Below are 141,413 nucleotides of genomic sequence, written 5' to 3'. Positions count from 1 at the left end.
CTGAGGGATGCTTGGAGAAAGAGTCCTGCCTGTTCACTTCAGCATCCATTAACAGACCTGTTGTCCATCCCCTTTCGAACCTGTTGGTGCAACAAATTTCAGTGTTGGCTACTTGCTGTGTAAAAACACTATTGTCTCTTACCTGTTTTAAGCTGGTCTCCTGCTAGTTTTCCTCTCTCCCCTGCCCAGTTCTCATATTGGGATGTTCATTGGGCAATAGTCCTCCTTTGATTTATGCATTACGTTCCCATTATCTCCTCCAAACTCATCCCTCTTGCAGACTGACTCCACTTTTAACCACCTGTACAGCTAGCACTGATGTTAATAAAGACATGGTCCCAAGATGGTAAACCCCTTATGAACCTCCTGCCTGCACATCTGCAGAGTCCAGCTGGATCTAAGTGCTTAAACACAGACTTTTCAATGAAAAAGCAGAGATTTCTGGCATTAGTCAAGAAGAGATGCTGCTCACTTTCATTCTCATTCATCAGGACTTCTGAGACAGTGGCTGTGACAGGAGATGTACTTCAGAGGAGTAGCCCGTTCACAGTGTATTTGGGTACTGCTGAGCGTGTGATGGGAGCAGGTGCAGGAACATGCCTCGTGCCTTTCCCTGGGAAGCAGTCTCCCTCCTTCAGCAACATCCTGCATCTTGCAGACCAGCTGCCCCCACATCTCTTAGCTCGGCCAGCGCTAGCTGCAGAGGCACAACAGGCTCCCGAGTCAGGTGAGAATAGAGGAGAGAAGAAAGGCAAACGACATTTCAGGCATGCTTACACCCAAGACAGCAACTCCAGACTCGAGCCCAGCTACATCTCACTGACATGCCTAGAAACCAGAGTGTGAAAAAAGAAAGCAACAAAGTGTTTCTCCCTCATAGCATGATGACAGAGCTGCAGAGTGATTCTGAGACTTGTAGAGGATGGATGTGTCCAAGCCACAATCAGCTGCAGGAAGGCAAAGAGGCATCAGCCCTAGGCAGATGCTGTCAGTATGGCTACACCAAGTAGGCAGGGTGCAGAGCAGAGACCTGACACAGCCTGGAAACGCAGGCAGGGTGGCTTGGACTCTTCTGCTCCAGCCTGGTTGCTAACCAGCTGTGTTAGCCTGGCTCTGCACTCACTACCGGCTAATGCACGTGGGCCCTCAGCAGGGCTTGCCGGCTTATGATAAAACAGCCAGGCTGTTCCTCCACCTGGTAGGCTCCATCTACACCGTGTCCCTCCAAGCTCTTGACGCAACTCATAATAGTCATTAGATTTCAGAAAGTACAAGGCCATGGTTGCACAAAATCATTAAGTTGGTTCTTAAGTTCAAGCTCACTGCAACCAGAGGACAAGTTTGATCCTCTGCATGCTCACCTTGCTTCATCCAACCTTGTGAAGAATTGGGAAAGAGTAACTTTGGCAGGTTTTGCACCAGATCAGGCTGTCTCCTCCTGGAGTGCATAGATACCTCTTCCTCTTGCTGCACACTTTGACTGCTGCAGCAGAAACATGATCCTCTGTGCATAACCAGTCTGCATTGGCTTGGCATTACCAGATGACTGGGCATCGTCTAGTTACTAAAATCTGACAGGAATGAGTGAGAAAACACCATCCAAGCCTTGGGAACTCTGCTTTTCAAATGCTGGAGTGTCACTGATTTAGTCGCAGTATTTTATCACTTTCCTGGGACTTGCAGGCTTTTCAGAAGCAGGCAGCAGGGAACAGTTGGTATGTTTGTTAATTCCTCTCAGATGTCCCAGGCAAGGACTGTGCTTTTGGAAAAGAGACAAATTCAAATAGGATGTGAAGAGCTGTGATTTCAGTTGTGCTGGACCACATCCACATCTGGCAGGTGTCAGCATGTCAGAATTGGTGGGACAATCCCAATTTCTAACAATCTCTCCATGTGGTTTATCACGCTTCAAATACCGCATAGAAATAGAGCAAAATCAAAATTCTTATGCTCAACAGCTCAACAGCTGCATGCTCTGATGATTTCAGAAAAAGGAGGGAGAGGTGAAGCAGTCTGTCTTCGTGTAGTCACTCTGCCTGTTTGCATGGCTGTCTACATCTCCACCACCTCCCTCTGACTTTTGAACCCATTGGCCTAAGGCCTCAAGGCACAACAGTTGGAATGTCAAGTTGAGCATCACTCAATTTCCCCATGCTGCTGGTGCATCAATCAAGACTATTGCAAGCACAGCATATACACCTTCAGACAGTGACAGAGAAAATCTTTACAGCCCAGTCCCTGTATATCATTACAGTCAAAGAGACCCTGACCCTCAGCATCTGACACCCTCATGAATACAAGATATTTTTGTCTCGGGTCAGTTCAGGGGAAAAGTGAAACCCCACCTGCGGCCTGGATCAAGCCTGTCAGGGGCAGAACAAGACTGGGTGCTAGCTGGGAATATAAGGTGTAAAGTCACAGGTAAATGTGCAAGGAGGGTGGGGAAGGAAGAGGAAGATCTCAGCTCTGAAAAATAAAATAATCTCCACCCTGCTCTTTGTCCTCAAAATGTGGGCTGTCTCACAGAAAATAGTGTCTGATTAGCAAACAAAAGGTGCAGCCTGGAAAATTTAATCTCCTGAGAGGCCCCAAACCTGGCACTTGCTAAATGCACCCTGACTTTGTGCAGGGTGAACTGCAACTTATTGGCCAGAGTCTGGCTATCAGAAGTCCTACTAATGGCTAGAACGTGGTAGGTGAGCATGGCAGGCAGAAAGCACTGAGACACTTACAGACAATAAAGCAGCTACTGTAGTGCTTTGGATCTCCATTAATCTGAGTAATCAGAGCAAGATTGACCACTGGCCATTGCTATTTTGTGTGCATAATTCAAATTCCCAAAATGCTTCAATTCACTCGGAATCACTCAGGTATTAGGACTACTGTTAAAACATCTGAAGGGTCACATCTATATATGCACCTTCCTTGGCCACTTTTATGAGATTTTTAGCTGTTATTGAAGAAAAAAATAGTCAATGCAAACCAGTTGATGAAACTTCAATCTCTGAAAAGCAAAACAGCATTCCTAGGGCTCACAGTATGCTTCCTTGTTCATTATGTATTTATTAGTGGGTTTCAGATCTTGAGTAACACAGAGATGAAAGAGGCAGGTGATGCTGATTATTTGCTTTAATTCCCTCTTTGCAGTCTCTGCTTTGCCAAGACCTGTGCAAAGAGCACGACAGTCGCTCTTAACAACCCTGCCTCTCATGCACTTGCAGAGCAGCACAGCAGCTCCAGTCTGCTCCAGCTGCCAGCAGCCCTGGGAGTGGCGAAAGGCAGTAACCACCTCAGAGCTTCCTCCAGAGCACCTGAAGAGGAAGGCGGCAGGAGTTTCCTACTGCATGTGCAGCAGCTCCCATGGCAATTCCCATGTGCAGCAATTCCCAAGGCACAGCCATTTGCCATGTGCACATGACACTTCCTTCTCCCAAACTCTAAGAGAGAAATATATGGAGGTGAATGGGCAGTGGTCATCTTTCAGGGTCTGCAGGGAACCCAAAGAAGTGGCTGTGCATCCGTAAGCACACACAAAGCTGAAGTGTGCATGAAACTAAAAAGCATCCCATTTCACAGAGAGAACTTGTTCTCCTTGGTGCAGTTTTGTTCTCGCTGGTGCAATTAACCTTTCAAACTCCCTGCAAGACATTACTGAGTCCAGAAGGGAGAACAGAACTCCAATAAGAGAGCAGTTGTTGCTACAAAAACAGGGTTACGAGCACCAAAGGGGGTTGTCTACATGCCTGGTTTGCTTTGGACATGTGCTTTTTGTTGAAAAACAGTCCTCATTCAGGAGTGGACACTTATGCCCTCTCAGTGAGTTCTCTTGTCTAAAGAGGACTGAGTACTCACTTGCAGATATGATTCCCAACAGTGGAATGGATGGTCCCTCTCTTAAATATATGTAAAAACCCCTGATCTCTGCACAGCTCATCTTACTGAGACAGCAAAGAGAGAACCCCTTAAAGCTCCACCATCATTTCAGGGGCCAGCTGGCAGCAGGATTACGGGTCCCAAGGAGCCCACAAATGTAAAAACATTGTAGAAACACAGCCTAATACCTACGTCAGTATCAGTTCAGTCCAGCCCATGATTCTCTCCATCAAAATATTTGAGCTCAGAAATATACCCAAGTGATATTTAGCATCAGGCCCACTGATGATAATCAAACCGTCCCTGTGGGGCACCAGCTCAGCCTGAAGGAGTTCCGAAGGGCTGAGGCCGAAGGGCAGATGAAGCTCGAGGTGGGACAGCTGTTGAGGTTTTGTTCCCTTGCTCAAACATCACACTGCAGACCTCCTTGGTGCTACAGCCAGCATGCTGGCGTGGGTGTCCGTGCAGCAGAAGCACACTGTATAGTTGGGCCGTGGCTCTGTCCCCATCCAGGGCCGAAGCTTTTCGAGTCAAAGCGAGACTCTGCCAAACCCCAGTCTCTGCTGTGTCTCTCTAATTCACTGGCTCAGACTTTTCTCCACTCCTGTCCTCTCCTGACAGATATTGCTATGCTTTGATCTTCAGCCATAGACAGGTGAGAGGAGGAATGTGTTTCAGGGACCAGTGTTCGGAAAAATCTTCTTTACCTCATTCCATGCTGGACAGGACATTATAATGGGGTATGTTCAGAACTTTACCATGGTTCCTGTGGAAGGTTTTCACTGTTAGAGAGCACTTGCTCCCTAGCAAGACAGTACTCATAGACCACAGTAAGCATAAATCATATCTGCCTACGTCTGATATCCTTACTGACCATCGATTCAATCTGCAGCAGTGACCTCTGTTCTGCTCATGCCAACCAATCTGTGAAAAATCTGTGCTGCGGGGAGAGCTGGTTATACTGCATTTTCAGCCTCAAAACCTAGAGGGCAAATAAGAGAAACCTCTGATTTATCATCTTTTACAAGAGAATGAGCTTTGTGCCCATCTTACAAATTTGGGGCATTGTTTCCTGCTCCTTGAACTCACAAGTTTGGCAGTGCTATGGTAAAAGCAAGCACATTTTAAAAATTCAGTGGTACAGGCTCTTTCCAGCATCTGTCGCTCATCCTTTCCCCAGAGACCCAGGAAACTGAGATGAATGTCTCTGCTGGAGTCATCCCGCCTGGGTTAGTGAAGCGGGACTTTTCCCCTGCATGCTGATTGACTTCGATTAGCCCTGGCTCTGTTTCAATGAGCCTTGTCCAAAGGCAGCCACCAGCCATGCTCTGGGAAGCAGGAGGGGTAATTAGCTGATGCTTTGGGAACAGTCCTGCTATGAAGGTACAAAGAATGAGCCAAGGCCAAGGAGACATGGTGCTTTCATATATGCATATTTGCGCGTGTGTGTTTTGGCAAGCAGAGTTCGAACAGTGACTACGATCAGTGCTTTGCAGAAGAAGAAAGCAAACAGCAGTAACAACCTCTAGGAAGCAGTTGTCTGACAATCTGTCTTCACACAAAGTTTCTTCCAGACCTGAGTCCAGCCCTGGACTTCCCAAAATCCAGGCACCGCATCTGCCTAGCCTCAACTTTTAAATACGTCAAAAACATAGTAGAGCTAGAAAAATATGTGGTTTCATTCAGATCCTGTAGCAATATATCAGCTGTGCTTTTTAAGGAGGAAAAAAAAGGATTACTTGATTTGGTATCTTCCATCTCCTGCTTTTGCTCTCTGCCCGTTGTTGCCATGCTCTGTGGGACAGGATAGGAGCCAGAGTTGATCCCCTAACTCCCCTCTGCTGGAAACTTTCAAACCCCAGATCATGTCTGCCTCTGAAATAAGAGCTTGCCATGTTTAGGTTTTTCTTTTTCGTTATGGATGTCTCAGTTACACCAAAGGCAGATGTTTACCTCTGCACAACAGGTACCAGGATGTATGCCTTCAAGCCATGTGTGCAGCCAGATTTGAGAAGGGACAAAGAATTTGACCTTCTGAGCATTAGACTGGGCAAATTCACGCTGAAGGTAATAACTGACAATCCATGTTCCTCTACTGAAGATTAAAAATGAACATGGTACACCACGTGGGTCAGAGGATGTGATGAAACCTTTGAGACCTGAGGGGCTGCTGAACCCCTGGCAGGAACTCTTGTGGACAGCACTTCTTCATCCAGGTGCCACCATCAGAGGGACAGGGGAAGCAGTGGCAATTGCGGTAGGCTCAGGAACTGGGGCAAAGCTCCACTCTGGAAAGGACGTCAAGGGAAGACCAACCCACCCTCCTCCTTCCAGCAGCTCCTTCAGCAGCACGGATCCTCACTTCACATCTCAAGGTCCCTGCAGGCTCAGCAGAGCCAGTGCTAGGGCAGCGCAGGGTATCACACATGGGTGCTTTTCAGAGCCACAGCATGTCAGGAGAAGTGCCAGAAGGCTGAACTCAAATTTAACGAGCCACTGGGCAGAGCCCTGCAAAGTGTCCCAGGCTAGAGTACATGCATTCATCTTTTGCTGGCAGAGAAATGATGGCTGATGGCAAAAACAACGGGTAAGAACAGTGCTGTTAAGCAGAGCCATGGTGGGGCTGGTAAAGAAGACACAAAATCAAGTATCTCAGCATTCCTGGTGCAAAGAGATGCACTCCTGCTGATCTTGTGGTCCAGCTCCATGCCAGTTCAGCACCACTGTGCTCAGAGCAGTACAGCAATGCCTCCAGCAACTGACTTGAAGAGCAGGAGTGAACGTACCCAACCAAATCCACAGCACATCCAACTAGTATTCTACCTTAGCCACCACAACTGCATCAGATTTCATTTCTAAGCCTCTAAACCCACTGCAAGTTGTCATTTAATTATCTTGTTGAAAAACAGCCTCCCAAACCTCCAGTTTATTAGGAACACTAATGCAGAAAGATCCTCGTCTGACTGCAACATTGGTCCATCTTTTATTCCTTGAAGTCCTGACATTAATTTTCTTGTTCTTCTGCTCTAGGACCCCTCCAGCAATCTATGGGACATTTTTCACCAACATTCTGTAACAAATCCCTGGAGACAGATAAATATTACCTTACATAATTTTGCTTGGCACCAGTTCTGATACTCCAGGTCTCTCTTCAGCATTTACCACCTGGTTTTTGATTTTACCCTTGTTCTTGTGTACTGCTTTGCTGCATTTCAACTGCAAGAACAAGAAGCACTTTCTTGCCAGAAGGCCTTGGCAATGGGGAATTGAAAGAAATTAAATAAGGCTGGCTTGACAACTTTTATAACACAGATGCATTTCCAGAGAGGATTTTGACATGGGAGCTGTCTGTACAACTTGGCATATCTCCTTAACGACAGGACCATGTATCAGAACAAGTTTTATGGCTTTTCTTAAAGACAGGGAGGACCTTGGGAGATTTATACAACTGATTCCTGTAACAGATGCTGGACCTGGCTATCAGACCCTGTGGTGCTGTGCTACTCCAGCACCCCAAGCCAGGCAAACTTTCCAAGGACTGTGGGAGACTCTCACAAGCTCTGCCAAAATACAATAGTGTGGATCCAGATTTCTGCAGCTGGTAACAGCATCAGCCACAAGCAGGCCAGCAATGCCTCGGTGTGCTCCGGCTGAACCCACACACAATATCTTACTGCCAGTCACTGCAGACTGATCTGTCCTTAGGAGGACCCTGAATCTTGCCTAGTTCAAAGTCTTGTCCCCAGCAGAATCAACCAGCATTTCAAAGCCAGAACATTTGTGACAGAAAATGGAATTGCAAAAAAAAAGGGCTTTTTTGAGTTTAAACATTTCAGTGGTTTCCCTTGAAATTTTTCAAAGCTCCTTCAATTCTCTTCTAGTTTTTATTTCAATGGGTGGTGCTTGTGGCATTAAATATTCTCTTCTGGTCTGCGTAAAATGTTTTACTTGGCCCAAAGTGATTTCACTTGTGTGTGGGTACTTCTCAGTTTGCCAGATGTGTTGGAGAAATCAGGTTCATCTGAAACCCTCTCACCCCATGCCCATACTCAGTTTTTACAGCAAAATTAATATCAACAAATAACGACCACACCAGAATTTGCATTTGAAAGTTGAAGAGACTCTCTGCCAAATTTTTTTTAAGCATTTAATTTATACTTGGAAACATGAAGTCTGGGAATAATACAGTATAAAAAAATTGAGTAGAACCCAGAAGTTTGAGCAAACTGTGCAAATGAGGATATTTCCACTGGGATCCAGGATCCACCACAGCTGAGACCCCATGGTGTCTCTAGCAGTTGTCTGGGATGCCCCTGGTCCCTCCAGTAGCTGACTCCACCAGACGTCTCACTGCCAGGGATGTACACACACCGGACTCGCAGGCCACTTACCCTGCTCACCACCTGGCCCGCTGCCTCAAAGTCCAGCAACACCTCACACATTTTGTACTGGAGGTAGCAAAAGCTATGCGCCATGAATATTTCGTGTCCTTTTTGGGTTGTGTTGCCTAAGTCGTTCTGCCCAGATCATCTAGGTGTACCAAACGAGCACCATTTTGAATATGCGCCACAATTAGTTGCAAGCAAGGGAGAAAGACATGTAAATCACTACAGTCTCTGTGGTACAAGATTTAACAGAAGTTCAGCGCCTTGGCAAAGCATCCTGCAGATGCCTCCACCTGCCAAGACAGCAAGAAGGAGAAAAACACAAAGAGAATTGGCAAAGTTTTTTCAACACATTTACTCTTAAGGGCCCAACCCTTCCCCAGAAACCTGATTTGCAGCCATAGGTTCTCTACACAGTTTTTTTCCATTTTAGCCGGAGGCTGGATTCTGTCTCTTCTCCCCATGCTGGTTACTTTTCGTGACAAAAATCAGTGCTAAAAATAAAATGAGGGATTATTAGATAACTATTAAACACCTAAAAATGACTGCATCTCAGAGGAAATCATGGTAGCATTTTGCTCCTTTAGTTGGTTCTGATCTTGGCTGGACACTTAATTAATGAGTTTACATGGCATGGGGTGATCAGAAGCCAATGTCATTTTTATGCATTGCATTTGTGCTTTATCTAAAGCACTTTCAGGCAAGAGGAAAATGCTTATTCAAATGCAGCCTCTACAACATTGTTCACAAAACCATCTGGACACCAATTAAATTGCATTGTGCTTCCAAGATATATCATCTTCTTTTAGCTGGGGCAATCAGAACAATGCTAGGATAAGGCATTCTGAAAGCACGCAACTTCTGGTTACAACTTGAGGCTTTCATTAGGAAAAAAATTCACTTGGCCTTTCATTAGCGATATTTTCAGCTTTTGCTGGAAATCCTCAAATCATTCTTTCTCCTGCCTAATACTTACGGCTTTTTTTAAAATATGATTGATGGTCCATTGTCAATAGCCATCATGCTCCTGCCGGAGAAATGAGAGACATGAAATTACTTGGTTTTCAATAATTCAAGTGATGTTGCTAAATTCGAAAAACAGGCACTGGGTGGAATGAGGACAAGACAGAACCTTTTGAGAGGGAAAAATTAAGACCTTGTCACTAAGTTTTAGTTTGATCAGGAGTGCAGTGGCATCAACAGACCTGTACTCTACGGTAACATTGCTCCACTACCAGTTTGAGTGTGGCAACTAATCACACAGAGAACACATAACCAATAAATCTGATATCTTTTCCATAAGAGTTTTAGGTGTGTTTAGTTCTCTAGTTCACTTCTGCTGTTCTTGAGTCCACCTGGGACTGCCGGAAGTAGAGCAGACACAGACTTCTTACCCAGAACATCAGCCCACAAACATGTGAGATGAAGCAAGTGACCTGCCTTTGCCCACCTGGGTCTGTCACTAGGTGGTAGGTAGGTGTCAAACTCCCTAATCCAGCCCTAGGACCACTTAGATCAAAGGAACTCCCATGTACCAAACCATAGCCATGGGAGGGGAAAGACAGGAGTAGGAGTTGGCTAGCCTCCAGTCTTAGCTCTTACAGCTTGCTGCGGTCAGTGAGATAGGGATGCAAAGCTGGCTGCGATCCTTTTACAAGGTTCGCTTCAGGACAGATTCACTCCCTGCACAGAGCCATTTTTCTCTAACTGAGGGGCAATGGAAACACACTTCATGCTGCAATTCTCTTCCCTGTCCATCAGCAATATTTACTTTCCAGCTGGTACCTGCTGAGTCCTGTGCTGCATGGCCAAGTCCAGCATTTGAACAGACTACTGATAGGTGTTTTAAAATCAGTGAAGATATGAAATTAACTTAACAGATGGAGAAAGACCAAAAAAAAATTTATTATGTCTTTCTCAGCTGGATTTAATAGTCTCTTAGCAGCTGACATTGTCTCTCCTGGAGGTAATTACACACTGTAATCAAGCCACCAATTGATCTCCCCATGCCACATTCCCACCAGTCCTCAAGTAATGCTGCTCCACGGCTCTCCTCTGCTCATCCCCTCCAACACTGCAGACTCTGCCCTCAACAGAGGGCATGACACCACACCTGGAGCAAGATACAACCGAGCCCAAAGGACCAGAAAGACAATATCCCTCACTCAAAATCTCCCCAGATTTTGGGCATCTAGAGAACCTCTTTCTGCATCTGAGACAGTCACATTTTTTCACTGGTGGAGCAAACCAGCATAGTCCCTAAGTTTCAGTGTGTAATCTTTCTGTGAAAATCAGCTGCATTGAAGACCCCATGCTGATTCACATTGATAGAGTTATTCAGCTCATGCTTTTGCATTTGGTCACTCACTGTTGCCACCGGCCCAAGACTTTGCTTGCTCTTGTTCCTCTCTTCAGGGCCAATGCTATCTGTTCTCCTTGATTCCAAGAGACTTCTCACAGACCAATTGATACCACCACTGGTAACTACACCTGGAATGAGACTGCTCTGTGCAGGCATTGTTGTCTAGGCACTTCTACAGCACCGTTAGTTTTATCCATGAGGAGCTAAAATTGGGGAGATGAACCATGCTGCCACATAGCCTGTTTCCCTCCTTGGATCAAGGAGGCATTCTGGGCTAGATAGCTCCAGTGGACAAACCTATATGACAAATGTTATCCTCAAGGGACACCCTCACCAGGCAATGAAGCATGAGTAAGGCTTCAGACACCTAACATTACCATTTCTGCCTGTAGAGCATAAACAGTCCAGTGATGGTGCTTGTCACATCAGTATTGATGGGCCAGTACTCAAGTGCTGTACACTGAAAGGGCAGGAATTACTTGACTGATGACAGCCTTCGTGCCACATCAGGTGTGCTGGAGCATTAGGGCATAACAAATATTCCTGTAGTCCAAATGCCCTCATATGAACAGGGAGCATGCTATCTCCCATCCTTTCTATCTTCACTCCCCTTCTTCCAGGGAAAGACTGATTCAAATTCTCTGACAAAGACTGACCACTCTTGCTAGCTACTGACAGACAAAGGACAGCCTGGGCACCAGCTGCCAGCCCGTCACGGAGGAGTAACAGCTTTGGTTTGGAAGATCCTTCCCACAGATGCTTCTATAACAACTCTCACTTGTGTGATATTTCTATTTCTCAGTCACATGTTGCAACTTTTCTTTCAGATAACCTTAGCAGGGTCGCTCTTCTTTACCCTAACACCTTGAAACTCCTTATTGTTTTGTCAAATACTGCAGAAATGAGGTTCAGAGTTACAGGGCTGAGACCCACAGCTCTGCTTGTGCACGTATACACACACGTCATCATGAGCTAGCCCTCATTTCATAGGAAACTAAGCTAAAAATCTACTCACTAAAATACTAGAGTTGAGTTCTGTGCTTGGAAGACAGAAGCATACAAGTCTGATCACAGTTTCCTTAAGATCATATACACCTAGCTGATGTACAGGTCTTTAAATGGGTACCTTAGCAAAGGAACAAGCAATCTCCTGCTGGCCTAACTGATGAAAGGGCACCATAGCGAGGAGTAATCCAAACAGTGACCATGTAATTGGAAGAAAGCTATCCTCATCTACCACTGGGATCCAAAGCAGGAGCAGGATACCTTCTCCATAATAGGTTGTGCTCACATATAGGACAAAAAAGGGGGGGGGGGGGGGGGGGGGGGAAGAAAAAAAATCAATATAATAAATTTACTCTTCATGGTTCTCTGATCCCATTCCACTTCGATGATGGACAGAAACATCAGCAGGAAAGTGACTGGAATTTTAAGTGACAATGAGAAAATGTAGTTAGATGTCTCCTCTTCAGATACCTCGTCTCCTACCAATTCTATTCTACCTCAGTTTCAGAAGTACCCTTCCTAAGAGAGTACTGCTCAGGGGCTTGAGAGACCCTCAGCCTAGGGTGCAGCCTGCTGAGGTACCCATGATGGAAGGTCCTTCAGGCACTCCCCTGGTGCAGTAACACCCTTGCAAGCCAGACTGGCAGAATGAAGAGCTGGTAGGACCTTCCACGTGGGAAGCACGACAGAGCTTAATCTCAAGACATTCAGAAAAGCACGTCTATACAGCACCCCAAAGCATGGTGTAGACACTGCTAATTTCTGTCCCCAGAATGTTTGCTAGATCAGCCCTGGCAACATACATAAATAAGACATAACATGCTCCCGAACCTCTAACATCCAGAGCAAAAGAAGCAACCAAAAACTGGGCTAGCCCAATAACCTCCAGATGCATAAAAACGATTACAAGATCAGGACTAATGTACTCAGACTCCTTGCCCCCAAGCCACTCCTCTGACTGCCCATGATTTTGGCTCCGGGAAAAGAGCACCTCTGTGTTTAATAGCCCACAGTTCATGTTCCTTCTCTCCAATTGTCCGAGCACTTTTTGAACCCAAGCACACATCTGTTGGGTACCACACCGAGCAGCAAGAGAGGAAGAGATCCCAGAGCGTAACCATGCATGGTGCAGAGAAGCATCAGCATTTCACACTTGGAGCCCCGCTCCTTCAGTACTTCTGTCCATCTGTGCAGCCACATTGTACCTGGGAACATGCAGGCATTTCCCTCACAGCAGAGAAGAGGTGCTGCTCTAAAGTAAGAAGTTTTCTGAAATAAACCCTGACAACCCCCCAAAAAACATACCTGATGTATTACCCCTCCTGCTGCAAAGGAGAAAGCATTAATTTATTTGAACAGATTGCCCTGCTTTTCAGTCTTCCTGCTGCTCGCTAATCTCCCCTCTCCTTTCTCAGCTTCCTTTCGCTGCACAAATGCCCACCTGAGCTCACAGATGAGCTCTCCCTCGCTTTGTGTCACCCATCTCCCACACTGCTTTAAGCTCACCCATTCCACCCCGGGCAGAGCTGCTCTCACCTTGCAGGGGAGGCAGAATTAGAGAGCTTTACTTTTATTTGCTGTTGCTCCTGAAGAACCAGATTCCAGGAAAAAAAAGGTGATTTTGAGAGAACAGTGACCACCAGGAGGTGCCTGGGAGTGACTGGCAGGATCAACTTCTGCGCTTCCAGGCTCCTATAGCTGTCCATCAATAATGTAATTTTTGCTCTCGTGGGCTTGGGCTGAGTTTAATCTGTGCTCACCACTCTGAGGACATACATACTTCCTTTAATAATGTGGCAGGGTGGTGGACAACACCGCAGCAATCATCACTGCTGCCAAAGGCAAATCAGACTTACTGAAGGTGAGCAGCCTTAAAGGGTGATTTGAGATGTAAGAAAGAACAGACCACGATGCTTGCAGAGCACAACCGTCCTCAACCTGCCCCAAGGGATGCTGCCAACTGGAAATGGGGAACACCCTGCTGGAAAGGAAGCCCAAATCTTTGGAAATTTGTTTTCATTCCATTTTAGAGTGAAATTCTGAATGCAACTTCCAAGATATGGAAAGTTCTGAATAAATTTCTTGTTTAAGCTAACTGTTAAATGTCATTTGCTTTGTCTGAGGAGGAAAAGCTTCACTTTTGTAGCAGTGCATTTTAATCCTGCTCAATCTTCCGCATATTATGGAGTTGTTTCATTTTAACATCTGTGGAGAAGTCAAGGCCAGAATGCACAGAATGAGCATACTGCATTGTTTAAAGAAAAATGGCAAATTCGCTGCAACTTTTTTTCCCATCACAAATATAATCAAAGACAACATGTTCTCACAAAACACTTGCTTTCAAAATGAAAATGGCAATTTCTGATGGCAAGACCTGCTCACTGAAAGCTTCCTATTTTGCTACGGATGGAATCCACAGTGAGATGCTGTGCTCTGAAAATATTGAAAGAACATAATCCGGCTGCTCCATTCCTCCCATACACATGGTGTGCTGATCTGTGTTTGACCCCGTTCAAGAACTGTGATATCATTTAGGAGAGAATCACACAGATTCCTGTGATGATATTTTTTATTGATTTTGCAAAGTAAGGGAGGGCGCCTAGGTTATTCTTTCAAGAATAGTAGAGGAGCTACATGATAATACAGTCAACACCACTGAGCAGTTCTAGCAGGCATAATAACACCTACGTTGCAGAGTCAATATTTTGCAGAAGAGCTTGGTGGAGTATATAATACTTTTCTGTGGGAAGTGCTCTGCTCAGATGCAAGGGGCAGAAATATTACCAAAAAAATGTGCATGCTCCACTGTTCAGGGCATATGTAACTTCCCGCTGTGCTGGAGCCAAAAATTTGCATTTCCTACTCTCCAGGTAATTTTGCCCCCAGGTGTGAACACTGCAGGTTTACTATGAATAATACAGGTGTTAGTTGGACTTTTAGGGACAATGCATTAAGGGATGTGTATGGCGATGCCAGACCTGCAGCCCCAGGGTATATACTGACAGATGTTGCCCCCAAATCATGTTGGTACAAAGTATTACCAAACTGGTGGGGTTTCCTGTAAGAATTGCCTGTGTGTGTGTCCAGGCACACAATTTTTGTCCTTTGCTGCTGGGTATTCACCAAACAGGCCTTTTATCTTTTGACAGAAGGAAAAATGGGAACATTCAGGACAGTTATGTCTGGGTAGGTGAGTTATACAGATTTAATCAGCTCCCATCAGCTGAGCAGCACAGCTTCTACCAGGGACTGCAGCACTATGCTTATTAAAGAGCCTTGCTTGGCCTTCATTAGTATTAGTGGTGAGATTGTCAAAGACACCTAAATAATTTAGGAGCACAAGTCATTAAGGATAAGAAATGTCCTTCTAGCAAACCTGGGGCACTTCTGAAAATCCCACTGAAGATTATTAAGTCTAATGTCCAAGTCAAAGGCAGGGTATCTCTACTGTGTCCCGTGAAGAACATCTTTTTTAAAATGATGTATTCCTAAAGGCTATTCAGTAGTGCTGTCAAGTCTCTTCTCCTTGACTGCCTGGATGAAGCATTACTATTTTTTTAACAAACCGTCTGCTTTCATAACAGTGCATTGCTCAATAAACATGGTAATGTGCACATAAACGCTGGGTATGTCCACAAATGCTGTAATTGTTCAGGAGATCTTTTCTAACATAACGTGCAGCATCGTTGAAATGAATGCTCCCTAAACCATCAACCACTGGGAGCCGCAGGGTGCTGGACGTATTTTTCTTATGTTGCCCAGAGAACAGACAGAAGAACAAGAGCAGTGAAGAAGAGATGCTAGACCCAGAATCTCCTTCCTCTACTCTTTCAGGGTTCCTAATTTAGAGGCAACAAGGCACCATCCTCTTGCTGTCAGAGCGATGGGGTTTCAGGCAGAGTAGCTGGGAAAAGAAATTTTCTGGCTGTAGGCAACTGAATGTCTTGTATAGCTAATTGACTTTCGCTGTGTTATTGGGTGCTGCTCAGTCCCCTGCTGGTGCTGATACAGGAAAAGCTCCAGGAAGAATCAATCAGCTGCTTAGCTGAGCATAAAAAGAAACATTAGTGTGGCCTCAGGGATGTGGAGGAAAATAACCTGAGAAAATAATTGCTGCAAAGGAAGCAATTCTGCCTGCTGCTAAAACAGCCCTAGTAGTAGACAGGAGTCTTGCTCCGTTCTGGGACACCTGAATTTCTTCTGAGGGAACCATTATTTCCAGGTGTCTCACAGCAGTGGTAATAGATGGAAGAAACTATCTGTGCCTAGCAGAATTATTTTCCTTCCTGATTGCTTTGCCAAGGCATAAATCTCTTCCCTGTTCCTTGGGGTATGGATCTCCTCATCAAAGCAGGGAGCCCTTCAGTTCAACAGCAACATTCATTTACTCTTCATTTCCATCTGTCTAATGCTGCAGGAAGCAGAGTCAGCTGGCAGCTGCAGCCTGCAGGTCCCTGCTCCAGCCATAGTCCCAGGCCACCACAAACCCTTCACATCTGCAGCCCCCTCTTCACATCAGCTATTTGGGGTGCTGCCTGCTCTAAAGGTGATGATGCCTTTCCCCTGTACCACCTCCCTTCATTAAGCAGAAGGGCTGTTATCCAGCAGGGAACAGCAGCAAATAGTGACCTGTCTGGTATCTCCACAAAGAACTGCAAGAAGAGGGAAAGCTGTAAGTCACCTCCCCCTAGACCATCACCTCTCCCTACTTCTTTCTGTCCTGCTCTCCAGTCCCTCTGCCTCCTTCAGCAAATCCTACCTACACCTACACAGCATCTCCGGTGGTAAATCATTCTCCCATGAGAAGATGGGATACGATCCCTGCCAACGTCCAAGGAAGAAGCAGTGTCCCTAACAGCAACAGCTTCTTTCCTCACCCTGTCATCTAGAGCCTGGAAAGATCATTTGGCTTATGGCTTCTTCGTGGTCAGGAGTAACCTCTCCCTCCACATAGCCACGAGCCTCAGGGGTGATTCATTCTCTGGCAGTTTAGTTCAGCCCAGACAAGCCAAAGAGATAAAAAAAATTCCTGTGCTGGAGTACTGCTGGGGGAGAAACCAGTGGTGATGGGGTGCTACCTGTGCAAATTTTGCAGAGTTTGCAAACCAGACTCTCCCATACTGACAGGACCAGAGGGGTCAACAGACTCTTGTTTTTCACTGGATCAGCCAGTTGATAAATCCAATGGCAGCAAAAAATTATGAAAAAGCAGAGTCCTTTATAAATAAGTAATACCAAAGAGACAAGGCTGGATTTTCAACTGATAAAGCTGTATTGATCTTTTTCAGCTTTCAGGGAACTGGTCTGCACTGCCAGTGATTGCCTGCCACTGCTTGGGGTGGTGAAGCATCCCCACCCCACAGACGTAGTTCTGTATCTTCACTTTGAGATTGCTCTTCAGCCAGCTCCGTGTGTCCTTTTCTGCACAAATGCCTGTAAAATCCTTGAAGATCTTTTCATACCTGTTTTTAAAAAGGTGAATAAATGTAAGATTTATACAGCTTACATCACTGAGCACTTTCTAACAGTAAAGAAGAAATAAGTGCCTTGGGACAGTGCTTAGTACCCATCACCACTGGCATTTAAGAGAGAGTGAGATGGAATGGATGAGAGCTGAAAGTGCCTGGAAGCAGGTGGACAGTGAGTGACCTCCTGGATCCCTGCCAGCCCTGCTTTCTATGATTTATCTGCTACTGGTAATCAGTACCAATATTAATGGTCATCTGCGTGATAGTGACTTACCTGGGCATGAAAGAGACAGGCGGGAGAAAAGGCAAGGAAAGAAAAGTCATGGTTAAATTGCCAGGAAAAGTCCTGCGAGGTACACCCTTGGCAGATGGGAGTGTGAACATGGGAAGGGTTAATCCACAGCCCAAAGGGAGGACTCAGATCTTAGGTAGACTTGGTCTCCTTCTCTATCCCCGTTGACTGCTAAGGTAGCCCACAGCCACCCGTCTCTAAACCCTTCTCTAAACGTAGCCAACGTAGCTCAGTGTCCTGCTTGCAGGGCTTAGGGAGGCGCAGCTCTGAAGGTGTTAAAACCACCACAAGCTGCTGGTTTCTGTCCTGAGGCTGGTTTGCTCCTGGCTATCCAGCAACACCATCAGTGAGCTGGAGTGATAGAAGCTGAGCACCCTCACTGCCCAGGACCCATTCTTCCACGTGGAGCAAACGTGGCAGCTCAACTATTTTAGAATTTCCTACAGTAAGTCCCCTGGGACCTGCTCCTGCCTTCCAGCCTCCTGACTTCTCACATTTAAAATGGGTTTTCAGGCTAGTGATGAAAGGAAACTAGATCACCTTGACCACCCCACCACAGCACAAGCCATCAGGAGCATGTTCATCACCTTTGCACAGACCCTCTCTTTTTTCAGATGTGGGGAAGAATGAGAAGGTAAGTCTGCTGCAGCAATAGTCCCAACCTGTGCAAAGGACAGGGAGCTCTGGTCCTGAGGCAGGGTCCTCTCCTCTGCATTTCCCATTTCTGAGTACAGGGCAATCGTGGTTTACAAAAGATACAAGAACAACCAGTTGCCTAAATTACAGGCTTTGCAATAAAGCCAGGGCACTTCTTCTTTTCTTTCAGCGCCTGGACTTACTGGTTTTCCAGTGAAGGTTAAATTTTATTGCTGCCTGGGGATGGGTTTTCAAATTATCCCAAAGATGCCAGTAGAATACAGGGAAGCAAATCCTCCTTTCCCTCCTACCATTTTTTTTTTAGCATTTCCAAGTTTCAGTGCATGCCTTCCTCATACAATTGTATTAGGTGCTTCAGTTGCCCCCAGGGTGAAATCAGCTCCTCTTTTTATAAAAACCTCTAGATTGTCTGTGCAATTTGTTCCAAAAGCGTAATGCAGTGAGAGAGGTTTTGTTGCTTGTCCTCTTCTCCAGTGATTCACTGATTGATCATCCTATTCATAAACTTATTTCTTTCTTCAAATTAAGTGAAATAACATGGGAAATAAGCTGGGACCTATAGAGTGTTCATAACTGATTTCATACAAATATTTGATCGTTGTGAAATTCAGTCATTTGAGCAGATTGCAGAGTATTTCTCAATACTCACCCAGAAAAGGCTTTTTTTTTTTTTCCCTACACAATTACCCCTCTCGAGAACCTTTACTCCTAAAGTTTCAGCAAATGGACACAAAACTTTCAGGAAGTAAATTAACTGGATGTTTTTTTCATCTAGACTGTGTTTCAAGACTTGAATTTCTTGTTAAATGGTTTGGTGCTTTTGCCAAAATCTACTGTCCAAAGAAATGTTGTTCCTTTGCTCTGTTCTGTTGAAGGAGTTTGTTGTTGTTGTTTTGGTAGGAAGGGAGAACTGTAATAAATTAGGAGTACAAAATAAATTCTTGCCAATGGTTTCCCATTAGAAATGGTGTGACAAGGGAGTCTGAGTTACGTGGGAAATGAGATGTATTCTCCAATCTCAGCTCCCATGTGCCACACTGCCAGTTTCACCAAAGAATTATATTTCCATATCCTACCACAAAAATAAAATAAAAATTTAAATTTTACTAACATTCTTCATTTCTGGACAATTTTCATTATGTCAGTTTCCCTTAAAAAAAAATCATCACTTTCTGTGAGCAAGGTAAACAAGAAATATTTGAGCAGTCCCTGAGCAACATAGCTGACATGCAAGAAAGTAATGTGAAAAGCTCCTGTGACAGGCAGGAGTTATTGCTGGCTCCATGGACCTCCAGGTAAGAAGCCACCACCTTCTCACTGTTTAAGTCAAAGAGAAAAATGATACCTTTCTGGGTGAGCAGAGTCCCCAGTGACCACATATATTTGTAAGGTTACAACAATCTATTAAAAAGAATAATATATACGTATTGTAGAAGAACAATACGTGTATATATATAACAATCTTGAAATGAAATCTGTTGCTGGGGTTTTACTTCAAATGAAGCACAGCTGACAATTTATAGACTCAGTCAGCAACTGTGTGTATTACTTCAGAGCCTGGAGTGGCTAGTAGTTGTTGTGAAGCTATGAGAGATGTTTCCTGCTCTGAAGACCTTACAGGCAACCAGGGCATTAAACTAGGAATATTGTATGAAGTGTCATCATTATTTAGAGATGAGAAACCTCCGCAGAGGGAGACAAAGTGATGTGACGAGGAGCACATCAAAAGTAAGCAGCAGAATAGTGAACCTGGCCCAGAGGCAAACTCCTACTTGCCATAATCACAGCTTGGGCATCGTCAGGAGTCATGATGTGGCAGGTCAGATTCAATTATCAGAAACAGCTCCTTGGGTCTTTAATGATGCTGGAAAACTCAGCAAAGCCCAGCAACGCCTCTGGACATTTTGAGGAGGAAAATATGAACCTTGCTTCATTGGGATGAGCTTAATTATTGTCGGCCAGAGCAGGAGGGTGAAATTGGTAGCCCGGGGATAATTCTTACAATTCACGTTTTCCCTTCTAAGAATATATTTACTCTTTTCCCTTTTCAGTGTGGAGACAGGCAGCTTTTCCCAAGGTATGTCGAAGCCTGCCTTTCCACAGACCAGCTCCTCGGCCTATCTGGAAACATACTGTAGCAAAAGGCATGGAGGAACATATCCCCAAGCACTGTAGATGACCAGCTCTTCTGCCCCATGGCACCAGAGCAGAGAGCCTCCCCATCCAGGGTGATGGATAACCCTTCCAGTGTGTAAATCAGAGTTGCAGCACCTCAGGCTAGCTCTTGAGCAGCCCTCCTCCCTCCCATCCAGAGGATGATGGATGGGTAGGCATGCTCTCACTTACAGAAGGTTCTCATGGGAAGCCATGAGAAAACGCTGATCCTTGTGGCATGGTGAGATTCTGAGGCACTATTTTTTTCAGCAACATGGAGGAGAAAAGGGAACCACAGCTGTGGTGAGGACAGACTAGAGGTATGCATGCTCACAGCAGGGTTGGGCAGTGTATTCAGAAATGGCCTGGAAAGGACATGGGCAGTGGGGCAACAAAGTTTGCTGGTAATTCTGCTTTTCAGGGTAGTCAGGCATACTGAGCAGAGCAGCAGAAGGGCCCTTGAGACTGAAAGAGTGCTAGAAACACCCTAACTGCACTTATACCATTTAGGGCCAGAGCAGAGAGTTAGACAGTCATCATGGTCCAATCCCCTGCACAACACAGGCTGAGACACCTCACCCTCTCACCTCTGCCCCAAGACCACAAGCTGTCTTGGGAAAGACTGTGTTGCCCAACATGCCCCAGCCCTCAGGCCGAACATGGAGAAACTGAGATGAAGACTACCATTTCATTGATGGTTTACTTCAGCTGGACACCTGTGTCCCACACCAGCACCACCTGTGAGGAGAAGCCATGGTGAGCTCTCTCATGCAGCAGCTGAGATGGGCTTCCTAAGGTCACCCTCAGCCACATTTACATGTCTCTTTCAAAATATTGTGGAAGTCTGTCATTCATTTCTACAATTAGCCATCATTGCTGTTTAGAAACAAACACCGAGAAAGAGTCTGGGCTCCTCCTTGGTTTCTGCTGGCAGAAGGTGTGAAAGGAGCATGTCCAGAGGCTTGTGCCAAGCTTTCGTCAGCTTGTTTATACTCATGCAAAGGACTGTCTTTCATTGCCACTTGCATGGCAGGGGACTGGAGCAGATGCCCCATCCTGTGCTCCACCCTGTGCCTTGGAAAATAGTGGCATTTTCACAGAACAGTGCTGAGGACTGGAAGTGTTTCGCCCTGTTCCTGAGCCACTACATGGTTGTGACCTCTTAAAACATTATACCTTTTTGTTTCTTATGGTCTCCTTCTGGTATAAGGTAAGTTAGGGCTGTAAATGAGGAAATTAAGACTCCGGAGAAACACCTTTGAATTACACACTGGGTAGCAAAGCACAAAGAAAGAGGCAGCTGTCCTAGAAGACAAAGCTGAAGGCTTTCAAGAGCAGATCCTTGACCCACCAAGACACTGACTTCCTGAATTCTAGCCCAGTCTGTGCCAGCTGAGAGAGCTGTCAAGCATTCGGGTGAAAACCCGATGTGGACATTGCTTTTGTTGCTAAAAAGACTCCAGCCAACTTTGACCTCAGTGCAAACAGTTGCCATGGGTCTTGTTCCTCTGTCTGCCTTCAGGCAGGAGGAATGTTCTCTGTCCGGCTTTCCTCCAAGCTCAGTTTTCCAGTTTCCTTCTACCACCTGTAGACAATTTACAGTCAAATTTTGCCCCACTTCTTTAAGAAATGACATGTGTTAGTCATCCTATTGCTGAATCTCAGAGGTCTTTTAGGTCTTTCTTGCCTGTTGACTTGTTTGAGCTCACTTCAGCAAGAGGAGTAGCAGTCCTTGTGGTTCTGAATTCCTAAATAGTTCATAGAGAGAGCTGGCTGAGGAGAGGAGACAGAAATCTGAATTACACAGACAGAAGAGCTTCTGCCTATCATTAAACATTAGGGAGACTGCCAGGGAAAGAGACAGTATGTGTAAAATCCATGGGAAATTTGTCTTCATAAGCCTAGCAGCTCACCATTTTGCTTGGGTTTTGTTACTTTTTGTAATTTACAAATGCATTTGCACACATATTTGAGTTTTAAGAAGGAAATTCTTGAAACACATTTGGAGCAAAAAAGGCATGGTGAAAACAAAGGCCAACAAAACCCCCAAGATCTATGATAACTGAATAGATATTTCACAGACAGCTCTTCACATGGAGAGCTGTGCTTGATGATTGCTGAAGGTGCAGAGAGTCCAGAAAGTAGTGTGTAAGTTACCCACATGGGTTATAATGAAAACATATAAGAAAGAAAAATTCAGTAATAGCTGAGAGAAGGGTACAGGGGCTTTCAGTTGCACCAGAAGCAAGCACTAGGAAATCCACCATCTTGCCTCCATCAGTCCCCTGATTCTGGTGCAGGAGAAAGGCAGGAGAGACTCAGCAGATGATAACTCCTATGTAATAACCTGCATGTGGGGAGCATGGGTACCCAGAGTTGGTGTTAGGGGCTAGCCGATACCCAGGGTCGTTTGTATCCTTTCATTATCTATTGGCTTTGAAACTAAGCAATTTTTCTGCAGAGTGTAATCAGCATTCTGGGTGTCAGTGCACACAGAATTTATCAGCCTCAAAAGGAAGACTTTGTCTGCAGTACCATGGGGGGAAAAAAACAAAAATTGCCATTCTCCATAGGAGAAAGTTTGAAAAGAAATTTAAGCCAGCCAGCTTCCTTTCCTATTTTCTAGTACTTCTGAGAAACAGGAAAACAGGTTAATTTGTATGTTTAATATCCTCAGCGTATGCTAACACCAGTTCTGTCTGGCTCTGTTTCTCTGTATGTATTTAATGTCAGCTATCAGCAGCAAGAGAAGCAGTACCAGTCCACTGGTATGGATATTGGTAGTACCCATACACAGCATGGCCGCAATGCACATGCATGCAATGGCATGTCATAACAGCCCTTTTCAAAACACATTTATTGATAATTGTTATGAATCAATTATGTTGCATAATGACTTTCATAGAGTCATAGAATCATAGAACGCTTTGGGTTGGAAGGGACCTTTAGGGCTCATCTAGCCCAACCACCCTGCAGTGAGCAGGAAAATCTTCAACTGGATCAGGTTGTTCAGAGTCCCGTCCAACCCGACCTTGAATGGTTCCAGGGATGGGGCTTCCACTACTTCTCTAGGCAACCTCATCCAGTGTTTCACCACCTGTATCATAAAAAACTTCTTCCTTATATCTAGTCTAAATCTGCTCTCCCTTAGTTTAAAGCCATTGCTCCTTGTCCTATAGCAACAAGCTCTGCTGAGAATATTTTCCCCATCTTTCCTATAGACCCCCTTCAGGTACAGGAAGGCTGCTATAAGGTCTCCCTGGAGCCTTCTCTTCTCCAGGCTGAACAGCCCCAACTCAGCCTTTCTTCACAGGAGAGGTGTTCCAGCCCTCGGATCATTTTTGTGGCCCTCCTCTGGACCCGCTCCAACAGCTCCGTGTCTTTCTTGTGCTGGGGACTCCAGAGCTGGACACAGGATTCCAGGTGGGGTCTCACAAGAGCGGAGCAGAGGGGCAGAATCACCTCCCTCAACCTGCTGGCCACGCTGCTTTTGATGCAGCCCAGGATATGGTTGGCCTTCTGGGCTGTGAGTGCACATTGGTGGTTCATGTCAAGTTTTCATCCACCAGTACCCTCAAGTCCTTCTTGGCCAGGCTGCTCTCAATCCTCTCATACCCCAGCCTGTACTGATAGCGGGGGTTGCCCCGACTCAGATGCAGGACCTTGCACTTGGCCTTGTTGAACCTTATGAGGTTCACATGGGCCCACTTCTCAAGCTTGTCCAGGTCCCTCTGGATGACATCCCGTCCTTCTGGCATGTCAGCTGCACCACTCTTCTTGGTGTTGTCTGCAAACTTGATGAGGGTGCACTTGATCTCGCTGTCTAAGTCATTGATAAAAATTTTAAACAGTACTGGTCCCAGTATGGACCCCTGAGGGTCACCACTCGTCACCGGCATCCACTTGGACATTGAGCTGTTGACCACTACCCTCTGGCTGCGATCTTTCAACCAATACCTTAGCCACCGAACAGTCCATCCATCAAATCCATATTTCTCCAATTTAGAGAGAAGGATATTGTGAGGGACTGTGTCGAAGGCTTTACAGAAGTCCTGATAGATCACATCCATAGCTCTTCACTTGTCCTCTGATCTAGTCACACCATCATAGAAAGCCACGAGGTTGTTCAGGCAGGACTTGCCCTTAGTAAAGCCATGCTGGCTGTCTCGAATCACCTCCTTGTCCTCCATGTGCCTTAGCATAGCTTCTAGGAGGATTTGCTTTCAGCCATTACGGCCACAGATGCACAAATTATCTTAGGGTTTTTTTCCCCAAAATCAACTCTTAAATCTTTCTTGAACAGCTGGAACACCATTATTATTGGCCTACAGAAGTGAGAGAAGTCTGGCTGGATTTACCAGGGCATGGGCTCAGAAGGAAACTGCAGGAAGTTTAAATGTTTGCAGGAGGATTAAATTAAATGGAGTTTAAGACATGTCTCCACTTCTCATAGAGTTTAAGAATTAGTAAAAAATAAAAAATCTCTTCTTGCCTAAACCTTAGGGAAAGCAGGAATAAATGAATTATTGATTAAGATCGCATTTTCCCATATTTCTTCTTAGGAAATCTCATCTTTTCTAAAAAGCACCCAGCAAATTATAGAATAGTCAAGCTTGGAAGGGATCTCAAAAGATCATCTGGTCCAATCTTTCACGGGGAAGGAAGCCTAGATGAGATTACCTAGCACGCTGTCCAGTTGCATCATGAAAACCTCCAGCAATGGGGACTCTACCGCATCACTGGGGAGGTTGCTCCAGTGAGTGATTGTTCTTACTGTAAAAAAATGTCTTTCCTATGTCAAAATGTCTTTTTCATCTTCATCACTGAGTCATTTAAAGTAGAGTTATGATGAATAAGTTTTGCCAGCACCTCTAACTTAGACCTTTCTGCCTCAACTCCCTACCATATGAAATCAAATTTCTTTCCAGAACAATTTTTTTCAAAATACAGAACACAAACTCATCTCACTGGGGCTGTATCCAGTTTCATAGTCCACTCTAACACTACAAAGGCAAAAGAAGGAATGGTGGATTACTTGCCAACTCTGTGTCCAGCTGTCAAAAACCATGCAGCAATTCATCAGCTCATCCAAACAAAAAGATACGGTTTGTTGCTGTCTGTGCCTTTCCATCAATGGTTGTCCTGTGCTCTAAAAAATCTTGCTGGCATCATCATTGAGACAGAAAGGAGACAGAGACCCCAAACATATCAGAGATCAGTGACTAAGAGAAGAAAAAGCAAGGAAATCTAGTAGACCAGCAAGAGCTCTGCCAAAGCAAACCTGTGTCACTAGGAGAGTCAAGGAGTTCAAACCAAGAAAGCCTGCAGCAAATTTGCATCGGGGCATTTCTGACCATTTTTTTTACTCCAGCCATCAAGATTGTCTGGGGCTGGAACACTTGCCCTTTAAGGAGACACTGAAGAATCTGGGTTTGTTCAACATGGTGAAGAGGTGGCTTAAGGGTACCTAACAGCATGCCCCCAGTACCTACAAGGAGGCTGTTGAGGAGACAGAGCCTGACTTCATGCTAGTCCATGGAAGCAACTCTCATTGCTAATGTAAGAAGTGAGGAGTCTGCACCAGGTATACAAACTTGTGAGCTGGTGAGCAAGTTGCTGTCAAATGGGTTTGTACCATCAGGACTCCAATCCTCTAGCTACCTGCTGTGGCGGGGCACAGTACTGTTCAAAAGTTATACACTGCTTTAAAAGACATCACTCCAAAGTCAAGCAGAGAAAATACCAATTTTAAAGTGTTGGGGGAATTTGTGCTGGACTATGGTGTAAATCCAGATAGAAACACTCCTGAAAGTCACAGCAGTAACTGCTTATTTTCCCCTGATAAAGTAATTATGGTGTGATTGATGAGTTGATGAATTCTGCTCACAAAATTGAGACAGCTTTTACTAACTACATGGATCACAGGCATCTCATCATCCTGTACATCATCCAGAGTGTTATGACCTGCAGCTAAGGCAAGCTATATACCACTGCTTGGCCAAAGTGCTTGACTTGCATGAAGCCAGGAAACCAGAAAAGAGGGAAAATAATGCTCATTCTACTAAGACAAAACCAAAGATGAAAGCTAGGAAAAAGGGTCCCTTAACGGTGGGTCTGCCAGGACGGGATGGTCCCAGAGAGGTTCAGGGTGGGTTTGGTTGAAGGTGCCTCTTCAGAGATATGCCCATGTATTTTGAGATGAGGGGTCTTTGCCACTCTTTGTCCCAGGCAACACGCCCAGCGGCACTGCTCACCCAAGCTCTGCAGGGACCAGGACGTGTCTAGGAGGTAGAGAAACTGCTCCTACAGCCCACACCAAGCACCTCCCCACCACAGCGTGGAGGTCCCACCACCACGAACAGTGGCGAGACATGGCCCCAGAGCCACGTTCCCCAGTGCTCATCAGCCTTCACAGGCAGGGAGAGCACAGGAGAAACCTCCCGGGCTGGGAATGTCACAGGGCACATGGTGAAGTCACTTGCTGGGAACACTTCCCTTGAAAAAAGTCATCTCTCTTTGCAGCATGAGTGAAAGAGCACTGGGAAGGCGTCTCCATCCCAAATTGTCTGCAAGCATCTTCAGCAACGCATCCTTCAGCAGCTGGCTGCTTCAGCATGGGCTGCTGTAAACATCCTCCTCATGCGAGGCCCTGAGAGCGGTTTCTGCTCTCCGGTCAGGGAGGTGCAATTTCCCAGTGCAGCACACGCTGTCAATCTTGCAATCAAACAGATCACTCACAACTGGCTTTCTGTGAAACAGACTCACTTAAATTGGCTTTTCATGAGTATTCAGCTCAGCGTGCTGGCGGCTTTTGCAGGAAGTGAGCAAATAAAGATTGCTGATGTGTTCAAGTGAAATTCAGGTTTTGCACTTTGAACGTTTGCAGGAAGAAAGCAGAGGAAGCTGAGCCGCTCGGGAGCACGCTTGAATCCAGCCCCTGCGATCCAGTGTTGGAGGGACCTAAAAGTCCCTAAAAGGCATCGGGGTAGGATTAAGTGGATCTGCATAACTGCAGCTATGGGAGCAACTGCAACGGCACAGATAGGCAAAGCTCACCCCTCCATGGGGAACTTTTCCTGCTGATAAGGAAAATCAGATGAACCCCAACCCTTTGCCATGCAAAGCTGGTGCCTGCTGTAAGATTTTAACCTCCACAGATGGGAAGTAGCATCTTGTTTACAGCTGCAGCTCCTGCTTTCAGTGCTACAAACACACATTAGACAGTGTGAAGATGGGTAATGCTGTGTATATGAAAATAGGAACACGTCAGGAGCACATTGCACAGTCAGCGAAGGGAGGTGGATTTATGATTCAAAGGCCCTGGATAACTGAGGCTATAAAACACCATGGGTTCATTTTTTCCAGTCTGAAGGTCTGTGTGTAATCTTAAATCTCTTCAAAAACAGGGAAGAAGGCTTTTTTATCTTCACAGAGGATGTCTGCACAGCAAAGGGGCTGCTTCAAGAATGAGTTTGGGGCTGAAGGAGAGAGGTAAGCCCTATCACTACAGGAAAGGACCTGAATTACTCACAGCTTTTCTATCAGCAACCATCCTTTCCTTCCTTCTCCAGCCTTGGGGCTTTCCTGATGACCTCTCCAGGAGGAAGAGCTCAGTTTTGAGTGTTGTTCTTACTGCCTTGTTTCCCCCTGGGAAGGAGAAGGAACTGGACGTTTCTGGCTTGGCTCTTGGACTTTTCCTTATGGCAAGCTCAGCAGAAGCCACGTTGCACCCCATTTACCAGTTGCTGCGGGAGGGACGCACCATGGAGGCACCCATGGAAGAGAGGGGTGCACAAGGCTGAACCAGCGCCCAGCTGCAAACTTTGCCTGGGGACAGAAGCTGCAACAGGAGGGGACACAAGGGGAGAGACATTGTTAAGCAATGGGAGAGGTGCAAGGGAACGTGCAAAATCAGAGTATAGTCACTTGGCTGTGGGAGGAAAGTCGGGGAAGCTCAGGGCGGCATGGAGAGCTGCAAGTGCAGAACAACTCCTGCCTTCATTTAGCTGTGGAAGGTCCTTTTGCACACGTACATCCGTGGCCTGCCAGTGGGAGGCTGGATGATACACTTTGCAGTGAGAATGTAATTCATCGGATGTAGGAAGGAAAAAGGACGCATAATAAATTTGCTGGAAATAATGACGTTTTGAAGGTGCTGACATGAATCACAAATTGCATGAAATTTGTTCAGTAGAAATGGGTAGCTCAGAGTCGTCAAGATGTTTCATTTCACCTTTTCTTTATGCATATGCTTCCATTCTTCTTTTTGAAAGATTACTTTTCTTTCATTTTCATATTTTAAAGGAATAATAGAAAGAGTTAAATAACCTGAAAGTTATATGAACTATTTTATCACAAGTCAGGTGTTGCAAAAAGAGAGAAGCAGGACTTTCTTTCCTTACAGCTGTTAATTTTATCTGTGAACATGGGCACTTCTTCAAACCTGGATATCCTTTGGCCAAGAATACCCATAGCTGACTTCTGCGGGACACTGTGGGCCAAATTGAGTCAAGTCAGCAGCATGCCTACACATAATGAGAGCTTGTTATTAACGAGAGAAAACCAAGGGGTCCAAAGTATAATAAGCACTTGAATAGAGCACTGCTGAAGGAAATGGCTCTCTGGTCCCTTCTACACTGTGTGCTCTCATGGAACAGCTACCACAGCTGCAAAGTCGATGTAAATTGTGTTTTCCACCAGAAAGGAAAGACCTCAAGCAGTTAAGTCCTCTTGAAACACAACAGTAGGAACAGAAAACCATCCTTCAGGAGGTCAATGGCAGACCTTTCGCAGGGGCACCCAAGCAGCCAAAACTGTTGCTCAAAACATAAAGCACTTGTTTAACACCAGCAGTGACTGCAGCACACCAGGTTCCCCACAGCAGCGTGGAACATAGCCCTGAAGGACTCTGTGCTGCAAAAAAAATTCCTAGTTTGTGCCAAAAAAATGTAAGCATTAATACATGAATCTTGCAGAGACAGAAGGATGCAACCTCAGAAAGATGAACGTTGCACGACTACCAGAGGTAGGGCAAAATTTCATTCCCTCGTCATTGGTACAGGACTCTTTTCTACGAGTTAATGCTGGTTCAGGTAATAATTAAAGGAAGTGGGAAGGATAGCAAAGCCAAGGCATGTTGGGAAGCAGATCACTGTGTTGTGTTGAGCCTTGTATCCTTCCTGTAGCCCAGTACTCAGATGTGAAAGTCCAAGACCGGCTTTGGCAACATGTTCTCCTATTTTGTGAGCATAATTTCTAGTCAGAGAGGGCTGAAACTGAGGTGGCCTTTGAGTCTGCTCCCAAATATCCCAACCAAAGTCAGTTATTAACAGGCACAAATTGAAGCATAGGAAGTTCTTTCTGAACATGAGGAAGAACTTCTTCCCTCTGAGGGTGACGGAGCACTGGAACAGGCTGCCCAGGGAGGTTGTGGAGTCTCCTTCTCTGGAGATATTCAAGACCCGCCTGGACAAGGTCCTGTGCAGCCTGCTGTAGGTGACCCTGCTTTGGCAGGGGGGTTGGATCAGATGACCCACAGAGGTCCCTTCCAACCCCAAACATTCTGTGATTCTGTGATTCTGTGATTCTGTGATTTGTCCAAAGTATTAGCCATATGGTACCTCCATATCCTCTGGATGTGAATTGCAAATTCACACACACACACACACACACACACACACATATCCCCACCCTGAACCAGTGCATGGCGTTACAATGAGCATCTATTGCACCTCATATCCGTGCTCCTGGGGGTATTACCTAGTGAGAGCAATCCTGGACTTCTTTATGGGACTTTTCTTTTTTTGAATGGAATAACTTTGGGCGTTTCAATAGAGACACTTCTCTCTCTGCTTTCCACCTTATAAATGTTTCAAAAGGAGTTTTTCGCCTCTACAATACTCAGCACATGTAAAGGCTGAAAAGTTACAGCCCAGGCCAATAACAGAAGTGAGCAATTACAGCAGCTATTCTCTGAAAACATTAGCAGCAGAGGTTATTGCTTCCTCCGTCTTAATTACCAGAACTGGCCAAAAGTGGTTTTACTGCTTGCTGTCTCTTCCTCCCCTTCCCAAAGTAAAAAAGTTTATGAATTACAGGGTGTCATTTTATAACAAAAGTGGCACCTTAGGTTTGTGATCACCTGAAATCAGTATTCTGAAGGACAACACATTTTCATTTTAAAATCTAATTAAACAGGAAACATTTATCATCGCAAATCATTTATTTGCAATTAAAACGCTGAAGACATTTTTCATTTCAGTGTTTCACTTCAGAACAAAAAGCAATTGCAAACCATCTGCGTTCCACTTGAAACTCCTGGAAATCAATCCCCAAGGCCTGAAAGGAACAACGTTTTCAAGCTCATCTCAGCTGACACCCTGACTACCCTCTGCACTGGGGAGACTGAGGAACACCACAATCCAAAGGCCTATTGCTTTCACTTACGATAAAAATTAAATGACGTGAAGTCAATACTGTCCCGTCAAACTTCTGCCTCCAAGAAGACTTCTGCCAGATCCAGCCTACAGCTGGCTGGGGGTTCACTCCTCAAACACGCCTGCACTCCTCTGTACTGGGGCATTTCTAACATCAGCTACCGAGAAAACCTTACCACCAAGAGACCCAGGGAAATGCATATGAGCAGTGAACTTTCCCTTCACTGCACAGCCGACACTCCTGGGCTTGCACCGATCTGCACTTTGCCACAGTTCCCTCCTCTGGGACGCGGGTGAGTCAGGGTCAGTTCCGCGCTGGGGTATGGCATTACCAAATTTCCTTGCTGAACAAGACGAGAGGAACACCTAGGTTTTCCCCAAGCCAGTGATTCATGGTCACATTTCTCCTGCTGGAGCTGCTCTGCTGCACGGGAGTGACATGGAGCGGAGAGGGAAAAGCAAGAGTTGGGCAGGTTGAGAGACCCTGCTCCCGTCCACCAGGAACGTGCAGTGGCGCGGCCAGGTTGTGTTTTCCAGGAGTCCTGATGGAAAGGTCATTTGTCTCCATAAGCAGGAAGCACAGCTGTCGTGCCGAGCAGGACGTTTTCAGGAGGAGAAAGACAATATCAGAGAGAAAGGAACCACACTGCCTGTTTTCAACATCTTCTTCATTCAATAGTCTCCAGTATCAATCAGAAAAAAACATTTCAGCTACAGCTGTCCTCTGCACAAACATCTTTAAGATTTCTGCCAACTGTCAGCATGTCTGGCTCATCAAGGAGAAGCAGGAAAACTTCTAAGCAAAGAGATCAAGCAATCCAATCCCCTAAACATTTAAATTCTCTGATTAAACAGGCTCTGAAGGTTTATTTATCCTGGGGTGAAGCAGCCAATTAAACACCCGACGCTTCTGCAGGCTGTCAGGGAGGTGTCACTCCCAGCCTGCCTTGGTTGCCAACATTTGGTGGCAACAAAAGGAATGAATAATGCACTCTTTGAAAAGCAAGGCAGAAAACGATAGTCAGCTGGGGAGGAAACGACACGCTGGGAGCAGCCTGTCCCCTCTACCTATCTGCACAGGGCAGCGAAATACTGGGGGTAGAGTGATAGTTGCTTTGCTCTAAGGGGATAGCCAGCCCCACCAAGCCATGGGAGGAGTAGCAGGAGATCGCAGCTCTTGGCTTTCCCTGATTTTCCCTCCCGCTCTTTCATCCCCGATGCAGCCAGGTTCGTGGCCCTTGCTGCCACCATTCCCGGTCCCTTTGCTAGGCTGCAGTCTTAAATCCTGCACCCGAGCTCCCAGCCGCCAGCTGGCCCTCATCTACGGAGCAGAGAGCAGACCTGCACCCCAGGCCAAGGTCTTGCAACAGCTGAGCCACATTCATACCAGCGTCACCTCGCACTTTGCTCTGCCTCAACATATTTGCATGTATGCATTTTGCATACATCTTCTGTACATCTGCCCTTCTCAGACATGTGTGTGCCCTGGCAGCTCTGGCCAGTCTGTCAGGGATCTGGGTGTACCAAGCACCCCGTGATGGTGATGCCAGAAATACATGATCCAAGATATGGGCACGCACAGCAAAGCCAGTGTGGCCAAGCCTTGCTTTACTGTTCTTGCAGCCCTCCCAATAGCATCTCCTGGCTGGAGGGACCCACCAAAAAATTGCACTAGCATTCGGACAAGATCAGGAGGAAGGTGAATCCCCATTATCTCTTATTGCTTCCTCACTATTCAAACCTCTTTAAAGCAGGTTTTCAGCAGCACAGACCTACTTTGGGTAATGAATTGCACAGTCTCATGCGCACAGCAGATGTTGGTAACTTGTTCAGTGCAAAACTTTGAAAGAAATAAAAACTGCAATATAAAAAAACAATTTTACATTCTTGCATCAGTTTATGGAAAAAGAAGATCCTGCCCTGTCTGAAATTATTCTTTTCCTCTAAGGGGAACGAGTAAAGCCTATCTTCTAATTATTTAATTCACTGAGAATTGGAAAAGCTTATACAGGAAAACAAGGCAAGCATCTCAGCAATTTACAGTCAAATATTGTCCAGGCATCAGCAGCACTACGTAACAAAAACAATCCTAAAATTTCAGCTCTACAGGTGAGTTTGCTTCAGGGAAACTTAATATCACTATAGTTCAATGTTTCTTTCCAGAGCTTCATACATAATCACAGCATTTTGTACACTGGCATGAAAGGACGCAAGCAGAAAGATGCTGATGTTGTATAGCACAATTAATTTCTCCAAGTAATAAATTGACCCATGTGTCATGAGGTCAGATTGAAATACTTGGAAAATGTTCCTCTGCAAAAATTGCAAATTGCTTGTATTATGATGAGGCTGTTTATTCTGCAGATGCCAGAACAAATTAAAAATTACACATTGAGAAAATTGCCCCAACAAAAAAGGGCTCAGCTCCTGTGTAATCATAGCAGTGAACATTTATATCTACCAGTAGCTCTCAAATGAGTTTTAAATTGTTTTTCAGGGGAAGGGAGTGCCTCATTATTGTCACCATTTTATAGACGAGAGAAACTGAGGCACAGAAAGATGAAGCAACTTGCCCAAGATCACCCAAAATGCTAGCAGCAGAGCCAGAAAGTAAAACCGAGTCTCTTAAGATGCAACGCTGGTTTCTGGGACACGCTGTGCCCTGGGAAGCAGTTTGGCTCCCTGTTGCCTCCACCAAGGCTCTCTGACAAGCAGAGAACACCCACAGGCGCAGACCTCGACACCAGCAAATGACCTCATAAAACCAGCAGCACCAAAGATCACATTTTGGGAAACGTGGCATTCACAGCTAGACTCACAGATTAATGCAGGCTTCCAGAAACCTCTGGACATCTCTGGTCCCACGCTATGCTCAAAGCACGGCCAGCTCAAAATAGGTTGCTCATGGACCTGCCTTGTCAGGTTTTTAGTATCTCCAAGGATGGAGACTCCACAGCCTCTCTGGGCAAGAAATCCAGTCTCATCATCTCTTGTGTCAATACATGCCTGCGCTCTCTCATCTGCTTGCCACAGACTGCTGTGAAGAGCCCAGACCCATCTTCTAGATGACCTCTTTGTAGTACTGGGAACCTTTTCTTAGGTCCGCTTGTAACATCATTTCTCCAGGCTGAACCTCACAGGGCAAATGCTCCAGCCCAAACAGCTCTCCAGTATGCATTACCTAGGGCCATATCACATCACCACAGAAATGTGCAGAAGACAAAATTCTTCCCCCGTGCAAAAGGGGCGAGCCAGGATTTGTCCTGCTCTGTGAACATCACTGTGCACACAATCCATTTTCTCCTGATTAATCCACCACCCCACTGTCCCAGTTACTCTGCAGCAGCCAGATTCATGTGGAATGAGTTTACCTCTAGGATCAGCAATCCATCTTTCCTTGGCAGCCCCCCAGCTCCTGCCAAAACACCTTGTTCAGGCCTGCAGGGCTGGGAGTTGGGAGAGATTTTACTCCAGCTCCAGCACACCCCAGTAAATGTGATTTTTGCTAATAAAAGGCCATGCGCTTTCTACTGTTGACAGTACAAGATCTCAGGGTGTGCCTTGGCCCAGGCTACCTTTGCCACCTTTTAGCTGTGACTCTAGATGAGAGGCCAAGTGCATGCAAAGGTGATAACTGAGGCTGCAGTCCACAAACACAACCCACAGTGGCCAAAGAGCAGTGACTGCTGGAGTAAGCATGTAAGAGCATGTAAGCAGACAATGTTAAGAAAATATATAAAAGTAAACCCACCACTACTCTCGGACTTCTCCATGCCAAGATCTCAGGATAAGTCACTGTGAACACCCAGTTTCTCCATGTGACTCAGACTGAAGTCCCAACCGAAGGACCCAGAGGTGGAAGGGTGAATGTGACACCCACGAAAAGGGACAGATACTGGAAGCTTTCACATACAATGTTAACCATATCATTGATAAGGCTTTTCCAACTGAGTTAGGGCAAAGCCCACTAATACAAGTGGAAATGCACTAGTAAAAACACTACCGTTTTGTGGTATTTGGGTTATTAGGGCTTTATGTAGGACTACAGATAAACACAGTTCAGGCAACAGTTGTGCATCCTTGCAGGAGTGGTAGCAGTCAGTCAGGGAGAAAAAGTGGTGCTGCCACCCCTGATCTAACCTCTGCCAAATCTGTGTAAACATCCCCAGAACCCAGCTGCCTCCTTTCACATCCCCCACAGCACAGTGGCAGGGTCATGGCAGTTGGGAGCAAGAACAAATCTTCATGTAAGGTGCCATCTGAAATGCCCCTCCAGATAAGGTGCTAATTTAATACACAAAAGGATTCTGCCTTGGAAGCCATTGGTACCTGTGTTGGGCTCTGCCTTGCAAGGGAACATCAAGAGCTTAGGAGAAACAAGTAAGCAGATACCATCCTTAGACGTCCTTCATTCTCAGACTGTTTGGTTTTGGTGCAGTCTGAAGGTCTTATCCACTTTTTACGGTACTTTATAATAACAAAAACAGAACATACCAGCAAAACTGACATATGATAACACTAAACTCATTAAGAGCAAAACAGAGCATTAAAGTCAAGCTACTTCTGAGATGAACTCAAATTGGTGAATTAAGTGTTGTCTCAGATTTCCAAATCCTCCAAAAATGGCAGCTGGTAATCAAATCCAAAAGAAGACAAAAAACTCCATTTGCTGATCCTGTCTTGGTCTCCGGATGGGTAACAAAAGGATGCTTTCCCATCTGGCGATGGTCTCAGAGTACAGCGTTAGCTTTGACCAAATGTCAAGCCATTCTGGTCTTCAGCAAGAGAAACCGCCCACACATCAAGCACAGCCCAAACTCAGTTACTAAGCACAGAAAGCAAAAGGTTTTCCTCAATCTCAATGTATTGTTTCCTCCTGGAATCAAAGAATAGCTAAAATAAGCATTGATCTGTCTGCTCTTATCGAAGCTTACTTTCCAAACTCAGTAACTTAGGGTTGAGATGCAGCTGATGACAAGACAACCCTCAGTATAAACTGTTAGTAGCTGTTCAGTAGCTATTTTGCTTCTAGGGAAGTGAATGATTTAGCCTTCCACCTCCCCAAGCAGGCGTTGAAGAGAGCAGGACCTTGCAGCAGAGCTCTCTGGGGACTGCAAAAATGCAAATACTTTTCCCAAATGACCACGGGAGGGCTCAGAAGGGATGTCCTGCCTCCTAGCTCTCATAGCACCAGCTGGTGATGTGTCCTGCTATGAAGAGCCCCATTTCCCTTACTCAGCATCTTGCGTTCGCTCACATGTTGCCCCATTAAACTCTGTCTGGCTGTTAGCAGAAAGCAAGGAATTTAGTCACACCTGACCTGGGCACAGCCAGGACCATCCCCAGGACTCTAAGCCAAGCACTGCCAATTAGTATTTGTACCTTCAGTTTTCCTAGTCTTGCCTCAAAGACGGGTCTGTCACCCTCACAGGGAAGAAATAAGCTCTTAATTGATGGCACAATATCTCAGGAGCAAGAAAGCAAGCAGCAAGCAAACAAAAAATGATCCTGTTTTTTGTTTCTTCTGCACAATGATCCCTATTATACCATATATCACATCATTTGCATTGCTACAACACAGCCTTTTATATCTGCTTGAGTTGCAAGCCATTTAATCTCAGCCTACCTTTAAAAAAAGGCTTATAGAAAATGAGACACTTGCTTTATGCTGATGCAGTTAAGGGAGCTAATTTCAATTCCAAAGCAAACAAGATTTATGCAAGTTAATAGCCTGAGGGGTCCAGGAGCCAACTAGAGTAAGGCTCTAGTTGTTCTGTTTCAATCATCCATGAGACAATCCCAGGTATTTACATAAACTGAATCCTCCAGATCTCATCTAGTTTCCAGGCAATAATTTCCGGGGGGGGGGAGGACATTTACCACTAATTTCAGAAGTGTGCAAACGACTTTTGCTGGCTTTGCATGTGGCCCTGAAACATTTTTGGGGCAGCATAAAGACAGTTTCCCACTTGGCTTTTATTTGCCAGGATCAAATTCCACCAGTATCAAAAAAAGGTGGTTTCAATGTCTGCAGAGCTAGCAGTTTACTGGCCGCCGTCACAGGGTGTGCCGGTACAAGCCGGTGTCCAGCAGCTCCAATGCCTACAAGCAATGCAGTGGCATGTGTCGGCAGCTGTTCCTGGGAAAGCAATACTAAGTTCTATGAAAGCACAACAGACTGCCTTTCAATTAGGCCAGAGATCTGAAGAGTCACTACATTAATTTAATCTGCCATTAATATATTATAACTCCTGTAGTTTATTGAACATGCTGGACAAACATCCAATTTCTGCCTCTTTTCTTATGGCAACATATTGATAACCAGCCAATTGTTTCACCATCAGAAGTGAATATTTTCTTACGCAGAGCCTGGTTCTCCTGAGGAGCTAATCACAATGAGATATCTCCAGTGTAACATTTTTAGCAGAACTCAGAAAAGGTCACAGCCCTTCCCCACAAACATTTATGCTGGTATCTATACCACATTTGTAACGCCCGCAAAAGCAATTTGTCAACCTTTGTGTTTGATTGCTTCTTCAGGCACCTGCCAGGTACAAGGGTGGTGGAGGATCTGTGGTCGAGGATGCACGTATTTCAGTATCCCGGTTCTCGCGCTTGCTTACACAGCCTCGGGACCTGTGCTCACAGATGCATGATTGAAGCTCTGCGACTATTTTCGTCACATCTGGGCTATCTAGCAAAAATGCATTTTGTATTGTAAAATGAACAGAAGTCACAAAGTGAAAAAAACCAAACCAAATCCACACACGACCACTCAACAACCCAGCAACAAAAAAGGAATGCACAAGCCCCTCTGCCTCTGAGCAGCGGGAAGGTTCAGGACAAGGCATTTCCCTGCTCTCTTTCCCACCGCTCTGTCTGATCCAGCTACAGCATCAGTGTAAAAATGGCACACAGCCCTTTGCCCAGTGCAGGCTCTGGCGACTGTCACAGCCGAAGGAGCCACCAGAGGGATTTTTGGCCAAAGGAAGCCCTGTGTTTGCTCCTGGGCTGCTTCTGTAGTCTTAGTGCATTCCAGGGGACGCGTTTGCTGGCTGCACTGGAATTTGTTGTCCCTCAGGTAAACCATGCCTCTGAACCGGTAAGCGCGGCTGATCGTGCTTGCCTGGAATGTATATGGGGAGATGTTTTTTCCTTGCTCCAGAGTGAGCAGATGAACAAGAATGTGCTCACAACGCACCGTGTGTTTTTAAGGGCTGCTGCATGCTAAGCCCGAGATCACGAGCACAGAACACGTTTTGGGGTGTACACAGGGTCAGCTGTGGAAGACAAGCATGTTCCTATCAGTGTTCCTCAACAGACAGGGAGAAAACTCAGAAGCACTGAGGACTCAGGGAGTATCTTATCTTGATCTCAAGGAACATGATAAATGCTATTCCCTGCCTAGGGGCAGCTGCATGTGGTTGTGCCCTTCGCACTTACACATACAGCTTAATTATCCTCAGAAGTAGGACAAGAAGATGGGGTGAAATTATAATAATTTCCTTCAGTCTAAGAAGCACATGTATAAAAGATTCTGAGAGGTATCTGTTGATAGTGGAAATGTCCAGGAAAAGAGCTGCAAGAACGGGTGCTGACCCTGCAGGAGAGCATCTGTTTGGGACATTCAGGATTTTGAGGGCCTGACTGAGGCAGCGTCAGTCCCTCTCATGCCCCTGTGCCTGGATGATCAAAGCAAAACATCTGATACAGGCTGTATCAGACCTTCCTCCAGAAGGCACCTGAAGAAGGTGGCCACGTACCTGCTGGGAGAAGGGACAGGGTTGTGGCAGACGCCTGGCTCTGCCTTGCTTGTTCTAAGGATAAGAAACCAGCCTTCCCTGAATCCCCAGCCCAGTCTAGCATCCCCTGTGAGATGGTGACCCCCTGTGGAAAGCTTTTAGGTTACACATACGAGGCTGCAAGAGGTGAGAGCATCAGCTCAGCACTGGAGAAAGGAAGGGTTTGCTTAACCCCAAGTATCTGGGACCACTTTTCCCTGCTGGAAATTCATCCATTACTTTCACTTGCCCTGTCTCTCCCTGCTAACCATGCCACGTCACCTTTCTGAAGATCAGTAGGAACACAAGAGTGGGAAAGGACCACAGCATCTCCTTCCACTCGTGGCCCATCCCATACAGAGGCAAGAGCCATCAGACAAGTGCCATCTCAGGTTCTGTGCACCCATCATTTGGCAACCTCAGCAACCCGATGTCAAGCACATCCAAGCAATCACCAAGGGGAAAGCCCAACCCAGGTGTTTCCAGCCAAGAGCAGCCCCCCATCCTGGTCCCGCTCTCCAAAAACAGAGGCTGGGGTTGTTTCCCAAAGGGCATGAGCAAAGGGAGACTGTGTACTCCTTCTCCTGGAAGTTGACCTCTTCAGGGTAGACTACTCCACAAGCGAGATCCTGCCATGCTGCATCTGCAGAGGGACCTGCTTACAGGCAGCATCCCACCCACGGGAAGAAGCACAGAGGGCCCTGCAGCCCCAGTACAGAGCAGAGCCCAGGCTGGACCACAAAAAGGAGTGAGTGGCGCTTCCTCCAGCCTTTGGGCACCAGCAGTGGCTTTTTCTCTCTTCCAGTCCTAGGAGACACACGTGCAATGGTCAGACATCATCTGCCTCTCAGGAGGGCTCATGAGATAGCATCTTCCACAAGACAACACAGATGGCCTGGGAAAATGCAGATGGTGATGATCAAGGCCAGGAAAGAGAACTCCAAACGTCAGCAGAGGGACGTTCTGGTCACATCTGTAGCTTATGGACTCATTTCAAACCCCATCACACAGCACCTTCCCCAAGGGTAGATATTCCCTCAATGTTCCCTATGATGTAAAAATATAATTTTAAAAAGTAAAAATAAAAATAAAAACCTTGCTCGCCCATGTCAGTATTTCAGAGCAAGGTCCAGCCTATGCCTCTGTGTTGATTAAAGCAGGGTTTCTGCAGTGCCCTGCTCCCCTCACAGCAGGTACCTTGACACCATGTGAAGGTTTCAAAGGTGCTTGAGCAAAGTGCTTATAGACCTCATACCAGGTGACATACAGCCCCTCGTATGGGGCATCACCTAGCCCAGCAGTGGATACTAAACACAAGATTCAATGCAAGGCCGAGAAACCCTCTGTGCTTTCATGGGTAATTGGGAGCCGATCACAGTGTGAGACCCTTTGCTGTCTGCACTGCCAGTGCCAGGCACTGGAAGCTTCCACGGACAGCAAGGCATCCTGCCACAGCTCTTGCGCTGGCTGCATGTGCTTCAGGCAGTGTCAAGGTGAAGAAGCACATGCCAGCCCTGCAACCACTCACGGGGTTCACTGGCAGGAGTCATCCCCAGGACCAGTCCCTGCTCTCCAGCTGAGCTGGGCTAGCATGGCCCCGCTGGCACCGGGAGGGGAGAGGATACTCTGCAGGCACTGCAGCCCTTTCATGGGTCTGCTCTCAGCAGCACCCAGGCAGCTCCTCTCCTTTAAAGTGCTTGAAGGACAATTGAAGTGCTGAAGATTTCTCTAATCCTCTTTAAAAAATAAGAAAAAAAATGTTAAGACTGGCAGCCAGCTTACAGCGCAGGCCCAGAGGCAGGCTCGTTTCCAAGCAAGTCACTTTGGTGCACAGTATTGCTTTGGATGAGAAGTGTCTTCCACACCAGACTCTGCCATGAGCATCACCCCCAGGATGGGCAAGGATGCTGGGGACCGTTTCCCCAAGCCATGGCTTTGCACCAGTCTGGTGCTCTCCATCCTGTCCCTGCGCAGCACAGCGAGCATCAGTCCCGACTGGAAGCTCTCCAGATAGCCAACACATGGGGAGGCAACGTCGCCATCTTCCTTCTCCCCTCCTAGCCCCAGAGGCCATGAAGCACTGAGCGCTTTTCCCCTTCTGGGCACAAACAGGCTAATTTCAGTGCACTCAGTGTAAAATGTGGTAGGTATCTGACATGTGACCAAAGCATGGCAGTCTGGGGCCAGTGTTTAATTTCTCACTCACTATTCACTCAATACTTCCCAGTCGAATTGGCTCTGCTGATAGCCAAAAGATGCTGGGGTTTTTCTAATTGCCAGCACCACAAACTCAGCAGAGGTTCTGAAAGCCTGTCGGGTATTTTCCCTCCCTCCTTGCCCCCCACTACCATAAGCTCTGCGGTTAGTACTGAGCTGACAGTCTTCGTGGTCAGGTGGAAAAAAATTGGTTTACGGCAGCCGCAGCTCTTCCCTGGCGAATCCTGCCCCACCACACCCAAGCACAGACCAGCCCTTTTTCCTACGAGTCCTGCTCACACATCGGCCCATCCCACAGCGTGCACAAACCACGCTGGCTCCCCCCGCGCAGCTCCAGGCGCAGTGGGCCCCAGTGACACCTGCTTGGGAGATTAAATCTCTCTCTCTGCCCTCCTGTGCTGCAGACTGAGTTTCTCTCCAGCGGCTGCTTCCCCCAGTGAGCGCAGGCTTTGGGCTTTCTTTAGTCCCATCAGAGGTGGTAATCAAGGGGTCAAAACAAGATTTTTCTGAGAGTTCTTGATTTGCACTGGATTGCTGAAAGCGTGTCTGTGCTCCTTTTGCTGTATTATCTGAACTCTGCTGCTTCTTGCTTTCCCAGCACAAGCATCTGCAAGAAGCATTTGCTGTATTCAGGAAAGAGTAGTTTAAAGTGGCAGAGAACAAAATGTCTCTTGCCAGTTCTCCAACTTCCTATCAAACTGAAATCCCAGAGTCAGTTTCGTTCGAACCCCTCTGAGCAAGCCAGCTGGGCAAAAGGCATGTCAGAGCTGTGGAAACATTACGTTTCATTATTCTCTCCAAAGTTCGCAGAAGAAATAATTTTCACTGAGCCCCCTGGGGTGTGCAGGAGACAGACAAAGTGTCAGATTGAATCGGACAAACATTTCCAGCTATGCTATCTGGCTAATGCAGAAAGCAGTGAAAAGACCTACTATTCAGGGAAGAAAAATAGATAATTAAAAATCTGTAGTCGTCTTAAGAAGTCCCATGGGTTTTAACAAGGGAAGGTCAGTGTAATTACACAACCTACCCAGCCAAGCCATGCTCACAGGTCCAAAGCTAATTTCATTTCATAGGTTACTGATCTTCTTGAGGGGAGCCTGCTTCGGAAGAGTTCCCAGATATCCCTTCTGGGACTGGCCCTGTGACCCCCGAGTTCACCAAACCGCACCTCTACACAACTGGAGCTCGGCACATCCAGCTTCACCTGGACAAGCAGCAACATGTGTTGTGAAGAGCATCTTTCCAAATGGCTCTGGTGCCCCCTCTCCTCCAGAGAAGGTGTGCTCAGAATCAGCGTGGCTGTGTTTGTAAACTGAAGTCACCCAAAAAGCCCAGCCAAACTTTTCTCCAATCTCTTCCTCTTCCTCATCAGCATGAGTGGCTTCATCCAGCTCTGTTGGCCATCAACAAGCTGACATCAGGCTCACTAACCACAAAAGTCTCCTGATGCTTCTGTGCAGGGGAAAATCACCGTGCTTTCGGCCTTTGGTACACAGAGATAGTAACTTCCCTGGGCAGCTGCTTAGAACAGGCCCTGCCACAGTTCATCTTGCACCTTGGTCAACCCAAGACTACAACACTGATGGAGCAAAGAGCAGGTGAAGAGATATGCTCACCGGCCCTGCAGCTGTCGCAGCTGCCATGTGATGGAGGGTGGCATTTCGTTTTCCTCTCTGTCACGCAGCAATCCGCAGCCTGACGGAACTCTTCACTGCGGCAATTCAATCAGGAGACTACAGAGGGTTGAAAAGGTTCAGAGAGAAGCAGTCCATGCTTCCCTCAACACTAGTGAGGGCAGGATGTCTCTGCTCGGGAAGCCCTTGAGGGTGACAGCACTAACCTCACCTCCCACTCCCCAGTCAAGAGTGGGCGATGTTACTGGGGACAAGGAGGATTCAGGCTGCACTGATGTTAATGCCACAGGTTTTAAGCTGCTCTTAGCCACTTCTAGCAGTTGGAGATAGTACCTTTTCTCCAAGGATGTCAGGGTTTCCCCCCTTGGCCCCATGAGAAGGGAAGAAAACCACTGGTCACCTGTACAGATGGGGGGACTTAACCTGGGACAAGGGAGAAGGAGGATGCTTAGTGTAAACATCACTACTGCACCTGAAACTACTCTTTTCTTGCTAGCTTTTAGATTCAAGACATAAAATCAATTCCCTGGGCACGCCCGAGCCCCAGTTCCTTCTCCAGCTGGGGGGAGTGCCCTTTGCAATACCTGTACTGCACAGGAGGACAGAGAGGATCCTGCTGGGTTGGTTTGTCTACAGGATCATCTCGCAACTGACTATATGCACACATTTACTTCAGAAGAGTCCCTTAGGGAGAAAGTTTCACTTTTCAGCACTCTTATTGGTTCCTATCTGCTCACATGATTATTTTTTTTAACTGATAAAATGTTTGCACACATAGATTTTATTTTAATCTTCTTTTGTCTTTTTCCCCTGTCTTTCCCCAGGTTAAGAGGGGAGGATGAAGTGATGCTGCCATACAGTGTCCCCCACAGACTGTTGCCGTGAACAGCCATGACACCTGCTTGCAAGAGGAGGGACAAGAGCCACCTCCAGCGCTACTCGCCCACAGACATGGGCCAGGAGATAACTACAGGGAGAAGAGGCCTTCGCTTGCTGATGATGGCCTCACCCCAGCTAGAGCCAGATCACCCCGGGGTGCTTAAAAGGAGCCAAGACAGCATGACACAAGGTATGACGTTTCTCAGCTGGTGGGGAAGAGGGGACGGTGCCTCCCAGCAAGGCATGGTGCAACAACGGCACTGTGAGTCACTGATGGTTTTTCTCCAGCTGGAAGCAGAGAAAGGTTTCCCCATCGTCAGTCCTACGCACGCACATACCCACACCCACCTCCGGCAAGGTCAGAAATAGCACCCAGCACACATCCCAACACTCACGCACTGGCTTATCACGGAGATGAGAGGCTCAGCTTCTCATTTTCCTCCCTGTTGCAAAATCCTACAGCAGGAGCCTACCAGCTCACGGAGGTTGAGCAATGTCACCCCAACAACGCAGGAGAGAGGCTTTAGCAAGTGTCACCTCGAGCCCCGGGTCCTGTCCCACGGTCCACTGCCACACTAAGCCATGCCCCATGTCAGAGAGGGACGGCAGGGAGAGGCTCGCAAGGGATTTGCACTGTGGAGCCTACAGGTTGGTTCCCCCTCACTCAAGCTTGGCAGGCATCGAAAGTCCTCTTCACCCCTCCTTGCCAAGCCTGGGACCATGCTGCCTGGACAGGATCAGGAACCTGCCCTCCCACCTTCTCACCAGCAGGCCGCTACCAAAGCTGGGTGAAAAGAATTGTGGAAGGGCCCAGCATCATCAGCAAAGACAAACTTGGGACACTTTCCTGCTCGACCCTGTGGAAATGATCTCCAGATCATCACTGCGTCCTGCAAGGAAAGGGATCTGAAGTCTTACCTCTGTGGTGTCATCAATCAGGGGATAAAGCCCCAAGATTCAAAATGGGATGTGGTTTGATCAGTAAATTTGATCTCCTGAATCACACTACAGTGATTCTAAGGCATTTCACGTTAACTACGAACACAATCAACCCAGCATCTTCAACCACTCACTGAGAGGTCTCCTCCATGCCTTAGGCTAAGCAACATTGGCAACAGCACTGGGTGGCCCAGCCCTAAGGCTGCAGGGTGACCTGGATCCTCACATGATCATTCGCTTTCATAATTGCAGGAAATTGCAGTTTAGGCTATGTGCAGAGGGAAGTGTCCGTACCCAACAGGAGTGTTGATAGCTTCAAGCATCTCAGAAAGATCTTGCAGGGACATGCCCCAGGGAGCAGCACGAGGAGGGGATGAGCCAGGAGCCAAGGGGGCTCCAGCACTGGCCATGCCCTCCCCAACAGGGCACAGTCCCACGGAGTCTCAGCATGGCCAGCAGAGCCAGACAGAACAGGGATCCATTAACAGCCCCAGACACAGCGAGGTGATGAACCAGGACCAGGGTCCCTCCAGGGAGCCTGGTCTGGAGTAGAAGAAGGGGCTGGAGACAAAGCCACAAGGCAGGTTCAAGGTCCATGCAGTAGCCAGGGCTGAAGATAAAGACTTATCTAATGCAGCTTAGATGGGGACAGGTGACCCAGGCTTAAGCTTAAATGAGGTTGTAGGCCATGGGCAGAGGAGGTGTGTGGGTGAGGGTCCCAGATAAGGTAAAAAAGCCAAAGGCAACCTGTACCCCATTTCCCAGCACTGTCTGGGCTTTTCAGTTCTCGTGGCAAAGCTGCTTTTTGTCATAGACTCTCACATACACAAAATGCTCTCCAAAAACGCCCGCTAGGCCGAATGCTGCCAGCCCCGTCAGGTGGGATCAACGCTGCTGCTTGTTCACGCTAAGGAGCATAGAGCATACAGCGCTGTCTTCAACAGAGCATGACATAGTTGCGGCACACCAGTAATGTCCACAGGCTCCAAAAACATGATGCCTTTCACAGCGCTGCGTCTCAGCTGTGCTTTGCAGAGCAGGAAGCTACAAGTCCCTGTGAGTACGGGTTTGCAGTGCAGGCACTTCCAAGGAGAGCTATGCTTCTCAGCCGGTTGGCCCCAAATCTCTCCCCGGCTCAGAGCCAGGAAAAAGCTTTGGCTTCACGAGCTGCAGCAGCAGCAAAGCTCTGACCCCCCTAAGTTTAAGGAGGCACAACCCCAGAATTGATCTGTCAGATGCAAGAACAGCGTAACAAGAGACAGCCTGAAACAAGCACCACTCTCGCTGACATCTGTCACCAACATTTGAAGAAGGCAGGCAGCAAACACAGCTAAAAACGAGGGCTCGGTGTTCAGCTGACCGAACTACCACCAGCCAGCCGAGCAGAAGGACCTGCCAAGTGACATGCTCTTGGCAGGGGAACTTCCACTACAGCTCTTTGCCTGTTGCAAACAGACAATAACACAGCCCACAGCGGAAGGTGCTCAAATTAGGTCAGCCTTTTCCGCATTTGCTCTGAGTGGAGAGCTCATAAGGACAATCCCCAAGGCCAACACTCAGCAGCTCGTGAGGGTGGGGTGAGCTGTGCTGTTCACTTGAGCTCGTAACACCCCAACTCCCATCTTCTCTGGCACCGCCACTCTTCCCTTACGCTGTTCGGAGCTGCTGGCTGATGAACACAGCTGAAGGTGCACTCCCAGCGAGCGGCATTTCCCACTAGAAGATTGTTGTCTGGTTACTTACTCTGGTTTTGCTCTCCTTCATTAGTTTTGAGTCCAAAGATGTGGTTGTGTTAGCTCTCATCGAGGTACCCTGGATTTAGAAGGTTGCTTCTGGGGAACATTCACATCCACAGAACAAAGCCAGGGTTTGTGGACAAGACCCGGTTTGCCATAAATCTACGCTGGCTAATAATGATGTTCCTTTCTTTCTTATCAGTTATCTACTTACCACCAATTACTAACTTTCCTATTGTTTTTGCACTAGGCTGTCCTCAGGCTAAGTAGGTTACAGGTATCAGGGTCATCTGTCCTTCCTGATGCAGGCACAGTATTTCCCTGCAATACAAATTCATCACAGCGTAACAAGAAACACCTCAGCCAGCTCTCGGGTGCTGATCCTCTCTGCCTGATGATCTGAAGGTATTTGCCCCAATCAGACATAATTCAAACTCCCCCCAGTTAACACAGAGCCAGACGACAGTTCAGCTTCCCCACACAAGTCTCTCAGGCTTGTCACTGGTCCACTCCAGGCCTTTCTACACCCATCTCTGCTCACAAAGGGAAGCTAGGATGGGTCAGGCACATGTGCTGAAGAAGCTGTTTCTCCAGCTCCACCGGTTACAGTTCAAGTTCTCAATGCAGTGAGCCACGCTAGTGCTTGGACTGGAAAGAAAGCCCCAGGGCTTTCCAGGCAGAAGAGCCAGGGATACAACAGGGCAACCGACAAAGACCAGATGTCAGACGAAGGAAGGCTTCCTAAAACACCTCAAAGGCAGTGCAGGAAGGCACTCGAGTGGTTACTTCTTACACAACACTGCTGCATGAACACACACAGTCCTGGCAACACAACAGTAGAGCAGCCAGGGCCCAAAATGATCACAGCCCTAGTACAAGCTTTGGCTCATCTTCACAAGATCAAGCCTTGCAAAATGCAGTGTTTTCAAGAGCAGAGTGTTTCTTCAGTCACAACAACTAAGGACTTCCATCGCTTATTCAAAACCCGAATCCAGGTTAAGGGACAGGGAAGCACCGTTTATCTCCGCTGTGGTCAGGACCCCTCATCACCCCATTTTTTGGGCATGACAGACAAGTCACAAGTAGGAGCAAACCCTCCCTCCAAGGCAGCAGAAGCTCAAAGAAAACCCCCACACCACAGCAATTATCAATTGTTTTTCTGTTTACAGTAGTCACTTAACAGGCATACTAAGGGTTTGTTGTTTTTTTTAATTGGAATTCTGATGTTGGAGTTACTTTATTTGGAAGGCTGCAGGAAAACCAAAACAGCTGCTCTAAAAAATAATTACAAAGGAGAAAAACAAAGTTGAGATCATACTGTGCTTTAAAGGAAAGTTACATAGTTTAACTTGCATAGCACAAGCATACATAAGTAGCTGAGTTAACAGGCATTGATACAGCCCATCTCAATTTCTGTTATTTTGTTTTTTTGCTTTCAAATATGAGCAACTGGTTGCTGGTCTCTGCTGGAACCAAGGTAGGCTTACTTGCAGCTAGTGGACAGTAGTTTAGTTTCGTTTAGCCAAGGAATAGTGTACACTACAAAGGTGCAAATGTTGTGCTAAGGAGAGAAAGAAAAAAACAGTTGTCAGATTAAGAACATAAAACATTGTCTTTGACTGTGGTTCTACACTGATTTACTAGCCCACATGACCCAGAATTATGCCACTTTCATGGCTCTCTAGACTAGCATTCTCCTGGCAAGCATTCTGGAACACCACTCTTGCTAGTACTTGCTCAGGATAAATCATTTCTCTTGAAGAAACACTAGCAGAGAAGCTGGGCAGTCAGCACTTCTGAAGATCAGGTTACCGCCTTTACCCATTCACACACAGGAAAGCTTTCAGCATGAACAATACTCCAGCATAAGCTCTCAGGCACAGGTAAGCACACCTGCACAGCTAACCTGTATGTGCATGAGTCAAACCACTGCAGCTGTCGTAATGGTACACACACACTTCCTAGGAGCTTAACGGATCACTTCTGTGCAGTTCCAGTTCTCTTACATACAGGCAAGAAAGGGCCTGTACACAGGGAAGCTAAGCCTATCACTGTAATTAATACAAGTAATGAAGTACTATGGAAGAACTAGATTCAGGCCAGATCAAGGCAGGCATATTTGGTGCTCTCCTCTAAAAAGCTAAAGCACTCATTAAAAAGCACTGCTATCAGACAAGACTCCCATGTAACTGCCCCTGTTCTCCGTGCCCACCAAGCTATCTGCCTCTTGTGATCAGTGCTTAGCCCAAAGCACTACTCACAGTAATTCAAGAACCCCAGGAAAGCACAGTAAGTCAAGCATGTTTACATCACCATGTGACATGAGGAGCTCAGAATGGTATGGGGAGTCAGGACACTGAGCTTAGAGCCAGGAGACCTGTAGGCTTGCAGAGTTTCTGCCACATACCCTTCTGTGATTCAGACCACAGGCACTTTAAGAGGACTGAAGCATGCACAGTCCTTCATGCATTACAGCCTCACATCCCCACTTACAAAACAGGCTAAAAGGCCCTGCCTTCTCTGTCACCATCATCTGGCAAGACAAGTTCTGCAAGGGCAGTATCTTGTTAAATGTAAAAACACAAGGTCTCCAGTCTTGACTGGGCATCCTGGTTTTGGTCAAAACGTAACAATTTCTTTTAGCGAATCTTCCTTACAGCTAAGTTCTGTTCTAACCAAAACCGGGACACTGCCCGCACCTCCCTGTGCTAAGCCAGCCAGAGGGAAGGGGTTGGAAACCCAGGGGCCAGCACGCCGTGCTCTGGAGCCTACCTTCGCCATCTGCGGTGCCTCATGCAAAGCGCAGCTCTGGAGATCAGTTGCTGGCTTGGGGCAAGTTGTCCGGCCAATCTCAACTTCTATCGTGTACTTGAGTCCAGACACAATCTGCAACGAGACAAGCAGGCAGAAACAGCTTTATTTACAGCTTATACAGAGGGGCTCTCAGATGAGGGAAGCCTAGCAAGAAAGCTGACAGTTTTCAGGTTACACAATGGAAACCAGACTCCAGAAGTGCAGAGGGGACTGTGCGTGGCAACCTCCACAGCAGGAGCCCTGGGCACCCTTTCAAAAACAGGAAACAAAATCCAAGTAAACAAGTCTCACAGTGCAGCTTCCTCAGCCAGTAAACAGAGGCATGTGTTAGCTCCCCAGCAGCCTAAGCTACCAGCTTCCTCAACAACACACAGCACTCAAGGGCATTCACATCGATCAGACACAAGCTACAAAGAACAGGCTTTTATTCACCCTCTGTGGGGAAAAAAAAAACACCAGCTTTAAAACCCCTTCAGCTTGAGGCCTGCTCTTTGCAAAGAGACACCCCGCAGGCCTCGCTTCCCGCTGGCCCCCCGCCGCTTCCCAGCCCGTCCCGGCGAGGGGCCGGGCCGCCCCGGCGCCCACCTGCCTCTTGGCGCCGATGATCCGCACCACCCGGCTGGAGTACATGTCGTTGCTGGCCTTGTTGTACTCCGCCATGGCGAACCGCAGGGCCCGATCCAGGCCCTCGTCGTTGTCGGGGTTGGCGATGTCCACCGGACCCCCCACCAGCCGCGGGCGGTCCGGGCCGCCTAGCACAGCGCCGGCCAACACCAGGGCCGCGGCCAGCAGCGCCAGAAACACACCGTCACCCGCCATAGCTCCTCTCCTCACCGCCCCGCCGTGCGGCTGCCGCCGTTTTAAGGCCGGCGGAGCTGGGCGGGCCGCGGCCTCCGCCCAGAACACACCGCCCCGTCCCGCCCCATCCCCCCCGCCCGAGGGGGGTGCCGCGGGGGCGGGCCCCAGGGCAGGCTGTTCCGCCGTGTCGGGCTGCATGAGGAGCACCCCCAGCGCCAGGCCCCCCTGTGAGGGCACCCGGCGGGCCCTGGGGCAGGCTTGCTAGCCGGGCAAGGTGCCCGACGCCCCGGGGGAAGCTCCCCTCCGAAGTCCCTCCTGGCGCGGCTCTCTGTTCCCTTCAGAAAGGCCAGCGCTGTGAGGAAGAGGAGGAGGAGGAGGAGGTGGGGGAGAGGGTTTCAGCAGCCTCTGAACCCTCCCGGCGCTGAGCAGAGGCCTGTGCCCCGCAGCCGTCGTTGCTTGCGGGAGCGCGCCCTGTGACCCCGTCCCTCGGGAAGGGGACAGGAGGCAGGGGAGGACACGGCACTGGCATCGCGCTGCCCACGGCCCTCTGTGGGGGTACGGGTGGAGGAGGATGTTGTCCTGCACGGATCCGGGAAGCCGGAGGCTTCCCAGGCTCTGCCTCCTCATGGGTTATTCTAGCACTTATTTCCCTCTGCTGCAGCGGGGAAATTAAAACCACAGAGCATTTTGGGCTACAAATGTGGCTCCCGGCACAAAACGCCGTGTGTCATGTCCTGTATCTGCCCCCACAGCACTGGTGTCACCTCATCTGCACTAATTGCTCCGCCGAAGGTCAGCGGGGCAGGGGTGGCTTCCCAGACGGATAGCTTGCCTTCCAGTCGCCTCTCATAACCACAAGCCCATCTCCTCCATCCCGCCAGGAATTCTAAGTTTGGAAAGACAGGACCTAGTACAGTGTGGGGGAGCGAGCTCAAGCAAGACTTCAGCCTCGTGGAGTTGTTAGGTTAAGCGAGGGCGATGTTTTTCGCCTGAACATCCGCAGCACGCCTCATAATGAAAAGGAAGGGGCTTGCGTGCTGACTGGAAAGGCTGCCTGCACGCTGGCAATACCCAGCGTGAGAGTTATCACTGGAAGAATCCCTGCGGTTGGCATCAAACTGTGCAACTAATTCAACAGCGACAGGGTGCCGGGGTAGTTGTTACAGCTAGAGAAGGGCAAGAGGACCACTGAAAGCATCAGAGAGGGGACCGAGACATCAGTACTGGGACATGAGCCAGAGCCGCTAGCACCTGCAGGAGTCTGTCTCCATTTACATTTTCCCTAACTGGCCTTGGATCCAGACTGCATCAGTTTAAAACTCAAGGTTAGAGCTCACCTAAGCGTCTTTAGAAGTGAAGACTCTCTTTTGCACTGTCAGTGACTGCTGCCAACGGGAACAGCCAGCTCCGGCCTAAACCAGTCCACTGCACCTCCAACATACCTGCCAGGTCTCTTCCCACCACCCTGTTCTGACCCTGCCACCTCAGGCCTCCACCAGGCAGTGCCCCAGCTCCCAGCCACTGGAGATGCCCAACCAGCCCCGTGCAGCACATGCAGGATCTGTGCCTCACGCTATCACTCAAGGGAAGCACCGTGAGAAGGAAAAACAGTGCCTTTGGGACTCAGGTAGCTTTGACCTTGCAGACAAACAAGCAAGCAAAGTCTTAGCCCTGCTTGGGTCACCTCATTCGAGTTAAGGTATCCAGGGTGGCTTGAACTCACACCAGCAGGCAGTAAGTCCGCTCTCAGTGCAGTCCTGGTGATCTCATGGTTATTTCTGCAAGCGGACATCGTGCAAGGTACAGGATGACACAGCTGCGTTCCCTCTCGCCTCTGATGCCACAGCATGCCCATTCAGCCGGCCCTGTTCTGCCTCCAGCCCTTACCCAGGGTTTCAGTTTCTTCTCACATGCCAGTCTGTCACTGGCCCAATGATTAATTCATGCCACAAAGCCACTCCAGCAGAAAAGACTGAGGAAGCAGAGGAGACTCGCTTCAGTAATGTGAAGGGTGCTGGCACCTTTTGCAAGGAGAAGGTTCATCCTCCTCCTTAGGCAGATCATCCTCCCCAAGACAAGGGCCATCTTGCCCCCAGAGAGGTGACAGCCTGGGCACAGAGGTGGAAAAGTTTCTGTCTTCAGTTTTATGAAGCAGAGCCTTCAGCCTGGGTTTCTTCTCTCTCTGGGAAGTGCCCCGCGTACTGGCTCCTCACAGATGGGGAAGTGTCTCTATGGAGTTTCAACCAAAAGTTTTCTCCTCATCAAACCACTGCCTACAGCTTTCCCAAGCTGCAGCTGAGGCAAAGGAATATTTTCCAAGGAACAATTCTCAACCCCTTCCTGCACACTGCAGACAGACTTTCCAGAAAACGGTCTCTGCCCTCCTGCTCACACCACCAGCTTTTGAACCTAGAGGCAAAGCTTACATTCAGTTTGAGAGAGAGGAAGAGGTCTCAAAGACTGCAGCTCGCTGGCCACAAGCACCGCATGGCAGGGGAGAGCCATCCCATTGCCAGTAGCAACAGCAGTGCCCAGTCTGCCACATCCTGCTTTTTGCCCCCAAAAAAGTGCATTGGGCACTTCGACATTCTGTCACTGTGATACTTAAGGTCACTGATGATCTCCACTTAGAGTTTCCTCCCCAAGTACAAGTCAACCCGAGCCAAGGAGTCTGCTGGATTTGCAGCTCAGAAGTCAGCTTGGCCCCTTTCTGCTAAGTGACTTAGCCAGGTGCTAGAGGTCCTGAGCACTGATGGTCCTCAAGCATCAATATCAAAATTCCTGGTTCTCTCCCCTGGTCCTTCTACGTTCCTGCTCCCTCCCACAGAAAACAGAGACGTTATCTGGAGAACTGGCGGATGCCTGACAGCTTTTTTCAGTGTCTGAAAGGAGTTGCATGTCGGTCAATGTCATGCTGTCCTCTTCCTTGGTCATCAACACTTCACTCAGTTGAACACATATAACTGCAGAAAGCAGAGCTGGTCTGTGTTCAGTAGTGTCAGACCCTGGGGTTTCTTTGGTGCCAGGATTTCTCTTTGTCTTTCCTAACAGATGTGCCAACATTTATTCTGCAAAAGGGTGGCCAACAGAGTTCCTCTTTGACACAGTTCATGCCTCACTCCGCTGTGCAGAATGGCTGCAAAGGAAAACCTTCCCTTTGGAGTTCCTGGTTCTCCAGCTTGGGCAGTGCCAGATGGACCCTGCAGACCCACAACAAAAACAGAAGCAACCTGCGTTTGTTGACTATTGCCAGTCCAAACCTCACAAAATCAGGACTTGAACCAAAGCAACTTTGGGAAAAAAAGGCTTGGTGCTCTACAATCGATTAATAGAGGGGACCTGGTTCATGAAATAAAACTGCATTTTGTTTCTGAAGGGTACAACCATTTTTCTCTATGAGAAGTGCTTTTGTAAATATAAGTAAAACAGAAATTCTGAAATAACCAGATGCCCAAAGGAACTGGTAATTTAAGGCATATACCAAGCAGCAGGAGGCTCCTAACATTGCAACAGTTTGTAATACTGTGTGCTATAAGTATAGCCAGAAAAACAGAGTTTTAGTATGTTCTTACATGGTTGGTTCAACAGCATTTGTGCAATATCCAATATATTTTCATTTACCTTTTTGTCTATGTTTCAGTTTCGCTCAGGACTGGTGAGCTTTTTGTGTTACCAGGCTTACCCATTTCTCCAGGTAACTGCTGTATTCCTTGCCCTTGCTGTTGACATTCCTCATCTCTCCTTCGACATCCAAAGGAACAATTATAGATGTCTCAGTAGCTAACTGAAAAGCTCTGGAATACTGTGACATGTCTTTCAAAGTACAATTAGACAAGGATGTTTGACAAAGCAGCTAGGCCTTTAATCAAGAATAACAGTTTCTCCACAGAGCTGAACTCTGAATGACCCTCAAGAGAGAGTAATTACTGTGATAGAGGCAGGAACAATAGGAAAAGCATGATCAAACACTAAACATCGGGTTTCAATTTCTCTTAACCGAGGGGCAGCAGGCCAAATCTGTGCTGGGGTCAGTGCTTTGCATCCCGCCGAGTGAATCTAGAGCAGCAAAGGGTGGGGTGCTGACACGGTTCCCCCTTCTCCTCCCACCGCGCTGCGTAACTAACACAAGGTGATGGAAGGGAGGCGTTTCGTAAAGGGATTGCTTTCGAAGGCTGAAAGCCTCTTGAGCAAGATAGTCAGCAGTTTATGAGATGGGGCTGAGAGTGATTCAATACCAAGGGCAAAGCCGTTTCACTGCTGTTGAAGAGTGCCCTCTGCTTATGGAAACGAACCCATCCCATAGCAGCTTAGATTCAGTGCCTTTGTTTGAGACTCATGGCCACCTCTGTCCACTCCGGCATGCAGAGGCATTTTTTGTTCAGGAGAGGAATGGAGGCAATGCCATGACTTGTCCACACAAAGAGAATTGGGGCCCTATTTTTGCTCTCGGCTTCAAAAGCGGGGTCTCTCAAATCTAGGCAGCTGATTTGAAAGTCCCCAGGGAACCAGGACCACCGCCACAACTCTCTGCACATACACACACCTTCAAATGCTGGCAACCTCTCGCCAGAAGCAGCCAAGGGTGGCTTTTCTGGACAGACTGCAAGGCGATTCTTCAGCTGAAAAACACTATGTGCCAGGACAGGCTTCAAAAGCACCAAAGGGCTGCTCTGAATGTGTTTCAGTCCTGGCAGTACAACTGGACTAGTGTGGACCCTTCCTCCAGTCCCTCAGAAACACAGCCATGCTTCCTTTGCTCTTCACCATAGCCTGGAAGGAGCTAATGACTGTCTGCTTTAAATAAGGTCAGCATTTAGTGCTGAGTGCACCTTTCAGGCAATTCAACGGGCATGGAGCTATTAGGAAACACATGCCCTCAATCCAGGTGTTGAGCTCTCCTGAAAGAGAACTGGGAACAGGGGAAAAAACCACAACAGGAAGCAAGTGCAAGTAGCACTGTTCAGTCACTGGCAGTCACTTCCAGGAATTAAATGCCAAACCACTCTTAGGACTGATCTCAATAAGGTCAGCGACTGTCACCCTACAGAGAGCGATTCCTATGCGATGGAGGTGAGGTGGGGAGAGCACCCAGTGCCCTCTGCCGAGTCGCATGCTGCTCACATTGCTTGAGGGATGACAGCATCACCCGATTTGAACCCCGTTCCCTTATGCCAATGCAGAAGGTAATCTGCCTCTAAGAAATGGGTATTCACAAACAAACATCTGCTTTAGTAATTACTGATGCTAATCTGCCTTTGTGCCCACCAGAGAAGGCATTACTGTTTTACAGGCAAGCAGTAAATAAAGTAATTGCCAGCAGAAAAGCCACATTTCAAATAACTGTAAGCAATCAGTTATGGTCAGATTGTGCAACTGAAGCAAAGAAGCCACGGTATTGATAGTGAATGCTGATTGAAGTGAAGCAGTGGTGCACTTGGGATGTTAGCAAAAAAAAAGAAACCCTACACCAGCATCCGTTTTTACTCCGAGAAATATAAATTCTGGCACAGCAATAGCATATATTCAAAATTATCGCCAGAGATGTCTGGTACCTTTGACAGCTGTGTTAGCTTGTATTTCCTAAGAATAATTTGGCCATTCCCTTTTCTTCTGTATTCTTCTTCTTATGCATTTGTTCGCCTCAGCCTGCAGGAGAAATAGCGTTACTGCTTAAGATTTGTATTCATTAGTTCTTACTAGATGTTCTTTTCTTCCCCAGGAATTGTTTTCAGAGCTGACAAGAAAATGTGTTCTGTCCTCGGTCTCCAATCCAATGAGAAACACAAAGCACATGTTTAAGCTTAGCTTCTGAAGAATACCAGTGACTTCACATGGCTAAAAATAAGCCTGAAATTGTGTATGTTTGTGTGCTGCGCTGAAACTGGCCCTCCAGCAGCCTGCTGGGGTACTGTCCATTCCTGTCTCTTCCAGCAGCAAGCTCTAAAGTTGAGTGAAAAGGTCAGATGTTTCAACAGAAGTTTGCTTAGGGGAGAAGAAAAGCCAGGCCATAAAGAAGGAGTATGTCTTCAGGTTAGGGCCACAGTCTGCGCACAGCAGAGAAACAAAGTGTAGCAGAGAAGTCTGCAAAGACTAGGGCTCATGCCCTGAGGCTTCACAGCTCCCAGGAAACCCAGAGGGGAAAGAGTTTCCTCTCCAGTAGCATGGTGTCTGTGCAGAATTCCCCAAGGGTCCCCAGGAGAAGGTGGCTCACTAGCCACACTGCTTTTGTCCTTGCTATAAATCAAATCAGTCCTGTCCTCCCTTGACAACAGCTCGTAGCCGTAACTTCACTACTGCTAAGTCCGAGGGCTTTAGGACATAACACAAATTTGGGTGTTCACTAGGCATGGTATCAGCCCTTAACTATACATACACATATTTATGATGAAGGCCCTTTGAGGGGAGCAAGACTACAAATCCCTAGTGCTTGCAAGAACCCACAATTAAAGGGCCATCCAGAACCTCGAGTTTTCTCGGTTGAAGCGAGCACCTCTGCTATGTTCCCAGCAGACCCAAGCCAGCTGGCAGCCAGATGCCAGACTGCTTCGGGTTGCATGGCACCGCACAGACAGACACACAACAGTCACAACTGTTTTTGGGGTTTGGGTTTTTTTTTTTGGAGAGACAACTGTTGTGCTGTCAAGTAATTGCATTGATTTCTTGTTGGAAGACAACCGAAGGGTGCACAGCCTGGATGTATTCACAGTCCCCATATATGTCCAACCTCTGTGCTAGGTTTTGAAGTGGTTACGGTTTCTGTCTGCTCAGCATTTCAGAGCAGCAAATTCTGCCTGGTTAAGGCTTTTTTTTGGTATGAGGAAGAAAAACTCTGGTCTATGAAACATCTGAGTGCAGAGAACAGCCTGTTCTCAAGGGGCTGACTTGCCAGCATGGTTCCTGGCTGCTTCTCATTAGAAAGAACTTAAGCTCTTTTCTACATTGTGCTTGTTGGATTTAAAGCATTGGGAAGGGGCAGGAACACTTATTATGTTTAACAACTGCAAGAAATCCTTAGGAAGTCAGGGTAGCTTGCAAACAAAACCAGTCACCCATAACAGACAAACTGGGATACTTGGCCACTGAGATTTTCCCCTCAAGGGGGAAGTAAAATTTTGAACAGCCCCAAAATTCACCCAGCCAGCTGTTCGCACGCTGCTCTACACGTGTACACTCAGCAAAGTGACCATCCCACTCCAAAAAATCAAAGAGCCTTGCAGAAGAGTACATACTGGTACACATAACTAAGAATACCGCATCTATTATCATTAATTAAACTAATACATACAAAGTCCCCACAGTTAATCCTCAGGCCATGCTGCTTCCCATGTCTACAGCTAGCCATCCTTCAGGTTTCAGTAAGCTCAAGTGCACAAGCAAAGACTCACTTTCAGAGCAGTACCTTTACTCAAACAAGAAGGTGGTTATTTGTGAGTGAGCAAGGCTGCTTCGTATCCAGCAGCTGGCAGTCGGTTCGGTCCAGTTCAAAAGCTTCAGTCACCCAAGCAGGGAGGCAGAAAGCCAGATCACAGCATGCAATGCAGCTGATGACGCAGAGCCGTAAACTGCCACCAGCACAAACCTTGAAGAGGAACCTTAGAAGGGCGCAGAGTAGCAAAGAATGGGTCTCAGCACCTAGGATGCCAACGCTTACCTATGAAGCTGATCACAAACAAAAATTTGCACAGCCTTTTTCCCAGCAATCGGCGTAACATGTACTTCTGTAAAAAAAGAGACGGAATGCACTTGGCTGGCTAGCTTACAAGGATTCATTTGAGCAAGAAGAATTAAACTGTGTGAACATGAGGAGGAAGAATTAAACTGTGTGAACATACCCCTTTTCGGATTGCCAGCTGGATAATAATTAGGCTTTCATGAACGTGACAGCAGGGCAGAGACAAGGAAGCTTTAGTTTCACCGCGATTTATTTGGGAGTCAAGTGCCCAGCTCCTGTAGGAAAAGCTGCATGGATCAGGCCTTCCATTTAAAATCTTAGGAGCTCAGCCACAATGCTACGGTATTGGTGGACCTGGTTGCTTCCACCCTGGCTGGATATTTTGGCCTCCTCACAAACCTCTGTGCACAGACTTGACACAGTCACAGTTCTTCGTTCAGCAAATGCCTTCCACTGAAATAATTAAGACCAGGATTAAGGAGCTTTGGCATAGGTTTGCAAGGAAACATACAGAGACCCACTGCAGGATCCCCTCCATTGTCTTTGGCATGCTGCTGGTTTTATGAGTATTAAGTATTTCACAAGCGTTCAGTAATAAGTTAGGTAACATTTTCTTCATTCTCTACCACCCAGAAAATGTATTTCTCAAACATGAGATCTAAACTTTGCTTTTACAAGTCCAGCTCTTATAATATGTTCATATTTGCAGAAAATCCTTCAAATAAATGTTCTTTGGCCTCTAGCCAAAGTCTCTTGCCATCTGTACGGGCACAGAGAATCCTGAGAAATAGTCAGCCAGACCATTTTCCATTTAGATAGTTATATGGGCAGCTCTGTCTCAGTTGGACTGAAAGAGAAAATCACCAGTTTCATTCAACAGTCAGATTTGTGGGATTAAACTCATAAAGACATGGACAATAGAAATAGCAGGTGAAAGTAAGATGGCACACATCAAAAGGTAGTGCTGCTATGGGCCACTTTCCCAAGTTTGCTTTCATAGTGTGAAAATAAACTCAAGGGCATGTGTTCTTTTGAAAAGGAATATATGTAAGTGTGGGAAATTTTGTCACATGCTCTCAGCTTTGGCGATTCTTAACGTGTATGCAGAGCTGTTCTCTGGGCACAGAGTTCCAGAGTTTGGCTGCACTTCCCAGAAAAATCGTCATTATTGCAGTCCCTTGCACGTTATCTAAGCACCTCCACACCAGGCCTGCTATCAGCATTTCTCTGAAGATTATTACATTTAGCACAGCCCCATGCTTGTTCCTGCAGGGTTGGAAAGCCAGCCTGCAAAGCTCTAATCTCTGTACAGCACTCAGGATAGAAACCAGGGCCTGCAAGAGGGACAACAGTTTTTCCTGTCACTAAGCAACGAGATAGCAAACCTCAGATGTTGAAAAACGAGTAAACATGTTCCCTAAAGCTAGGAGATTACCTTTGAAATATCTCCAAAAAACAAGTACAATCTGAATGCTTTTTTAATCTGCTTTCCTGGTACCCTTTTTAAATATATCAATCGTAAATCAGGGTTAGATTTCCCAGTTTTCCTCTGCCAAACTGGCAGCCAGAACTGAATGCAGTATAACAAATAACAGGGCTTGGATGTGTTCACATGAGTCTAGAGGCTGGAACTTGAAAAAAAACCTCGAAATTATTGTGAGATCTCTGAGAGGAAACCAAATCCATAAGGGTTAGCGAGGCTGTGATGATACATCACCGCACCAGCCCAGCAGCCACATGTAGTACTCAGAGACATTTATTAGGCAAAAGATGTTTCTTACAAGACTAAGAATAAACTAATAAAACCATGCACATACGAACACACAGAGACACCTATCCAATAAAAAAAAAATAACTACCTGAATAACTGAGAGCAGCAAGGGGAATAAAAATGATGCATGAGCCTATATTCTTGAGAGATCACTGTTTTTAAAATCTAAATTGCCACTCAGATGTTTGAACAGTTACTTCCCTATCAGGCAGGCAGTCTCAGTTGAAGAATGCACTGACATTATGCACTCTACGCTTCCTCTTTTCAAATGCCAGGGACTTCTAAAATCAGCGGGGACAGAATAAAGAGAAGTTAGGCAGCTGTATGTGGAATTAATTAACCACACTGACACTTGATATTTTCTTTCCAGTTATTTTCAATCATTTCGTGTAAAAGTATTCCGCTGGGCATTTAGATACTGGCTGTTAAACTTCAGGACTCCAGCTGAACAGGTTTCACCTAGTAGGAAATCACTCAACAGCAACAAGGGCTTATTTACTGTGGCTGCACTTCACTATGAAAATAGAAAGCAACTGAGCATGCCTTGAGGCAGTCATTAGAAGCATGCCACAGCAACATCTACATCAAGCAGCGTTATCTACCTAGGAGTCCCACTGTGCTGAGCAAAGCAAGCATAGTCCCACTGTGCTGAATCTGTACAAAGCAAGAAGCCTGGAGTGTTTACAGTCCAGCACTCCAATTCTGGGCTTGAAAACACACAGGCAACCAAATAATGTCACTTTGCTAGGTGGGGTAATGCTTTCTTGATGCAAACAGCAGAAGCAGGACTAACACCTTAGCTATCCCTAACTTTCAAAGATGAGGATATGTCTCCTGAACCCTTGGCTGGCTTCCCAAGGAAAAATTCTATTCTTCTCCAAAAGCATTCATCTGAACTACTCCCAAAGCCATCTTTTCTTTTTTCCTCCTCAAATTTCCTTCATTTTTCTTCAAATTCCAGATGGAACTTTGCTTTGACAAGAAAAAAAAAATAAAGTAGTGGGTAGGAAGGCAGTGCATTAAAGCCCTGTCTTTCTGCTGCTTCCCATTGCGTCCCTGTGCCTAGATCTTGCTGTTCATGTTACACCGTAATTTGAAGCTCTGAGTAGTAAGAACTGTTTCCTTCTTGTGTGCTGGTAGAGCATCTGCAGACACAAGCAACGTGTTCAGTGCTCAGGCGCTACAATACCTCTAATCATTTGGAGTTCGCTGGACTGAAGTCAGTGTGCACTGGGTGAAGACCTCTCCCGTATGATCCTTCTGCATCTTTCCTGAAGATCAGATCTGTCCTGGAGAAGTAAACTGTGAATATGGGGAGCCGTCAATATGGCTATTAATTTAACTTCTAGTACAACTGACGGCTTGCAAAACCAGCACAAGCAAGGTTATTGCTCAGGAACACACAATGTAGCTGTATACATTGAATGAGATTTGAATCAAGGCCCAGAATCAAGAGAGGGAGATTGAAAACATGCCTTAATACCTCTCATTTAATTGCATTGTTATTTCTTTCTTTCTTCCCTCAGCATATTTCCTTTCAAACACAGGGGGAAAGTCCCTCCAGGAGGTCATTAATAAAGAAAAAGACATATTCCTTGTACTCTGATTAACATTAATAACTCATTGTATGCCACACAGTAATCCACCCTCACACATAATTAACAATGTCCACTTTAATAATATCAGAAATGCAGCCTCTCTGCCCCCCACCCCAAAGGATTTTGGCTGTAAAAGTATCCAATATTTCAAGGTCAACCCAGCAGTCTTTGTTTTGGATGTAATTCACCCCTTTGCTCACACAGACTTGCACAAGGAAAATGGGCGGTTCTAACTGAGGTCAAAACCAGGACATCCTCTCCCCATTGCCAGATGAAGGCACCTGCTAGGGCCCTAGTTTCCAGAATTATGGGAGAAACTAAACAGTCTCACTTTTTCTATTATGAATACTAGTTTGCAGGCTGCTACAGGATGGAAAAAGAAGGTTGCAGACCTCTTATCCTGAGACAGATTATGGCAGAAAAGATGCAGAGAATATCTACAGAGTACCTCAGCGGCCTGAAACCCAGGAGCTCCAACATCTCCTTCTACAAGTCCATTAAGAGACAATTCAGGCTGCTTAAAAATCCCATCTGCTTCATCACGGGCAATGCTGGTGCCCTTCTAAGGGGGTTTCCATAGCCAATGTGGGTGAGGGAACGTCATGTCAAAGGGAGGTGGAACAAAATGGATGATCAGTGAATTAAGACAAGAAGCTGTCCTTGAGACACAGTGTCTGAGTAATTGGACATCCCCTAGCAGAGGGTACAGGGAAGAAAGGCCACAGAGGGCTCTCACCATGAGAGAAGCGTTACCAGGGGACAGCACAGCCCTTTGCACGAAGCAGAAGCTGGGGTTTTCAGGGAATCCACAGAACAGAGGAGGCTGAGAGACTGGCCATGGAAAAAGGAAATGTGAGGGACCTCTAAGCTGCCCCTGTTCTGCTCCCCTCCTGAGTCCAGCCTGGCAATCAGGCAGGGTCTGGAGACGCCTCCAGCTCTGATCCCTTGCTGTTCTCCCTCCCCTGCCTGGGCCTAACCAGCTCAGTCACAACGTGTGACTCACTGCTGGGGTGAGACGAGTTGAAGCCTGTGGCAAGCGGGGGCTATCGCACTGAAGATAGAGTAATTGCCTCTGCCGCCCTCTCTGACCCTGACCCCACATGAAAGCCACTTTCTCCAAAACCCTCTCAGCCATAGCTCAAGAGAACAACAGCCCAACCAGTCCCCACAACACTCCATCCTCTGTTATGAAACCCGCACTGTTGGATTTAAGTGGTGAAAGTGTCCTGCCACTGTAGAAGTCATTCAATTGCCAAACAGTTGAGATTAGAGATTAGAGATTCTGGAAAGAAAAAAAAAACAAGCAGAAGTAAACCAATAGTTGGTCTCAGGATCAGAGAGGAGTCCCAGGCCATGAGGATATTTGGGGACATGGCCCATAAGATGAGGGTGGTTGGCTAGCTCTCAACTTCAGCAGACAATCCTTGGCTCAGAGAGCTCCTAGTATTAGCAAATGGAGAGAAAAGGAAGAAAGAAGTGAGATGATTTACCTGGGGCTCTCAGGCAACCACTAGCAGGGCTGAGATCTGGGACACAACTGCTGAATCCCAGCCTCATGCATTTTCTTCCTCTTGGGCGTACCATGGTCTTGATAAACAAGGAACACTTGTTTCTGCAGCCGCTGCTTCCATGCTGGAAGCAGTTCCTATGTATCTCTCTCCATGTGTCTATTTCCATTAATACAAATTTAAAAAGAACCTCACTGCTTTTTCATTGACAACCTTGCTGCCAGCCATACACAATTAAACAGAAGAAATAGAGGCTTTAGCTGCAATTACGGTTTTGCCTATTTTGTAGAGAAGTCATCCTGTGAAGACTGACACAGCTGAATACCTGCCCTGGACACCAACCACACCAATTCTCTCAGTGGGAGTTTTAAGAGGGAAAAATGAAGTAGCAGCTGTATAACACACTGAGTGCTCAGAGGCAGGCAATCCCAGTGATTATCCAGCAAAACGACATCAAAAAGCATAGGCACCAACAGTGATAACCTCCAAGGGGGCATAAAGTATTCTGAAGAGTTGTTACCCTGCAAAGGACGACAAGGCCCTTCAAGAACATTGTCCAAATCTAACCACTGTCCTTATGACAGTCAGCAAAACCTGCCAAGCTACTGAAACAAAGTAGTACCTACCACAAGCTCTATGCTTCATGTGTAGGAGTTCTGCACTTTCAACAGACAAAAAGAGAAGGGGTGAGGGTGTGCACAAACCACACATATATTCCATCTCCTTTACTCTTTAGCTTCTCTGTGAGACCTATAGGACCAGACCAGTCCTACAAAACTTCGCACACACCTCACATTTGCTTGTGGGTACACATACTCGACACAAGCTGGCAATTCCCTCCTTCTCCTCTCTTTCCCAAGCCATGGAAACACACCAGCCAACCTCCCAGTTCAGTCCCTGCCTTAATTCTGTTCACCCCAGTGCTCAGACACCAATCCTACCCTTCCTCTGGCTGCATGACAAGGGAGCGCTCCTTGGAACTCCACTACCCAAGTGTTTCACTGAATGGAAGCCTGTCATCTCCTCTTCCCAAAAACGCATATATGTATCTTTTCTCTAAAATTCACAGCACAGCCAGGAGATTGCCTTCTTTCCCTTCTTGCCCACCCTAGCAATCAGGCAATGCTCCTTGCTGTTGCAAGTGGCCAGGTACGGTATGATATGTAAGCCTTGTGGCTCAGCCAAGCTGAGCGCACCTCCTCGGCTGGGATCAGGCTGAGCAAGCCCACCTGACAAGACAGTCCCAGAGAGGCTTGTTATTTATGTGGAACTGCAGTCCCACAGAGAAGAGTGTGCCGCGAAGCAATGCTAGAAGGCATCAGTGGATATACAGCAACAAACACAAACCAGGAAACATGGAGCTGGTCTGGTAACCAGCTACACCTTGACTTGGGGCATGACTGTGAGGAAGCGCAGAAATGTTCTCCAGCAAGATATCTTTGCAATATAACATGCCCAATGACAATTACAGAGGAGTCAAGATGAACGAGGCACAGAAGGGGAGATAGTGCAGGGAGATGTCAGGTTCTGTAAAGGCATCTGGGGTCATGGGTGAGATCACATCGCTTGCAAACCCCCACAACCACAGTCCTGTCCGCAGCTGTGCCAAGGCCAACGTTTTCTGAGCCTCTCCTTGGAACTCGTGGAAAAACAAGAGAACATAAAGACCCACATGATTATCCTATGGCAGAAGTCCAGGCATGAGCGTGGTTCAATAGCATGTCCCACGGCAAGTAAACAGTCCAGACAGTGCGGATGCACTCAACTAATCTCCATTGCAAGAACCCACTGCCTGTTTAATCAAAGGCCCCGGTTTATAATATAAGGGTCTTCACCACCACTGCCCAACACTCTTAAATAGTAAGCTTTTATCATCCATTTGCCTTATACACTTTGACAAAGGCAGAGGCCTAGCGTGGAAGTTCCCCAGATGCCAACAGGTCACATCCAGCTGGTGTCTGAGACAGAGCTGAGGAAGGAAGCTGAGCCAATTCTCCCTCACCTGGGCAGTATCTCCTTGACTCTTCTGGATGCTTCAGGGATATACATCCAAAAATACATGTGCACTGGGGGCTACCAGGAGGCACAAGAGCTAGGGAGCCATCTTCTCTTTCCAAGCTTCCTTCCCATGTGGCCTGACACATCTCCTGGCCATTGTTCAGCACTGTTCCTGTGTTCCTATTTGGCTCCATCCATGCCAGCTGTCAAGTTCACAGACATCCCAGGATGCATGCAAAGGTAGATACCTTTCCTTCCAAACCTCCAATTCCTGCGTATTACCCCAAAGAGTTTCACTGGAGGTGAGAGGTGGAAATAGATTTCTAACAGTTACGTTTTCCACACTTATTTCTTTCCTGCTACAAATCAAACCATCTGCCTGTTTTTCTCGGGCTACTCAGACTTCAGAAGATTCAGAATAATTTTCATATCCACTGAAGCATACTGAAGGACAACAGAAATGCCCTGGAATGCAAAAATCATTGCATTACATCTTATTTAGCAGGAGACAGAGAGCCTTGGCTTCACCTCCCTCTACCACTTTGTGCCTCTGCCCAGGGTCATGGGGCCTGTGCACCAACTCTGTGCACCAGGTGACATACAGTCTCCAGGTCTATAGCAACCCAAAACTGCAGTCTTCCACATCATCAGCCTCCTGATGTTGCAGTGTCAAAGTTACTCCCCACCTGGTGTCCCTAGGACAAAGTCAGCAGCCAGCTCCAAAAGCCTCAAACCTCCAATGCGCATCAGTAAGCAAACCTATGGGTTAGGACTCCTTTCTCAGGCCCAGGGCACACTGCAAATGAAGTACATGAGCTACCTCTAAGCTTAATGAACTGAAGAGGGGCTTGTACAGGTAGCAGAGCAAGGTGCAGGGGACAGGTGGAAGGAAGGGTAGTGGAGACATCATGAAGAACATCGCCATGCCTTAGCCATGTGTGTATGTAGTAGGACAGGAAGGCACCTCCTAGCCTTAGGAAAGAGAGTGCTAACATTCCCTCCTTTTGCACAGCACAAAACTTGCAAAAACTAGGGTTTACAAAACAATCCACATAAGGAATGGGGACATAAATGTAAATTTTCCCAGTATTACACTGGGAAAAAACATCATGACTTATCACCTGAGCATCTTTGCAGTAAAAACTCTCCCAAACCACTCAGTAACTCTCAAAAAATATTCTGCAGCTCTTACCACATTCCCAGGTCAGACAAACTTTCCCCCAGCTCATTAGGACAGAGACGTAGTGCCCCGAAGAACAACTACTCACAGACCCAAAAATTCCAGGAACACAGAGAGAGGAGGGCAGCACCGTGAGTCAATCGCTCAGGCAAGTGTTGAAAGCACAAACATGCACACAAATAAACCAGATGCATGCTGAGTTTATTCCGGAATTAATACATGCCTTTCAGCATGCAATGAAACAACAGATCCAGATTCCCTACAAACACTGCAGGAATAGGCACATCTGGTTTATCCTGTTCAGATGTGGAGCAGATTTCTAGGAGAGGGGACAGACTCCATGCCACTAGACAGACAGCTATTATGAAGTTTTACTTAGGTTAACCCTACATATAGCCAGGGAAATCGACAAAAGGGACACGCAGGGTCTCTTCCACCTCTGATATCTAGGAGTTGTATTTCATCTGTTCTGTCCTACCCATATTCTAACATGAAACCAGATATTTTAGTAGATTCCTTATACCCCAATGCTGAAAAAATTTCTTACTATACCACATGACAGAGCTTCATGCTCTCTGTTGATACTCTGAAGTTTATTGGCAAGAATATTTACAGGACCATCCAATTTCAAGCAAATATTACAGAACATGGCCAAAACACAGATTTTCTGCATGCCTTTACACACCTGGTTTTAAAAGAAAAGGCAAAACCAGACTTCTCACAGAGAACAAATATCCCACAAGAGAAGTTTCTCAGATGAGAATATTCCAGCAAGCCACTCCCAAACAAACCCAGCAACCAGGCATAGACATTACCGGCAAATATCAAAAACACTGCTGAGAAACATCACAGACACTTTGCAACACCCCAGCTGGGCAAGGACAAGGAAGGAAAAATAAGCACTGAAGGCACCAGATCTGTCAGAAACCACTTCTCTCAGATCTACCACAGCTCACGGATTTGGGCTCTCATGGTCAAACTCCCACATGCTTCAGAGTTTGAGGACAGGCTGAGAAAGCCTGTAAAGAAAAATAAAAATTGGGATTTTTCACTCATTCTGCTACTGCATCTTGCTCCAGCAAATATGCCAAGTCCCACCAGCCCCATTCTAAGGTCATGCTTTTCGCAAAGTCCTCACTTAGGAATTTTAAGTAGCAGTTCAGAAATGAGTGCTTTGAAAAGTGGGTAACCAGTTGCTCTGGACACCAGCAGTGCCACAGTATTTTTATAGACCTGGCCATGCCATCTCTAACTTTCCATATCTCTCTGCCTGCTCAAGTGCTTCTAATCACTATATGCCATCCAACAGCTTCCTATGAAATGTGCATACACACCACTTATTAAAGACTGGCAAACACAGATAAGTCAGTCTGTGCTATGAGGCATGACCTGGTGTGTGGCTCAACGGAATGCCTCTCCCAACTTCTCTCTCTTCGCCGCTGTGCCACTCATTTGAGCTGGGATAGCTCAGCCTACCATAGGGCCTGCCATGGCCTCACTCAGTGGAAGGATGAAGGCTCTGTTAGCAGATGCGCTGATTCTGCTACAGATTTCCTGCGTGGTCTCTAGCAAGTGCCCTGCAATATAATGCTGCTGAATTTATCATGGAGTAATATAGGTTGGAAGAAATTTCTGGAGGTCAAGTCCAGCTCCCTGCTCAAAGCAGATCCAGCTTGATCAGGTTACTCAGGGTCTTGTTCAGTCTATGGCAGCTACACCTTGGAGGCACCTCTCTTTGTTGATTTAAAATGGGAGTAAAGCTACACCTGTCCCTACCTTCTGGCAGCCTGTCATAAACATTGCTTAATGCATAGATCAGCCCCTGCCATGCACCCAGCACATAAGGGGCCATCTGAGGTTAATAATACTGGGAAAGGCCTGAATTTGATAGAAGATAAGAGCTTGACTGATAATTATCCACACAGCCTCGAAGCCCTGGCCAGCCATAGGTCTACTACAGGATAAACTACAGGATGACAGACACAAACGCTCAAGCTCTGAAGACAAGGACTCTGACAAAAAAGCTCTAGCAAACCTGTCTATAGTTAAGACATTTCTATCTCATATATATGATGCTCAGAGCTGCAGATCTTATTCTGTGGATTTCTAACCTTAACAAAATAACAAAAGACATCTGGAAAAGAAAAATCACACCAGGGACAGTACTTTGTCTCATCCCAAACACTGGATGGTCCAGGTTTAGAACCATCATTTCACCCAGGTGAAATTTCCTTAAGGGAGAAATGGTCCTCAATGCTAGGAGCCTGGCTGCAGGAGAGGCTGAGAGATGGCAGTCTGCAAGGATTGTTGCAGAGTTCAATACTGTGTAGAAGCACTAACGCCCACCCGTGGCTTCTCCCTTAAATGCAGACACACGGGAAGCAATCTGCCTCCCACCATCTAGGCGGGAAACCACACCCTTTCCAAAACAGTCCAGGACGGGTTTAGAGCAGGATGACCATCTCTGGAAAAGAGCCACTAGCTGTACTGGCTCCAAAGAAACTATTTCATCTGCAGCTGGCCTCTGCAGAGATATGCTAACTTCACACCACCGTGCCTTTCTTTCATTCATGCACCCACAGCTGTCACACGTACCTCAGGATCCTCTTCAGATGGGCTGTCAGCCTTGGACAGTGCTATATGCTGGTTCTGCACCATGCCTGGACCAGGACTTCCCCACCACATACTCCTGCCATGAGCTTCCCATGTAGGTCATACTCATCCCACTGCTGTTCCTTGGAACTCCAATAACCAAGGATTTGCAGACCCTTTATTTTCATCCTGCAAATAGGGAATACAGTTCATGACATAAAACCTGGATTCCATCAGTCAGTCAGGTCAGAAAAGGGAACTCTTTTGCTAGATAAACGGCAGGGTTAAGGCATGGGATAAAACAGGGTTTCTGTTCTCATTGCTGGCTACTTCAGATGACTGTAGCTTGAGCTCTAAATATTCATGCTGGAATGACTAAGGTCAGGCTAGCTGCTGTGGATGGGGCTGTGCCAAATCCAGCCAGCTCTTAAGAGCAAGGTCTTAGCCCACAGCAAGTGTGTTTAGACCTCCATCTTCCAGCTTTCAGAAAGCACCACAGATTGGGCCAAGCCAGCATCTGAGCTTGAATTTGCCTGTTAGCTCCGTAGTGAAGTGCAAGAACAACCTGGTCTGAAAGCTGCAGTGTGGATGAAGATACACAATCATCATTTCCATGTCACACAAGTGCGGGATAGGAGAGTAAAGGATCTCTTTGTTCTTCATCCTCTAATTTCTCTCACACTACCAAACAGCTTCACCAGAAGTCTGGCCACAAAGTTTGCCACTACAGACCCTCAGGGCCAGTTGTGCTTGGTGAACTGGAATTCCCTCTTTGTGAATTCCTGCATTGTGCATGTCTTTCACCAAAAACTCAGTCATCTCATCTGGAAAAGCAAAACAGGCCAACAACTTCCCTAGTCACGAGAAGATGAGCTCTAATGTGACTTTGAGTGGCTGCACTGAGCCACTTGGAAACATCACATGCTCAGCCAATAAAAGGCACCCACCACCCAAGGTGGAATTTTCCAGCACCAGCTCAAAACAAAGCTGAAAAGCAAAGAACAGGATGAAGAATCCAAAACGAGGAAAGGAAGAAAATACCAAATCCGAGGTCAACTCGAAACCAATTGGAAATCTCCAGACAGAAACATTAAAGTCAACAGGGAAAGAAGCATGAACCTAAAGAGATTCAGAATGAAATTTTCAGAACAAAACAAGTTGAGAAACAAAAAAAAGAGACAAAATGAGACTCAAACAATGCTCCAGAAAGGTTTGGAAAAGAGGTGTTCTCACCAGAAAAATATTTTTAAAATATTTTAAAGAAATATTTACTTTTTATAAAAATCAGTGTTGCCTAACCGAGAAGAGATGAAGCTCGGATTCCAAAATAACATGTGCCCTCAAGCCAGCAGTCAGGTCCCAGAAGACACATACCGATACATTTCCAAACTGCTGAATTTCTAAGCCAATCTAAGGCTGTTTATCTGTCGTCTGGATTTTAAAGCTATGAACCAAGTTTTCCATTTTGTTTGGTTTTGACTTCAACATTCCATCTGGAACATTCAGCTCATGTTTTCATGTTTTTCCAAGCAACCACGTGGGTTAGAAATTTACTTTTTTAAAATGAGAAAATGGAGACTGTTATGCAATATATTCCTTCCAGCAGCTGGGATTTTAAAAAAAATATATATATACATCATCTTGAGACTGCTGACAAAACCATAAGGCTTAGTAACCACTGCAATATGCCATCAAAAAAAAGGTGTCCATTTCCCCTCCATACATAACTCCCATATCTGTATAATTCAGCCTCTCTTCCAAAGAGTTTACTGCAGTGTTTACTGAACCAGTGTACTAAAATGAACTATTTGTAACTTCTTTAAAGAATTTCCATTAAAGCATGGCTTGGATGGCTCAACAAGCAAATATCATTGATGCTACACCTGTCACAGACAAACAAACAACATCTGTGCTTGGATGTGATCTAGACATTGTTTTATGGAGAAGCAGTACTCCCAAGACCATCACAAATCTGCATGGTGCCTGTGAGTGCCAGATTTTATGTTCACATCTCGAAGTAAACTCAAAGAAGTGGAAAATCACAAGTAGACACAAAGCCACTTAATGACTTCATCAACAGCTTAGAAGAGTCCTGTGCTGTGTTTGCTCTGGCAAATACATGAAATATCTAAGTCTCATGAAAATGTAAGTGTTGGAGCATGTAAATAAATGATCAAGCAAGTTCTCCCACTCTGAAAGAGCCCTGGCTCTTTTTTGCCTGTGGATATTCACACACAGATGCATGCTAGCATATGCTGATCTTCCAATATGTATGCCCCCAAACTCACCTAACTTTTGAAACATTTCCCCTGACCTGCACCAGGTTTACAAATGCAGCTGTCTTGCTGCTTTGAAGCACCCTTACAGGTCAGACAGCCTTCCAGGATGCCTATCTCATCCAGGGTTTTGGTGCTGTGACACAGGTGTGTTGCAGCTCTGTTACAAAAGCAGGATTCCTCCGGGCTACAAAGCTGTTCTGACGATCACTGAAGACATGCATTCTTCAGATGTAAGTTCCTAGTGAAAATCCGGATAGCAAAAACGCTTCAGTCAAAATGCAGCCTATTTCAGCTAAAACTGGAACTCACTTTGCAGCTGCTGCAGCATTGGAGCCAATTCTCGTTCATGCTAAACATCCTTCACACTGCTCAGGAGAAAGACAGGACACTTCATAATCACACCAGCATTAATTCACACCCCATTTAAAATCCCTGCATGCTAGAGTGAGAATTTGGCTCTGCACTCAGAGCAGGGAACTCAGCAGGAGGGAGAGAGTGTTTTGCGGATGAGATCTCCGTCTCTGAGCCAGCTGTTCAGTTCTGCTGGTTTGCTCTCAGCAAGATGGAGCTTACTGCTAAGTCAGAGAGCACAAGCAGAGCTTCTGGCTTGCCTTGGTGACTCTGCCTAACCGAGCTCTCTCAAGAATGAAACCAATGCCTTGGGAGCCTCTTGCAAACTACCTAGAGCTGCTGCAGTCTCTTGTTGCAAACAGGGACATACATGACCGATCTGTACTTAGGACTGCTACAAGCTTCTATTTCTAGCTTGGGGCAATCTTGTTCGATGTAATGCTACTGCCCAGTGCAGCCAGAGCTGGTTGTGGCCAGAGAAGGGATAATGATGCAGAACAGGCTTGTCTCCTCAGGCTAGGATAATCTTTCTGGACCGCTAACTCCAGCCAGGGTCAGAAGGAAGGCATGTTAGACTGAAAAGTGCCAGGGATGTGTCCTGAGTTTCCTGTAGTAAAATTATTATCCTGATAACCACCTGGATTTTGAAGGACTTCCTTCTCCCCTTGCCTGTGTGACTCAGTTTCCAACAGACACTGCACACAATCTTTGTGAATCCATCACAGGAAAGATCCTAGGCCTAAGAAGAGGGGACTTGCCAGGCAGGTCTCTGGAGGTGTGCTTCCACTCTATGCTGCAGAAACTTTTGCTCTGACAGAACAGCTGAAGACATGGATGGAAGTTACACCGTTCTTGATGCTGCTTTTTAAGAACTTCCAAGAAAGGACATTCATTTCTTTCCCAAGTAACCTAGTCCACTGCTTTGCTATCCTCACCCTTGGAAACATTTTTCTGATCCCAAACACTGATGTCCCTTGCTATGATCTAAGACTAATACAGCTTGTCTTCAGCCAGCATGAATACAGAGAACACACTCTTCCACAGCTGACCTCACATATGTTTGATGATTGCCACAACTTCTTAAGTCCTCCCTTCCTTAAACTAAGCAACCTCCCAATTACCTCCATTTTCCCTTGAAGATCATGCTTTCTAGACTAACACGAGCTTTTACCTTTACCTATGGTCCTATTTCCCCTATCCTGTGACTACACGTCGGTACTCAGCATAGTGAAACCTACAGGGAACCTACCTCCCAAGACAACCTACAGGACTTCAAGCAAGAAGCAAGATGAGCAGTGAAAAACAAGCTTAGGTCTCCACCAGATCCTTTTTGGAGAACAATAAATTGCAATAAAACCCGCCACAACACTAAGCAAATTGAGAGCAGTTGCAAGGATGGGCCCTTCGATACCTGCTGGAGCCAGGAGCTGAGACTAGTAGTTTGCAGATTCATCTCCATCAAGATGCCATGGGGGTGGCCATAAAGGGAAGAACTGCTCCTTGGCTGATGTCTCACAGGCTCCAGGTAAGCCAGAGCTTCCTCAGGCTCTCAGCAAGGGTAAGGGGCAGGGAGGAGAGGTGCAGAAGGAAGGCATCAGCCCCCAAAAAAGGGAGTGCAGTCATTTTCCAAACTCACTATAGCGTTCAGACTGCTAATCTAGGACTAATTTTTCAGTTATCAGTTTCAAATATTCAATGAACTTAACCAAGTATGGAAGACTTGTCTCCTCAGCAAAGCAGAAAAGTGGGAGGATGGAATATGTGTTTATGAAAGTGCCAGGTAAGAACAGGCAAAGGAGCCAGGCACTGGAAGGGAGGAGAGTGGATAGAAAAGGCCAGTTAATGGAGCTAATGTTTCAACACTGTAATTAAACAGGAAAACTGATATCACTAGTGATTACAAACACAAATTAGTACAAAACTAAGCCTACTGTATGTGCTAACACGGTTTGCACAACCATAAGTTACAGATGCAAGCAGAAGTGCCATGTTCTTCTGTAGGACTACTAGCAGCAATGCTAGTGCTTCAGGCAGACCCTCTCAAGCCCTGCTATTCCATCAGCAAGACTGCCCAAACCACCAGAGAGAGGAAGACTGTTGCTGCCACCGGACTTCACAGAATCACAGAATGGTAGGGGTTGGAAGGGACCTCTGTGGGTCATCTAGTCCAACCCTCCTGCTGAAGCAGGGTCACCTACAGCAGGCTGCACAGGAGCTTGTCCAGGCGGGTCTTGAATATCTCCAGAGAAGGAGACTCCACAACCTCCCTGGGCAGCCTGTTCCAGGGCTCCATCACCCTCAGAGGGAAGAAGTTCTTCCTCATGTTCAGACAGAACTTCCTGTGCCTCAGTTTGTGCCCATTGCCCCTTGTCCTGTCACTGGGCACCACTGAAAAGAGCTTGGCCCCATCCTCCTGACACCCACCCTTCAGATATTTGTAAGCATTTATAAGGTCCCCTCGCAGCCTTCTCTTCTTCAGGCTGAACAAGCCCAGCTCCCTCAACCTCTCCTCGTAGGGGAGATGTTCCAGTCCTCTCATCATCCTCGTAGCCCTCCGCTGGACTCTCTCCAGTAGCTCTTCATCTTTCCTGAACTGGGGAGCCCAGAACTGGACACAGTACTCCAGATGAGGCCTCGCCAGGGCAGTGTAGAGGGGAAGGAGAACCTCCCTCGTCCTGCTGGCCACACTCTTCTTGACGCACCCCAGGATCCCATTGGCCTTCTTGGCAGTCAGGGCACACTGCTGGCTCATGGTTAACCTGTTGTCCACCAGGACGCCCAGGTCCCTCTCCGCAGAGCTGCCCTCCAGCAGGTCCACCCCAAGCCTGTACTGGTGCATGAGGTTGTTCTTCCCCAGGTGCAGGACCCTGCATTTGGCTTTGTTAAACCTCATCAGGTTGCTCTCTGCCCAGCTTTCCAGCCTATCCAGGTCACGCTGAATGGCAGCACAGCCTTCTGGTGTATCTACCACACCTCCCAGTTTGGTGTCATCAGCAAACTTCCACCTGCTCACTGTTTTCTCGGATTAGCCAGCCTCGATATTCCCTCTTTCATAATAAGCCTGCAACGAAGGGGCAAAACTCATCCAAGCACTAAAAAAATAATACCTTTTTTTAAAAGGCAGAGCAAGCATGACAGAATCCGGCTCTTACAATGAAAGCTGGGATGCTGTGGAGACTTCAGGGACTTTCTTTGCCATTTTGGCCATTATTTCCTCACCCTTGGACTGGTGTGAAGGATGGGAGCTCTCTGGTGGCAAAATGTGAATTTGCAAAGATGGACTTTCAGTGGCCCCACCACTTTTCTCTGCTTAGGTGGAAGGCACAAGAGCATAACAGAAAATCAGTCCTGTGCTGCCCTCTCCTAGAGCACTGAGAGCAGTCAGACCTGAACACTGGACAGCATGCTTTTTAGTGCAGACCTGCCTGCTTCAGAGCCTGGCACAACTCCTAGCTCACAGCCTGCTCCTCATGACTCTGCAGCCCTTTCTCCACCTCAGGCAGGCAAGCTGTGCCGGGAAACACATTCACAGGCCAGGAGGTACCTGAATTTGCTTATATGACAAAAGCAACAGCAAGCAGCCAGATGAATGTTTTCTAGGGGCTGCTGTGGCAACAGTCCAAAGAAAACAGGGGACAGCACTGCTCTGGGAATCCGAGACGCCAGTGAGAGAACAAGAAAGCTGATGGCATGTCTCATGGGACGTCTCTCAGGGGAGACCTTATCAGTCTCCACAACTACCTGAAAGAAAGTTGTAACGAGGTGGGTGTTGGTCTCTTCTCCCAATTAACAAGTGATAGGACAAGAGGAAATGGCCTCAAGTTGCACCAGGGGAGGTTTAGATTGGATATTAGGAAAAATTTCTTCACTTACAGGGTTATCAAGCACCGGAACAGGCTGCCCAGGGAAGTGGTTGAGTCACCATCCCAGGAGGTATTCAAAAGACGTGTAGATGTGGTACTTAGGGATATGGTTGAGTGGTGAACTTGGCAGTGTTAGGTTTACGGTTGGACTCAATGATCTTAAGGGTCTTTTCCAACCTAAATGATTCTATGCGAAGTCAACAGCAAAATGAAACAGAAGTGCGTGAAATTGGTCTGCTTGGAGAAACACTAGCAGCTGTCTAACCTGACAGCTGAGGGGAGAAACACCTCAATTCTCACCATCCAGGTCTCAGGAGACACCAAAACAGAAGCAAGACCCAGCCAAAAACCAGGAGGATTTGTGTGAGAAAGAGCTTGGACTGCCATGATTTTCACAAAACAACAGGCCTCCACTTCTCTCTACACGATTTTTTGGCACTGCCTTCTTAGGGAACAGCCAAGCTCAAGTGTTCAGTAGCCCTCATACAGTTGGGGTCTCAGGAGATCTGGAGGAGCCAAACCACCCCATCTCAAACAGACAGCTCACGTACAAGGCTTGCTCCTTAAGGTCCACATTGACACCTTGTTCTCAGCTGTGTGCCACTGCTGCTCTCTCCTTGAAGATCAGCAGATCCACAATCTGGACATATCTGGCTTATCTGATCCCTCCGAGGGACCTGGAAGAGAGAGACAGCAGTGACATGCCACCAATCCTTTCTAGCATGTGCTCCGAGCCACAGGCCCCAGCATGCAGATGAACAATGCCCATGCAACCTCAGACAGCTGTTCCCACCTCCTGCCCAGCTGCCCCTCGACAAGGTGTAGTGAACACAGAGTCTTCATGGGTTCAAACGGTGACGACCCGAAATCAGGAAGGATGAAATCCACACAAGGTTATTCAAAATGAAGGCACAATGTCAAACTCAAGATGTTCCTGCCTGCATATTAGAGGCTGGCAGACCATCTAGCTGATCTCCTGCTGCCAGCTCGCTTTGTCCATCCTTCCCTAGACATCTGCTGTCAGGAAGAGGACACTAGGCTAGACAGACCTGTGATCTGACCTAGGACATCTCCAATGGGAGTGAAGCTGTCACATCTCAGGCCCCAGCAGGGCCTGTCCTTGGACAATTCCCTCTGCAGCTCTGTAACACTCCTTCCAGTCCGAGAAAGTGTACCATGCTCCAGGAATGATCTAGAGCTGGCCAAGTTTGTCAGCTTAAGCCTCTATGCAAGAGGTGGTCACTGCAGCTGGGGAGAAACAAGCCCAGGCAGGGAAAGACACAGAGTGGCTTAACGCTGGGGAAGGAAAAAAAAAAAAAAAGGAAAAAGGAAAGGAAAAAAACAGGGGGGGGAAGGAAAATGGGGGCAAGGAAAAAGAGAAGGAAAAAAAATGAGGAAAAAGGAGAGAAAAAGGAAAAAACGGAAAAAAGGGAGGGGGGGGGAGAGTGGGAAACTACCAGTTTGCATCTGGCTGAGAAAGTGAGGGCTGATCTCCGACAGCCGTGCGGACAAACTCCTTCCGTGCCACCAGATGGGGCCCTGCCTTCAGTCACCGGCGGGCAGGGGACAACAGCCCTTCGCCCTCCCGCTCCGCCCCCGTTCCACGGGCACCGACCGTCCTCGGAGCCGCAGGGAGAAGGAAGCACCGGCCTCCCCGGGGCCCGGGGCCCGGCCTTCCCAGCAGCACGTCTCACGGCTGCAGCCGCAGTCATGCTCCTTACCAGCACCCACGTACGGCTTGTTGGGTGACTGCTCATCAAGAGGTCTGAGCTGCGCTATGCAGGCAATGCAGTGGCTCAGAAAGACACCATTGGTTGCTGAAGACTGGAAACACATGGGCTCACCAAGCTGGTTCATCTCACCAAACCAGCTAGCCGGTGTGCCAGAGGAGAGTCAGCACACCAAGCATAGGTCACCATCACAGATCCAGGTGCAGAACAGGTCTAAAGAAGGTGGTGGGAAAGGGCTGCTCCACTCACACTACCCTGTTTGTCAGCGGAGACTTCCCCACAGCCACCTCGTCAGACAAGACTGACCGCAGCAGTTATACACAGCTCACCATGGCCCAGCTACCAGCTCAGGTGGCTAGCAGAGCTACAGCTGTCGAGCCACTCTTCACGCCGTTCTTGATCTACACATCAAGACCACATCCTGCAGGCCGATTGTGCCCACAACACAGATAGGAGAGAGGTCAGGGATAATGTCAGAGGTTGCCGTCCATGGCTGTGTGCTGTCTGCCTGCACACTTGCAGAAAACACAGCGAGACCCTCCTCTTTTCTAGTTTGCATCTCTGCAATATCCTCCTACTCCTCCACCTCACCTCACACAGTCATAGAATCACAGAATGGTTTGGGTTGGAAGGGATCTTAAAGATCATCTAGTTCCAGCCCCCCTGCCATGGGCAGGGACACCTTCCACTAGACCAGGTTGCTCAAAGCCCCGTCCAACCAGGCCTTAAACACTTCCAGGGACGGGGCAGCCACAATCTGGTTCCAGCACCTCACAACCCTCATAGTAAAGAATTTCTTCCCTATATCTAATCTAAATCCACCCTCTTTCAGTTTAAAGACATTACCCTTGTCCTGTCACTCCATGCCCTTGTAAAAAGTCCCTCTCCAGCTTTCTTGTAGGCCCCTTCAGGTGCTGGAAAGCTGCTGTAAGATCTCCCTGGAGCTTTCTCTTCTCCAGACTGAACAACCCCAACGCTCTCAGCCCTTCCTCATAGGAGAGGTGCTCCACCCCTCTGGTGATTTTTGTGGCCCTCCTCTGGACCCGCTCTGACAGATCCATGTCTTTCCTGTGCTGAGGGCTCCAGAGCTGGACGCAGGACTCCAGGTGGGGTCTCACCAGAGCGGAGCAGAGTGGCAGAACCACCTCCCATGCCCTGCTGGCCATGCTGCTTTTGATGCAGCCCAGGATATGGTTGGCATTCTGGGCTGTGAGCACACACTGCTGGGTCATGTTGAGCTTCTCGTCAACCAACACCCCCAAGTCCTTCTCTTCAGGGCTGCTCTCAATCCATTCTCTGCCCAGCCTGTATTTCTGCTTCAGATTGCCCCAACCCATGTGCAGGACCTTGCACTTGGTCTTGCTGAACCTCATGAGGTTCACACAGGCCCACCTCTCAAGACTGCCAAGGTCCCTCTGTATAGCATGCCTTCCCTCCAGCGTGTCAACTGCACCACATAGCTTGGTGTCATCGGCAAACTTGCTGAGGGTGCACTCAATCCCGCTGCCCATGTCGGCGACAAAGATGTTAAACAGCGCCCGTCCCAATGCTGACCCCTGGAGAACGCCACTCATCACTGGTCTCCACTTGGACATCGAGCCGTTGACCATAGCTCTTTGAGTGCAACCATCCAGCCAATTCCTTATCCACCGAGTGGTCCACCCATCAAATCCATGTCTCTCCAATGTCACGCAGGACAGTGTCAAAAGTCCACATGGCAGAAGCAGTAGAACTGTTGTCTATCTATGTGTGAGGCAGATTCACCAGGAAAGCAGCATCCTTTTTTAGACTACCTGATATATTGGAAGGCAAAAAAATAAGCAAGCGCAAGCTGGTGTGCTTGCTTTCCCTACCACCCACCCATAACACCACTGTCACAGCCAGCTCTCATACCTCTTAGACCCATCCAGTCCCAGGCTATGGGCAGGCCATTTGTCCCAGAGTTGTGCTCTGCAGGCACTGGCAGTGCTGTGGCTTCTCACCAGTGTCACAGTGGCCAGGGCTGTGCTTTGGAAACGAGTGCTCGCCTCTCCATATGTGTCTCCACAACTCAGGCCTCCAGTAACCACCCAAAACTCTCAGAGCACCTCACTGGTACAACACCGCATTCCCAGGAATCACATTCAGTGCTACTTCATTATCTTTGAACAGTTTTGAAGGGGCTTTCTCTACCCTCCAGCAAATCATTCCCAGCTATCAGGCTGTTGTTGATGAACCCCTGTCATGCTGACTAATATGGTCTCCTTGCTTCCTTTTTCATTACCCCATGTGTTTCTTATCTTATGGGTAGACAGTAAGCAGATTAGGGTGGGGATTTTCCAGTCTATGCCTGTACAGCACCTTGCACAATTGGCGATACATGTGTTGGGGCTAATTCACATGCCATCTAATCTTACCCTCAGAAGCCCTCCTTGTAATGAACTCCCAATTTTAACCACCCCAGTAACAAGAGCCAAGCTCCCCCTATTCCTGAGCTAAACCGAGACAGGTTCAGCAAGTGGTCACAGCGCCAACAAACACAAACAGGCCTGGAGTTCCCAAGCCAGAAGAGTGAGCCATCCTGTATGAGCAACACACCACTGAGAGGTTTCTTCGTTATTCTGATGCAGCTAAGTGCAAACCCTATATAAAAAAAAAACCAACCTGCTACAACAACCTTCTGTCTGGATCACAGTGCAAAAGGAGTGGGGGGAAAAAAAAATTATTAATGGCATTGCAGATAAATCTCAGCAGCAACCACCTCCACACTTGGAGCAAAGCCTACACAAGCCACAAGAGCTTATTCTCTAAGAAATTCATGCAGCCATGCCACATTCAATACAGTAACATTATCATCTTACATGCACAGGGAAGAGATGGCCTGAAGGTTAGGGTGTTACCCTGTAAAGGCAGTGAAGACTTCATCAGACTTACCACAGATTTCCTGCCCCAGGCTGGGAGAGTCACACAGCCTCTCTCGGCTCAGCCCTCCCCCTCTGTAAAAGGGGTTGCACACACAGCCGTGTCTCACAGCAAAAGCTCAGGAGCGTAACCACACGAAACGCTGCAAAGCATTCGGCTAATACAGCCAGAGATGCTGCTTAAAGCTTTACCCACTGGTTAAGAGGAGTTCAAGGCCTCAGTGTGCTCAACATAAGCCTCCATTCCCAGGCTGAGGGGGATTTAAGATCCAATTCATGTGTACACAGGGAAACCAACTCATCTTTGTAAGTCTTCCTTGTTGTCTGTTTTGAGGATTTGAAAGAGAGCTGAGCAGTGGCTAGTCCCTAAGCTGATTCTGGGGCAGGATGGGTTTCATTCTCATCATACAAAGTACTTTGGACAGGCACTTTAGTAGCAACAAAAGTGAAGGGGAAAAAAAGAGGGGAAAAAAAAATAAAACAAGCCAGGTAGGAAAGTAGCTCGATGACATTCTTGCATATTTACATTAACATGGGGCTGTTCTATTCCTGAGCTGCCTTCTTGTGTTATTTCCTCCTAGTGGTGAAAATGCCCCAGGGCTAATGAAGCATCGGCTGCCTTCCCCATCATACTCAGTCCAGAATGGTTCTGATGAGGCTGATAAAATTAGCCAGGTTTTACAGCAGCAAGCAGGGTCAGATTTTGGTCCAGTTGTACATAGCCTGCAGAGTTTTCACTGTACAGAAATTAAAAGGACTGCAACCTGGAGCAACTGCGGAAGTTGAGATCAAATTAAAAAGAATATGAGTTCTGGCATTCACCCTTAGCAATTTAGGGCAGCCTTTTCACTACTGTAAAAATAGCACATATTTATAAGCAACATCTAGCTCCCATCTCGTGTTCAAGGCCAGGCTGGATGGAGCTCTGAGCAACCTGGTCTAGTGGAAGATGTCCCTGCTCATGGCAGGGGGGCTGGAACCAGATGATCTTTAAGGTCTCTTCCAGCCCTTACCATTCTATGATTCTATGATTCTATGATCTCCACTAAATCTCTGATTGCATTATGGAATAGGCAGTAACAACGCTAACACTTCACAAATGGGTAACTAAGGTAAAGGGGAAAACCCCCTTGCCCAGCCTCGGTCCACAGGCTAGGGCAGGGGTGTGGACCAGCCTCCCGGCTCCTGGTTCCTGCAGGCTGCCTGCTGTGCCACACCGCCTCAAGGGGAAAGGAATGGAGCATCACAGCAGTTTGTGGAAATCACCTTTAGGTTCTCCTCCTCCCCCAAAATTTCCCTGTAAATTTTTACTCCAGTGCCTCTACTAAGCAGAATGTTTCAGCAATGGGCTTCTCATGGCTTTGTTTCTGCCAGTGAAATAGCTATGACTGTAAGGTTTACAGAGACTTTCTGTTCCTGTCTAAAATTATCTTTGCTGAGCCTTGCGACGCCAAGAGCACAGAGCCAATATTCCATAAGCCCTGAGAAAAACGGACTACATTTCAGGCACATTCAGCTAGGGTGGTTACAGTCGCATCCATCAGCCACGACCAAAGCTCGGAGCCACCACCACGTCAGGCCTCACACAAGGGGACACTGCCTGTTTCTTTGCTGCATGGGGCAGCACATAAAGTCAGGGTCTGATCCTGCCGTCGGGGTGCTCTGTGGTCGCGGGGTGGTTGCCCAGCCAAAGAGCAGTCTCCGCGCTCCCTGCTCAGACTGGAAGATCAGGGCCAAAGGGTCTGAACAGACAGCAGGTGGATGCAGACAGATGGGGGAAGCGGGGGCTAAGAGGGAGACAACAGCAATTAGCATAAGCAGCAGCAGTGTCAGCTCCCCAGCTGCTTTGCCGATTGCCTGCCTCCCTGATTTTCAACAGCTAAGAAGCAATTTGCCTAAGAGCATAGTCAGTGGCTAAAACTGCCCCTCGGAACTGAAAGTATTGGGGAAAAAAACCCAGTTTCCATGGTACAAAAGCAAGGCTTGCAGGGCTGTCATGTAGGAGTTTGCCTAAGTAAGGCATGGAGCAGGCGGCTCAAAACAGCCACCAAATACTTCAGAGCAAAAGGCTAAAAAAGGAAGGTTTTAGAGGAGGAAATGAGTCAGTAGCTTGGAGGACGGGAGGGGGAGTTCAAATAGCTGAGGCATATAAAGTAAGCAAGTAGTCACCATCTCTAATGCTAGAAAGTCAGCGAGGTGAATGTATTGATCTTTGGGTTCTGTTGATGCAGGGTTTCATTTGCAAACAGAAGTCCATAGGTGACTTTCTATATTGACCAATGCTGGGTTTTGAAGCCGTCCTTCACTGGGCAGACGCTTGTCGGCTGCACTTCACACCGGTGTTTCAGACTGGAGCCGAAGAGGTCACCACCAGCTACAGGACTGCTGAAATTTCTTGGGCTTCCCTATGGCTGGGGGATGGATTTTGGGGGGGGAAGTTTCAGGTTAATCGCAAATGCTGTTTGCCTTAAGATGGGGAGGAGGATCCACCTTTCGAGATTGTTCATCCAAACATCCAGCTTCAGCTTTCAGCCTAGCTTATTTATAGCACTAACGCTAGGAAAAAAAAGGACAAAGCTTATTCACTGTTGAAGAGCAGCAAAGCCAGTAAAAAAACCTCCATCTCCGCAATGCTGTAGCAATCCACAGTGTTTATTTCTTTCTTTGTAACAACCTCATATTGCACTGAAACACTAGGGGCAAAGGGGTAATTCTCACCCCGGTAAGCCTTTAGCCTTGCTCGCTCACACACCATCACAGCAGCTAGCTCTAACAGGGCGTGCATTAGCGCAGCAGTACACCGTGAGAGGGTTAGTGTCAGCATGTCAATAAGCCACAAGGCACAACCTCCTCACCTCAGCTCCACGTCCCTGTACCGTCAAAAGGGCAGGACTGATGAAAAGGGAGCTCGTAAAAAGAAGCACTAAGATTCCCTCCCGCCCTCCCCAAACCAGGGAACTTCCCCTCAGCTCAGGCGCTGAGGCAACAGCTGCGTAGCTGCCGCGCGAGGACCCTGCCGCAAGCCCTCTCTGAGCGAAACTGTGGCGCTGCGAACGGCTGGGGAGATGGAACGGATGGGGTCACAGGCATGTGAGGAGCGGGCTGTCGAGTCGGGGAGCAGCACAGGGCTGGAAGAACAGACTCCCAGCACAGGATTTACATACAGCAGGGCTTCCCAAACCATGACACATGTACTGCTCATTACCAGCAGGCAGCGCCCTGTGCAGGGCTGGAGCTGCCAGTGCCCGTGCTGGTTCGGCACACAGGGTCCATGCAGTCCTATGCTAAGGCAGGCCGGTACCACCATAAGCCACACATGTGTCAGGGCATCTTGGTGCACAGCTCCTGCCTCTGGCTTCCTCAAAGCACCATAGTAACTGTGTTTATGCCTCACCGGGCTATGCTGTTTTGTCTTTTGGGGAATTAAATCTTTCTAAAAGCCATCATGGTTCTCGGTCAACGCAAGCACATCTTTCCCATGAGACAGAAACAAGTGAGAGAGATCTCCCTTACTCTGCTGTTGAAGGAACTCCTGTCCTTTCTGAGGCTCCTTTAACTAGTTAGATACCTTCTCAACCCACTACAGTGTTTCCAAAAATGCAACCAGACCTCTTGAAACAGACTAAGCCAACAGGCCAGTTCCAACTCATTTTTCCTTATAAGTATATGACATGAAACAGCCCCAGCCCTGTTCTCATGGCCTTACATCATCCCTTCCCCTCCTCCGCAGGATGTCTTACTTCTGTACCCCTCTTTCATAGTGAAACCGGTCTATGAAGAGCAAGCTTGGAAAAGTAACAGACAAACTACCTACATCAATTAAGACTAAAAAGCACAGCTGCCCCAGGTCTCTGTTACATGCCACTGGAGATGGAGGTCTGCTACGGCACTGTGCAGGAAAGCCCCCATCACCAAACAGCACCCGCCTTGATTTTCTCTCCCTGCCATGCAGCATGCACTGCCACCAGGCTAATGGTCACAGCAGAAAGACAGGACCAGAACAAGTTGTCCAGAGAAACATATTTGTAGGACTGAAGCTCTATTATTACACAGGCATTTTATGTGACTTGGTTTAGATCTCTAGGTTTAAAAAAACAAAACGAAACAAAAAACAAACACGTTCCTACTCAATTCTTGTTATTACTTCCAATGTCAGTTAAGACTTTGGTCGAAATTTAAGCATTTCTTGATTAAAAAGATCAAGAAAGAGCCTAGAGATGAACTACCCATCCACCTCAATTTAAGTCTAAGTTGTACTGGTAGGTCTTTTGCTAGTTTCACCACATATCTGATGCAGATGCTCTTGCAAAAGGGACCCCTGGCCAGCGTAAGCCACCCAACAAAAGAGGCTGATGCAACAGGACTGCTTTTCCAATGCACGCATCTTCAATATGGGGTCTTTCAGCAACTTCTATCTAGTGTGCAGAGGCATAACAGCATCTAAAAAGGGCATCTACTGGGGTATGCTGCGAGGAGGGGAAAAAAATCAAAATGTAACACCCTTAATAGAACAGCAATATGGATGAAAACTGTAAGGTATGGCTCACACCTTTAGCGCCGAAGCTTCATGCTAGCTGTAACCGGGTATGAAGTATCGCCGCCTCATACCCCAGCCCTGAAAACATACAATTGAGTCTTGTTTTTGTTTTGTGCTTACAAGCAGGCACGGAGACTGGATAAATAAGCTTGATGCCCATCGATTCAAGCCGGGAACATCGCTGCAGTCAGGATGCAGTAAGGAAGCCTAACTGCCTGTACATTTTTTATCACTAGCAGGTGCTTCTGTAACCTGATTACAAAAAACCCCAGGCTCCACTGCCCAGAAACACTGAGGAAATAACATTTTCGCAGCATTTTGGAGTGAGCACTACTGCAACAAACACAGAAGAGCGGCTACTCCGAGCCCCCCCCCCGGTGCCAGCAGCAGCAGCGTTTTCTCAGCGGCCAGCTTTGTCCCGGGGACAAGCCGCTCATTGTTCCAGCCACCTGAACCAGCTGCCGCTCTGCTCTGCTCCGCGCGGGGACGCGGCTGCCTCTGCCGCCGCCGGGCCCAGACGCACAGGGTTTCCTGCCGGGCGCAGCCAGCGCGGCCGGCCGCAGCCAATCAGGAGTGCCTGACTGAGATCGCACCAAAGTAGGTATGAAAAAAACCCTCGGAAAAAAAAAAAAAAAAAGAGAGAGAGAGAAAGAGAAGGCCCACGCTTCCTCCGGGCCCGCCCGCCGGACTCCCCGCCCCCATCCGCTCCCTGTCAGGCCTCCTCCCCCCGCGGCCGCCCCACAGCCGCCCCCTCGGGTGCGCTCCCCCCCCGCCCCGATCGCCGCCCCCCGACCACTCCCCAGCCCCCTCCCGGCTGCCCCAGCACCCCCTCAAGTCCCTTCCCGGCGGCCCCAAAGCTCTTCTGGCCCCTCCCGCCCTTTCCCTCTCGGCTCCCTCGAGCCCCCGGCCCTCCCCTCAGCGCACACCTTGGGGCAGGTAATCCCGCCCCGCCTCTCAGGGGGGCCGCCGCCATTGGCCGGCGGGCGCGTGGCCGCCGTCGATCACCCGGCGGCTCCCCCCGTGATTGGGCAGCCCACCCCCTCGGCCGGACGGGAAGGGGGGGGTGGGCTGTGGGTGCGGGCGGGGCGTTGCCACGCAGGGCTCCCACCATAGCAACCGCTTCCTCCTCCGGGCACGGCGGCCGTGACGTCGGCAGCGTTTCCGCCTGGCTCGCGCCCTCGCCGCTTCCCTTCCTGCTGCCGGAGCCCGCGCCGCGCCCAGCATCCGAGGGGAGCAGCCGCTGCCGCACCGCGCTCCGCCGCCCGCCGCGCCCCGCTGACACCATGGTAGGGAGTCGGGCGCCGCCGGGGGGGCGGGGGGCGCGCGCCATCAGGTTTCTCCCCCTCGTCCCCCCTCCGCCTTCATCCCCGGGGAAAGGGGGGAGGGGGGCGCTTGGTACCGCCCGCCCGCCGCGTCCCGGCCTGCGCTCCAGCCGCCGCCGTGCGCGGCGGCACGACGGTATCGCGCCTCCCTTTCCTTCTCCTTCCCTCCCCCGGTCCGTTCCGTTCGCCTTTGAACTTGAGGCGGCGGATCCGTTCTCCTCCCTCCCCCCCCTCCCTCATCCCGCCATGAGGCGGTGGACGGTTACTTCCCCCCCCTTGAGGCGATGGAACTGTCCTCTTCCCTTCGTCCTCCCCCCATGCGGCGATGGTACGTTCCGCGCCGCACACAGGCGCTAGGGGTGGGCGCGTCCATTTCGTCCGGGGGCGGGGGGCGGTGAGCAGAGCGAGCGAGGCGGGAAGAGCCGGGCGGGGGGGACGGCGGGCGCCGCCGTGGGGCGATGCGCGGCCCCTCCCCGTGCCGCAGGGCGCGGCCGTGGGGGGCGGGGGGCCGAGCGGGGAGCAGGCCGCAGCCTGGCAGGGAGGCCGCGGGGGGACCCCCCCGGGGGGTGCCCCGCTCGGGAGGAAGGGCGGCCTCTGCCTCATCCGCCCCGACGGTCGGCCCCGGGCGGGAGCCATCTTCCCCAAAGGCGAGGGGTTTCGGGCCTGGCCTAGAAAACGGCGGCGGCTCCTCGACGGAGCGGGGCGGCCGAGGCGAGCACCCGCCCTCACGCCGGCCGGGGCCCCGGTTCGCCATCCCCGGTGCGCGGCCTCTCGGGGCCAGGCCGCGCTTAATCGGGCCCGGCTGGAGTCAGCAGTCCTGACCGCAGACAAAAGGGGGGAAGCAGAGCCGGCGGGAGGGAAGCGCTGGTCATAGCAAACACATTTTTGTAGCGAACACTCGAAGAAGTGTAGATTTAAAGGTGCTCACCGCAAGAGCTTGGGAGACTTTTGTCTTGCTTCTCTGCTCAGGGAAGATAAAATGCTAGAAGCATTATATGTAAGATACAATGCTGGAAACAGAGGAATTTATTAAACATACAAGCTGACTTGACCGTTTTCTCAGGCTTTCAAAAAAATGCCAGGAGACTCCCTTCATAAATAGGGTGGAATAGACCAAACAGCTATTATGCTTCATAGCCATTCATCTTCTGTTGGTTTGCCTACGCTATAAGTTTGCATCCCCTTTTAACTTGGGGTACCGAGACCGACAAATTCACTTGAATTATTAGCTCATACGGTTTGATCTGCTGTCCTGTTTTTGCCTGAGTCATGCACAAACGCTTGTCCAGCAACAAACATTTGTGTGTTTCGACACACTTGCCTAGGTGCCTTTAGTAGAAGGGTTGCATATTGAGGCCTTCCCGTGGCTTTTACCGTTAGTTTCTTGAACGTGTGGTATATCCAGTAAATAAACATTTAGTCTGTATAGACCTGGCAGACTGGGTGTGCTGCTAATCTCCCTGCCTCCTAAAACACCCGAGTTGAAGCATCTATGGCTGCTCTGCAGCATGGAGCAGAGCTAATGGGAGTTGCAGATGAAGCTGCTAAAAGTCTGACGAGACTTGCAGCTCTTGTTTAAAATAGGCTTGTCTGAACAAGCTGGCTAGCAACTCTGCAGTACGCAAACCTAGTTTAGAATGACTACTCAGTGTGTCAGGCTTCATCTTGTTTGGAACCAGAGAATTCCCCAGTCAGTCAAAACTAGTATTTCTCATAGTGATCTCCTTTTTGGAACAGGGTCTGGATTGTTGGTGGTTTTTTTGTTGTTATTTTTTTTTAAGATGCTTTCTAGTTGCTGCAAATGGAACTTGCTTTTGGGGAGAGAGTGTAGGCCCTCTGGCAAAGTACAGTGATGCCAGCAGGAGGGCATCATTTGGTATCAAAAGGGCATTGGATTTTCTGCTTTTGAGTCTTGCCACAAGGTTCAGTCTCTTTGCTACCGGATTAAATGAGTCCATAGTCTTTGGAGGACCGTGCAAATTATTTATCTTGGTTGTTAGTCAATACTGTTCCCAAATATGTGTAATTACAAGGTACATATGCCTCATGTACAAGATGACAGCCTCCTGACAGTCGGTAGTGTGGGTGTCTGGCATGTTCCTACTTGCCTTGTCAGAGTATCTCTATCAAGAGGCTCCTGCTGGGAGCAAGGGCTGACCTAAGCGGTCTCATGCGGGAGAGCTTGCAGACAGCCAGAACTTGCATGTAAAGCTGTTCAGAGCCTTTTGCTCGCCTGATTGTTCAGTATTCACTGCGATCTCCAGGAAGGATACCTCAGTGATGAGTATCTGGGATGCCCAGAGCAGGCCTTCAAAGCCTGTTTTTAAGGGTGAAGTTTAAGCTTTAGGTTGCCATAGGTGCCTGGAGGGCCACAGGAAAATTTTTACAGACGCTTGGGCTCAGAATAGCTGATTTCTGTGCTGAATGTGTTTCTAAGAAGCTTTGCTTTTCTGTAAGAGCCCTGTTGTGTACCAGCTTACATTCTCATTACCTTAAAAACATGTTTCAACACAGGAATGAGTACTACTCAAAACTTCTGCTCTGCTCCTGGCTACCATGCTTCCTGTTTTTCAGCAGTGTTGCTGGGATTTCCTTTTGTGGGTCTTGCCATGTTCTACCTACCTTGATAATTGTATCAGGAGTGAACTTCATGGTAACTCAGAGAAGGTGATGATTTCATCAGCTTTCAGCCAAAGAGGAAATAACATCCAGGAATTCAGGGGAGACTTTTTTCCTGCTTTTCTTAATAATCGCTTTCTTACTTATCTCTCCTCGTCTAGTCCATAACTTTTCTTGTTGTCAGGAAAAAAGCTGAATAAGAGTTTTGATTCCTCCCCACCCCCAGAAGAGACCAAATAATGCAAAATTAAAAACTCAAGTCTAGCTGGCAAGATCTGTCTACAAGTGATATGCAAATAACTCTGTACTTCTTTCTGGTTTATGGTGTGCAAATAATGGCCTCTTACACAACAGCAGTAAAAAGGCAGCTAGTTATACTCCCTATCATGCTTCAGATCTGCATTGAAGCTTTGGACTTTCAGATGCGTAGGCTGCCTGCTGTAAACGGAGGTGTCCGGCTGTAGGTAGCAGAGGACGTGGGCCTCTTGGGACATGGGAGGCCACTGGTGTTCTCACGCTGGTGCTGGTCTTTGGGGTGAAGTTAAGCTGGTGACTGCGTGCGTTGCCTCCTTTACTACTCAGTGAAGTGGGGGTGGTAATATCAGACGGGTTTTCTTCAGTGCTCAAACAACAGATAGAAGCAAAGCAGTATTTAATATGCTTGTATTTTTAACCACTCACACTTTCAGTCAGCTTGTCGGCCATGGATGACCGCCTCAAGAGGCCTGATACAGCAGAATCTTCTCTCAGTCTGTTAGCTGCAGCCAGGCTATGTGACCCTCCCTATCTGCTAGGTGCTCTCACAACTGACTTGTCTTAGTTTTCCCTTTAAGATCTTGGTGCTGATGATGTCCCAGGGTATTGCATGGCAGTGTAAGGGACAGCTTTGTGAAGGCTTCTGTTCCAGAATAGTCGGGTGGTAATAGGTTTAATTGAAAAAATATTTGTCACAGGGATGTCCTATGACACGGTACTGAGTCAGATGGAAATGCCACATGGTTACACAGGCAGTTCTGGCAGTGGCAGAGAATTTTGAAGGTAGATAGAAAGTATGGTATGCCAGACATAGGGGAAACGAGATGTTTGCTGAAGAAACTGAGAACCAAATATATGGCAGTAATGTGACTAGCAAACATGGGAGCACAGTGTTCTCTAATCTCTGCCTTTGCGATTAAACAAGGCGTCCTTTAACAAGATCTTGGTGTCAAATTCTGGAAAAATTGATGATGCTTTTCCAAGAAGCAAAGGTTTCCGCTTGAGTAGCTGTGGATAGTCCATGCTGCTGTATACAATGTGTGTGCATGGTTCCCAAACAAAACAAGTCGAGAACTGGTTCTTGAAAGGTCTCTGTAGGTAACACAGGCACCGCTATGGAGGACTCTTAGGTTCTGATCACAAGGAAGAAAACCCACGCTGTAAAATTGTTAATAGTTAAAAACAAATTCAGTCCTTCAAACTAAGGCAAAGCAAGTCATGTTTGAAGTCGTCTTGGCTGTCTTACAGATGAGGGAACAAAGACTTTTCTTAGGTAAAGGGTGTTAAATATTCAAGGAAAATAGTGGAGTTCACAGCACTTCCTAACAAAAGAGAAGGCAAATTTCATTGTGTCAAAGTTGCATTTCAACGCAGGCTTGCTACAAATCCAGTTTATCAGGTGTCTGGCATGTTCCTCACTCCTGAAGTGGCTTTTTGTATACAGGAATTTTTTTGAGAAAGCTTTGGATTATTTTTCAGTCTTTCCTCCTCCATTGTATTGCCCAAAAGTTCTGTTTAGATTAAATTTCAGTTGTGGGGTACTTGGTGATGAAGGCAAAATGTTGGAAGCTATTAGTGGAGGCAGCTGGGGACAGCTCTTGCAGTTGGAAGCCTGCTAGACAGAAGGCTCTCTCTCTGGGCTGCTCTGTGTAGGGACGGCATTCTGCTCTCGCAAGACTTCTGCAGTGCTTTGCACTTGAGGCAGGAACGATGGCTTTGTGTAGGGAATAAGAGCCGCTGTGTTACTGCAGCGCATGCTGACAAGGCATTTAATGCAACCATTACCTCATGTGCCCACAGCAGTCTGTATGAAAATACAATGGGGGTACTGGTATTAGCGCTCCAGAATAATGTACAAGGCAATGCTGCCCGCGAGACACGCCGCCTTTGCAATAGTTGCGTGGAACTACTGGGGGAGAACTCATTTTTGCTGATTGCCTCAGAGAAGCTAACTCTGTCCATTCTTGCCTGAACGTCTCCCTGAAAATGCTGTACTGGCGTCATTTTCCCATCTGATAATTAGGTGGCTTGTCTCCTTGCTGCTGCCTTATTTCAGTGAGGTTAACAGGCCCTGCAGTTAAGGTCCTCAACAGCTACAGAAACAGGCTGGCTACTTCAGTGTAGTCTTCTCTCTGCAGTTATGTCCTGAGAATGGTTTTAAGTTGGCATTACTTGTGTTACAGAGTTGATCTGTCCCCTACAACAAAATGTCACCAGCTGATGGTCGTGTATCCCACAAGTACCTGCAACATGTACTGCTCAATGAACAGTCACCCGTGTACCAGTCCAGAGTTGGATAACTGCTTGCATACTTACCAGGCTAGCTGCTTTAGCCCTGCAGCATTCAAGCCAGAAAGCACAAAATAATAATGAATGTGCTGTATTGAATCCTCTGAGCAGAATGATATTGGGCCAAAGAGGGAAGATCCAGACTAACAAATAAACATTTATTCTGTCATTACTGATAGGGTGGAGGCTTCTCACCAGCTATTCTTCTGGACAGATCAGCAGACACGGTTAAAATGTCAGATGAGGCCATGTATTTAAGAATGTGATGTTTCTCCTGGTTCAGTGCTCTTAACAGTCATCCTGTTGCTGTCCTACACAGAATGGTTGCAACCACCTTACAGAAAAAGCTGCCTAGGGTTAGGGTTTTTTTTTGCTTTTCCATTATATTTACGAAGCCTGTCGTGGCTGGTACAAGCCCAGGGGTGAAGAGAGAGTCCTACAGTTACAAAAGTGGATCCTATTCTTGGAAGCAGTTGGTTGCACCGAGAGTTTATGGGTTCATTTCAACCCATACTGTGACACAGCCATAGGGTTTTCTCAGATGGAACAAATCTGCATTGTCCCTAGCAATATAATGGCTGCTAATGTCAGCCTGTGTGATGAATCCAGGGGTTGTACAGCAGCTGTGAAAAGGATTAGCATCAGCTACTAACAGCCTTTTGCTTTGGAAAACTAAAAAATCCGGTTCTTACTAATGTCCCTTCAGCTTCTCCTCAGTTCCAGTTGTCAGCTGCAGTTTAGCAGTGAATTTTGAGTTTCCAGACTAAATACTCTCAACATTTTTGGAATCTGAACTGACTTGCCAGCAGGGCTCAGTTTCTTTATAAGGAAACAACTTGTCTCCCGACTTGGAGACATGTTTCTGGCTGTACAGTAGCACAAGCATATGCTCTTGACTCCACAGTTCTCATCAACCTGCAGCTCCATTGCTCCTGCTTGCTTCTGGCTCTCTGCTGAGCTTTAACCTCATCTTTCAAAGTGAGCTTCTTGGCAACAGGAATTGGTGCAGGGGAATTAGTTGTGGTCTTGGAGCAAAAATCAAGAATTGACAAAGGTAGAGCTAGGTGACATGAGCTGCTTTTATGTGATTACTAGACTCCTTCCCATGCTAGTTCAGGCTTTCTAAGCATTTTCTACTTAGAATCTTTAGGGTTTTGTGACTAAAAACTGAGTCTTAACACCAGTTGTCAGCTACTGAGGTGCCATTAGTTAGAAGACAAACCTCAGGGGAAAAAAAAGTTGTCTTGAGTTCACTGTGGATTTGTCCTTAGTGAATGATGCAATAGTTCTAGTCACTGAACGGTTTTGCTTTATTAGGGCAACCTTGTATTATTTAGAGTCTTCTCAGGGAGCTTTTGCCTACACCAGCCACAGGGACAGGAGGAGAAAGACCTTTATTCCTCATTAGGTCTTAGTCACACTCTGACAAAGTGCAGTCTCTCCATATGGAGGAGGTGACATCGGAATGAGTCACTTTGAGTAGCTGTTTGCACTTTTGCTCAAATGTATCCTGGAACAGGCTTTCTCTGCTTTCTTTGCTTACTGGAGATATGCAGAAGGGTGGCTGCCTACCAGGCAGCTCAGGCACAGTGACTTACTCTCTGTTCTTCTATCCCAAAGTAAGTGCAAGGGATTCTGGATAGATTACTCCTAATAGACAAGCCATGCATTGTATATCTTGAGGGAGGTCCTCTTGTATTTGAGTAAACCCCTGAAGAGCACTAGAGAAGCTAGAGAAAAGCTTCTGTTTCATTCACTGCTGTGTGAGATTGCCCTGGTTTTGCATGACCATCACTTGGGAGATGTAGGTGCCAGACTCCATGGCAATACATTCTGCCAGCTGTACCACCTCTCTTGGCTGGGTTAGCAAAGCTATGCCAGCCACTAGAAGTTACAGAAGGAGAGATATTGGTAGAAAAAGGAGAATCTGGGCTCATCTGAGGCCTTGCGTGGTAGACGTTGGTTGAGGCTTTAAAAAAAAAACCATACACTTTAAGTAGTCGTCCAGTCAGTAACCATCTCTCAAGGACAGTCTGTTTGAAAGCTGGCACTAAGCAATTCTCCTTCGCCACTGATCTCCCAGGTTTCGCAGCTGAGCTCTGCTGTTTCTTTAAAACACTTCCACTCTGACTAGGTATACTGTCCCCCACAAAATGAATCCATCAAGCACATGTTTTGGGACTGAGCTTAAGGAAAAAAAAAAAAATAAAGAACAACTTCCAGTCTTTTTCAACCTTTAATCCTTTTTAGTTGGTATATCTCACATGATGCGTTACCGGACTGTTCAGTACTGCTGACTGTGCTTGTAACAGTGACGTGTGGCAATTTACACAGAGGGAGGAGGGCGATTTTACTTCTGAGATATGAATTGCCATATCTGAGGATAATGTCATTTGCATTTGGAAGACCAAAAGCCAGTGGGGGAAGAAGCAGTATTAGAACGTGATCTCACTGTTTACACCACATGCAACATTTTGAACAGATAGATGAGTGTTGGACAGGCTTCAGTTTGGTCTTTACTGCTCTGGCCGTGATGTTCTTCCAGCAGCATCTGCTGGCCACTGAAGGTCCCCATAAAAGCAGCTGTGCAATAGCAAATACTGCAAATAAGCTCTTCAACTTTGCTGCACTATGAGAACAAAACTCAGATATAAATGTTTCTGCTCTGCCACCTCTTTTCATTTTTTTCTCTTTCCCAAAAAAGCACCAGACTGAAAATGCAGTTCAGCCTTCTGTCTTTCTTGCTAGGTCTTGTCCTCCTTATTCTGTGCAGCTGCCTTTAACATTAGATTGGTAATGCTGCATCTGCACCTCATTTTACAGCTAGCACAGGGGGATACCACTAAGTAACTGGAATTTCCCTTCAGACTTAAAGGGGGAAGGGAAGTTTAAAAGGCAGCCTGCTTTAAAAACTGATGGAGGAATTGCTGGGAAGTAGACACTTTAACTGTTAGGCTTGCAAGTTCTCTCTTTAAAACACCTAATTCAGAGCAACTTCTGAAAGTTGGCTTGTTCAGCTAAAAACTGTACCAGTACAGTCCCAGTACACCACTACGCCTCTCTTGATCTCTAAACCAAATCCATGTGCCAGGCATGGAATTTGGCCATGTTTTACCTCTGTTCCTAAAGCTGCTAGCAAGCATGCTAGAAATGGCTAGGGAACTTTGAACAGAAGATGCTTGTGGACTTGATTATCGATCCAGTCTGAAATGGGTAAGAAAATTAAGCTGCTGTGATGCCAAAAGATCTGCCATAACGGAATCTCGGAGGTCCAGGGGTGGACATGCGTGTAAAGCTACTCCAAAACAATGCTCTGATATAAGTAGGACTGTGCCTCCTTTGGAATAGTTTTGGTTTAGCAGCTGGCTGTGGGCAGCATCAAGACTCCAGATTCTTTAGTTGGCCTGGAAAAAGAGGTTCTGCAGCCTTTTTTGAGACTCTCAGGCCACTGGTGACTATCGTCAGTTGTCTTCTAGTCTCGGATTTAAGGCGCTGCAGTAACGTAGTTGTGAAAATTTGTGGTGGGTAGCCCTAAAGGTCTTTGCTCTTGTCTTTGCAGGCTTCTGGAGTACAAGTTGCCGATGAGGTATGCCGTATCTTCTATGACATGAAAGTGCGGAAGTGCTCTACGCCTGAGGAAATTAAGAAGAGGAAGAAGGCTGTCATCTTCTGCCTCAGTCCGGACAAAAAGTGCATTATTGTGGAAGAAGGCAAAGAAATTCTGGTGGGAGATGTCGGTGTGACAGTTACCGACCCTTTCAAGCACTTTGTGCAGATGCTGCCCGAGAAGGATTGCCGTTATGCCTTGTATGATGCAAGCTTCGAGACCAAGGAATCCAAAAAAGAAGAGCTGATGTTTTTCTTGTGGTAAGGCATCTTCCCAACTTGCTCATTCCTAATGTGCAGTCTGAGCACTGTGGGTGAGGTCTCTGAGCATTTCTGTTGCCCAGGCTGGTAAGATGGCAGGCTTGAAGTGAGCCGGACAGCCTGGTGCCTGTATTCTGAGCCATGAGCCGTTTCACTTGTTCATAATTGGTAGGACACTGCTTCTCTCTATGCTGGATAATAAATGTCGCTAATTGCACGGTTTTTTTGGTGTATCCCACTAGGGCACCAGAACAAGCACCTCTCAAAAGTAAGATGATCTACGCAAGCTCCAAGGATGCAATCAAAAAGAAGTTTCAAGGTATGTAATATCGTTAAAGATCCTAGCCGCGCACCTAGAATGCTTACGCAGCAAGGCTCAACTGTTGGCTAATTGGTGTGCTTTTTTTAACTGCTAGTCAGAGAGGAGAACTTCACAGGTGAAATGCCCTGTGACGGAGCTAAAATGAGCTCTGGCTAAAACTTACACTATCTGACTCTGAATTTTAGAGGCACTAGAACTGTGCTCAGGACAAGAGCAGGCTTTGCAATTTGTGGCACCATAGCTGTGCTGTACAGAGCCGCACACCTGTACCATACAGGCTAGAAACCATTAGATTCATAACAGCAAGTTGGATTTTGTGCAGAGCTGCCTCTATGGCAGAGGACTTTCAGCCCTGTGTCTGCTGAGATACAGCACTGTAAGTTTATGAGTTTGTGTAGTAGTAGTAGTAGTAATTAACAATCCACTTGATTTAGAGATGCGGTTATGATTACTCATTGCAAAAGGCATAGCATCTCCAAGTGGAGAAGTGAAGTGCTGTTCAGCTTGTCAGGCACCATTAACGAAAGGGTAAACACCATGCTGCAGCATTCAGAAATTTCATGTTAAGCCAGTCGTTACGATGGCTTGTAGCCAGATAGCACTGCCCCCTCCTTTAGTTCCTCATGCTGCGCTGGGCCGAAATCTTGCAGCGTGCAAGACTGACAGGATCATTGTGCAGCAGTACCAGCCTTCACAGGACAACTCACCAGTGGATTAGAACTAGCCAGGGTGACTGTGTGCTGCACATGTGGAAGCTGAAAAAAAGAAAAAATGAAATCCTGTGTTGTTTTTGCTTTTCTGCACATAAGACTGGCTCGGGTTGGGCTCCCCACCCTCCAAAAAAATAGAAACCACTGTTAATTCCTTAGACCAGCAAAGTCTGTAGTCTTTACATCTCAAGTTCCCACTCTCTTTCACCCACTTTCCAGTGGGAGCCAAATCAGTCATCTCTGTGTGCTTGCATGTAGCTCCCTCAGCTGCCGTATCCAGTGTAGCACTAGAAATGAGAGATTCGCTCGCAAGATAGGCTGCAATGAAAAAAATCTGAGCACCAATCTAGTGGAAGCTTTCTCCCTGATATTTCTACGTTGATATGTGGTGTGTAGCCAGATGTCTTCTGTGACCTGTTGGGGGAAAACCATCCAAATTCCTGAGCTAAGGCAGGACTTACCTGCTTGAGTGACCTAATTGCCTCTTCTAATAATACTACCAAGTGTGTTTCTTTGGTCGATTACTCGCATGTTGAAATACTGCATTATTGAGTGTTTTGCCTCTTTTTTTAGGCATAAAGCATGAATGCCAAGCAAATGGGCCAGAGGACCTCAACCGAGCTTGCATTGCTGAGAAGCTAGGAGGCTCCCTAGTTGTAGCTTTTGAAGGATGTCCCGTGTAGATGTCATACAGTGCCACAACTCTACAAGCATTCCATGTTTTAATATATCAGTTATGTAAAGCAACCATTCTAGGCAAGGGTTTCACTAACTGTAGGGAAGCTGTCTTGTAGAATAAAGTAGATTTTGGAGATGTAGCTTGTATGTACAAATGACCCTGAATAAATCAAATCTAAGGATTTATCTTGGTGTATTAATATTTGCATTGGTTGTCCAGCCCAATATTGTCCCCAATGGATTAACACTAAAAGTCTCTAAAAAATTTTGGTCCAATGCAGCAGTGTATCATGGGATGAAAGGTGGGGGAGGTGAGAACAATCCGGTTCCTGTTCTTACTTTTCTAAATTGTGACAAGCAAAATTCAGTCAGTCTTTTTGAGGCTACTGGCCAAATTGCCAAACTCAAAAACGTTTCCCTGGTAATCACTTAATACGAAACTTAAAATCTGTAGTTAAAGTTAGGCTAAAGCAACCTGTTGGCACCAAAACTGGGTTAAATTCTTAGTGCTTGCAGTTGCAGATCAGTACTAATAAAGGCTAATTATAACGTTAAAATAGAGATAAAGTAGACACACTTTTCTGGAGAAATAGTCCTAATCCACTCTTGTAGTGCAGTAATAATATTTAAAGTTTCACTTGCTCTTCAAGTTCGATTTTCTTGTTATGAAGTGTCTTGAGGTCTCTTCCAGCCTGAGTGACTCTATCAAAATTGCTTTTCTGTTGACTTAGTTTAATTTAGAACTACCTTAGTTTCACTAATGCACACTTACTAGCGGATCGGATGCTTCTGAGGCTTATACAAATGCAGATTCTTACATCAGGGCTCTCCAGTTATGGGTAGTACAATGAGAAGGAACCACATCTTAAAAAGTGGTATTCTTGGCCCCAGTCTTTGGTCACTTGGTCCATTTGTCCATAATTAATATTGATTTAACTTAGTAGAACCAATCAGCCTGGCTAATACGGCTTGACCTGGGCTTTTTGTCTGTTAGCTTCTTTAATTCTGTAGAAATGCATGGAAATATCACCTACTAGAAAGTTTGACCTGAAATGCCTTTTGTATGCGGGGGTAGAGAACGTTCCTGTGCCAGCTACAGAGATCTTAAAGGCTTCCATGTTTCACCCGTGGTTGATTAAAGCTGTTTCCTTTGTGTAATGTGTACATGGGAGTTGCATAGAGTTTTCCTGTATGTCTGTAGAGAAAAACAAGAAAAAAAAAAAAAAACAAACAAAAACCAAACCCTTAGCCTCCAGTGCGTTACTGTGATGTGTTCTGTGCGTGCCAAATTCAAATAGCCTGAATAAATGGGGTTCCCCTCCCCTGGGTCAGTGACTGATTCCTCTCCAGCCTCTGGCTGAGCCCTCCGGCAGCGGGGCCGGCGCCGCTGGCTGCGCACGCTGTTGTAAGCCGGGCGCTGAGGGAGCTGGTCTGCCTTCCGCAGCTACCGACCTGTGCTGCTCTGCTGGCTGCTCTGCTGGCGGGGGGCGGGAAGGATCGGGAAACAGGCTCTAAGGAAGAGCTGGTGGAGGTGCAGTGGGACGGGAGGGAAGCAGGTTTGTCTGTCTCCAAAGCATGCTGCCCTCCGCGGCCCCGTTCCTCTCTCGCAGGGGAGCGGCTGCCAGCCTGCTGCAGGCTCGAGCTCCCTAACAGCACCCCATCTCTTCCTTTTAGGTTTCAACCCATATTTCCATGGGTTGGGGAGCTTCCAGGGAGTCATCTTTGTATTTGCAGTCTGAGCAGGAGAAACCTAGCATGTGTCAGTTATTTTGTTATGCTTTCCCTGTAAGAACTGAGGGAGCTTTCTCTGGCCAGCCTGACGAAGCCCAGGCAGCTACAGGCTGCCCATTCCTCTGCCAGCGCTTGCCAGATGTGCCAGGACAGAAGGCTGCGCTGTCCCTGCGGCTCCTCAGCAGAGCAGTGCGCTGCGCTGGCTTTTCTGTGGGGCCGGGGGAATAATGGCCCATTACCTAATGCAGCATGTGCCCTGTCTGGCCACACTGCGTGGCTAAAACCTTTAATTAAGGCAGGCAGTGACTGCTTGCTCCAGTTTGGCACCCACAGGGGTTACAGGGTTGGGAGCACGAGGTTCTTCCCAATGCAAAGAGATCCACCAGAGCGAAGCTTTCTGATGCTAAGAAAAGCAAACCGGCTTGGTTTCTGCTGGTGCTTTTAGCCTGTGTTCCAGTCAGCTCTGAACTGGCCCAAGTGGGCAGTCATCCCCATAAACAGCTCTTCCTTGCCTAGGTGTCTGCAGTACTGGTCTCTGTCCAAAGTCCAGGCCGAGATAAGGAAACCAGAGTGACACAGCGGGAGTGGTGCTGCCTGACAAACAAAGGGAACTCCCAGCCAAGATCGACCTGATAACTAGTGCCTCCAGACTGCAGGCATCTCCGAAGAGATATCCAGCACAGGTGATGTCAGAGTGGACTTCTGCTTGGAATTTCCATCTTTGGTTAGAAAATGCAGCAGGAGACCCTGCAAAGGGGGAGGGATGTGAGACCGGGAAGGCACGAGGGCACTTCCCACAACGTGAAAGCCCTTGGATGAGTGGCTTAGGTACAAAGTGCCTTAGTCCTAGGACTTTGAGGGATGAGAGGTCTGAAGTGGCACTTTGGGCCTTGACTAGGTGTGGTCCCACAGCTTAAGCTGATCTAAGAGGCTTTGGCTCCTTTTAGGACCCTGACAGCAAGTCCTGAGGTATACTGGCTGCTCCGGAAGACTGCTGCTCTCCAGTGTGGGTAGTAACTCCTAACCTTCAGAGCCATAATGCTTCAGGCTTGTCCACGTCATAGAGTTAGTGGGCCAGGCTTCACCACATCCCAAGGTTGGTTGTCCTGCCATTGGACATGGAAGATGTTTCCTCTTGTGACTGTTTCAAATCCTTTTAGTTAAGGTTTCTACCAAATCACCTAAACCTTCAGAAAAGGCAAGGCAAGCAGGGAGAGACAACATGAGGAATGCTTCCTAGAGCTTGTTCTGGTTGCTTGGGAGAGAAATTACTTTCTAATAGGACTACAGGAAGAATAAAGCTGAAGGGGTTTGGGCGATGGACACAGCTCAGAGCCATGCAAGAGCAGAGCTGCTAGAAACCTTTTCAAGTCCACGTGCAGGCAAGGATTTCCCAAAAGCAATTTTTGTCCATTATGCTGGGGAGAAGATGGGGGTGTGAGATGGAGACTGGTAATTCAGGTGTGAGCAGCAGGTAATTTAGCTGCTTCAACAAAGGTGTCCAAGCTATAGCTTCATAAGCCCACATACCCAGGCTGAAAAGTAACTCCAGCCATGACTGAAATCAGCAGAAGGATCCAGCGTTCCCATCTGAAATCACCCCAAATGGACAACGGCTTGGTCTTTATCAATGAAGTAGGTATCTGCAGCACCTCAGCACCCAGCTGCCACTGTATCTGCCCCGGGTCGCAGGCTGACAGGTAAGAAGCCGACAGCGGGGTTTGCCTGGAGGAAAGGAGATTACCCTCGGCAAAGCCCATATGCCACCCAATGGTGGGCATGGTGCAAAATCTCACCAGCTCCTGGGAGGGCAGGGGCTGGCCAGTCCTTAGCCCTGCCTGCTGCTGGGCAAGGCTTGGGTTTCTCCTAGCCCCACGGGGTGTCCTTCCGCTTCCACCAAGGTGCCAAGGGAAGAAGAAAATCCCAGCAGTACCACTCCAGGTATCGAAAATTAAGCTAAACATCTTTCCCCGAAGAGATGTGGTTTTTTTCAGCTTTGCCTAGCGTGATCAGCCCCTCTCTTCCTCAAACAGCCAGCTCAGCAATGTGTCCTGGAGGGGCACCACATCCCCCCACGCTGGGGACACTGCATCTGCCCTTGAGTGACTTTTGGAGCCCCATCAGAGCCCACCTGCCCCGCAGCGCGCTGGGGATGCCGGCCGCCCTCCTTGGGCTGGCTGCTGGCTTTGTTACTGCTCGTGTGGTAACGGCCGGGTATTATCGGCTCTGTTTTGCGCAAGCGCTCGCGATAAAGGAAATACTTGTTGCAAAAGCAAGAAACTGAAAAAAACCCCAAAGGATTGCGTCACTTCACTGCGCCTGAAGCTCTGGGGCCCTTCCCACCGATGGGTTTCTGGGGGTGACGGCCATGCTGATACGCTCAACAGCTCGCTCGAGCCTTGGGGTTGGGTGGGGGTTTTTTTGCAATCCTGGTGAAATCTGGGCATTCCCTCACTTTTGGGGCTCTTCAGAGCCAAAAGGTGACAGGCCAGGCATGCTGCTCTGTGGCGAGAGGCGATGCTGACAGTGTTGAGGTCACTGGCCGCCCTTGGTTGATGAGGTCCTCCCCAGGAAGTCCAGAAAGAGAAACCAAAGGCTAATCATGGCCGTGGGGCAAAGGTCTGCTTGCCAAATTTGTCCCTCTGTCATGGGGAGATGGACCTGCCAGAGCCCAACACAGGGCTTGGCGGGGGGGGTGGGGTGGGGAGGTGGAGTAGCAGCAGGGCTTGTAATGAGCATGTGGGGTCTCAGTTGCCATGCACCCCATGGGGAGACACGGCCCTCCATCACCTCCCGTCCTGAGAGGAACTGCAGCCAGGGGCAGGCAGTGAGTGACAGAGAGGCATCACCCAGTCACCCACCAAACCCGGAGGGTGTCCCTTCCTCCCTGCGGCTCAGCAGAGCCCCCCCAAAGGTGCTCAGCCCATTTCTGCAATGAGCACTGATGGGCTCAGCACTGATGTGTGCCCTGGCTTCTGGGGGCTGCAGCCATCGCTCAGCCAAGCCCCAGCCAGTGCCAGATGGGAGGGTGCCTTCAGACAAGGACGGGAGGCAGCTTTGGGAGACTCTGGGAGGCTCCCAGCTGGCCTCATCCACTCTCTGGTGTCTAATATAGAGGTTGAGCCTTCCCTGGGAAGAAAATGGAGGCAGGTCTGTCCCTCAAGCCCCTTCCCAGCCCTGGCTCTTCACACACTGCGGGGGGACCGAGCACTTCAGAGGCATTTCCCCTTCGCTCACGAATCCTGCTCACGTCAGCACTGGGCTCAGCAGCTTTGGTGTGGGGAGACAGGCACTGAGCTGTCACGTGGCCTCTGCCGTTTCCTAAGAAACCAGCTTAAAAAAAAAAAAAAAGAAAGGAAAGGAAAAAAAAAAAAGAGAAAGGAAGAAAAGAGAAAGGAAGAAAAAGAGAAATAAAGTGGGGGAGGAGAGAAAAAATAACAAAGGAAAGCCAAAAGAAGCAGAGAGCAGTGGGCTGGAGAGCCCGGCAGTGACTGAGGGCCACCACCATGCTGCACCCACACGGACAAAATTAGAGGGGAGCGCTGAGGTTTAAGCAAGCAGGAGGAATGGTCCCCCCACCATGCCCTGTCCTGACATTTGGCCTGACCCCACAGCAGGGCAGCAGCCGGCCCCACCACGACACCCTGCCCCGGCTGCCATTGTGTCCCTCACCACCATGGGAGCTCCGTATGCACCCCAGCATGAAAATATGTGGCTGGAAGGAAAAGTTTCTCTCCTTTGCTTCAATACTGGAGAAAAAAAACAGAGGGAATGGCTTTTGCAGCACAGCAAGCCCGGGGGAGAATAAAGGATCGGCTCCCAGCCAAAGCAGGGTCCTTCTTCAGTGAGCCCAAAAACCTGCCAGGCCTGCAAACTTGAAAAAAACACAACCAAAAAACAAACAAAAAACCCAAAAAAAACCAAACAAAAAAACCCCCCAGAAAAACAAAACAAGGACAAGCTTTTCGCTACGTCATTTTAATTGCATCGACACCCAGAAATACACAAAAGGATCCGTGCCAAGAGCCACCCGTCAAAGAGAGGCTTCCTTCCATGGTGGGTCTTACTTTCACACTTCTTTCACTCCAAAAAAAAACCAAAAAAGAAAAAGAAAATATAATAATAATTGCACCAGTTGATGTACAAACACAGTCGTCCCTTTTCACACATTCGTGGGTTCTGCCGTGACAGGAGGGTGATGCCCCGGTATCCACCCCGACACAGCCGGAGGGGCTCCCCAGGGAACAGACGGTTGTACAAAACAGTATGAAGATTTTTCTTACAAACATACGCCTGCAGTGTTTACTGGTTGGGGTTTTTGTATATTTTTTTTAAAAAGTCTCAAAACTAGGTTTTGGGTCACTAATGGCTTGTCTCTTTTATCTACAGTAAATTCAGCATATATTTTTATTTTTAGGAATGTTTAAGGCATTTTGGTAAGTTGAATGGTAAGGTCTAAGTCACAGACTCGTCAAACTGAAGTCCCTTCCTTCGAACTGTCCTCTTCCCCCTGGTGAAGGGAAACAGAGGTGGGTTACTCAGCTGGGTCTCAACCTTATTCTCATGGTGGCTCAAGCATCAAAGCATTTCACAGATGGGCCAGGTCCTCCCCTCTGGGCAGGGAGAACCGTGACCACCATCTCATGTGGTCCTAGGGCTTCCAAAAATCCACCCAGACAGTTTCTGGCAGCAGGTACCACCTTCCCTCCCATTTTAAAGCACAGCCTGATGCGCACTTCCCCACGGCCTCCGCCAGCATCAAGGGGAGGGATGGCTGTGGCCACCACACGTACCGCTTTCTGAAGCTGTTCTTTCAACTTCTTCACTGTTTCTCTCTCTTTGGCCAGTTGGTCCTGGGTAACCTTCAGTAGCTCCTGTAGTTTGGTTGCTGCCTGGCCCAGGTCCTGTGTTAATTTTTTTTCTTTTTCAAGTCTTTCCTACATGGAAGTCAAAAGAAGGCATCTGCCTCAGCCTCCGTTTGCCATCCTGTGACCTCCTCCCCTCCAAAACACCTCTGGAGCACCCAGCTCCCTCTTTGCCAGAGATGCCAGGCATCACCCCACCACCTACAGCTCACTCCAGCTCCCCCTCAAACCCAGGAGATGCCGTGGGCTGAGACAACCTCACAGGAGCAGAACAGTTCCCCACTGTGTGAAACGCCCAGCCCGCGAGAGCGTTTGCTCAGAGCATCATCCTTATCTGGATGAAGGGGCTGTGACTTGCACCCTGCTGTCCTTCAGCCACATCGGAGCTCGCAGCCAGCCCTGGGGTAGAGAGCTATGTCCAGGGAACTATCTTGCTTGCCCCACCATCCCCAAGAATGATAAACCCTGCCTACAGTCCCGCTCAGACACGGCTTTTGGTGTCTTGGTTCAACACCAAACACATGACAGCAGGGCAGCCAAATCACCTTGAGATGCTGGGCCTCCTCCGTGTCTGAAGCTGCTGCATTTTCAGCCAGTCTCAGTTTTTCCAGCTCTGCTTGCAAACTGCATGCTGAGCTCTGCGCCTGCAAGGACACATACTGCATCAGCACGTGAGCTAACGGCAGCAGGCACCTCCCACATCCTGCCCCGTACAGCCCCTGGTCCCCAGTGGGCCTGTCTCTGGTGAAGAGTTCGGTTATACAGCCGCTGTCGGACGGCTGGGTGCTAAACTCAACACCTTGCTTTTGCTGATCCAGCTTCCATTGGGGAGATGACATTTCTTGCCAGAAGCAGCATAAAACCCAGCTAAAGCCCTTAACCCTCAAGGGAAAGCTGGCAAAAAACCGGGGGGAATCAGAGGGGGGCAATTTGAGGGGCCAGCAATGCCACATGGCTTTAGCACAGCTGCCACAAGAAGTTCTTCACAGAATCATAGAATCATAGGTTAGAAAACACCTCTAAGATCATCAAGTCCAACCATCAACCCAACACCACCATGCTTACTTCAGATGTGTCAGGGAATGCAGCGATGTCTGAGATGTGTACAGTGATAGCGAAAAACCTTCAAATTAATTCTCCAAATTAATTCTTGGGCTTCATCAGCAGTCGAGAACCCATAAAGGCTTTACAAGCCCTTGTATCCTCCTCACCCGCACCTACCTCTTCCAGCTCCAGCGCCAGCTTTTGCCGCAGCACTTGCTCCTTCTCCACCAGTGCTTCGTTTTGCTCCAGCTGAGTTTTTAACTGTGTTGAGAAAAGTGGAAAACACCCAGAAATAAAATTAAAAGACCCAGGAGAGGAGCTAGCAGGGACATTACCAAGAAAGCTGGGCTAGACAGAAGAAACAAAAACCAAAACTTTCCCCAGGGGACCAAAGGGCAATAGGTACTGGCATCCCCTCTCCACACAGAAGTCAGGACGATGCCGATGGCGAGCCCGGGGCTCGGCTTTACATTGCCAAATTTTGCTTGCTCCTCAGGCACCTGCAGCTGGGACCTGGGATGAGAGGCACCCTGTAGCAGAGGGCATGCCTGGCAGGTCCCCGTGCACCGGAGAAGGATCCACACTTAATGGGATTAAAGGAGATGGACAGAGCCCGGTTCGTGGTGGCACCGCCACCGGCGAGAGGCGTTAGCCCAAAAGGGAACAGCCACTGCTACTGCCTTCGGCCTGGCTCTGGCAAGATTTACGGAGCCTCTGTAATCCTCATCCCCACCAGCTGGGAAAGAATCCCGGCGCAGCTCTGACAGGGTGTCCCTTTCCTCCAAGGAGACCCAAGCCCCAAACCCAACAGGGCACCGTTGGGCAGCGATGCCGGCCTGAGGGCTTGCCGCATCCCCTGCCTGCCTCCCCCAAAATCCTGCCAGCCTTCTGCTGTGACAGAGGGCTCCCAAGGGGAACAGCCTGACAAAAGCCAGCTGGCGATGCGTTCCCAGTGGGAACGGGACACACGGTTGAAGGGATGGGGGGGCTGGCTTCCCCCCAGCACACAGGATGGGAGACGACACAGCCATGACAGCCCTGAGCAAAGCCACGTGCAGTTCTCCATGCAGTTAAGAGACGGTGAGACAGGACAAGGGACGTGGTTAGGGGTCAGCACCTCCATGGGCAGCAGTCTCACCACCCTAACCTCGAGGGGTGCAGGCTCACTTGGGTCAGCTTGTAACCCCACTACTTCTCCATCCTGTACATGGCTCTTCATCTCACTCAACTCCTGCCTGACCTGGAAGGAGGACCAGCAAGCCTGACTCAGTTACACATGCCCACACCGCAGCCGTTACAAGATCCACAAGGACCTACAGATAAATTTTGCTGGCTTTTATGCTTGCAAATGAGCTGAAATGTTTGGAAAACCAGCTCAGTTTCTGCCAGACGCAGGATGGTGGTACCTAACCTGAGCAGCACAGGGCACGACAGCTCCTAGGGGCGCAGAGCACATGCTTGCACCTCGTCTGCTCTCCTTTGATCACTCGGCACCTTGGATTAATGCCACTGCTGAGGGTTTGCACGAACGTAGCTGAGGTGTTAAATATAGTTGGTGTTAAGTGTTTAAAACAAAAGCCATCATGGTTTTGGTAGCTCTGTTACCGATCCTGGCCCTGTATCCCAGCCCTCTCCACCACTTACTTGCACAAACCTAGCCCCATCCTCTAGGTCCCCAAGCGACTCCGACACACACAGGCTGCACAGCCTCAGTCCTCCCATCTGCAGGTGGATGGATGGATGGATGGATGGGCGGATGGATGGATGCTTAAGGCACCCAAACCCCTGCCCCAGGGTGGAGTTGGGGTAACCAGTGTCCAGTGGTGGGGTGGCTCGGTTTTTCTGCTACATGCCAGCTTGCACAAGCCTTGCTGCTCTCTCTTCCTTCCCACCCCCATCACAGGAAGAAAGGCAGGTGAATAAATATCTCCTCCTGGGTCTCAAACATCCCTGCTGAAAGCTGGATCAGCCTGGTGCCTGGCAGCACCAGGTTTCCCCACGCGCTGGCTGTGCCTTCCTCCCATCCCCGAACCCACAGGGAGGATGCAGGTCCCACAGCTGGGTTTGCAAACCAGTCCCAGGCAGAGCAGCGAGGTCCAAGCAGGGCAGCTCCAGGGGCCCCCCTTACCAGGGCCAGATCCTTGCTCTGCTTCTGCGTTTCCGTCTTCGCTGCCTCCAGCTGCTCCTGGGACTCTGACAAGAGTTGCCGCAACTGTTGAGGAGAAACAGAAAGAAAACAAAAGTCCATTTATGCACTTGGTTTTGGACCCCTTTGGCCCAAGGAAGCATTTTTATGATGCAGTATCTTCTCAAAGAGGCCACGATGGCATCACTTGCTAACCTGCCTGCTGATGCCTGCTCAGAGAGTGAGATGGCCATGAGACAGCTCCGTCTAACCTGAGCCACAAAAATCCCACAAGCCACCAAGAAAGAGTGGACAGCATCTCCATACAGATCTCCCTGTCCGATCACCTTGCCAATGGATCTCCTGACTTTAGGTATCTACAAGCCAGACCAGAGCAAACACTTCCATCTGTTTTCTCCTGCTTTGCAAGGCTGCAGATCCCCAGGGCACTCCCCAAATCCCCAAAATGCAGACAGGTGGTGAGTCAGGCTTAGAAGAAAGAAGCATTTAAGAAGGTAACGGCCACCACACTTACGACTTCAACTTCTTTTGTGTAGTTTTGGCGTTCGGAGCTGGCTGTCGCCAAGTGATTTTCCAGTTGTGTTTCCAGAAGAGAGGTGTATTCTTTTAGCTGGATTAAAAGGGACGAAAGCAGGAGAGGTTTGATTGTTTGAGGTTCAAACATCCCACGGTCCAAGCCTGCCTTCCCCAGGGCAAGTCAGGAGACGGATCCCAACCCAGCCCAAGCACAGCACGTCTCTGTCTGGCACCTGCGCAGGGACCTTCTCCCATACCCAAAAAACCCTACCTGATCTGTGCTCTGCAGATCTGCTTTCAACTTCTCCACCATTTCTTCAAGGGATTTTAGCTGGAATTGTGACTAAGCAAGAAAGGATGAGAGAAGGTCAGTGAACGGCGTCTCACGTGGACACTGAGCACCTTTCGTTCAACCAAAAACCAGCCAGCATTTCACTCCCATCTCTCCCACTTCATCCTGCACCCCGGCGCGGAAGAGACCTGACACCAAAGCAGAGTTCCACAGCCTGCAGGGCAGGAGCTCCTCTTCCCAGGGAGGACGAGTCCAGCAAGCCCAGGCTGTAAATCGTGGAGCAAGGTAACAGCTTTTGCCTGCAGGACTTCAGCCGGCCACAGTCAGCTTTCAACATCCTCGAAACTGGCACCAGACTCGGTGCAAGTTTCCCACTGAAAGCACCTTCGGTTTGGAAACAGGAAGGTAGACTTTCCAATGAGGTGTCATGGGCTTTGCTATTAAGGGAAGCCAAGCTGTCACAAAAAGCATGGGGTTTGCATTTAAACCTGGACTGAGCTTTGAAGAGGACTCCACGGTTGCTGAATTTTTTTGGAAAGCAGGAATTCACCTCTTCTCCACAGAGAGGCAGGACTGCTCTGGGGCCTGCCCTAGCCACCAGACGTTCATCCCATCACACACACCCTGCCGCCAGCACACCACCAGCAGCCACGTCATCCCGGTGCAATCCTACACCAGCCCTCGGCAGCGCCGGTGCTGCAGCAGCCAGCAGCCGGCTGAGAAATCAAAGATTTCTTGTACAAGAGCTCCCCCACCTCTCTGCAGCCCCAGCTAACTTCAAAACCCCATGTGATGGATGGGGAGCAGCCAGACCATGGAAAGTAGCTTCCTCTCAGTTGTGCATTCAAGAGGGAGGAGATAAGTCTGCTTTGCAGAAAAGGCACGGCCGGCCAGGTTCTCCTACACTCCACTAAGTCACGAGAGCTCATGAAGCACGCTCCCCACCAAACTCCTGGGCAGCAATGGCTCTCTGGCAGCTGCCAGCTGGCTTTTTAACTAGGAAGAGCAGTACCCAGAGCTAGACAGACAGCTGGACGCAAAACTATGTGCAGTACGTGGCTTGGACCTCAACTCCTTTCTGAAGGCCAAGGTCAACCCAGGTTTTGAGAGCAAGCCAAATTCTTCTGAAAATGGGAGTCCAAGAGCCCTGCACGTGCTCTCCTCCTGTCAAGCCAGCGCCCACCAGGAGGGCTCAGCCCAGTTTCCAACCATCGGAGCTTGGATTACTGAAGCGGTGACGTAGTTTCCCAACTATCACGCCTAAACCAGGGAGGGGCACCCATTCCTCCACCTCCACTGACAGGGTCTACATACACACCAGGCGGGGAAGTGGGATCCAGGAGGAGGAGAAGCTTAGCTCCTACATGAGGTGGGCTTCTTGTCTGATGGTTTGATGACAAGAGGGGTGGATTTGAGGAGAAGAGAAAGTCCCCGTGTCTCAGAGTTCCAGGTTGGAAGGAACAAGTTAGGATCACCATCCAGTTTATAGCCAACAGCCCTTCTGCTCCTCTAAGTCTAGCTCCATGAGTGACAAACCCAGGTGTATGCCAAACACTCACCTTTTGGAGTTCCTCTTCAGACGTCGTGAGCTTTGCTTTCCACACCTGCTCCTCCTCCTCCACACTCTTCTGCAGGTCCCGCAGCATCCCTTCCTGTTGGCAACACCTCAGCTCAGCCCAAACCTCCTCCAGTCATCCCAAGCCGAGAAGTGTCAGGGCTGGAAGCCCTCACATACACAACACCTCTCCAAGGATTTGGGCCAAAGAACAGGTGACAGAATCAGGTGCTTCAGGTGGGGCTAGGGGCTCCAAGTTCCTTGGCTGGCTCAACCACCCTGTTCATCAGAGCCCTTGCTGTGTCACATCCCACCACCAACAACACAATTAGGCTGAAGAAGAGATCTAGAAATTCAGGTTTCTCCTATTCCCCTGTCTCATTGGCAAATAGTCTTCCACATGGCAGCCCCCCAACATACTAAGGGATGCCCACCATGAGCTCACGGGCAGCCTGGGCTGCCAGCAGACCTCTCAAGAGGTATTTCTAGTGGAAGACCAACACAAGGCAAAGGGCTGCAACTCACCGTCTCTGCAAGGATAGCTCTATACTGCTCACATTCTGCTTGTAAAGTGCTTTGCGCTTCCTCTGCCTCTTTTAATTTAAGTGCTGAATCCTGAAAAGAGAGGGAAGGGATGGAGAGAGAGGTGAGGAAAAGGAACAAGTGATCTTCAGCCTCTCCCTCGCCCCTCCACCTTCCAGCCCCTTCACTTACTGGGGACTCTGTTGTAACTGTCTGCTGCTTTAGCACATCCGCGGTCTTCTCCTTAAACTCTTGTAGCCATGTGTCATAATCCTAGTTCCAAAAAAAGGGGACAAGGAAGAAAAAGGACTCTTAGATGTCTGTCCTTCCCATGTGGTGGAGGCTCTGTGGGGTCTGAGAAAGCCTGTACCCACCTGCTGCGAGGACACGGTGACTCCAGGGAGAGCAGAGAGCAGCGTCTGCTTGGTTCGCATCTGGAGCATGTCCAGCTGTTGGGCCAGCTCTTCCTGTAAGAGGGACAAACTGGCATGGGATGGAGGTCTTGTGTGCCTGGCAGCCAGGCTGCCAATACCAGTCCTGCTATTCTGTGCCTACAGGGGTGAGCCGGCAAGGGGAAACCAGCCAACAGAGAAAACTGCTGCCACTGAGAACCACGAAAACGTTCCTTCCAGTTCCCCCATCTTCCTGGTTCCCCGACCATGACCCATACTGGGGATACACAGCCCTGAAGACAAACTTTGGAGAAGCTGGCAGGAGGGTTGGGCCAGCACTGCTCCTAAGAGAAGGCAGGCAACCCAGGGCAAGCACCTCTGGTGGCTCGAGGAGGCTGAAACGTTTCCCTTATAACACCAGCATCGCCACTAGACAGAAATGCCTGGCTTACCTTTGCTTTTGAAGCAGCAAGTAGTTTTTCCTCACATGCCTTCTCCATTGTGGTCAACGCTTCCATTGCTTTCCAGTTCTTCTCACGCAGGTCCTGCCGAGACCACACACAGAGGGCAATAAGCCACACATCATGCCAAAGGCCACCACGCTGCTTGTTGGTACTGCAGAGGATTTCAAAGCCTCCGCTCAGGAAAGCAGGCAATAGGCCATCGCTTTTGTCAAAGGTCTTCCATCCCACTGCCCACGTGCGTCCCTCTCCCCTCCATCCTTGCAGTGGCCCAATGCACCACATTGCTCAGGCAGTGGCCTTGAGGGGGCAGAGCAGAGCTGGAGCTCCAGAAGCAGCCCTCAGGATGCCTAGAGCCGCCTGGAGAGGACACTGGCCAAGTGGAGTGCTGCAAGGTTGCCTCCACACAACTGATACCACCTTGTAGCAGAAGGATAAGGAGCAGAGGACTAATGAAGTGTGAGGAACCTCTGCTCAGGGATTGCGTTGACCCTGCTGGGGTAGGATCTCCCTGGCTTACCAGCTCCTAATCCTCCCAAGAGAACAGGGGACAGACACTCCACCCAGGCAGCCTGCTGGGGGGATTCCTGCTCTCTGGCAGATGAGGCAATGCCTCCAGTGCTCTGCGGGGCTGGAAGACCCTCCGACCGCACCATGGAGCCATTGGTAGCAAACTACAATGGGTTGTCATTTAAACCCCAGAGATCTGGGTTTTGGAGGAAACGTTTGTGAGCAGCAGAAGCTAAGCCCGGTTCACTCACGTACGTTGTTTTTTGTCTTCTGTTGCTCCACCGCCTCCCGCAGCTCTGCGGCTTCCCTTTCCAAGGACGAGAGCTGGTCTGTCTTCTCCTGGAGCCTGGAAGGGCAGGATACAGGAATGAATCTCAGCATCCACCTCCCTCCTGGGTAGCAAGATGTCGAGAAGGGGACCACAGCCCTTGCTATCCCGGTCTGCCCCAGGATCTACATACAGTGGGAGGAAGAGGGAGTGGTGCTAAAAAACACGGCCATGGCAATGCTGGAGTGGGATCTAGTTTTCTACCAGCATATCAGCAATAACAAGCAAGCGAGTAGCTGGCTGGCTGTACACCCAGCATAAGAGGAAGAAGTAAGCTGATCCAAAGACCAGAAATTCTAGCTTACACAACTGGGACTGCTCCTGACACACTCCCATCCGTGGCTTGTTAGGCTGAGATAGCCCACAGCTCTGCATCTTGAAAGCATCATCCCACTGTCCTGAGCAACCATAAATCAGGGCTGCCAACCAGACATGCAAGAACCTGCAGCTTCCCTTCTTACCTTCAGATCCACCATCTGCCCTGAAGGGAGCCTCAGCTTGAGCAGACCAAGAAAGGTTCAGGTCCTTGACAAGAACCACCCAAGTCTCTTGGGGTCCCAGGACAACTGAACAGCTGCCCTTCTTTAGCGGAATGCTGAATGCTTGCTGGCAGTGCGAGCATCTGAGAAATCCTCCGCCCAAGCAGAGCCTGAGCCTTCTCAGAGGTGCCCAGCACATGGACAAGGGGCAACAGGCACGAGTCGTGACATGGGAAAATCCAGTTAAATGCCAGGAAACCTTTCTGCATCAGGGGGGTGAAGAGGCTGTCAAACACTGGAACAGTGACCCAGAGAGGTGGTGAATCTCCATCCTTGGAGATACCCAGAAACATCCCCAAAAAGCCTTCTCTGGTTGGCCCATCTTTGAGCAGAGGCTTGGATCACAGACATCCCACCATCAGCACCAACACCACCAGAACCTCCTATTCTGCAAGACTGGTCAACCTCCACGTGCCTGCCAGCAATTACAGTCTCAGTTCAGAATGGCTGTTATTTGGGGCCAGCACTGGAGCCAATGAATATTTTAAATGGCTGCGCTGACCAGGCTTGACCTTGTCTTCCCAGCTTTGCAGTCCCCAGGCCTGCCTAACGGGGAGGGCGGGAAGCCCTCGCCCACAGGGCTCAGCGCCCAGGGAAGCCCGGGACACACGGACAGCAAGCTGGAGGTGCCGTAGCAGGCTCCGTGTACACCTAGACCCACCTTGACTGCAGCTGCTTCATTTCTGCTTCATTGGCTGCCTGGAAGAGAGAAAGCACTTTCGTTACCTGTGGCAGGCACGTGACGCAGGTCAGCCCTTTCTGCGGCACCCCAGAGGGGATCCCAGAGCAGAGACAACACAGGCACTGTGTTAACGCAGCGCAAAAACACCTGCTTGAGCAGTGTAACCCCCTGTCCTCCTCCCACCCCAATTAAACGAGCACGCGACCTGCAGTTCTCTGTCTTTTTCCGCTTCCCTCATCTGGCCTGCCTCCAGCAGAGCCTCGATGGATTTGATCCTCTCCAAGAGCTTCGTATTCTCCGAGCTGGCATCCTGCAGTTTCCCTTTCACGTTGTCCAGCTCCAGTAACCTGTTTTTAACCTCCGCTTCACTGCTCAGCAGCTTGGCCTGCAGTTCTGTTGGAGGAAGGGGTGAGAAACGTGGTAAGGTAGGTGCAAACAAATTTGGAGACTCCATACCCTGTCCTGCCCAAGCAGGACTCTTGGCCAGAGAAGCCATGGACGCTTTCAGGAGTCACAGAAAGGGCAGGCAGGGATGCAGGACAGCACAGGAGAGAAGCATTGGAGTAGTACCCTAGGACAGGACCATGGACTAGTCCCGCGTGTTGCTCACACCAGCACCCGGCAGCCTAAGTCATCCCCAGGTCTATTTGTCCTGCCCTGACCAGCGTCACCAAGCACCCAGCCCTGAAAGTTCCAAGTCTGGCCCGCAGCTCTCCCCTCACCAACCCAAGGTCCTCACCAGCAATGCTCTGCTGCTGTCCTTTGGCCTTTTCCGCGTCTGCCAACAAGCTTCTGTAGCTGGTCTGGGTTTTGCGGAGCTCGTCGCTGACTTCATCCAGCCTCTTCTGCAGCGCCACCTCCACCTCCCTTTGGGAAGCCTGCACGGCAGGGAGAGGAGGCTTTCCGCAGCGTGCCAAGCACCCTGGCCAACCTGAAGCAAAACTCCCTGTGTCGCATAATGCTATGTTTAAGCTGTGCTTTTGGGGGGGTTTAAGTCATCCTTCCCCTTTGCTCCCCCTGTGCACGAAGCATCTCGCCTTGCGCTCGCGTTTTATCATTTGCCAGCCCTCAACTGGGAAGCAGACAACTCCCGAATGTCTCAATTCTGGGCCAAGACCATGGCCATCCTTCCCCCCTGGAAAGGTAAGCTCTGAAAAACCTCTTCAGGTCCTGGTCCTAACACACAGCCCCAACCGAGCAGGGAGAGGTACTGCCACGGTGCTTAGCAGGACGGAGACACCCAGCCACGTGTTTCCACAGGCAGAGGAATTTTCTGTGCGGTTTGGGCCAGGGAAGACTTTTTTTTTCCATCTTAGAAAGCAGCGAGGAAGAGGCCTGGCCAAGGCAGGCGTTTGGAGGAGGAGGAGGACGAGGAGCGTGCTGCAAACCAGCAGCTCCACGGGTACGAGTCACACCCCTGCAGATGGAGAAACATTGCTTTGCACGGAGGGGACAGACGAAGACAAACCAGCAGCCCCGTCTCTGTCTGAGTGATGCTTTCAGAACCACCAAGAAAGCTGGACTTCTCCGTTTTTTGAGGATTTGACTGTATCCTCAGCTCAGAGGTCCAGGTGTTACTGTGGAGCACACTCTCCCCAGCACCTTAAACACATCACTGGCTTTTAAGTTTTCCAGCTAGTATGATTTATTTCATTAGTATTAAGGTGTGCAGCAAGCTGACAACCCTGGAGAAGTTCTCTTAAAAGCATGCCTAGCAGCTGGTGTTTTGAGCCAGGAAGGAGGCTTCTGCCTTCACATCAGCTGTGTGCCCACATCACCTGCCTTGCTCCCCACCTTCAAAATCAGCAGGGGCCAAAAACAGCCCGCCAAAAGGAGATCTGCATCCTCAGGCATCCGAAAAATTAAGAGCAACTATATCAAAGGTCCCTTGCTCTAGGAGCACCTCTACAAAACCATTTTGTTATGCGCAGATAAAGGTCTCCACCACCACAGCCCCTTCCTAAAGAGGCCAGAGCAATTCAGAGACTACAGCAGGTGCAGGAGGGACACATCACATCCCTCACCCCACCTGCCTCCCCTGGGGGAAAGAAGGGCAAATTCCCAGGTCAGGGGTACCTGGGATCAATGCCCCCAGCCTCCAGCTTCGCCGAACCCCAGCAGAGGCGCTGCCAGCCCCCCAGAAGATGTTCTTCCCCGCGTGGGTACAGCCTGCCTGCCGGCAACGCGCCGCTCCTGCTCTGCCAACAGTGTGCTCAGAGGCTCTACTTGGGAGGCATCCTTTAAACACCTTTAAAAACCCCAAACCCAGCCACACCCTGGTGACAACAAAAAAAGCCACTAGCTCTACCTCCCGCACCAAGGAAGGAGAGCAACGGGCTTAAACGCAGCTGAGTCGAGAGAGAGCACCCATGTCTGCGTGAGCACAGGCTGGCAGGGGCCAGTGGGTTTCCTCTCTTGCCACCCAGCAGCGTGCACCTTCGAGGCTTCCCCCCACACCTCCACACTAGGCTCATGAGCTTCACAGGTGAGCCAGAACAGCTTCAGCCAGGGCATCGTACACCCTGGGCTTTGCTGGTGATGCTGCACAAAGAGCATGTTGCATGTGACAGCATAACTGGGGGAAGGCCATTAAGAGGTCTGCAAGGCAGCTTTGCTTTCCAACCGTGGATGCTCATCTCCTTCCAAGCTCTTTCCACGGCCAAATCCACCAATCCCAAGCAATTTTGCCCCCTGCCCCATCTCTGTGTGGGGAGAGGGTTTGCTGGCGCCTGCCTGACCTGCAGCTGCTCGATCTGCTTCTCCGAGGCCACCGCTTTGATCTCCCAGCTCTTCTTCTGCTGCTCCTCTTGCTGCAGCACCTCCGATTTCTCAGACAGCTCTTTCATCAGCTTGTTGCACTCTTGCCGTAACTTGGCCAGCTCAGCGTTTTGCCTGCGCCAACAGAATGAGGGTTATTTTGGCCCGCAGAGCGGCCAAGCATCTCTGATGTCACCTAGCGGGGGGAACACATCCTCCAGTGGGCCTGACATGGGACTTGAAACGTCCCAATGGTTGCGTTCGCCTGTTTCTAGGGCACGCCTGGTCCTTCGGGGAGGGGGTGGAAAGAGTTGACAAATCACTTTTTAAAAGCCGTGTTTCAATCACAGGAGACATTCCTTTCTCATGAAGTAGAGGACGCAAGGATCTGTGTTCCCAGACACAAGAGGAAGCGCCCTAAGCAGCTGGAGTCCGCTCTGTAATTATCTGACTGCTGTTAATCACCAGCCGTTTCAGACTTTCTATAAAAAGGAGTGTGAAATTCTTCTACCCAGCTCCTATTTGGTCTGCAGGCATCGGGCAGGTCTCGGTTCTCCACAGCACCGCTCCCATCGAAGAGCCAGCTGCATTTCTTCTGAAGTTTGAGAGCACGAGGTCCCCTAAGCGGGAAGTGCCACGGTGCCTTCTGGTCCCCTCTCCCCGACTCCACTGCCTGTTGGCTCTAGCATCAGCACAGGTGACCCCAAAGGAGAGGGGGTTTCCCCTGCCCTTCCACTTGGGAAGAACATCCTTGTTTCCCCTGCCAGCCCCCCAGAAATCATTTGGCAAGCTCTTCCTCACTCCCTCCTCTACCTCCAGCTAGTTGGGGTGTCTGTACAAGCACCTTCAAGAAAGGGGGTGGCCAAGCCCCACGGACAGCCAAACTCAGGGTTTGCCAGAGGGCAGCCCTGGGCTCTGCCCCCCACCCCAGCCTTACTTGCTCTCCGTCTGGCTGGTGGCCTGGTTGAGGGCGTCCCTCAGGATGGAGTTCTCCTGCTGCAGGCGAGCCAGCTGCGTGTTGGGGCCATTCTCCAGCTGCTCCTGCAGGGTCCGGATCTAGAGGAGCCCAACAGGGGTTAATGCCGCCGCCAGCCCCTTCAGTCTCCCTGTGAAGCCCAGGCAATGAGCAAAGGGACTGGCAGCACACAGGGGTGCCCACTCATGCTGACAGCCCCCAGGGATGCGACATCCCACGAGGATGCTCCCTTGTGCCTCTTCTCCCTCGAGTACCACAGTCCAGGAGCGTCGTGGGGTCTCGCCTCCCCCCGAGGCTTTGGTCCCCTCGCACATCTCAGTCTTCTCCAAAAGACCACGCATCTGCCAGCAAAAGCCACCCGACAGCCAGAGAAGGAAGCCGCAGGGCACAGCGTGGGGCTCACCTTCCCCTGGAGCTGCTGCGTTTCGCTGACGTGGTCCTGGTAGCTGGCCTGCATGCGTGCCTGCACCGCCGCAATCTCCCGCTCACGGGTGAGCAGCTGCTCCTTCAGCTTGCCCTCCACGGCCACCGCCTTGGCCCGCTCGGCCACCAGCTCCTTCAAGGGGAGAAGTCACCCCGTCAGTCCTCAGCATACGAGTTTCCCCGCTTTAAGGGGATGCGAAACCGGCGGCCTCCTAGCTCAGAAGACTTAAAAAGTTCAGCCCTTTCAGAGCTGCCCCCGTGCCCAGCTGCGCCATTTAGCACTTACATTTCCTCCTGCATTTTGTTTTGGGCTCTGTGGCCACTGGATGCCACTGTTGTTCCACATTGGGCCAGCTAAGAGAAAGGAGTAAGACAGCCTGGAATTTTATTCCCCCCCCCCTCAGGATCAATAACATCACATTAAGTTTGGGGCAAAGCAAGACAATTTTTTAAAAAAATAATAAAATAAACACCCTCCTCCCCCTGCCAAAGGAGGGATGCTGTGTTGGCCGGCTGGGCGACGTCGCGCTGCTGCCCGGCGCAGTCTGCGCAGGAGGGGGTTCAGCACAGCACCCGAGTGCGTGGGGAGTTTTGACCTCTCCTCTCCTGGCTGCAGGCAGATGGACTCGCCGCTGCTGGGTCCTGCCGGCTGCGAGTCCGGCGTGGCAGGGGTCTGTTCTGCCTTCAACACCCAAACAGAGGTGGAGGCAGGGGGCTGAGCTGGGGTAGGCGGCTGTAACAAGGATCAGGCTCCTTACAAAGGGACTGATCAGCACCCTCTCAGCTCAGGGGATCCAGACAGAGACAAGAAGGGATTTATTTTCCTCCCTAAAGCAGCAGAGAGCTGCAGTCTCTTAGGGGAAGGGCTTTCGCCTGCTTCTCCTGCAGCTGCCGACAGGCATTACCCTGCGGCTCTCCGGGCTGGTGCCTCCCCGGGCTGGATCAGGCCCAGGAGAAGAGGTCTAGCAGGGAACTCCTCCCCTTTATGGGGAACAAATGCGTGAAGGGTCCAAAAAGCCCCTGGGCTTCACCTCCAAGGGGGTGAGATGTGGGGAGTGGGAGGCGCACGGCGAGCCATGATGAGCAGAGCCCCATACCGAGGATGCCCGGAGGGCCGCGTGGCACTTACCTTGCTCAGCTCCCGCAGCTTGTTTCTGGCAGCGGCCGCATCCTCCTGCTCGGTGGCGAGCTGCTTCTCCTTCTCTTCCAGCTGGCGTTTCAGGACAGCAACTGGGTCACCCTTCTGCATGGCCTGCCAGCACAGGGTGGCACATCAGTGGGGACCACCACGTCCAGACCCATCCCCTCCACCCCACACACGCGTGATCCTGCCCTCTGCTCCAGTGGAAAAATTCAGCTCTGGTCTCCAAGACTGACCCTCAGGGCCAGCCTGCCTGAAAACAGGATGCCTTCCCTCCCCTCCACATCTCCCGAGGCTCGGCAGAGCAGCAGAGCCCCAGCGGCAGGCGGCCATGACGGCGCTGGCAGCCCTACCGTGTGCCAGGTGTCCTGGACGATGCCTGCTTTCTCCGTCAGGATCTCGATGAGCTGCTGGGCCTCCCCTTCGCTGAACACCATGCTGCTGACAGTGGACAGGAGCGTCTTGTAGGGCAGGTAGAGGGGCCCATCCGAGTCCGCAGGTGCTAGAGAGGAGAGAAGAGCCAATGACCGCTTGAGCCAATGACAGAGCTGAGCAGCGTCACCTCAGTTGGCTCTGACCCCACAACTGCCATTTCAAACCAGCTTCCACTCAGATTTCCAGTCAAGTTTGATACCTCTCTAATTGAAAGCAATATGAGAAGTGCTGGAGATGGCACTCACCGCATATGTGTGCTTCTTGAGCCAGCTGCCACCTCTGCCTGGCTCTACTACTGGTCCCACCACCCTGCCAGAATCCTCCATCAAAATGAGTGATTCCTAGCAGGAGCTGGCCATGCTTTGCCAATGTCAGAGAGCAGAGACCTGTTGGACATCATAAGACGGACCGCATCGCAATGCAGCCTCGCTGGGGGACATCACACCATGCAGCAGTGCCAGTGACGCAAAGCACAGTAAGGTCATCTCCTGCCTTTCACCAGGCAAGTTTGTTCCAGCTCTTTGCTAAGGCAACAGCACAACTCCAGCCCTTCCCCTACCCCCCTGCTAACCCAGGAAAGCCAAGGAGCATCAGGGACAACGATGTTGTTGCAGGACCACAGTGCACACGGTCGCGATGGATAGCAGTTGATGGGCAGTGGTGTAGGAGTTCTTGCACAGTAGCTATGGCCCAGTGGGCTTATTTTCCTAAAAAATCCCAGAAGAAAATGCAATTTGGACTCCAGTAGCTCCAGAGCCTCTAAAACTGTTAAGACTGGGATCTCCTGAATGCAGGGCTCGGACCACCCAAGCAGCAAGGTCAGAGAAGAAGGAGGAGGAGGAGGAGGAGGTGCTGCAGGTGTTGAAGCAGAGATTCCCCTGCAACCCCTGGAGAGGAGGCCACGCTGGAGCAGGTTCATCCTGAAGGACTGCAGCCCACGCAAGGCCCCACGCTGGAGTAGGAGAAAAGGTGTGAGGAGGAAGGAGCAGCAGAGAGGAGCTGTTACAGACTGACCGAAGCCCGCAGCCCCCATCCTCTTGTGCTGCTCAGGGAGGGAAGGGTAGAGGAGTTGGGAGCGAAGGAGCGAAGTTGAGCTAGGGAAGAAGGACGGGGGGGAAGGTGTTGTTTTAATTTTGTCTCTGTTTCTCGTCTGTTTTAATCGGAAACGAATGAAATTAGTTTTCCCCAAGTTGCATCTGTTTTGCTTGTGATAGTAATCGCTAAGTAATCACCCTGTGTCTATCTTGACCCATGAGCTTCCCCGTCTTCTTTTCTCCCCCATCCTGTTGAGGAGGGGGAGTGAGAGAGGAGCTGGGTGGGCGTCTGGCAGCCAGCCACAGTCAACCCACCACAGCAACAGAGCGGCAAAGCCCAGGAACACCTAGCAGCTCCAGCACGCACTGTTTGCTCCTGGCTTCTGGTAGATCCATTTGGGACGGCAGAGCTAAGCCCTGGCAGAAGGAGAGTCTGTCCCACCAGCAGCAGCCACTTCCCAGCAGCGCAGCCAGAGCAGCTCCACCGTCTTGTGCAACAGGGGCCCAAGAGCTTGGCTCACACTTCACCCACGCTGGCAACGGCACGGATGCAGGACAGCACATCCCATCCCCTGGCCCAGTCCCACTGGGCGGAGGGATCCACCAGGCCAAATTTTGCCCATCTCCCGGCGGCGTTGCGCAAGCGAGCCTTGCACAAGGCGGGCACGATGCAAACCCCACCTTGCAGCTGGCAAACGGAGCCGGGGCAGCCTGCCAAGCCGCGGCAAAAGGAAGCCGACGCCGAGCCTGTTTGCAGAGTCGAAAGCCTCGCACCTCACCAAAGGGAGCGGTGAAACAAGAAGCAGCCACGTAGCAAAGCTGCCGTGGGAAAGCACAGCAGGGACGAGGGGTCAGAAGAACCGCTTCTCAAACGCAAGGGGACACAGGACACACGGATGGCCCTTGCGCCGAGCCCCGCGCCCGGGAAGCTGCAGCCCAGATGGGGTGCCCCTGTGTGTTTCACGGGAGAGCATGGCTCCTGCTACGACAGATAATGACCTAGGATCTGAGTACACACTAACCACTCGGAAGCGAGTTTTCGTATGATGCAGGAGGCTAAAACCGAACCACACAAGAGAAAAATGCCCCAAGCCGTTCTTGTCAGGTTTGCCGTCTGTTTCAGTGCCAAGCACGTGTCTTTGAACGCTCTGAACACCCATTTTTATCTGCCACAGGATAATTCGTTCCTTCTGCCTTTGAGGAGGAGAGCCCACAGCTGCCGAAAGGCTCTCCACAATACCTTGGCCAAACTGCAGCCAGCTTCGTGGCGCAAACACCGCCGAGAGCTTTCCTTTGAAAAATCCCACAGGAGCAGCTAAGACATCACTCTTGGCTTTTAAGACCTGCAGGATCGGCACTTCATACCCAGAGGAGTGGATGCTAGGAGCAGCCAAAAAAACTCCCAGCTTAACAAGTGCTAAAAGTTCATCTCCCATCCACATTCCCTCGGCTGTTACAGCTTGGACTTAAGGCCGTGTTTTTCAGTGCTAGAGAAGCGCACCCCTGCATGCACATGCCAAACCAGCCACCTCCAGTTTCCCCCAACACCATCATTGCAATATCCTCCAGTAGCAGCTGCTCAAACCGTTTCAAAACTCATCACTATGTGGAGATGGCCTTTAGCAAAATCCCTTCCTCAGAGGAACAGATACAAGGGTTTTAACCCAACCTTGGAGACCAGCAGCTGCAAAAAGTCCTGCTGAGTAGCAGGCCCTCTTCCAAAACACGGGTGTGGAAACTGCCGGGTTACACAGCAGCCTGGGTTTGGATGAGCTGCAGAAGGCGAGCAAGTAGGAGTGTCTTTTTGTTTGATTGCTTTTTTTGTAAATAGAGGAAGAAACGAAACCTATGCACACTACATCACATCTCTGAGAAACACCTGACAGATTTCTTCCATGTGTCCATATGGGAACACTTCTACAGGTCTGAAAGCACTCACATTTTTAGTGCCTGTAATTATTTAACCAAAAATCAACCCCAAACCATTCACATTGGTGCAATAAGAGGTGAGAATCCAGCTACAGAGCTGTTTCTCTCCTCCCTCCACCTATTTACACCCTGGAGAGTTCAGGACCACCTTCTTTAACCTCTTCCACCTCCGAGTCAACCAAGTGAGGCATGAATGATGATGAGCAAGATTTCCCTTCCCTGAGACATACCCAAAGTCACTTCCCTCTAACTATCCTACAACCAAGCCCCCGCAGCATAAAACTCCTTCAATTCTCTCTCCTCCAACAGGCTGTTTTTCACCTCCACTGAGGCAAGAGGAAACTCCAGCAGCGACCCACCTCCCCTGTAGAAGAAGAGTGGTAGAGCTTCTGTGTGCTTTTAACAATCAGGCATGGAAGGCGAAACACCTTGTCTTGGCTTTCCACCCAGATGTCCAGCACCTTGGCAGCTGCCCCCTCTCCCAGGATGGGTACACGCACCTCCCGTTCATTCTCAGTGTGCAGATCTGCCCAGAGACCCACAATGCAACAGCAAATCCGAGAGGGACCTGTAACTCTCCAACACCTGTGTGCTGGACCAAGGAGCTAAGCACCAAGCAGGGGTACCCGATGCAGGAGGCAACACATTACAATGTGAAAACAAGTCAATAAACTCTTGACATCAACTCTACTTCCCCCCAGAGAGAACTACAGTCCAGTACAGGCTTTTCCAACCCACCCTCTGCTTTGTGCACATGGTCCATCTCACCAGAGACAGCTTTTCTACAGCCGCCCTGTTTCCAACACTGAAGAACGCAGACATCTCAGAATGTGATACCTCTGTTTTAACAGCACCAAGAAGCCCCGCTGGCTTACTCGATGGGGATATATGCAGAGGAATTTGGCCTTACCTGGCTCACTCTTCTTCTTGGATGCAGCCTTCTTCTTGACAGGTCCATCATGCTTCTGCTCCTCATGGGTCGGAAGAGCCTCGGTTTTCTTGATGGTGACGGAGCTGATGACTGGAGTACTTTGCTGCGTGCCAACCGGCGGCACGGCCACAACAGGCACCTCCTTAGGGGTCACCTCCAAGACAGCAGAGCTTCTGGGGACACTGACAGGAGGCGAAGTCAACACCGGGCTAGGAGCAGGCTCTACCTTTGCCACCTTCTTCTCCTTCTTCCTCTTCTCCTTAGGTGATGGAGCAGGTTTCTCCTTTTCCTGGGGGGCCACTGGCACCGCTGTGACTGGAGACTCAACAGTCACAGGCTCAGGCACCACAGCAGGCTCAGGAACCACATCCTTGGGAGAGTCCGTCACTTCCTGAGTCAGCGGCTGCTCCGGGATCTTTCCATTAGGTTTTTCTTCCTTTTTCTTAGCTTTTCCTTTTTTCTCAACAGGTTTCTCTTTCTTCTTTTTCTCTGCTTTCTGCTGCTGGGTCTTCTCAAGTTCTTTGCGTTGCTTGGCCAAGGCTTCCTCGTAAGATGTCTCCTTCATGGAGAAGGTGGACACCAGGAAGATCCCAATGGCTGATATCACCATAAAACCTCCAAAGACCATAACACCCAGCGTCTGAGGGTCATACACATCCATCCTGCCTTATTATTCTGTGCCTGCAAGACACCAGAACAACAGTTAGTAGGGGGGAAAAAAAAGACACGAAACGGCCCCTCTGAGCAGGGAGCTTCATATGGACATGTGTGTCTCCAAATGGCACCGCGCACCGAAAAGACAAACGCTCAAGATTCACGCATGTCTGGTGAGGGTGGCCTGCCTACACACCCCCAAGTCTGTGCTCCTCCACTACGCTGCCTGCGCACAGTGATCCAGTTGTGCTGCGGCAACTATTTCACTGGCTGCAGCAATTTCCAGAAGAACCAAAGAGGGGGAAGAAAAAAACAGAGGTGAAATCAGAGACAGCCATGAGCAACTAGCCATCACATGTCCAATGGGATGGTTTTGCCTGACCCTAGGCAATACCTGCAGCCCTGAGGCAGTAAGAGACCCCGTTTTCAGACTGTTTGGTGCACGTTGGCCAAGATCTGGGCTCTCCCTGGAGCTCCTGGCCTTTTCATCGCACCCAGATACACATCTAGGTCTCAGCTTTGGAATAAAACATTCCCCTGGAAGGAGAAAGCACGCTCAGGAGAGCTTTCCCCAGCTTTGCAGCAGCCCTGGCCTTCTCCCTCTGTGACCTGCACCCTGCGGCACTGCTGGCTTCTGCCCAGTCCGGCGGGGAGGACGCGCAGGGACCACATCCCGCTGGGTAGCTGCTCCCAGCGACAAGAACCACCCCAGCAACGTTGCTGCGTGCGCAGATGCCACACAGACAACCAAGTCACAACCATTTCCTCGAGATGCAAATGCCAATAAAAGTCATAAGTTCAAGCTACAAAAAAGAGAGAGAGAGAAAAAAAAGCACGGTCATTAATTATCTCATCTCCCCAACAGACGCCCGCAGGAAGATGTGAGACTATCAAAGGGAGCGCTGGATGGCACTTCTCTTTCCACCCCTGCTATTAGCTGGTGGGCAAACTGGGCACATGGTCCTTCTCACTCCCCCCTCCAGCCTGTTTCTCCACCCATAACACATGGAGCAGCAACGGAGAACGTATTGCCTGGTCTGAGATCCGGCAGGCAGGGTGCAGCCACACACGGAGAAAGATGCTGCTGTCTCCGCTCTTCATTGCTAATTGAACCCTGACCCTAGTTTTGAAGCCCATCTCTTCTCTGCTGTCCCACTCACATGTCTCTCCCATCGGGTCAGCACCTCCACGTGACTCCGAGGTGGCTCGTGAACCCCCAGATGCTGAAGTCAGGCAGCTAATCTGTGAAGGGGCACTTTCCAGGAGGTGCCAGGCTCCGGTTTCTCATCATTGCGCCTCAACACGTAATCAGGAAAACACAGAAAGTCCTCAGCTATCAGAAGTTCCCATCCCCATGCTTAACCGTAAACATTATCAAATTTCCTCTTTAAGAGATTGTGGGTTGAGGAGGGAGGGAGGGGCTGGAAGGGGAGGAGGCAAAAATGAGAGTAAAACTAAGGAGATCAGCATCTTTTCAAAACCTCAGTGCTCACAGGGAGAGCCCTCAGAGCCTCTTCCTTTCTAACAGCCGGAGCAGCGAACTTGCAGCCGAACCGGCAGCTCAATGGGGCTCGTGCAGCAAGGGGGTGACACTGCGATGAAAAGCCCTCCTCCAACACCCGAGCAGCAGGTGCAGAGCTGGAAGGAGCTGCAAAGCAGCCATCTCCCACCAGAGATACCCACCTGCCCGGGGAAGGATGTTTTGACCAGCAGTGCAGCAATCCCTGCCCGCCTCTCCAAGCACGCCAGGCGAAGCAGGAGAGAGCTGGCAGGCAGGAGGGCTGCCAGCGCCAGCTGGAACCAACCTCCCCTGGCAGGGCCAACTTTCTACCCCGGGGCACCACCCGAGATCCCAGCTGATACTACAGGTATCGCTATCTCACATCCGCCCGGGCCATTTCGGATTTAAACAGCCTCAGCATGCTCTATCCCAGCACATCTGGCGCCAAGTCACTCCCTTCTGACCAGATAGCATGGCTATGGGATGGTCCCCACCAGGACCGACAGATTATTCCTGACCTGCAGGGTGAAAAGGGCTGGATTTCCTCTCCCTGGCAGTAAAGTAGGGCTGGAGAGCACACACCCACGACCTTGTGCTGGTTTTAGGTCCACACCAAAGCACCCAGGAGCTGTTTTAGCGGCAGAACAAGGCGTTGCTTGCCCAGCAACCCCGACACTTCAGTAAAAATAAACCCTTCCTGACCTCACACCACCACAGCTTCCTATTTAGATAAAAATTTGCCACTCCAGCTTAGGGCAAGGGCATCACCGAGCGCTGGCAAATGCACTCCAACCCCACCAGCTGCTCCTGCCACCTCCAAAAGCAGCTGGATGGAGCCCGTGGAGGATGAGTACGGAGGAAAAAAACCCAAACCTTCGCTACGGAGGCATCCAGCACGCAGAGGATGGATAAGTGAGGACGGCGTTATCACGCAGAGGCCGCGGCAGTGAGGTGGGTGATCTGGTGGTGCCGGAGCCCTCTGCCTGCCCTACATCCCACCCCACACTGCTGTCCCCCCGAAGCCCTTACAGGCAGGGTGTTTGAGCCCCACGCTCCCTCTCCCCTACAGGCAGCCTCACCCAGCCCCGCTGCAGTAAAAGCTGCCTGTACCTTGCCACCTCTCAGGCTTTACAGCCAGGGTGAGATAACGATACAGATTAGTGTTAAAGTCCTGCCTAACTCAACAAAAAAAAGCCCAACAACCCCCTCCAAAACAAAACCAACACAAGAAAAAAGCAGTCCAGAGCACTAACCTGGAGGAGCTGTGGACCTGCTGTAAGAGCCGTTGCAGCAGCCAGAGCTCCTGAAAGCAGCTGAGATGCCCACACGGGCATTAGCAAGCTCCCACCACCGGACCAGAGCTACGCCGCGCGGTTCCCAAGGACAGGCGTGCCAGGAGAAAATCCAAAACCAAGAGTGAGAGATACCAACCAGACAGCAATTACTTCCCAGCAGTGCTATCACGGCAGAGGGAAACTTTGGTCCTGTTTCAATGCTCTTGCCACACAGACCGTGGCACGGGGCTGGTCCTGGCAGACCCGGTGCTGACTCCAAGGAGCAAGTTCTACCAGTAGAGTTCCTCCTGTGGTTGAGACTTGGCACGGACCATCCCAGCAACTCATTCAGGGAAGAGCTTGTTGCTCCGATGGCACAAAGACGGCGGCAGGCTGTGCGCTACCACGCGTGCTTAAATCAAACCAGGCTGGCTTTGGCATTTGGGGGATAAGGAGCAGTCTTCCTCTGGGAACTTCCTGATGCATAAATGCAAGAAGCAACGAGCCGCAGTGTTAGCATCAGGACCGGAGCTCTGCTTTGGCATTTCCTGACCTCGCCGCCTTCGTCCTTCAAAGGGCTGAAGGTTTCCTCCTGGATTTACACAGCAAGACACAGTCCCCCTCGTGAGCACAGCAGCAGCAGCGTGCGTGTCTTGCCCTTCAGCAGGAAAGCCCTCCACGCTTTCCACCTGCACAGAGCCTTAGCCAGGACACGGAAAAATAGGGCACCAAAGCTCCTCTGCTTGTGGATACCTAGAGGATAGTTTCACAAGTATGGCTTTGGCTCGACAACCAGGCATTTGGAGAGGCTTGAAGACTTCAGCATCCTCCCCTCTGTACCTTCTGCTCCTGCACAGGACTTTGTCCCCACGACGACGTTCTTCAATCTGATGCCCAGGCTGCCGTGGGAGAGTGTTGTGTGCCTAAGGGGTGCAGGGACACCACCAGCCATCAGAGTCCATGTCTGAAAAATTCAGTCCACATCGGACACTGAGCACATTTACCTGCATGAAGTTTCTTGAGCGTGATCATCCTCTACTCCTCACCCAGCCAAAACAGTGGAAATCATCAAATATCTCCACATGTAAACTCCTTCCCACAACAGCTTGTTCAGATAAAGATTTTCACCACCACCAGAACAGGAGTCAGATGGACAACTGGTATTTCACTTGGCCTTCTCATGTAAAGGAGCCAGCTGAAACGCCGTGCTCCGATCCTTCTGTTCCTGTGGCTTTTTCTCGTTATCCATCGAACTTCCCAACAGCCCAGATCACAGCCCAGGAGACCTGACCTCCATTCCCACCCTGCATGTGCAGTCACCTCTGTTTGCCCCGAGCAAAAGCCCAACTCGCCCTAAGGAAGCAAAACCAGTAAAGCACTCAGCCTTGCTGTTTTTTCACACCAATTTCCAGGCCAAACCAACCCACAGATACACGGCGTGGCAGCACCGGGGCCACGCTCAGTGTCTTGTGGTCTCATTTGCCAGAGACAGCTAAGCGTCAAAATCCAGGCTAGAGCCTTCCCGGCCATTCAGCCTCTCCTCCCCTCTGTGACCACTTCCACGAAATCCACAGGAACTCGGCGTCTTCGCAGCTCAGCCCTCCAGCAGCCCTGGTTTAAATCAGCCAGGTCAAGCATCAGGTGGGCAGGAGCAAAGGAAGACACAGGTTGTGTAAGAACTACAGAAACCTTATTTCTTTACCTAGCCAAAGGAAAACACATCTGTTATTTCATCCCGGTCTGGGCAGGTGCTGCAGATGGGAAAAGATGCTTTTTGCAAGCAGGACACCGTTCTCCCTGCAATCCAAGGCTTGCACTTTGCCATGGTGTCAAGGTGGCACCTCAGGTTAGAGCAATGTAGCAGAAGAGGCGATGGGGTGTCGGAGGGCAGAGGAAGAAAGAACTGGGTCGGTGCAGCCGGGCTCTGCACAGCCCGCAGCAATGCCTGCCTGCAAAGCACCTGCAGCTCCCTTTCCTCTACAGCACCTCCCGGCAGGTTAAAAAAAAAACCACAAATAAGGAGCTCTCCCCTCCCTAGACACGCACACACAAGTCAGTCAAAGCTGGCTGACCTAACACATAAGCTTCTAGGTTGAGATTTTGGCTTTTTCCGAAACGCAAAATTCTCTCCCGGGCCATCAGGGCGAGAAGCAGGCAGCACCTCAGGGACCGGCCACTGTCTGGGGAGGGCACCGCCTGGTTGCCAGTTCAAAGGAATAAGGTCTCGTCTCCTTCCCTGTCCCTGGACTGCAGCTTCCCTCTCCAAAAGGCAGCAGGAGGGCAGAGACATGGCAGGGGACAGTGCTCCTCCAGCACAAGGGAGGCAGAGGGAGCTGGGAGGCCCGATCCTGCCGACAGCAGGGCAGCCCGGCAGCGGGAGAAGGCGGCAGCACTGCCAGCAGATAAAAGACAATCATCAGATACTTCTCCTGGAGTTTCCCTCTCCACCCTGTTGCAATAGAGAGAGACCAAAACTGAAAACAAACGAGAAAAGCCCGCGCCCCGCCAGCGGATCCTGCCTGCCTCCGCAGCACCCTCTGTTTAAACACATTTTTCTGCGTAAGTGGCTGCGCATTTCCAGCCTCTCGGCAAGCATGTGTTACGCTACGCAGCAGCTCCAGAGCAGCCACCGCACCGACAGTCAGCGGTTACAGCTCGACTTAATTGAACGTGTCTCAGCGCCCCATTAGCTCTCGCAGCGCGGCGGCGGTGGCAGCCGGGGCCCTTGGCAGCGCTGCCAGCTCCCTTCCGAAGCCTCAGAGCAAAAACCAAGGAGGCAGAAAAAAAATAAAATATATATATATATATATATATATATATATACATGCGAGAAGAGCGTAGCAGCCCTGTAACAGAGCTGCAGCTTGACTGATCTCTGCGGCGGCTCTTACAAAATTTCTCTCCCCGTCCCCGAGCAGCGTTTCACCACTGGCCCTCGCCAGCTCCTGCTTGGGGCAGGCAGCACCCGCCTCGCCCCACTCCTTCCAGCAATGCCCCGGCGACGCGGGCGCAGGGAGGCCGCCGCCGTCAAGAGGTACAGTGACATTTCGACGGCGAGGCCCCGCCGTCGCGCCCGGCCACGTGTGCAAGCGCCCGCCACGCTGGATGTGGCCACGGCCAGGCCAGGAACCGGGGCCAGCAACTGGGGCCAGCAACCGGGGTGAGGAACTGGGGTGAGGAGCAGGGTGTCTCGCCAGGAGAGCCAGCGACACCCAGCTTGGAAAGACCCCCGGTTGGGGCTGGGGGTCTCCACTTATTGGGGTCGCTGCCTATCTCCAAGCGTCACCGGACACCACGCAGCCGGGGGGTCTCCCAGTGCTGGGAGAGTGGGATGGGGGGTTTAGTTAAGATGGAAAAAATAAAATAGATAAGGAAGCACCGCCAGGGAGCTGTGACCTTCTGTAACAGGGCTTAATCAGATTAATGAACTCCATCAGGCCGGCACTCGGGCAGGGGAACGGGTCCGAGCGCTGCGGGCGGGCGGCGGTGCCCGGGGGGGGGGGTCGGGGGGGGCCGGGGGGCCCCTTCCCTCCGTTCCCCCCCGCCCGCCGGCCGCGCACGCCGCCATTCCGCACCGCCCCCGCCGCGCCGCGGGCCATTCATCCGCCCCCCCCCGGCAGACGTGGCCAGACCCCCAAACCCGGGATCCCACCCCGCCTCCCCTCCCCCGGTCCCGCGCGTGGGAGCGGCGGGGCCGCGTGCGGGTGTCCCCACCCCACCCCTGCTGACAGCCGGGGGGGGAGGGTGGGGGGTGTCCCCGACTCGCGGGAGGGGGGGGGTCCCACGAGGCGACGCCCCCGCGTGGAAGGGGCAGGGAAAAGGGGAGGGGGAGGGCGGCCGCCGCCTACCCACCCGAGCCGGGTCGCGGTCCCGTCCCCGCCGCCGCGGCCGCCTGGAGTCGTGGCACTTCCCGCCGCTGTCTGGCCGGGCTCGGCCGCCCCGGCCCGCCCCGCTCCGCCCCGGCCCGCCCCGCCGCTCCGCGCCGCGCCGCGGGGCCCACTCAGCGCGGCGGGGCGGGGCGGGGGAGGGGCGGTGGGGCGCGCGGTCCCCGCTTCACCCCCGCGGGACCGGAGCCCGGCGGGGTGGGAGAGCCGGCGCCGAGCGGGCCGGGCTGCGGAGACCCCGGCGGGGCTGAGGAGCTGGCTGCGGGCCCCGCCAAGCGGGTCGGGCCCGAGGACGCCTGGCCCCAGCGGGAGCCTTCCTGCAGGGTCTGCAGATGCCCGGTGGCTGGGCAGAGCTGGGTCCGGTCCGTCACCCACCGGCTTGCAGGTCCCAGGGCAGGGGCAGCACCGCGCCTGCGATGGCCAGTGCCACCCAGCCTGGTGGCTGTCCTCTGGGCACGAGCCCTCCGCGCGCCTCCTGGTCTGGCCGTGGCCTCCCATGGTGGGACAGAAGAACCTGGAGGTGTATTATCCAGGTGCCTCTCTGCACCGGGGGGAGATAGCTATCTGGAAGCCATTTGGATGCCCCAGTAGCTTGGAAATGGAAAGGGAAGGGTTGGAAGGGACTCCCTTCACATTGGGCAGGCGCTAACTGTGAGGCTGAACTGCTGGAGGAGAGCTAGGGCACTCTTTGGGAGCTGCTGTACCCTGCCGGTCTGTGCTGTAAGAACATGAGAGCCGTCTCTGACCAAGGCCCATCTCCCCAGGAACGCGCCTCCAAATCCAACCAACCACCCAGACACCCAACCGAACGTGAGCCGTAGCTGGTAGAGCAGAGCTTTGCTGCCTACGTGGCAATTCAGAGATCGCACTGGCTACACTTTTCACCCAAAATCTCGCAGAAGGTCTGGGCTCGGTTGGGAATATGTCTCCCACGCCTCCACATCTTCAGCCAAGCTCAAAAACATCTCTCTCCCTTCCCCGCTCCTCCCTGGCCACAATGTGGTGCACACTCTAGCTTCTGCATTTGCTAGGTACTGAGTGTGAAGTAAGAAACTAATTTGCTATAAAAGTGGCTGGAAGGGAGCGATAGTTCGACATCACAGGACAGACTGTCGGGGTCTTCCAGCCTCCTGCCACCTCTCTCCTTGCAGCCTGTTGTAGATGCTTGGGGCACCTCCATTCTTTCATTCCAGTGGCCGGACCCTCTCATGGGGCGGCAGTTGGGGGGGGCTGCTCTCGGTGGCCTCCCTGGGGCTTACATCAGCTGCCACTGCATCGTCGCCCCCCGTGCAGAGAACAAGCCCTGCTATTGAGGCCGGGCTGGGGACAGGCAGCAGGTCCTGCCTGCAGCCTGGTACATCTGGACACAATGGCAAGGAGAATAAGTGACTGTTTCATGCATGATGAGATGGAAGAAGAGAAAAAATATGCTAATGGAGAAATGTTTGGCTAATTATGATAACACAGTCTCTGCAGAGGGACCTGAAATAGGCACAAACACTTCTGTTCTCAGTACTCATGAGAACCTGGAGACTTTTTTGGGGTTTCTACACGCTGCAGGCAAACTAGGCAGAGCAGGGCTCCCCACCATGGGCAGGACCTGGACTGGCAAGACCCATGAACGGAAAGGATGGCTGTAGGCAGAGAGCGATCCAATATTTAGCCCTTTAGACAAACGCATGAAGGTTTGGGATCAGGCCCCGCCCCAGTCTTCCCAGGAGCATCAGCTGGTTAAACACACCAAGGATCTTCTCAGACTGAAACGCCCAGAAGCAGGAACATGGGGTCTGAACAGCACCGATGTCCCAAGCCCCGTGGGTCCCCACTTCCCCAGCTGCAGCCGTGGTGGAGCAGGCAGCTGGGCACCCAGCCCAGCTGCCCGCCTTGCTGCGAGCGTCCCCAGGGGGCTGGGGGAGTCACCTCGTGCCTGACATACGTGGGAGATGCAGGGCTGGGCTCTCTCGAGCGCTCTCAGAGAAGCTTTTGCTTCTTTGCCCGGAGTACTTCATTACTCACTGGGGCAAGGACTGGCACACACTGCCCCAGCCAAGCGCCCAGGGCACGGTGAGGTGGGCTTGCTCTTACCGTCTCCGGCCAAATGAATAATGGAGTGTCCGCTTCAGCGTGGAACAACAACGAGGGCAGAGTGACGCACGCGTGCGTGGGGAAATACACAGCGTAGAGTGAAACCCTGGGCAGATGGAGCTGGTGTCCCTCTGCCACCACGGTGCAGATGTGCTCAGAGGATGGCTCCCTCTGCTCCTTCCCCAGCTGTGTTTCGGGTCTGCAGACAGATGTCCGAAACCCTCACTCACCCTCAGCTCACCGACACCTATGTGGTTCAAAGCTGGCTCACCCCACAGCACTCCTCCCTGCATCCACGGTCGTCAGTTGGTCTGTTCTTGGATCTTTCCACCCACTTTTGAAGACATCAAGCCTATACCTCCTGCCATGGTGTTTCCCTGTGATTCTTGCACTGCGCTGCTGATCCAGGCCGCTGGGTCCTATATTATCAGTATAATTTGCTTTCACTCCGCATCGAAGGAATTCTCCCTAACTACTAGTTCTCCCAACCGCTGCGCAGGGACAGCATCCAGCCCATATCCAGAGATCTGTGTACCCTGTTGTTAAAACAACCAGAGTGCTGGCTGTTATCCACAGTCGTCCTCACCGCTAAAAAGTTTTTCTTGGGTTCAATTTGAAAATCCCTTGCTCTAGCTCAATTTTTTCAGTTCCTAGTTATTTTTGCATCCACAAGTCTTTGGCTGTTGGTGAAGAAGCTGTTGTTTAGCCCTGGAACGGCTCCAAGTCTTTCCACTGGATGTATTAGTTATCCTAAATTCATAACCATCACTGGGGTATTTTTAGCTCCGTGCAGCAGTCGTCAAACAAACCCTGCCACAAGATCTGCAGGACTCCTTGAGGTCCCTCGCAGCCCTGCTCCTTCTGAAGGTCCAGGCTCAATCATGCAGAGGGGACCATGAAATCCCACCTGAGGAGCCAGATGGGACTGCGACCAAGCACCTCGTCCCATCCCCACGCAGTCCGTGTCCAGGCTGCAGCTGAGCGCGCAGACAGGCACAGCTTGTGTTTTTTTGTAGGAAAGCAGTCGGCTCTGCCTGGGCTCGGTGGTGCCTTTCAATCCTGAGCCCTCAGGGAGGTGGGGAGGTGCCTGCGACCCTTGCTCCGGCCATGCGATGCTTACTGCTACAGAAATATGCCAAAAAACTGGTAGGAACAAAAGCAGAGGAGTCCTTTGCTCCGGATTTGGCTGCTGCTTGCATTATGAACTTGGAGCTGCGTTGTCTACCAGCCGGGCTGATCCTCCAAGCAGCCCCACATCCACACTTAATCCCTTTGGAGACTCTGGAAACAGCCTCCCCTTTTTTATAAAAGCAGGAGTTGGTCCGTCCGGCCTCCCCCCGACTCCCCGGCAGTCCCTCCCGGCCCACACGCTTTGCCAAGCGCTCGCTGGTCTGGGTTTAATAAGCAGCGGCTCTAATCCAGTGATGGAAACTGGAGGTGGATGCCGCAACGGAGCACGGCGCGGGGCCGCAGGGAGGTGGTGGCAAGAGCTTCTGGATCATTCCTCTCCCTCCTCGTCCATATTTCTGCAGTGGCATGGCTGAGGCTTGGATTAGAAAACGCACCATGCCACAGCTGTGCCTGCTTCTGGAGCAGGGTACACTCTGGCCTCCCCCTTCTTCGACCCAGCTCCACGTGGGATTGGAAAATACTGCCTGAATATGAAATAGAAACCAGGACCTGCAGGACACCTCCACTTTGGTGGGCTGGCAGCCAGAGACCAGCAGGACATCCCAGTTCCTGGAGGGCACTAAATGCCTGTGTCTCAGCAGCTGGGCTTTGCTCTGGGTGTTTGTAAAATAACACTTTTCCAGGAGCACTCGAGGTGTTCACCACTTAGGTCCCTATTCCACTGTTTCTCCGTCCCCTCAGCTCTGCTCTGTGAGATGCCCCAAAAGCTGATGGAGGAGCACTAGCTGGAGAGCCATGGAGGTGGAAGGCAGGAGCACCCCTCAGGAGGTCCATACAGCTCCCCAAAGCCTCTGTCATTCCCCAGCCAGTCATTCACTACTGTGCTTTAATCAGCAGGTAACCCTCAGCCCAGCCTGCCGCCCTGGTGGAAAAATGCGGTTGCAGTGCTGCCGAAGATGAGCATCGTGTTTTCTAGGACAGAGCTACCCCAGAGTCAAGGATGGGTTTTGGTGGAAGCCACATTCCTTAGGTGGCTCCCAGTTTGGGGATCTCTTGTGAGCTGGAGGAAAGTGCTGATATGGCACACATGAACTTTGGAGGTGAGGCCAGAGTAGTTGGCAGTAATGTCTTGCGACTTGCAAACCAAGTTTGCAACTAGACATGAATCCCAAGCCCTTTCCCTCCAAGACAGGAGTGACATCTGTGTAGGAGGAGAATTGCTCCTGGCCAGCTGGGGTGTCATGCGGGACCTGGGACGGCCACCTCTCTCCGAAGCTGGAGAAGGGGTGGTGTCTCATGAGCAGAGCAGGCAGAGGCTGAGGACAAGATGAAATTTAGTAGTCCCAACGGCAAGATCTAGTACTTGGAGACACGATGAAGCCCAGGGGAATCCCTGCACAGGGAAGGGCTGCATTTCCCACTGGCCTCACCAAGAACATGACGTTCTTGTGGCATGCTTTGTTCTCCCCTCCTGGCCACAACAGGGCTCCCGCTGTGCAACTCCATCTGAAATCTGGTGGCGGATTGCTCCGGGCTGTTTCAAGGCGTAATGACACAAGCTTTGAAATGGGGCAAGGTCAAACATCCATGTGGTTCATCAGTTCCTCCATCCCTCATGGGGATGTTTTGAGCAGAACTTACCTCAACTTGTTCTGTCAGAGAATTTACTTGAACAGACTTATATCCACAGAGGGAGGGCTGTGAAGCTACCACCTTCCGTGGCTCAGACAGCAGTGAATGAATGGTGTTAAGCAGCTGATTTCGCACTCCCGGACACATCTTTTGGGGGCGAAGATTGACACCAGAGAGACATACCAACCAGTAACTTCAGATTCTCAGTTGCATGCCCAACCAGACCCACTTTGCAAGCATCTCCTGCTCTCCATGACACTCAGGAGTCCCTAATCAATCACTCTGTGTGTGTCTGTTTTGTTGGCACTTGGAAAATATTTTCCATTCTACTCTTAATTTTCACCCAGAATTTTGCATTGTTTCAGTTCAGAACAATGCTGGGGGGGAGGAAAGCAGAAACAGGTGAGTGACTGGTAGAGGGTTGTGCTAGATGGGCTCAGACCCACCTAGCTAGGATAGCTTGAGATGCCAGACCCATGCACCTTAGCCTGTGGCAGAAGTTAACGTTCCCTCTGCTGTGATGGAGATGCACCTTTGTTCCAGCTGCTCCTACTCTCGGGCCAGCACGTGCCATGGTCCCCCAAGCCTCGCATCAAGGCTTGGGCTGCTTGAAAGTTTCCACACAGCTATCCCAGGTGTTGGAGAGCTGTAGAGCTGTAGAGCCAGTTCTCTCTAGTCTCAGCACCATCCTGCGGTCACTCAGGAAGGGCAGCTGGTAGACTGAGCATAGCTGGATCCACCCCGACGTTGTGCGCTGTGATGCTGCAGCTGGTGGAAAGCTGTATCACTGTGCCAGAGCAGGCTTGTAGCAGGAAAAGCCAGCCTAAGGGCAAAGCCAGGAACACAAGCTAATTTGGGAACACAATGGTTATGCTAATCAAAACACCTTCCAGAGGAGAAGGGAAGGAAATTACCTAATCCTTCACCATGCAACCAACACGGTGTCCCAGTGCCCAGTCCACAGGATCAGGGCTGTATACAGCGTGAAAGAAAGGGAATCCCCGTCTGGGCAAGCAGAAAAGCATAGCGAGCTCTTTCGTCCAGACCCTCTTCATCCACATTGGATGCAGGAGTCCCTCTCTTCCCGTCCCCAAACTGGCTTTAGGCCCAGATGACTTTGTGTCTTTCTTGAAAATTTGGCTGGACACAAACTCACGTGACTCCAGGAGCTGGGACTTAACAAGAAACTTCTTCAAGACTTACAAAACCTGGCGAGATGGGGTGCAGGCTGTCTTGCTCCACCGCCAAAAGATTGTGATGGGGTAATTGCTGGTCATATCAAGGGAACTCTTCTCACTTTCCATGTATAACCTTAGCAGGGTTCATGCTCGTTACCTGACTCAACATCTGGAAATTGTAGTCCAACTGAAAAGAGCCCAGGAAGGACCTCCTAACATGCCAGGAACAAACACAGCTCCCACCTTTGAGAAATCCCAGGGCATGGCCCCAGATGGAGAATTTAAGGTATTTTGGGGTTGCTAGCATTACAGAGCACAAGAGGACATGAATGCACTTGCAGAATTAAATAAACAGCCACAAAGTACCTCTGGCTTAAAAGAAACACACCTCTGCTGGGGGGAAGCTTCTCTGGTTGAAGCTCTCCCATGTTCAAGACCCTCCTCTGCCTATTGCCACCACACCTCAGACGTGAAACTGGTGCAACACCTCTCCTCCCCTGGTTGAAGCATCCTTTGGGGAGTGCAGAGGCATTTGCTTCACCAGGTACCTTTTGCCCGGTGCAACCCGCATAAAGCACAGGGGTAGGAAGAGACATCAGTCCATCCCTTCAGCTGTGCACGTGAGAGAGAGCGTGTCCCCCACCAGCTGGGGACAGAGTCAGAAGGGTGATCGACTGGCTGGTGACACCAAGAAATTGAAGGCATGTACACTCTGCAGGGACAGACACGCTGCCAGACAGACAAAACTAGGCTCACGTAATCCATGCATCTACTTCTCATCAGCAGCTGACCTCCAACCAATCTAGCGATGGGCCGTAAGCTTCAAGGGCGCTGATGAGAACAGTAGAGGCACCCAGAGGGCCCACGCGTCCTTTGGCTGGGTGAAAGGCACAACGAGCAGTCGGGGGGGCTGCACACCGCATGGGAAGAGCAGCAGGGGGGACCTGGCTTCCCATCCAAAAAAAGAGCTGCACAGCGAAGCTCGAGGTCCACAAGACACTCACACCCCTGAAGGCCACAGGGAAGAGGGAGCTCAAAACATGGCAGCCATCACCCTGCCCCACCAGCTCCTCTTCTCTCCGGGCTGGTTTTACCAGGAACCAGTGGGGGGAAAGTGTGAACCGTGTCCATGGTCAGAGGTTTGGATGTACCCCGAGGGACTGCAAAATCTTGGCACAAGAGCCAGGAAGGGAAAGCACAGACCTGAAGGGGTTTCTTCTGTTCCACAGTGCAATGAAAGCTGCAGAGAGAGATAACGCTTTCCACCCTGATGCTCGCCTCTGGACAGACAATTTGTTTTTATGTATTTATTTATAACTGTCACGTCGCCCCGGCACACAGCCTGAGTCTCTCTCACCTCAGGTTCTGCCCAGCGATGAGAAGCGGGAAAAGTAAATAGCACTGTTCTAAAGTCATCCTCCTGGGCTGCTCGGTGAGACTTCAGCACAACCCTGCAGAAAAAAAACACGTCCCCCTGGCTTTGTGTCCTGCCTCTATAGACATGCTACTAATGGCAGTTCGCAGTATGTCACGCCAAGCCGCCGCGAAGCACTTTGGGTGGAAAGGCAGTACCATCAACCCCACATTTCAGGAGGAGAAATGAGGGCGGAGGGAGGTCGCAGCGTCTCCTAGGTCTCTCCCGGGCCAGCAGTGGAGGCATCTCCCAGGTCCTCGTGAATGTGCTGACTCGCCAACGAGCACGGCATCATCCCACCATTCATGTCTGTCGATGCACAGTGGTTCCTCCCAAAGAGTCGTCGCATATTTTTACGGACTAAAAAAAAAAATAAGTCCTGTTTTCCCCACCACTCCCTCAAATTTTAAGGAGCTTTCTATGGAAAACAATTCGCTTGCAGATTTTTCCCCTGTGTAATTTCTCCTGTTTGAATGTTTCTCCAGCCGACAGACGCCAAAGGGACACCAGTGGAGCGTGGAACCGATCTGTGAGTCAGCAGTGGGGGGGAGATGGGAAGTCAGCAGACACCTGTGTTGGAGCAAAGACCAGGGGAGGCAGATCTGCCAGGATCCTCTCCTCCGACACAGGACATGAGTGCTCCATCAGCTCCCACAGATGCAGAAGGGGCCATGGCTGGACCCCTCTTGGTCCAGGGCAGCCTGGGCAGGACAGGCAGGTGTGCAGACGTGCTGTGGGTGCAGGAGTTGGGTTGTACCCGAAGCTGGGTGTGCCTGGGAGAGGTCCTCTGTGGGACTCAGCCACCCTTTCTTCCCCTGCCACCCCTCTGGTCTGCCTGGAGGGATAGAAACCTTCACCCTCTGAGCTCAACACCACCTGAGCTTACATAGCTCCCACACCACTGCTTATTCCTCTGCTCCTGTGCACTAGAAAACGCAGACAATCCCTCTACCTGCATTTTGTTAAATCTCTTTATTTCCCTGCCACCTGAAGCCCTCAGCCCTCCACTTGCTCCTTAGGACTAATTTCTTATGCTGGGCACAAGCATCCGACGCGTACTCGCTAGGGTGAGGGGAGCTTTGCAAAGGGCCACCAGCACATCTCTGTCTCTGCTGGAAAAATCTTGCTTTAGACGTCCTGGGATCTGCCACATCAGCCCTGAAACGTATCAGAAGTCTCGCAACCAGACACACCTAGGGATTGTTATTTACCCAGAGAAGCTGAACCAGTGTAAACGGAGCGCTTGGAATGTACTGACTCTGTTAGGGGACCGCTGAACCAGATCCTGAGTAGAAGAAGTAGAAGAAGGAGAAAAAGAAAGAAAAAGAGAAAAGAAAGTTAAAAAACCCACAAACAACTAAAAGAATTTTTTTAAGCAGCTCTCCTTCCAAAACATATAGCAGGAAACCTCAGGCTTGGGGAGAGGTTAAATCTGTGTGTGAGGTGGCACTGAATAATGCCAAGGTAAATCCTAACTTTGAATTCCTCTTCTTAGGGCAGAGCCATGTACCTGCACGCCTCCGTCTGAGAACACACTGTGCTTTCTGCCTGCAAAAAACACTTTGTACTCGGGAGTCTCTTAGCAAAGCAGGGATTTTTATACTAGCAAATAAAAAAAAAAAGACTCAGGTGCCAGGCTTGTATTTCAGCCAGGTGAGGGGTTTGAACGTCAGCAAGCCCGGACCTTGCTGCAGCAGCACAGTACGATGGCTGATGTTGGGGTGTCAAAACATCAGGAGTCTGGGGCCTGGGGAAATTTTCAGGTCTGCGGAGGGGAGCTGGGAGTTGTGGGAGAAATTCAAAGTCCCGTTCCAGGTTTGCCAGAGGTATCTTGCTTGTCCCCCCCCCACCCCAAGACAACAGACTGGTATTGAATTAACACAGCAGGATGGCTGCTTGTGCCAGCGCTGTGAGAGCGGCGTTGAACTCTGGCAGGGGGAAGGCACCCTAAAATCCTAAAATTCCCCACTAGGCTTTGCCCTGTGTCTCCAAGGGGATCTCCAAGGGCTGCCTCCAAAACACCTCTTCCCTCGGACGCACCGTCGCTCATCCCCCTGCCCTGCGCCTGGCTCACCTGCTCACATTTGAAGTTCCCCAGATACTCACGCACCGCCTAACACCCGGCCTGGCACCTCGGTGCTATCGCCTTGCCTTTCAGGTGTGCTGAAACAAAAAAACACTCTGGAGGGGAAGGCACATTCCCAGCCACCCACACTTCGGGGCTGCTGGAGAGCCATCGCCCGTGATTCGAGTTGTAAGAGGACTTTTGGCCAGCAATCGCCTCAGCAAGGGGCAGCGCTATCCGGTGTTCGACAGGGGCCTTAAAAATAAAACCACAGGAGACAGAACAGGGGGAAGCTGTGGAGTAAGGTCACCGCGACACTGGCCGGTTTGAAGCGCTCTGACACAGCGGAGCCGTCCCGTGGGCAGCGACCTTCGGCGAGCTCGCGCCGCCCAGGGAGCCGAGCGGCCGAACCTGCCGAGCGTGCCGACGCCGCGACGATCCATCCCAGCTGGCAGCAGAGGCTCCCCTTTCCGCTGCCGTGGGCGGTGACTCTCCGAAAGTTAATTAATCTCTTCATACAGCATAATTAACCTGCGGGAATCACTTATAAAGAACAACATGTTGTAAACCCCGAGCGTTAAGATGTCACATAAATGGCAAGATTATCTCGAAAAAACCCCACTGAATCCCTTCAAATAATACTTTTTGGGGTCTTTCTGACTCAGCAGCACACGCTTAAAACTTAACAGAGGGCAGGGGGTCACGCTCTCTGGACCTTTCCCCAGCCATGCTGGTTAGAAATGAACCCACAGGCTTTCTGATAGCAGCTGGAATTTCACGTGTCCACGTGCTGCTGGAAGAGCAGACTTCAAGCACAGCTTCCCAGCGGCAGCCACCCATGCCAGGGCTGCAAGAGGTCCCAGCAGCACGGCAGAAGAGGACGGGGCTAGCCGTGTCCCGGAACAAAGCCGACACATTCACTGCCGGAAAGCTGCAGTTTGTCCCCAGCTTTATATATATGGCAAGCTGTACTTTGGCTCTGTGTACTCAGGGGAAATATTTACCTTGAGAGGCACAATGTAAAGCTTGTCTGCATAGCTACCTCTGCTCCTAATTGTATACTGCCCCGTCAACCTCTGAAATGCGCATCGCCACACTCACACACGCACACCTTCTCCAGGAAATAAAAGTCATATGCAAAAGGATTGTCCCTCACACAGGAGCTGGTTTAAAGGCTGGTATTTTTTCCCCATCTGGTTCCCAGAATTAAAGGACTATCTTGACTCCTAGGCGAGAGGTATTTTCCTAAAAGAGTCAGATTTCCATTAATACCTAAAAAACTGCCAAGAGATACCGGTCGACTTGCCCTAGTTCAAGTGGAACAGCAAGATACACACTTGTTTGCCAGTCTGTAGATATTACTGAGGGCACTTTGTTCCAAAGAGCAGACCAAAGGCTTTGGGAATAAATGCACTTTGGTAGCTATTCAGGCAGGATCATCAATGCCTTGCTCAACCATCAGCACCTGCGCTCCCAGGTGAGAGGTTGCCTCCTGGGAGATGCAGTGGGGTGGACTGTCTCCGCTGATGGCTCTCCATCATCTGCGTGGCTCCAAGGAGGAGGACCCATGGGCAACGCAGCGGCTCAGCCCTGCTCCTCCGCAGCCTCTGTTCTCCAAACCACACCCTCACTCTGGGTTCCTTTATCTTTGAATGTCAGGCCATATCATTTTTTAGAAGGTGCTAAAGATTTACGGCCAGGGCTTTGACTGGAAAATTTTCTGCATTTATTAGTATTATGTTGGTACAAGAAAAAGGAGGGAAGGACTTGCAATATAGACTGTGCAAACTCAGATCTGTGTTGCTCATAAAATGGCTTTTCACCCTTACTTCATTAGAAAGCTGTCAGTCCAAGCAGACAACAGACAGGTCTCCTTGCCTGCACAGCACCAAGCTGCACACTAGGTCACAGGAGGGCCCAACATGAACCCCCCCATCTCCCAGCCCAAAGGGCAGGTTTGTGACCGCAAGGCTACTCTTCCTCCCTGGTCACCTAGAAAAAATACAGTCACCCCAGAATTTACCTGCATCACCCTGCAGCAATTCAAATAAAACCTAGCTAAGCCAATCAGAGCGTTTGATTTATCCATGCTTGTTTATTAATTGAGTGGATTGATGAAGCTACATTCATTAATCCAGCTAATTAAACGTTCTGCCCTACTCATGCCACTGCTTGGGAACAAGAAGTTTTGCTCTGGCATTCTCACCTTCCAGGGAGAAACGCTGCCTGTTATGTGGGAAGGGGCAAGGCTCACGCGGAGATCAAGGGGCAATTACAGGCGCAGGCAGGGGTCAGGCACCGGCAGCGCTGGGGTGGATCCGGCTGGTCCTGTGCCTGACGGCGACCAAGCAAATAAACAGGTGATAAACTCTGAGCAAACACGTCTTCTGGGGAGCCTGTGCCTTTGCAAAAGAGTCTGAGGCTCAAACTAATAATAATAATAATAATGATCATAATAACAACATCAAAAAAAAAATAATGATAATAATGATGATGATGACACCTGACACTTCTGAATCTTCTTTAGCTGCTCTGAATGGTTTGCAAGAGGCAAGCTCGTAGTGGATCTTGTGATGTTTTAAGAGTTACACGGGGCCAGATGGAGAAGGGGACACCCAAGGGTGTGCATGGCCACTTTTGAGAGAGCGATGCCACTCCTGTAACCAGCAGCTGCCGGGAACTTTTTGCAATCAAACGGCGGGAGTTAAAGAAAAAAGCAGCCTGTCAGTAAATATACTTAGCAAATTCAAACAGTGAACGAGTTCCAGGAAATTGAGATAACCCTGTAGGCACAAAGATCCTGATCCAAAGCCCATGGAAGTCAGTGGAAAAGAAAACCATGTTAGCTTTTAGCAGGTTTTGGATGAAGCCCAAGGAAAGTCAAATAAGCGATCCAGTCCCAATGACTCTGTATTTCTTCCCAATTAAATAGCCACCCAAATCTCACACACCTTCCCTGGCAGCTCTTCACTCGCAGTTTGGCCCCCACACTGGAGTTTGTACCAAGGGCTACCTATACATACATTTTTTTACTCACTAACTTCTACTGGGTCCTGCCTTCCTGGCAGCTCTCTGGTGTCTGCAGCTTTGTCCCCAGACTGAGCATTTGGCATTTCTCCTTGAGCCTCCCATACTTACAAGGATATCTGAAGATTTTGAAAGGCAGCAAACAAAAAGTGAGCAGCCTCCAAACTGGCAAACTTCCACGTAACCTCACGGCACTCAAACCCAGGGTGTCACAGGTCACCAACATCCCCCAGCATGGAGAGGACACAGGACAGGAGAAGCCAGTCACTTGCCAGGCTGAAGAAGATGCAGTCCCATCATCCTGCACCCATCACGGGGTGGAAGCCCCCAGCCTCCCGCAGGCACATGTATCCCAAGCAAAGATGGGCCCAGAGGCATCGGTGAGAAGCAGCAAAAGTCAGCTCTTCATAGATCCAGCTGAGCTCTGGTTATACGCTCTGCCAACCACTTTGCCTCGTGCTTGCTGGGAAGATCATTGCATGCAAGCTGGCCACCGTCCAGAGGTCCAGAATCCAGCAGGCAAAGGAGAAGACCCAACATCTCCCCCCTTCCAAAAACATTTAACCAATCTGCCAGTTTTTAAGCCCGTCAGCCCTGACTCGACCCCACTGAATGCCAATGGTTGATGAGGGTTAATCATTTCATGTCATCCACCCTCCAAGATAACAACGTGGCCGTTGAGTCAGATCCTGAGCTGAGGTGGGAGCCCGGTGCCCCATCCACATCTGCAGAGCTGCACCCTTCACCGTGCTGGATCTGTCCCTCTCTGCCTGGGCATCACCCCAGCTTCAGCCATCCCAAAATGCTGCATCTTTCATCTGACCTCGCCTGTTGCTAGCAGGCAGCTATCAGATCCTCCAAATAAGAGCTGCTCATCTTTAGGGG

General features: G+C 49.6%; 3 protein-coding genes, 1 long non-coding RNA gene and 1 other non-coding gene across 6 annotated transcripts; 1 reads left to right on the top strand and 4 right to left on the bottom strand.

Annotated features, from left to right (window-relative positions):
- Positions 1-47,010: 47,010 nt before the first annotated feature.
- Positions 47,011-49,646, bottom strand: CST3 (cystatin C). Its single transcript, XM_075413229.1, has 3 exons — positions 49,221-49,646; positions 48,594-48,707; positions 47,011-47,382 (listed from the first exon to the last, which is right to left on the bottom strand). The coding sequence occupies exons 1-3, from the start codon at positions 49,629-49,631 to the stop codon at positions 47,305-47,307; spliced, it is 603 nt and encodes a 200-aa protein (XP_075269344.1). The 5' UTR covers positions 49,632-49,646; the 3' UTR covers positions 47,011-47,304.
- A 15,220-nt stretch (positions 49,647-64,866) lies between these two features.
- On the bottom strand, positions 64,867-64,995 carry LOC142360693 (U6atac minor spliceosomal RNA). The gene has a single exon (XR_012763303.1). It is a non-coding gene; the product is annotated as a U6atac minor spliceosomal RNA (small nuclear RNA).
- Positions 64,996-84,614: 19,619 nt separating this feature from the next.
- On the top strand, positions 84,615-96,716 carry DSTN (destrin, actin depolymerizing factor). Its single transcript, XM_075413228.1, has 4 exons — positions 84,615-84,698; positions 93,457-93,764; positions 94,007-94,083; positions 95,370-96,716. The coding sequence occupies exons 1-4, from the start codon at positions 84,696-84,698 to the stop codon at positions 95,477-95,479; spliced, it is 498 nt and encodes a 165-aa protein (XP_075269343.1). The 5' UTR covers positions 84,615-84,695; the 3' UTR covers positions 95,480-96,716.
- A 4,451-nt stretch (positions 96,717-101,167) lies between these two features.
- Positions 101,168-128,052, bottom strand: RRBP1 (ribosome binding protein 1). 2 transcript variants are annotated; one of them, XM_075413227.1, is made up of 24 exons: positions 127,965-128,052; positions 120,663-121,364; positions 116,708-116,856; positions 116,343-116,465; positions 115,194-115,346; positions 114,752-114,870; positions 113,796-113,949; positions 111,797-111,935; positions 111,263-111,450; positions 111,037-111,074; positions 109,764-109,854; positions 108,990-109,082; positions 108,520-108,612; positions 108,338-108,418; positions 108,149-108,238; positions 107,628-107,720; positions 106,048-106,119; positions 105,775-105,870; positions 105,243-105,326; positions 104,253-104,354; positions 103,292-103,375; positions 102,616-102,714; positions 101,999-102,142; positions 101,168-101,715 (listed from the first exon to the last, which is right to left on the bottom strand). In XM_075413227.1, the coding sequence occupies exons 2-24, from the start codon at positions 121,342-121,344 to the stop codon at positions 101,677-101,679; spliced, it is 3,006 nt and encodes a 1,001-aa protein (XP_075269342.1). In that variant the 5' UTR covers positions 121,345-121,364; positions 127,965-128,052; the 3' UTR covers positions 101,168-101,676. The 2 variants fall into 2 exon arrangements, with proteins under 2 accessions (XP_075269342.1, XP_075269341.1); XM_075413226.1 differs by lacking the exon at positions 104,253-104,354.
- A 7,293-nt stretch (positions 128,053-135,345) lies between these two features.
- On the bottom strand, positions 135,346-141,126 carry LOC142360489 (uncharacterized). Its single transcript, XR_012763095.1, has 3 exons — positions 136,648-141,126; positions 135,595-135,796; positions 135,346-135,473 (listed from the first exon to the last, which is right to left on the bottom strand). It is a non-coding gene; the product is annotated as an uncharacterized LOC142360489 (long non-coding RNA).
- Positions 141,127-141,413: the final 287 nt, after the last annotated feature.

The sequence above is a fragment of the Opisthocomus hoazin genome, chromosome 2, assembly GCF_030867145.1.
Source record: "Opisthocomus hoazin isolate bOpiHoa1 chromosome 2, bOpiHoa1.hap1, whole genome shotgun sequence".
Classification (NCBI taxonomy): Eukaryota; Metazoa; Chordata; class Aves; order Opisthocomiformes; family Opisthocomidae; genus Opisthocomus; species Opisthocomus hoazin.
The sequence above is the reverse complement of the archived record's forward strand: the minus strand, read 5'-3'. Positions and strand labels throughout refer to the sequence as shown.

What these genes read in the sequence shown, in the direction of transcription:
- CST3 (XM_075413229.1), bottom strand. Translation starts at nt 49,631, where the DNA reads ATGCAGCCCGACACGGCGGAACAGCCTGCCCTGGGGCCCGCCCCCGCG. An exon ending in TCATCGGCGCCAAGAGGCAG is followed by an intron (nt 48,708 to 49,220) that starts GTGGGCGCCGGG and finishes GTCTCGTTGCAG; the next exon opens with ATTGTGTCTGGACTCAAGTA. An exon ending in AGGCACCGCAGATGGCGAAG is followed by an intron (nt 47,383 to 48,593) that starts GTAGGCTCCAGA and finishes TTCTCTCCTTAG; the next exon opens with CACAACATTTGCACCTTTGT.
- DSTN (XM_075413228.1), top strand. An exon ending in GAGCTGATGTTTTTCTTGTG is followed by an intron (nt 93,765 to 94,006) that starts GTAAGGCATCTT and finishes GTATCCCACTAG; the next exon opens with GGCACCAGAACAAGCACCTC. An exon ending in AATCAAAAAGAAGTTTCAAG is followed by an intron (nt 94,084 to 95,369) that starts GTATGTAATATC and finishes CTCTTTTTTTAG; the next exon opens with GCATAAAGCATGAATGCCAA.
- RRBP1 (XM_075413227.1), bottom strand. Translation starts at nt 121,344, where the DNA reads ATGGATGTGTATGACCCTCAGACGCTGGGTGTTATGGTCTTTGGAGGT. An exon ending in AACAGAAGACAAAAAACAAC is followed by an intron (nt 109,083 to 109,763) that starts GTACGTGAGTGA and finishes TGGTCTCGGCAG; the next exon opens with GACCTGCGTGAGAAGAACTG. An exon ending in CACCCCTCGAGGTTAGGGTG is followed by an intron (nt 103,376 to 104,252) that starts GTGAGACTGCTG and finishes TTCTCAACACAG; the next exon opens with TTAAAAACTCAGCTGGAGCA.